The sequence below is a fragment of the Globicephala melas genome, chromosome 11 (assembly GCF_963455315.2).
Source record: "Globicephala melas chromosome 11, mGloMel1.2, whole genome shotgun sequence".
Classification (NCBI taxonomy): Eukaryota; Metazoa; Chordata; class Mammalia; order Artiodactyla; family Delphinidae; genus Globicephala; species Globicephala melas.
In genome coordinates, this window is record NC_083324.2 from 55,918,556 (window position 1) to 56,062,734 (window position 144,179).

A 144,179-nucleotide genomic window follows, 5' to 3' on the forward strand; every position below is an offset into this window, starting at 1 on the left:
TTGGATGGCATATTGCCATCTTCATCAATGGGGGTCTGTAAACTATGCAGCCAAGGTGAGAAATGAAGTCAGATTCAGACTGGACTCAAACCTCAAGGTAACATGTGGCTTTGGGCATGTTCAGGGTTCTTACCTGGGTTTCACTGTCCTTGTCCAAAAAGGGAGAATGGCATTTGATAATGTCTGAGGTCATCTAGCAAGAACGTTTACTGGGGCTAATGTTAATAAAAATAAAATATGACAAACTCTGTTTTCCTCTTTTTATTTCCACCCACAGAAGACTTTCCTTGGGGTTAGTGGGCATTCTGTGCAGGAGGAACAAAGAAGAGAGATGGCCACTGGGCCTACAAAGTGATGGTCTCACAAAGCCTCACGCTGCTGTCGGGTGGCACACCTCAAATTCCCTAATAAGGTGTCAGAATGAGCCGCTTTCTGAAGCAGGGCTCAGGTTTGAATGACCAGACAGATGCCTTTCTTTGTTGTCTGTGAAGCCCTGGTGATGGGAGAGATCCCTGTTGGGAGAAAAATCAAGGCAGAATGGTTCCTTTTTATAAGACGGTATGAGACGGAGAGATTCTTTCTGGGTTTCGGATTTTTTTCACCCTTCTGTCCTCCCCTCTTTCTCATCACCCTCACCTTCCTCTCCCACCCCCTCTCAAAGGAGAGCTGGAGAAAGCAAGCTTTGGGAGCTGAAAAGGTTAGGACTTACTTTTTACTGCAATTCACACCTTTCCCAAGGAGATTCCTTAGAAACCCCAGTAATTGATGAATGATGTTTATTGAATTGGTCTCCTCAAATTGTCACTGGGAAAGCGTGAGAAACTGTTACACATCCTGCCAGCAGCCTGCTGTGCAGACTCCGGCTTAAAGGCCCCCTTAGACTTTGCATGGAAGGTGGGTCCATCAAGATTGTTCCAAGGCTCTAAAGATGCCTTTCCTCCCCTTCTTCTTCTTCTTGCCCTGGTGTCACCTCCAGCACCTCCTGGCCAAACCCACTTATCTACATGCTGGACACACACACACTTATACAAGTAACTATATTAGGAGCCTGTGGAACGTATATAAGAACAAAAACTCAGGAGTCAGACTGCCTGGTTTCTCCGTTTAGCAGCTGTGTAATCTTGGTCACTTCACCTTTTTGTGCCTCAGTTTCCTGTACATTGTAGGGTTGTGATAAGGGTGAAATGGTCTCGTCCATGCTCAGTACTTAGCACAGGGCTTGGCACATTGCCAGCGCTCTATAAACGTTAGGTCCTCTGCCTGTGATAGACTTTCACTGTGCTTTCATTCTTTGGAGTTCTGGGGAGTGGATACCTCTGGCAGTGAGATTTCAAGTAAAGCACTCTCAAAAGACCAGCCCAGATTGAGCTGGGTTTTCACGTGTGGGCGTCGGGGAGGTAAAGTGCTGTGTGTCCTTGCCCTTTGTTCTCACATGAGTTCAAGTCCTGAAAGCAGCTTAGGGACTGGGTGGTAATGGCCTCTAAGTGCCCTTTCAAAGGAGGCAAAGTTAAATATCACCTGCCCGGTGCTGAAACTTATTTCTAAGAAGAGTAGGTTAAGAGAACCAGTTGTATGAAGCAGAGCTGGGAAATGACCTGCTGTGGTCAACCCATCCTGGCAAAGTCCCTGAGTGCTCTCTGTCCTGTGTCTGTGTGTCCCCACCACTTCTGCAAGTGTCACTTCAGCATCACTTCGGGAAGGAGGGAGGGAGGGTAGGTGGGTGGGGACTTCTGATGTGACTCTGACAAATACAAGCAATGGGAAACTTGACAGTTTCTGTCCACACAAGCTCCCTCTGTTTTCTGTTTTCTTTTTTTCTCAGTTGTAATGAGCTCTGGTTTCCTTTAAGTTTAGTTTTGACTTTCAACCTTAAGTAAACTCTGGTGGCAAGGTCAGTATGATTGCTTTGTACAAGACCTGTGGTTACGTGCACAGGGCTGCAGGGACGCCTCCTTGGGAAGGACCTACTCTCCAGTTCCCAAACTTGGCTCCCATCAGGTGAAACTAGAACCTAGTCCTTTTAAACCTCCCCTTCCGGTACAAAAATTGCCTGCAAGGATGGCAAATGAGAGATTCTTAGCTGCCATACATCTTGCTTTTATGGGAGGTGGGTCACAGATTTTTCCAGGCTGCTGAGAAAGGAGAGAAATACTCGTGTTAGTTGAAAATGCATGTGTCTTGTACAGTTTAAGGAAAAGCAGAAACAAAAACATCTTCCCACCCTTTCCATTAATGGAATAGAGGGTTCTAGCTAACATGCATAGAACTTACCACACAGACTTCCTGTGGCATAAACACACAGGTCCCTAAAATAGACAGATTTTAAAAGAAATCAAAATAACAGAAAATAGGAAAAACTCTCCATCACACATAGGACACCAAGCTTTGTGTGTGTGTGTGGGGGGGGGGGTCCTAACCTTTGAGGAATAGAAGCTCTCTTTCATTTTTGTGAGGCCTGATGGCTAAAAGGAGACAAAGATGGTGGCAGGGAACTTACCAAGATAGTGTCCGGTAAAGCTGTTGAATAGAGGTAGGAGGACGGTGCTCTGCGCCTGTATCCTGGGCTTCTGCCAGCCAGCACTTGTGTGCACATGCATTCATTCATTCACTCACTCACTCATTCATCCATAATTCTGGCTAATAGTATCAGCTAAAAGTTACAGCCATGGCTGTCAGCTAGAAAAAAGGGGGCTGTGATAACGGCTAAGACAGCCGAGGTGACTTCCACGGGGAGAAGGAGGTCACAGATCTAGAGACCCGGAGATCTCTAAATGCTGTCCTTTGATGAAAATTAAAATTAGGGGAAAGCTGTGCTCTCAAAAGCTATGCAATATGAGGCTTTGCTTATGAGACTTAAAAATTCCTGTGAGCCATGGTGGTGATCAGGACTCTGGCTGCTGCTGAGAGAGGGGAGAGGCAAGGAGACTCTGAGAGCCACACGGGAAATCAGCTGCTTCTGTCTTAAATCCCCTGGAAAAGGCAAGTGTCCCTTTCAAGCGAGCCATTCCAGGACCTCCCCAGGGAGGGCAGGCCGACTTCCTCCCCACAGGCCCTGCACTGGCAGGAAATCTTGCACCCAGAAGCACATTCCTGCTGATCCTTGCCTTTGAAGTGTGGGTTCACCCACAACATGTGAGTCAAAGACACATCAAACAAGTGGCAACCGCCAACGGCCAGAGTAAGGCCACTGCTTTGTGAGAGAAGTTAGCTTGGAGATTAGTCACACCTCATGCATCTCATGCAGAGTAACCTTTGCCGTTCCTTGCCTACCTTTCTTACAGGTAATTTCAAAATAAATCCCTTTCTTTTTCAAGACATTTTGAAAAAAAAAAAGCAACTCTGACCTATTTACATATATGATTATATCAGCCTTCGCAAGAGTTCTTCAATGTGTCTCAGGCTCCAAGCTGGAAATTTGTCTTATGCAGTCTCCTTTGGGATCCCTGCTTACTTCAGTTGACATCTCTAAATACATGGAAGAAAACTGGGGACCTTCCATTTTTAACTGATTATATTTTAGCTTCCCAAAAATGAAATGATTGTGGATTTGCATATCTCCACGACCATTTCACTTATCAAATATAAAGGTGTTAATATTTGAACTGGAAAAATAATAAACCTAAAAACACAATCTTATGTCTAAAATGTGTGAGCAAATTCCATGGAGGCCAAATGGACAAAAAAACCAACAGATCTGAAAACCAGTCTATCTCTTGGACTATAGGTCCAACTGGACCCACGTGAAGGCTGCCTGACAGCCTTTTTTTTTTTTAAATTGAAGTCTAGTTGATTTGCAATGTTGTGCTAATTTCTGCTGTACAGAAAAATGACTCGGTTACACACATATATACATTCTTTTTTAAATATTCTTTTCCATTATGGTTTATCACAGGATACTGAATATAGTTCCCTGTGCTATACAGTAAGACTTTGCTGTTTATCCATTCTAAATGTGATAGTTTGCACTGACAGCTTTTAGCTACCTCCGTGGGACATCAGATATCACCAGTTCAATGTGAGAGGAGCAGGAATAAATTAGAACTAACCCATCAATGCATGTCTTTTAAAAAACACATTCACTATTTTTGTGAAATGAGACTATTAAACTTATAATCATTGTAAAATTCAGATTGGTCAGACATGTAAAATGAAGAAAATGCTGTTTTCTCCTGCTTCGCCTCTTAGCAGTTTCCCTTCAGATACTTTCTCTCTTTTTTCACAGAAGATTCCTTTTGGAGTGGTGTTTTTCTCACTCGGTCAATAATCAAGCAATCACAAATATTCAACAGGAACCAAACCTAAACAAAGTATAGTTCATCCTTCTAAACCCTGTTCCATCTTCCTAGCTCAGCAGATGCAATGAACCTATCTAAGTACCATTGCAAGTGATCTAACTTCTCTGTGTTTCCACAGCACTTGGTGCAAGTCTCAGGGCACTGATTTATACTAAACGTTGCTCATATGTGATTTTCTAGTGCATATGCCATCATCCATAAGTTTTTACATCATCTTTCCTCGCATCCTGGTTCCCCTGGCTGGCACACAAGTGCTTCAATTGGTTTGTATATGAGTGTATTTCAAACTTCATCAAAGGATCTTGCCATCCCAATTTCACATTTTTAAAAACTAGATTTTCATTGCTATTATTATCCAGTGTATTATTTGGCTAGGGCAGCCATAACAAAATTCCAAAGACTGGGTGACTTCAACAACAGAGATTTCTTTCTGGAGGCTGGATGTCCGGGATCAAGGTGCTGGCGGGGTTGGTTTCTCCTGAGGCCACTTTCTCTGGCTTGCAGACGTGTCCTCACACAGCTTTTCCTCTGGGAACATGAACTCCTGGTGTCACTTCCTCTTCTCATGAGAACTCCAGTCCTCATTCAACTTTGATCACCTCCTTAAAGGGCCCATCTCTGAATACACTCACATTGGGGCTTCAGCATAGGAATAGTGGGGGGACACTGTCTGTAACACCTTGGGTGGTAGCTGTGTTCTAAGACGTCCCCTGGATTCCCCTCCCCCTGGTATGAAGATGAAGGGTTTTACTCCTGGGACTAGGTTATGTTATATAGCAGATCTGACCTGCAGATAGTGAGATTATCCTAACTTAATCACACAAGCCCTTTAAAAGCTGAGTGTTTTTTTTTTTCTGGCTAGCAGCAGAGCGGAAAAGGGGCTTGTATTTGAAAGAGATCTGATGCAAGGGAAGTGCTCTCTTGCCGAGCTGTGGGAGTCACATGGCGGAGGCTCAAAAGTGGCCTGAGGAGCCGAGAGCAGCTCCCACCCAAAGGCTGGGAAACAACAGGGACCTCAGTCCAAAGCTACCAGGAATGAACTCTCCCAACACACAAGTGTCTTGAAAGCGAACTCCTCCCCAGAGCCTCCAGAAGACAGCCCGGTCTAGGCAGCACCCTGATTTCAGCTCTGTCTTGCTCTGAGAAGAGACTTTCGACCCACAGAACTGTGAGAAAATAAGTGGGGGTTATTTTAAGCTGCTCAGGTTATGGTAATTCATTACACAGTGATAGAATATTGATAATGCCCAGGTATTAATAAGTCATCAGGTCACCCACAGACCATGGAAACAGAACCAGCTGAAGCTAATTCTCCTTCAGCCACGTGCGCATCATCTTTTGGACCAAGTTTCCTAGTGTTTCTCACACCTTAATACACACGTGCATCTCCTGGGGGTCTTGATAAAGAGCAGACCCTGATTCAGTAAGTCTATGGTGCATCCTGAATTACAGTATTTCTAACGAACTCCCAGGGGAGGCTGATGCCTCGTTCTGAGGGTCACACTTAGAGTAAAAATTGTATACTTAGGAAATTGGTTTTATCCTCAGAGCCATGGGCAGGCTGAGTCTATCTTCTCTTTGCTTTTTAATAGTTGGTTAGTCACATTTCTCAAAGGATTTCATCCAGAATTTCTCATGTTACTGTTAAGGATGTCAGAAATTTGAGGTATGTAGTAACAATAGTTAATATTCATTGAAGATTTGCTATGTGCCATGCACTGTGTTTACACGAATCCCTTTATTTAAATCCTACAGCCTCCATGTAGGATAGAGAGTGTTGTTATTTCCATGTTGGAATCCAAACCTCCAGGAAGGTAAACAACTTGCCCAAGATCACATGGCTTCCAGGCTGGAGTTACAGTTCAAATCTAGAACTTTCTGATACTCCCAATTGTTATTTTATACATCCCTTCCTTCTAACAGATCTGAAAATAGAAAACAAAAGAAACTGACATGCCCACTCTCTAAGCAATCAGGGAAAAAAATGCATTTTCTTTTGTCCCCCTTTCTGACTCCAAAGACTTGTTTAAGAGGGACCCCTGCCCAAAATTTTGATTTGGAATACCTTAGAGAAACTACTACCGTTTACAAGTTTCTGTGAGATTTTTTTGTCATGCTGAGGTTGGAGCCTCTTTAGTTTAGCACAGGCCTTTCTCAGGTTTCTGAAATGCAGAAATAGACCAAAACCTTAGTTTGGGTGGGGATCAGAGAGATAGAGAGCAAAGCGTAATAGAAGAAGAACATTCGGGGGCGGGGAGGACTGGCAGCTGCAGGTTGAGGACAGTGTGCGGGGAAGGAACACAGCAGGTGTCAGGACCTTAGGAGGAAAGACGAACCATGGGCAGGTCCTTGCAGGTAAATGTCTTCGAAGAATGATTGAAGGACATTGGGATGCCAGTATATTGTTCCCTCTACTGAACTCTGGTTTCCTCTGCCTCCTTAACTCCCAAACTTCCAGTCAGAGGCTGGAGAGGGCTTTGTTTGGGAGGGGAGGGACGGGCAGTCCAGTGAAGACAGTGTAATGGTTTCCTCTCCATACTCTGCTAATGCCGGCCTGGTGGCAGCAGTGTCCCACAGAGAAAGGCCACAACCCCAGAGCTGCAGACAGTGAAACCAGCAGAAGCCCAGGCGCCCCCAGGACCGCAGACTGGACCCTGTGTTGACGGGCCGCCTGCAGTGTGAGTGACTCAGCAAAAACGTGTCTCTACCACAGGGCTTCTCAGCCTTGTTCTGTGGGAATCTGGGCCTTGATCACCTTGGTTGGGGGGCTGTCCTGCGCTTTGTGGGATGTTTAGCAGCATCTCTGGCGTCTACTCACTAAACGCCAGTAGCACACTTCTCTCCCCAGCTGTGACACCAAAAATGTGTCTAGACATTTCCAAATATCCTCTACAGGCAAAATCTTCCTGGTTAAGAACTGCTACCCTACAACAAACCCTCCAGAGGGTCCAGGAGGGGCTCAGACACCACAAAAGCATGGGATGTTGATTTACGCCATAGAACTAGAGAAATCCAGGCTGGAGATCTAGGTTACAGTATCATAAGCAGAAATGTAGATTCAGAAAAGGTTTTGGAGTTAGAGGTGGTTGTGTCTGTGTGTCTAGCTGTTTATGTTTAACTGGAACTGGTCTCTAAAGCACTTTTCCCCTCAGGAAATAAAAGTTCTGAGGATCTCTCACCATTAGCAAGCTATGATGTTTGTCCAATTCAAACACAGTTTTCCTTTACAAAAAAATTCTAAGTATTTAATTGAAATTGCCAAACTGAAGGCCCCAAAGGAGATTCTTCCATTTTGGTTACCAACAGGCAAAGATTGTGATTTGTGAGCCGTCTGCCCGCCACAAGGGCTGCATTTATAGCACCCTTGATTCGATGTGACATTTTTTCACTCTGAGTCTTTTGCCCATATTTGAAGAGACCCACACAGGGGACCTTATTAAAATCTGCAGAAGCCTGTGATGGCGTGAGGATGCACTTATGTGAACAGGAGGGAGAGAATGGATGTTTTATCTTCTGGGAATCTGGTGGTTTTATTTTATAGGAACTTACAAAGGGAAAAGAAGATGCTGGTCTCATTTCAAATGGACTGCCATGTGCCCTCTGCTTGAAAATCTAAGTGGCCAGGGTAAAGTTTAAATTGTTTCCATGACTGATTAAAGCAGGAATTGCTTCTTCTGTTCATCTACAGATTCCTTGGCTAATTACAGTGAAGAGATGTTGTGGAGATCACAGAGCAACAGATCACACACAGATGAGCCCCTGTGTGCTAGGTCTGGCCCACTCGAGTCTGTGTTCATGCCCAGAAAAGATGTGAATTCCACTACCTCCCTGTCCTATGAATACCTGACTTGCTTTTCTAGCAAAGGGCCCAGGCCCCAGGAGTGGAGACAAGGCTCCAAATGAAGGCTGTGGAATAGGCAAAGCTTGTCCCCAAGTTCCCTTTTCTGTCCCTTTTCTATCTTGGTGAAGCCCTCTCCTCCCTCAATATTCTCATGCTTTTCTAGATGTAAACAAGGGTGGCAGAGGGACCACCGGGGGATGGAGTGGGCTGGGGGCTACTTTGGGTTGTTGTGGTCAGGGAGGGTCTCTCCCAGGAGGTGGGATTTGAGCTGAGTCCTCAGCTACACAAAGGGATAAGCCTGGGAGATTCTGGAGAAAGAACATTCCAGGCAGAGACCTGACAAGCAAAGGCCCTGAGGCAGGGTGAGGGAAGCCTATTCAAAGGAAGAAAGGAGGGCTGTGTGGGTGGACACGGAGGGCAAGAAAGAGCAGCAGGGGATGAATAGGACAGGGAGGAAGGGGCAGGCCACCCAGCCCTTGGCAGGCCACCACGAAAACAGTGTTTATCCTGAGTGCAACGGGAAGACTCTGAAAACATATAAAAAGCCCTTAAAAGTGAGAGGGAAAAAAACCAGCAATGGAAACTTCATGAGTAGATTGCTTATGGAAAAGAAAGAGAGAGAGAGAGAGAGAGAAAGAAAGAAAGGAAAAGAAATACAAACAGCTCTTATGCATTTGAAAAGACACCCAATTTCAATTTCTGTTGGCAAAGCAGTAGAGAAACAGGCAATACATTGCTGGTGGGAGTGCAAACTGGTCCAACCCTTGCTGAGGCTGGGACTTGCTGACAGACTAGGTATGGGAAGAGGACCAAGGTAAGAATCAGAGATGATGCCCAAGTGTTCAGCTTGAACAGCAGAGTGGGTTATGGCATCCTTTACTGAGATGGGGAGGGTGTAAGAGAACAGGGTGTGCAGGAGACAATTCACAGTGCAGTCCACCCAAGCTCAAGGTTGGATATGTTACACTGGGGGTCCCGACCACGCAGTTAAGGGATGATACCATAGTCAGTGGTATGTGCATGCTAGGAGCTCAAGAGATATGATTTGAACTTGGCAGCCTATATTTGCCATTGAAAGTCACAGTCTCAGTGGGTCCCTACACGCTTGCTAGCTTCACACCGTCCCCTCCTGGGGTAGATAATAATCATGCTCAACTTTCAAGGTTCATAAGAATCACCTGGAAAATTTAAAAACTCCCTATTCCTAGACGTCATCCCTAGATGTTCCGATCATGCAGGCAAGCATTGGGTTGGGCCCAGGAAAATTCATTTTTAATATATGTCCCAGATCATTCTGATGCCAGTGGTGTGAAGGCCACATGATGAGAAAACAGCCTTAGAACTCTGTAGGGCCAAATTCAAAAACCACAAGAGGACCTTTTAAATTATATAAACCACTAACATTTATACCTAAATGGATCTGGAACACTGGCTAAGTGTTTTATGCTCATTAACTCAATTCCTTCTCTTTTTTTTTTTCTAAATTTTTATGTTTAAAAAGTTAACAAGTTCACATGGTGAAAGGTCAAAACAATATAAAAAGGGAAATGTCAAAAAGTATTGCTTCTGCCATTGTTCCCACCCATTATATTTCCAGCTTTGTTACCCGTTAGGACTCCTGTTTCTATTAGTTTCTTCTGGGTGCTACAAATATTTATTTTTGAAAATTAAAGGAAATAGAAATATTGGTTCAAATGAAGGAAGGTTGTCAAAAGGTAAAAAGAAAAAAATAATGCAGATGATGTTAAAACAGACATAGAAATTTTGAAAAGAAAAACAAGTGTAAATATATTTTCTCCCCAACTCTTCACCTTTCTTACCCACTTATGTGCAGTATCTGCTCCTGACTTTTTTCATTGAGACCTTTCCACGTCACTACATAGAGAGCAGCCTCATTCTTCGTTTTACAACTGCATAATATTCCGTGGTACACATACCCCCGGTGTAATATCATCAGTTCCCTGTGGATGGACTGTTGGATTGTTTCTAATCTTTGGCTAGTAATTAATGCTGCATATAATGTATATTCATTGCTTCATATATTTGAAGTATATCTGTAGGATAAATTCCCAGAAGTGGGATTTCTGGGTCAAAGGGTAAATGCATTTGTAATTTTGATGACAGTTGCCAAATTGTCCTCTGCAGGGGTCGTACCATTTTGCGCCCCCACCAGCAATGTATGAGAGTACCTGTTTCCCCAACCACCTTGCCAGCAGAGTGTTGTTAGACTTTTGGATTTTTGCCAATCTGATAGGTGAGAAATGTTATTTTACTGTCTTTTCACTTTGTCTCTTATATCAGTAAAATTGAGCCTCTTTTTTTCATATATGTCTATATGTATATGCCTATATATATATATGCCTATATATATATATATATATATGAGAGCTGTTTGTATTTCTCTTTTTTTCCTATAAGCAGTCTATTCATAAACCTCTTGGCCATTTTCTTCTCACTTTCTAGGAGCTCTTTATATGTTACAGAGATGAGTTCTTGTGATATCAGACACAGATACTGTTTCCAGTTTTTCTTAGGATTTGATTTGCTTATTTTTTAAACACGTTTGAGTGTATTAATTTTTAATGGCCTCTGGATTTTAAGTACTTACAGAAGGCCTTCCTCCACTCCAAGGTCATGAAAGAATTTACTCATTACGTTCACTGTTTCAACACTCCTCTGAGTCCGTATCATTAGCCTTATTTTATGGATGAGGACACTGAAATCCAGCTGGATCTCCCTTAGCACTAAGCTTTCTCAGAACACTATTAAAGGAGTAAAAAAATGAATTCCTCTTCTCAGTATCACTTTGCATCCTTTTTGCTGGGAGATTTGTGAAGGTTATTCTTTGTTCTTGGTTCTGAACCTCCAGTTTTAATGCTAAAACACCTGTGACCATTGCAGCAAAACTTCTGCAAAATATTATCTAGGTTGTAAGACAAAGTGGTCCTGTTATTTCTGAGGCTTTAAATAAACACAGAATCGCCCAGGTCCTGTAAACATTCATGTTTGCATTTAAACAAACACAAAATATCTCCCAAATCTTATAAACATCAATGCTGGAAGCCAGCATGTTGAAGCAGCCAGGACCACGCGCACCACCTACGGACGTCAGCAAATGTCCCTTTTAATTGAACGCTCAAAAGGATATCTGCCGGCAAGCAGAGCGGCCCTGCGGGGGCCACGCTGGACAGCATTAAGGGCACCTGGACTCCGTGGCAGCCCTTCGTCCCTGTCTCTCCCTTTCTCTCTGCCAGAGCCAGCAGGTAGGGATATGCTGACGTGTCTATTGAGGACTAGGAAAAATACCGTGTGAGAGCCAGTTCTCTGAAGGACGATGACCCAGTTGAAGCCTTCTACCTGCAGCCTCCTCTTCCTACTAAACCCTGGAGCTCTCAGAAGCACAGTACCGAGCCATTCACCCACACATTTGGCAAAGGAGTGGCTTATACAGGGTAACCCTCAGACTGAGATCGTGATTTTATTTTTTCTAAGATTGACTCTGATGGACTGGTGAGCACTGCCTAGAGCACTGCGTTGAGATGGATTCCAAGGCCACATCTAGGCACAGAGCTGTATGGCTCTGAGATTGATTAGTGACGTCTGTCTCCAACATGGTAGGGGAAGAAGTCACACGCATGCTAAACACCTGTCAATCCTGATTTAAAGGTTTATACTTGGTTTATAGAACCAAAGCCTAGTGGAGATGACTGAGATAAGCTTACCCACCCCAAAACACTGAAGTTTTAGAATGCTTGGCTCTAGAGAAGTTGCTCTGGTTTATTTCCAGAGGGCTTTTTTTTTTTTTTCCCCGGTACGCGGGCCTCTCACTCTTGTGGCCTCTCCCGTTGCGGAGCACAGGCTCTGGACACGCAGGCTCAGCGGCCATGGCTCACGGGCCCAGCCGCTCCGCAGCATGTGGGATCTTTCTGGACCGGGGCACGAACCTGTGTCCCCTGCATCGGCAGATGGACTCTCAACCGCTGCGCCACCAGGGAAGCCCCAGAGGGCTATCTTTATTATTTAAAAGGCAAGATTTGTGTTGGTTTTCCCCACCCTGTACTCTGCTCTCTCCCCCATTTCCTTATCTGAGATCCAGTGCTTCAGGACCTAACACAGGGCTTCCCAGCAGTAGATGTTCAATGAACACTGAATTGAATCAGATCACATACAGCAGATTAAGTTTAAAAAAGTACTTTGCGGGCTTTCCTGGTGGTACAGTGGTTGAGAGTCCGCCTGCCGATGCAGGGGACACGGGTTTGTGCCCCAGTCCGGGAAGATCCCACATGCCGCGGAGCGGCTGGGCCTGTGAGCCATGGCCGCTGAGCCTGCGCGTCCAGAGCCTGTGCTCTGCAACGGGAGAGGCCACAACAGTGAGAGGCCCGCATACTGGAAATAAAAAAAAAAGTACTTTGCCCATATTCGTATAGTCTTTCAACAAATACTTATTTGGCATTTACTTATTTGCATAGAACTAGTTAGTTAACTGTTGGGATTACAGGATTAAATGATTAGATTTGATCTCTAAAGTGTAGATTTTCCCCAAATGTATGTTTTAAATTTTGATGAAGTACAATGTATTTTTTCATTTATGACTCACGCTTTTTTGGTGTCATCTAGATACTCTTTTCTTAGCCCTAAATCTTGAAGATTTTCTCCTATTTCTTTTTTATAGTTTTATATTTGCATCAATTACCCACTTTGAATTAATTTTTGTATAAGGTGTGAGGTTTAGGATGAAGTTCTTTTTTTTCCCCAATAATATATCTATTTATTCATCTTTTTTAACTTTTTATTTTATATTGGAGTATAGCCGATTAACAATGTTGTGATAGATTCAGGTGCACAGCAAAGGGACTCAGCCATACATATACATATACATGTAGCCACTCTTCCCCAAACTCCCCTCCCATCCAGGCTGCCACATAACATTGAGCAGAGTTCCCTGTGCTACATACGGTAGGTCCTTGTTTGTTATCCATTCTAAATATAGCAGTGTGTACATGTAGATCCCAAACTCCCTAATTATCCGTTCCCCCCATGCTTTCCCACTGGTAACCATAAGTTCCTTCTCTAAGTCTGTGAGTTTGTTTCCATTTTGTAAATAAATTCATTTGTATCATTTCTTTTTAGATTCCGCATATAAGGGATATCATATGATATTTCTCTTTCTCTGTCTGACTCACTTCACTCGGTATGACAATCTCTAGGTCCACCCATGTTGTCGCAAATGGCATTATTTCATTATTCTTAATGGCTAATGTTCCATTGTATATATGTACCATATCATCTTTATCCATTCCTCTGTCGATAGATATTTAGGTTGCTTCCATGTCTTGGCTATTGTAAACAGTGTTGCAATGAACATTGGGATGCATGTATCCTTTCAGACCATGTTTCTCTTCAGATATATACCCAGGAGTGGGATTGCAGCATCATATGGTATCTCTAATTTTAGTTTTCTTAAGGAACCTCCATATTGTTCTCCATAGTGACTGTACCAATTTACATTCCCACCAATGGTGTAGCAGGGGTCCCTTCTCTCCACACCCTCTCCATCATTAATTATTTGTGGATTTTTTGATGATAGCCATTTGACTGGTGTGAGGTGATATATCACTGTAGTTTTGATTTGCATTTCTCTAATAATTAGAGACGTTGAACAGGTTTTCATGTGCCTCTTGGCCATCTGTATGTCTTCTTTGGAGAAATGTCTATTTAGGTCTTCTGCCCAATTTTTGATTGGGTTGTTTGTTTTGATGATATTAAGCCTCATGTGCTGTTTGTAAAGTTTGGAGACTAATCCCTTGTTGGTCACATCATTTGCAAATATTTTCTCCCAATCTGTGGGTTGTCTTTTCATTTTGTTTATGGTTTCCTTTGCTGTGCGAAAGCTTTTGAGTTTAATTAGGTCCCATTGTTTATTTTTGTTTTTATTCCCATTATTCTGGGAGACAGATCAAAAAAGATATTGTGGGGCTTCCCTGGTGGCGCAGTGGTTGAGAGTCCGCCTGCCGATGCAGGGGACACGGGTTCGTGCCCCGGTTGGGAAGCTCCCACATGCTGTGGAGCGGCTGGGCCCACGAGCCATGGCCACTGAGCCTGCGTGTCCAGAGCCTGTGCTCCGCAACGGAAGAGGCCACAACAGTGAGAGGCCTGCATACTGCAAAAAAAAAAAAAAAAAGATATTGCTGTGATTTATGTCAGAGTGTGTTCTACCTATGTTGTCCTCTAGGAGTTTTATAATGTCTGGTCTCACATTTATGTCTTTAATCCATTTTTGTGCTTATTTTTGTGATTGGTGTTAAAGAATGATCTAATTTCATTTTTTTACATGTTGTTGTCCAGTTTTCCCAGCACCATTTGTTGAAGAGACTGTCTTTCCACCATTGTGTAGTCTTGCCTCCTTTGTCATAGATAAATTGACCATAGGGTGCATGGGCTTATTTCTGGGCTTTCTATCCTGTTCCATTGATCTATATTTCTATTTTTGTGCCAGTTCCATACTATTTTGATGACTATAGCTTTGTAGTATAGTCTGAAGTCAGGGAGCCTGATTCCTCCAGCTCTGTTTTTCTTTCTCAAGATTCCTTTTGCTATATGGGATCTTTTGTGTCTCCATACAAATTTTAAGATTTTTTGTTCTAGTTCTATGAAAAATGCCATTGGTAACTTGATAGAGATTGCATTGAATCTGTAGATTGCCTTTGGTAGTATAGTCATTTTTACAATATTAATTCTTCCTATCCATGAACATGGTATATCTTCCCATCTGTTTGTGTCTTCTTTGATTTCTTTCATCAGCATCCTACAGTTTTTGGAGTACAGGTCTTTTGTCTCCTTAGGTAGGTTTATTCTTTTTGATACGATGGTAAATGGAATGTTTCTTGAATTTCTCTTTCTGATCTTTCATTGTTAATGTATAGAAATGCAACAGATTTCTGTGTAATAATTTTGTAACCTGCAAATTTACCAAATTCATTGATTAGCTCTAGTAGTTTTCTGGTAGCATCTTTAGGATCTTCTATGTGTAGTATCATGTCATCTGCAAACAGTGACAGTTTTATACTTCTTCTTTTCCAATTTGGATTCCTTTTATTTCTTTTTCTTCTCTGATTGCCATAGCTAGGACTTCCAAAACTATGTTGAAAGTGGTAAGAGTGGACATCCTAGTCTTGTTCTTGATCTTCAAGGAAATGTTTCAGCTTTTCACCATTGAATATGATGTTAGCTCTAGGTTTGTCATATATGGCCTTTATTATGTTGAGATAGGTTTCCTCTATACCCACTTTCTGGAGAATTTTTTTTATCATAAATGGGTGCTGAATTTTGTCAAAAGCTTTTTCTTCATCTATTGAGATGATCATATAGTTTTATTCTTCAATTTATTGATGTGGTGTATCATGCTGGTTGATATGCAGATATTGAAAAATCCTTGCTTGAAAAATCCCACTTGATTGTGGTGTATGATCCTTTTAATGTACTCTTGGATTCTGTGTGCAAGTATTTTTTTGAGGATCTTTACGTCTATGTTCCTAAGTAATATTGGCCTATAACTTTCTTTTCTTGTGGTACCTTTATCTGGTTTTGGTATCAGGGTGATGGTGGCCTCATAGAATGAGTTTGGGAGTTTTCCTTCCTCTGCAATTTTGAAAGAGTTTGAGAAGGATAAGTGTTAGCTCATCTCTAAATGTTTGATAGAATTCACGTGTGAAGCCATCAGGTCCTAGACTTCTGCTTGTTTGGAGTTTTTAAATCACAGTTTCAATTTCAGTGCTTGTGATTGGTCTGTTAATATTTTCTATTTCTTCCTGGTTCAGTTTTGGAAGGTTGCACTTTTCTAAGCATTTGTCTATTTCTTCTAGGTTGTCCATTTAGTTTCTTGTAGTAGTCTCTTATGATCTTTTGTATTTCTGTGGTGTTAGTTGTAACTTCTCCTTTCTATTTTCTAATTTTATTGATTTGAGTCCTCTCCTTTTTTTCTTGATGAGTCTGGTTAAAGGTTTATCAATTTTGTTTATCTTTTCAAAAAACCAACTTTTAGTTTCATTGATCTTTGCTATTGTTCTCTTTGTCTCTATTTTACTATTTTTGCTCTGATCTTTATGATTTCTTCTACTCACTTTAGGTTTTGTTTGTTCTTCTTTCTCTAGTTGTTTTAGGTGTAAGTTTAGGTTGTTTATTTGAGATTTTTTCATGTTTCTTGAGGTAAGATTGTATTGCTATAACCTTCCCTCCTAGAACTGCTTTTGCTGCATCCCATAGGTTTTGGATTGTTGGGCTTTCATTTTCATTTGTATCTAGGTATTTTTTTGATTTCCTCTTTGATATTTTCAGTGATCCATTGGTTGTTTAGTAGCATATTGTTTAGCCTCCACGTGTTGTGTTTTTTATAGTTTTCCTTGTAATTTATTTCTAATCACATAGCACTGTGATCAGCAAAGATGTTGATATGAGTTCAATTTTCTTAAATTTCCTGAGGCTCACCCTGTGGCTCAGCATGTGGTCAATCCTGGAGAATGTTTTGTGTGCGCTTGAGAAGAATGTGTATTCTGCTGCTTTTGGATGGAATGCTCTATAAATATCAATTAGGTTCATGTTCTCTAATGTGCCATTTATAGCCTGTGTTTCCTTATTGATGTTCTGTCTGGATGATCTGTCCATTGATGAGAGTGAGGTGTTAAAGTCCCCCACTATTATTGCGTTATTGTTGATTTCCTTTTTTAAGCCTGTTAGAATTTGCCTTATGTATTGAGGTGCTCCTATGTTGGGTACATATATATTTACAATTGTTATATCTTCTTCTTGGATTGATCCCTTGATCATTATGTAGTGTCCTTCTTTGTCTCTTATCATAGTCTTTATTTTAAAGTCTATTTTGTCTGATATGAGTATTGCTACTCCAGCTTTCTTTTGATTTCCATTTCCATGGAATACCTTCTTCCGTCCTCTCACTTTCAGTCTGTATGTGTCCCTAGGTCTGAGGTGGGTCTCTTGCAGACAGCATGTATACAGGTCTTGTTTTTGTATACACTCAGCTAGTCTATGTCTTTTGGTTGACACATTTAATCCATTTACATTTAAGGTAATTATCAATGTGTGTATTCCTATTGTCATTTTCTTTATTGTTTTGAGTTTGTTTTTGTAGGTTTTTTCCTTCCCTTCCTCTTTTGTTCTGTTCTCTTGTGGTTTGATGACCATCTTTAGTGTTGTATTTGTGTTGCTTTTGTTTTTGTGTGCGTGTACCTATTGTAGTTTGGGGGTTTGCTGTTCCCATGAGGTTTTTAACATAACAGTCTATATATGTACACTTTTTTTTTTTTTAAGTTGCTAGTCTCTTTCCCCCCTAGAGGAGTTCCTTTAGCATTTGTTGTAAAGCTGGTCTGGTGGTGCTGAATTCTCTTAGCTTCTGCTTGTCTGTAAATCTTTTGATTTCTCTGTCAAATCGGAATGAGAGCCTTGTTGGGTAGAGTATTCTTGGTTGTAGGTTCTTCCCATTCATCACTTTAAATATATCATGCCACTCCCTTCTGGCTTACAGAATTTCTGCTGAGAAATCAACTGATAACCTTATGGGAGTTCCTTGTATGTTATTTGTCATTTTCCCTTGTTGCTTTTAATATTTTTTCTTTGTCTTAATTTTTGTCAATTTGATTACTATGTGTTTCACTGTGTTCCTCCTTGGGTTTATCCTGCCTGGGACTCTCTGTGCTTTCTGGACTTGGTTGACTGTTTCCTTTCCCATGTTAAGGAAGTTTTCAACTATAATCTCTTCAATTATTTTCCTGGGTAATTTCTTTCTCTCTTCTCCTTCTGGGACCCCCCATAATGCAAATGTTGGTACATTTAATGTTGTCCCAGAAGTATCTTAGATTGTCTTCATTTCTTTTCATTCTTTTTTCTTTATTCTGTTCCACAGCAGTGAATTCCATCATTCTGTCTTCCAGGTCACTTATCTGTTCTTCTGCCTCAGTTATTCTGCTATTCATTCTTTCTAGGGTGTTTTTCATTTCAGTTATTGTATTGTTCATCTCTGTTGGTTTGTTCTTTAGTTCTTCTAGACCTTTGATAAACATTTCTTGCACCTTTTGAATCTTTGCCTCCATTCGTTTTCTGAGATCCTGGATCATCTTCACTATCATTATTCTGAATTCTTTTTCTGGAAGGTTTTGACTATCTCCACTTCATTTAGTTGCTTTGCTGGGGTTTTATCCTCTTCCTTTATCAGTCATATAATCCCCTGTCTTTTCATTTTCTCTAACTTTCTGTGATGTGGTTTTTGTTCTGCAGGCTGTGGAACTGTAGTTCTTCTTGCTTCTGCTGTCTGCCCTCTGGTAGGATGAAGTTCTTTTTATTTTTTAATTTTTTTTAATGAATTTGCTTATTTATTTATTTTCTATCAATCAATCAATCAATCAATCTATCTATCTATCTATCTATGGCTGAGAATGTCCAATTTCTCTGACAACATTTGCTGGAAAGACCATCCTTCCTCCAATTAATTGTGTTTGCATCTTGATCGAAAATCATTTGGGCATGTTTGTGTGAGTTTATTTCTGGTTTCCTTACTCTGTTTCCTGATCTATGTGTCTATTCCTCCACCAGAACCACACAGTCTTGATTACTATACACTTGAATAGAATAAGTCTTGAAATTCCTTCCTCCCACTTTATTCTTCATTTTCAAAATTGTATTTAGCTATTCTAGTTTGCTTCCTTTTTCATATAAATTTTAGAGTAAACTTGTATATATCTACAAAAAAATCTTTCAAAGATATTGATAGGAGTTTTAGTTTGAGGAGAATTGCTATCTTTGGCATGTTGACTTTTCCAGTCATGAACACAGTATATCTTTCTATTCATTCAAATCTTTTAAAATTTCTTTCACTAGTGTTGTACAGTTTACAACATACAAGTTCTGTACATGTTTTGTTAGACCTACACCTAAGTATTTCATTTTTTGAGCAATTTTAAGTAGTACTTTTAATTTCAATGTCCATGTGTTTATTGCTAGTATTTAGAAATACAGTTGATTTTTGTATGTTTATCTTATATCCTATGACCTTGATAAACTCACTTAATAGTTCTAGGATTTTTTGATAGAGTCTTTGGAACTTCCTATATAGGCAAGCATGTCATCCACAAATAGGGGTGGTTATATTTCTTCCTTTCAGATCTCTATCTTTTTTTTTTTTCTATGTAAGTTAATGCCTATTTATTGTCATATTGTACCAGTTAGAACTTCTAGCACTTTGCTGAATATGTGGTGAGACCAGGCATTCTAGCCTTTTTCCTGATGTTAGGCGAAAAACATTTCTTCACTAAGTTTAATGTTAGCTGTAGAGTTTTTTAGATGCTCTTTATTGAGAAAGTTCCTCTCTATTGTTTTTTTATTTTTTTAAGTTTTTCTAAAAAAATCACGAATATGTATTGATACACTTATCAATCAATGCAGAAATTAGCCTGTTAATATACTGGATTAGCCTATTAATATAGTGGATTACATTGATTGATTTTCAAATATTCAAACAGCTTTTGATCCCTGGAATAAATTACCCTTGTTAATGGTGTATAATTCCTTTTATATACTGTTGAATTTTATTTGCTAATAATTAAGACCATCTTTTCCTTTTTCTGTCTTTTTCTGGTTTTAGTATATGGGTAGAATTAGCTTCATACAGTAAACTGGGAAATGTTCCCATCTTTTCAACTTTCTGGAAAAGATTGTATGGAATTGGTGTTAATTCTTTTTCTTTTTTCCACATTTATTTAAACATCTTTATTGGAGTATAATTGCTTTACATTATTGTGTTAGTTTCTGCTGTATAACAAAGTGAATCAGCTATACATATACATATATCCCCATATCCCCTCCCTCTTGCATCTCCCTCCCATCCTCCCTATCCCAACCCTCTAGGTGGTCACAAAGCACTGAGCAGATCTCCCTGTGCTATGCAGCTGCTTCCCACTAGCTATCTATTTTACATTTGGTAGTGTATATATGTCCATGCCACTCTCTCACTTCGTCCAAGCTTACCCTTCCCACTCCTCATGTCCTCAAATCCATTCTCTACGTCTGCATCTTTATTCCTGTCCTGCCTGCCCCTAGGTTCTTCAGAACAAGTTTTTTTTTTTTTAAGATTCCATATATATGTATTAGCATACAGTATTAGTTTTTCTCTTTCTGACTTAATTCACTCTGTAAGACAGACTCTAGGTCCATCCACCTCACTACAAATAACTCAATTTTATTTCTTTTTATTGCTGAGTAATATTCCATTGTATATATGTGCCACATCTTCTTTATCCATTTATCTGTCGATGGACACTTAGGTTGCCTCCATGTCCTGGATATTGTAAACAGTGCTGCAATGAACATTATGGTACATGACTCATTGAATTATGGTTTTCTCAGGGTATATGCACAGTAGTGGGATTACTGGGTCATATAGTAGTTCTATTTTTAGTTTTTCAGGGAACATCCATACTGTTCTCCATAGTGGCTGCATCAATTTACATTCTCACCAACAGTGCAAGAGGGTTTCCTTTTCTACACACCCTCTCCAGGTTTTATTGTTTGCAGATTTTTTGATGATGGCCATTCTGACCGGTGTGCAGTGATACCTCATTGCAGTTTTGATTTGCATTTCTTTAATGATTAGTTATGTTGAGCATCCTTTCATGTGTTTGTTAGCAATCTGTTTATCTTCTTTGGAGAAATGTCTATTTAGATCTTCTTCCCATTTTTGGATTGGGTTGTTTATTTTTTTAATATTGAGCTGCATGAGCTGCTTGTATATTTTGGAGATTAATCCTTTGTCAGTTGCTTCATTTGCAAATATTTTCTCCCTTTCTGAGGGTTGTCTTTTTGTCTTGTTTATGGTTTCCTTTGCTGTGCAAAAGCTTTGAAGTTTCATTGGGTCCCATTTGTTTATTTTTGTTTTTATTTCCATTTCTGTAGGAGGGAGGTCAAAAAGGATCTTGCTGTGATTTATCATAGAGTGTTCTGCCTATGTTTTCCTCTAAGAGTCTCATAGTGTCTGGCTTTACATTTAGGTCTTTAATCCATTTTGAGTTTATTTTTGTACATGCTGTTAGGGAGTTTTAATTTCATTCTTTTACATGTAGCTGTCCAGTTTTCCCAGCACCACTTATCGAAGAGGCTGTCTTTTCTCCATTGTATATTCTTGCCTCCTTTATCAAAGATAAATTGACCATATGTGCATGGGTTTATCTCTGGGCTTTCTCTCCTGTTCCATTGATCTATCTTTCTGTTTTTGTGCCAGTACTATACTGTCTTGATTACTGTAGGTTTGTAGTATAGTCTGAAGTCAGGGAGCCTGATTCCTCCAGCTCCGTTTTTCTTTCTCAAGATTGGTTTGGCTATTTGGTGTCTTTTGTGTTTCCATACAAATTGTGGAATTTTTTATCTTAGTTCTGTGAAAAATGCCATTGGTCATTTGATAGGGATTGCATTGGATCTGTAGATTTCTTTGGGTAGTATTGTCATTTGCACAATGTTGATTTTTCCAATCCGTGAACATGGTATATCTCTCCATCTGTTTGTATCATCTTTAATTTCTTTCATCAGTGTCTTATAGCTTTCTGTATACAGGTCTTTTGTCTACTTAGATAGGTTTATTCCTGGTATTTTATTCTTTTCATTGCAGTGGTAAATGTGTCCTTAATTTCTCTTTCATATTTTTCATCATTAGTGTATAGGAATGCAAGAGATTTCTGTGCATTAATTTTGTATCCTGCTACTTTACCAAATTCACTGATTAGCTCTCGTAGTTTTCTGGTGACATCTTTAGGTTTCTCTATGTATAGTACCCTGTCATCTTCAAGCAGTTACAGTTTTTCCTCTTTTCCAATTTGGATTCCTTTTATTTCTTTTTCATCTCTGATTGACGTGACTAAAACTTCCAAAAGTATGTTGAATAATAGTAGTGAGAGTGGGCAACCTTGTCTTGTTCCTGATCTTAGTGGAAATGCTTTCAGTTTTTCACCATTGAAAACGAAGTTGGCTGTGGGTTTGTTATATATGTCCTTTATTATGTTGAGGTAAGTTCCCTCTATGCCTACTTACTGGAGAGTTTTTATCATAAATGTGTGTTGAATTTTGTTGAAAGCTTTTTCTGCATCTATTGAGATGATCATATGGTTTTTATCCTGCAGTTTGTTAATATGGTGTATCACATTGATTGATTTGCGTATATGAAGAATCCTTGTATTCCTGGGAGAAACCCTACTTGATCATTGTGTATGATCTGTTTAATATGCTGTGGATTCTGTTTGCTAGTATTTTGTTGAGGATTTTTGCATTTGTATACATCAGTGACATTGGTCTGTAATCTTTTTTTTAATGACATCTTTGTCTGGTTTTGATATCAGGGTGATGGTGGCCTCATAGAATGAGTTTGGGAGTGCTCCTCCCTCTGCTATATATTGGAAGAGTTTGAGAAGAATCGGTGTTAGCTCTTCTCTAAATGTTTGGTAGAATTCGCCTGTGAAGCCATCTGATCCTGAGCTTTTGTTTGTTGGAAGATTTTTAATCCCAGTTTCAATTTCAGTGCTTGTGATTGGTCTGTTTATATTTTTCTTTTTTTTCCTGGATCAGTCACAGAAGGTTGTGCTTTTCTCAGAATTTGTCCATTTCTTCCAGGTTGTCCATTTTATTGGCATATAGTTGCTTGTAGTAATCTCTCATGATCGTTTGTATTTCGGCAGTGTCTGTTGTTACTTCTCCTTTTTCATTTCTAATTCTGTTGATTTAAGTCTTCTCCCTTTTTTTCTTGATGAGTCTGGCTAATGGTTTATCAATTTTGTTTATTTTCTCAAGGAACCAACTTTTAGTTTTATTAGTCTTTGCTATTGTTTCCTTCATTTCTTTTTCATTTATTTCTGATCTGATCTTTAAGATATTTTTCTATCTGCTAACTTTGGGGTTTTTTTTGTTCTTCTTTCTCTAATTGCTTTAGGTGTAAGGTTAGGTTGTTTATTCGAGATGTTTCTTGTTTCTTGAGGTAGGATTGTATTGCTATAAACTTCCCTTTGAGAACTGCTTTTTCTGTATCCCATAGGTTTTGGGCCATTGTGTTTTCATTGTCATTTGTTTGTAGGTATTTTTGATTTCCTTTCTGATATCTTCAGTGATATCTTGGTTATTAAATAGTGTATTGTTTAGCCTCCACGTATTTGTACTGTTTACAGATTTTCTCCTGTAATTGACACCTAGTCTCATAGCGTTGTGGTCAGAAAAGGTACTTGATATGATATCAGTGTTCTTAAATTTACCAAGGCTTGATTTGTGACCCAAGATATGATCTATCCTGGAGAATGTTCCGTGAGCTCTTGAGAAGAAAGTGTATTCTTTTGTTTTTGGATGGAATGTCCTATAAGTATCAATTAAGTCCATCTTGTTTAATGTGTCATTTAAAGCTTGCATTTCCTTATTTATTTTCATTTTGGATGATCTGTCCATTGGTGAAAGTGGAGTGTTAAAAGTCCCCTACTATGATTGTGTCACTGTCGATTTCCCTTTTCATGGCCGTTAGCATTTGCCTTCTGTATTGAGATGCTCCTCTGTTGGGTGCATAAATATTTCCAGTTGTTATATCCTCTTCTTGGATTGATCTTTTGATCATTAGGTAGTGTCCTTCTTTGTCTCTTATCATAGTCTTTATTTTAAAGTCTATTTCGTATGATATGAGAATTGCTACTCCAGCTTTCTTTTGATTTCCATTTGCATGGAGTATCTTATTCTATCCCCTCACTTTCAGTTTGTATGTGTCCCTAGGTCTGAAGTGTGTCTCTTGTAGACAGCATATATATGGGTCTTGTTTTTGTATCCATTCAGCCAGTCTATATCTTTTGGTTGGAACATTTAATCCATTTACATTTAAGGTAATTATCGGTATGTATGCTCCTATTACCATTTTCTTAATTGTTTTGGGTTTGTCATTGTAGGTCTTTTCCTTCTCTTGTGTTTCCTGCCTAGAGAAGTTCCTTTAACATTTGTTGTAAAGCTGGTTTGGTGGTGCTGAATTCTCTTAACTTTTGCTTGTCTGTAAAGGTTTTAATTTCTCTGTCAAATCTGAATGAGATCCTTGCTGGGTAGAGTAATCTTGGTTATAGGTTTTCCCCTTTCATCGCTTTAAGTATGTCCTGCCACTCCCTTCTGGCTTGCAGAGTTTCTGCTGAAAGATCAGCTGTTAACCTTATGGGCATTCCCTTGTATGTTATATGTTGTTTTTCCCTTGTTGCTTTTAATATGTTTTCTTTGTATTTAATTTTTGATAGTTTGATTAATATGTGTCTTGGCATGTTTCTCCTTGGATTTATCCTGTATGGGACTATATGCACCTCCTGGACTTAACTATTTCCTTTCCCATATTAGGGAAGTTTCAACTATAATCCTTTCAAATATTTTCTCAGTCCCTTTCTTTTTCTCTTCTTCTTCTGGGACCCGTATAATTCGAATGTTTGTGCATTTGATGTTGTCCCAGAAATCTCTGAAAGTGTCCTCAACTGTTTTCATTCTTTGTTCTTTATTCTGCTCTGCAGTAGTTATTTCAACTCTTTTATCTTCCAGGTCACTTATCCATTCTTCTCCCTCAGTTATTCTGCTATTGATTACTTCTAGGAATTTTTTATTTCATTTATTGTATTGTTCATTTTTGTTTGTTTGCTCTTTAGTTCTTCTAAGTCCTTGTTAAATGTTTCTTGTATTTTCTCTCTTCTATTTCCAAGATTTTGGATCATCACTACTCTCATTTCTCTGAATTCTTTTTCAGGTAGACTGCCTATTTCCTCTTCATTTGTTTGGTCTGTTCGGTTTTTACCTTGTTCTTCATATGCTGCATATTTCAATGTCTTCTCATTTTCCTTAACTAATTGTGTTTGGGGTCTCCTTTTTCCAGGCTGCAGGTTCGTAGTTCCCATTGTTTTTGGGGTCTGCCCCCAGTGGGTAAGGTTGATTCTATGGGTTGTGTAGGCTTCCTGGTTGAGGGGACTGGTGCCTTTGTTCTGAGGATGAGGCTGGATATTGTCTTTCTGGTGGGCAGGACCAAATCTGGTGATGTTTTGGGGTGTATGAACCTAGTATGATTTTAGGCCGCCTCTCTACTAATGAGTGGAGCTGTGTTCCAGTCTTTCTAGTTGTTTGGCATGGGGTGTCCAGCACTGGAGGTTGCTGTTCGTTGAGTGGAGCTAGGTCTTAACATTGAGATGAAGATCTTTGGGAGAGCTTTTGCTGATTGATATTATATGGGGCCAGGATGTCTCTGGTCATTCAGTGTCCTGAACTCGGCTCTCCCACCTCACAGGCTCAGGCCTGGCACCCAGTCAGAGCAGCAAGACCCTGTCAGCCACACGACATCTTGACCCCTGAGAAAACTGCTCACTGGATGCACCACCTCAGTGGGGAACTGAGGAGCTCACTGGGAACAGGATACGATGCCACTGCTTAGCCTCAGGCACCTGAGGGACGACCTGGATGCTCCAAGGGTACAGTCCAGGGCATGGCAAGACGAGCTCCCACACCAAGGGACTGGAGTCCCATAGATTTTAGATCATGTTTCCATTTTCTTTTGTTTCCATGTATTTTTATATTTACCTTTGATTTCTTCAGTGACTCATGGATTGTTTAGTAGCATATTGCTTATCCTCCATGTGTTAGTGTAAAGCATCACTCGGGTGCATATAACACCTTATAAGAGGGGATTTGATTCAGCTTGAATTACAGGAAATAGTAATGGATGTGGCAGCCTGGACACCTATGCTCTAATCTCTATCCACAATTGACTATGTGCTCCAAGCCCTAGCCTCAGACTTGGGTCTCAGTCTCCAGACCTATGAGGTGTGGGCGGTTGAACTCAAGGACCTCAGAGGTACTTTCCGCCTCAGTTGCTGTGGTCTCCTGACAGGTGATGACCTCCTTGTGCATCAGGACAGCTGCCTCTCGATGGGAGGGTGGGGGGGAGGACTCGTGGGCCACCTTAATGACAACAAATAGCTCACATTGAGGAGAGATTACTATGTGTCAGATACGGTGCTAAATGCTTTATGTGTGATATTTCCTTTCCACTTACAGGTGGAAAAACAGAGGCTTAAAGAGTTAATTTACTCAAGCTCACAGGTCAAGTAAAGGCTAATGCTAGTGACCCTTTCCTTCGTCCCTTTGTGATTCTGCTGTTCACTAGACACATTTATATATGAATAAGAGTCTATCTTATGTGAAAGAATATTTGACAAGCATCTTTGTCATTAAGGTTGACTCTAAATCTATAGCTGGATTTAAATTATAGAGGCATCTCTGAACTCTGTCAAGATTATTCTGAATAAATTTTTTTTTGTTCTGGATTTTTAAAGTCTTGGCTAAATTGTTTCATATCCTGCTGAGCAAATATCTTTGTAACATAACACATGGACTTTATTGGTACAGATTGGAACCATAAAAAGATGAGCAAATCCCAAGATACAAAATATGCTTAGAGACAAAGTGCAAGACAGGTGCTGGATTGAAATGAAAAGCACAACAAAGTTGCAGTTTTGGAGTGCTTATTGAATAAAAATAAGCTAATTATGATGTATTGAGCCTCTAAGTAAATCTAAAGATTTTTTAGGAAATTTGGGAAGAATAGTGTTTTCTTCTTTTCCTTTTTTCTCTCTCCCCCTTCCCACTTCCCCTCCCTCTCTCTCTCTCTCTCCCTCCCCCTCTCACTTCCCCTCCCCGCCTTATCAGTCATTCGTCTCTTTGAAAATTTCTATTAGAGTAATATTCATGAGAAATGCTCTTCAGGTAATATAACTTGTTAAGTGCCCAAAGACTGAAGATGAGTATCTATTTCCAAGGTTGATAAAAATTTACAGACTTAAAGTTAAGGAAGCAAATATCCTGACCCATAGCCTGACAATTGCACTTTTCATGACATATCCTCTTTCTTCAAGATACGAAAAGGTGGAAACAGATTGATACAGATTTCCAAGGTGACTATGTAGTTATATGAGATCAACTGAAGACTCTTTGGAGAAAATTTCAGGTGATTTGGTCACACAATGTGAAATAAGTACTGTTCTCATCTATTCAGAAATAGAAGTAATCCAGTGAGTTATAAGTATCTTTTAGGGACCTAAAGGCAAAATCAAGACCGTTCCACAAAGTCCTAGAAGTGTGCTCCATACAGAGATAAGCTATAGTTTTATTGTTGTCTTTAAGTCTTGTTTTTACAACATCACTGTCATCGCATCTTTAAAGTGCAGTGGATTTTGAACCGTTCTGGGAAAAGTCAAAATGACTAAATATCACTAGAAATGATGGATGAAAGGAGACAGGACTTAGATCAGTGGGGCAGAGAAATCATGAGGAAGAAACCTAGATCTGCAGACAGAGAAATAGAACATCTGACCCTCAACCCCAGCAAATTTGCCTGATCTGCTTGCAAAGCCTCAGCATCATAGAAGCCAGGGGATCTCTCTATGCGGCTTGCCATGTCTTTAAAAATAAAAGGTAGACATAAGTTTTTGAAATAAAATAAAGGACAATGTAGCCATAGCATTAAGTACACCAAACATTCAGTGCTATAAATAAATACACAACAGAGGCAACACAGTGTAATGGAACTGGTCATGTCATGTGCATGATCAAAATTCTCTCCAAGCTCCCCATTATACTCAGTATATAAAGTCCCACCAAGTCTTACATGACCTGGTCCCTGGTTCTACATGACCCAGCCCCTAGCTGCATCTCCAGGTTCATTTCTCACCATGATTCCCCTTCACTTTCTACTTCTTACCCTCCTTCATTTTTTTTTCTCTGGCTAAATATTATGGTCCTCGGTTGGTTTTCTGTCTTCCCCACCAGACTATTAGCTTCTTGATGCAGAGATTTTTATTTTCACTGCTATATTCCAGGGTCAGACCTGTGGTAGGTGTTCAAAAAATATTTTTGAATGAAAGAACAAACAATCAAACCAACAGAACACTAGACTATGTATGTGTTGACTTGAAAGTCAATGTCTTTAGTAGGCGACCTTGGGAACCTCTAGGTGCCACAGTTTCCTCATCTCAAGACTGAGGAGTTTGATGAAGATTTTTAAAGTCTTTCTAGTCACAAACACATTAATTTTCAAATATAATGCAACTTAGTTTTCTAGGTTCGTGTGTGTCTAGCATCAATTAACAGTACTTTTTAAGGTCCTGGTTCATGTGGACCTCTTGACCAAATTTTCTGTTTTCACTTTGAAATTTGTCTTGAAACAGTTGACATGTGTATATATCCATTCGTCCATGTCTTTGTATTGTTGAAGTATATTTCATTTTCTGCCACTGGATATCAAGAGGATGGAAGCCCAATTTTGTAATTTTTGCCACTTATATTTTATGTTTTATGATACTCATGTAGTGACAGGAACGAGTTGGAGTAATGTGGGCTTCAAAGCAAGATTGAAATGCAGTGAAAAGATTGAAACTAGATTTTTAAACAGCCCCCATTAAAGTTGTTGGGAAAATCTACACGCTTTAAGTGTTTTATGATTTTCAGTTTGACTGGTACTTTGTTTCTTATGCTTAGCTCAGCTTAGAGGTGTTGCTTTAAAGAATATGAAAACTAGATTAGCATTAAAACCCAGTGATCAAAAAACATGCTAATATTTGATGGTTAGATAAAATATAATTAAGGATTCTATTTTCTGTTAAGCTTATAACTCTATGTATTATATCCCTAAGTTGGATCCAAAAGCTGGAACATTTTGAGCTAACCAAATGTTCCCTTTCTTTTATGCCTTGTACACTATTGAATTTACATATTTTTTCTTATACTATGTTTCAAATTAACCAACCCTCCTCCTATAATTCAGCCAGTTGAATAAACTGAAAATGAGAGTGTACAAATCAAAATTTTAATTTATAAATAAAGTAGTATTTAGAAAGAATTGACATGAACACGACCTCTAACACTTCTGAAATCTACAGAGACCCAATAAAACTGTACATTCCCTATAGATGTTTATGATAACATTTATGTATTAGCTTTAGTGGTGGGCATCTTGAACAAATGTCACTTTGAAATAAATAAACCAGGAATTGGTTAATATCTTTCTACTTTATTCTTCAGGCTAAGATGTTCTGAGAGACAAGTATCTGTTTTTCCAGACAAACAGGATTAAGTGAGAAAACCAAATCTGTCAGGAGCTCTCAATAAATATTTCCCCCTTCTTCCTTATGTCAGTGCACCCATTGTACCATTGATTGCACCCAGTTGTTCATCTTTGACTATTTGAATGTTGTGTTACTTATTGCCATCACCCAGAGGGGCACAGTGGCCCTCACACTCTGTGATTGGGACTTCATGTGTGTGGTGGTAAAAAGAACAGACTTTGAAGTCAGACGGAGCTGAGTTTGTTTGTATTTGACATTTAAACTCCATATCTCTAAGTAACACACTTATATCTGTGCATCCTGATGTTTTAGCTGTAAGCATTCTCTACTGACTTTTTCTATGGAAGAAAAAGATTGAGTTCTCTTTCACCCCTTCCATTTCTACCCGTTCATGAACACTTCTTATCTCCTTATACTGTTGGTTACATCATAGTCACTGTTGACATGACTGTCAATTCTCTTCACAGCTGAGAATGGGGTATACTATACTTTTATTTCCCTGTACAACTTTTAATTTTTTCCTACTGTTAGTAATAGTGTTAATTTTAATTTTTGTTGTTTGATTAAAAATAAAAAACACCAATCAAATTCCATTCTACTTTATTAATTGTCTAAATCTCCTCTTAAGATATTAGGTACTTATCACATTCTCATTCCTGTAGAAATGTGGAAATAGAAGAACCTTCTGATGTGCTTCAGTGTGGACTTGCTGTTCTCAACTCCAGTCTGGCTAAAAACGTGTCTCACTTCTCTTCTGAGCTGAACCCTCAATTTCCTGTGTCCCATGCCTTTCTCTTTCTTGGTTTACTCTCTTATTTTGGTGGAGCATATTTTCCAGTTGCTTCATAAGAAAAGAGAAATAAGAGGTAAAATTTTTGAGAACTTAACATCTGAAAATGTCTAATTTTACTTCATATTTGATTAATGGTTTGGCTAAATATTGCGTTCTGGGTTGGAAATAATTTTCCTTAAGAGTTTTGAAGGCATTGCTCCAACATCTTCTAGCTTCTAGTGTTGCTCTTAAATATCCCAAACCTACTCTGGCTTCTAATTTTTGTATATACTAACTTTTTAACTTTTTTCATTCTGGAAGCCTGTAGGGTCTCCTGTGAGGTCTTCTGCCTCATATTGTGAAACGTTGTGATGATATGCCTAAGTGTGGGTCTATCTTCCTTCTTCCTGCTGGGCATTTAATGAGCTCTTTTTTTTTTTTTTAACTTAATGAACTCTTCAATCTAGAAACTCATTTATTTCTGTCTGACTTTCTTCCTAGGAGTTCTTCCTTTCTTCTTGGGAAGTACAGTTCTGGGGAACTGTGTTGAATGATCTTCTTTATAACCTCCTTACCTCCTTTGTCTCTGGATAAGATGGTCTTTAAGATCATGTTGTACATTTTAGAAGTGGAGGGATCACAAGAGGACATTAACACCAAGCCTGCAGGAGCTGCAGGCCTACAAAGGATTATTGTTACCAAATAGCAGATAAGGCCAACTGTTATCTAGAACTTTTAAGTGACTTGTCCATTGTCACCCTGCTGGTTAGTCTTAAAAATATAACTAAATCCTGGGCTTCCCTGGTGGCGCAGTGGTTAAGAATCTGCCTGCCAATGCAGGGGACACGGGTTTGAGCCCTGGTCCGGGAAGATCCCACATGCCGCGGAGCAACTAAGTCTGTGCGCCACAACTACTGAGCCTGCGCTCTAGAGCCTGTGAGCCACATCTCCTGAGCCTGTGTGCCACAACTACTGAAGCCTGCATGCCTAGAGCACATGCTCTGCAACAAGAGAAGCCACCGCAATGAGAAGACTGCGCACCGCAATGAAGAGTAGCCCCCCTTTGCTGCAGCTGGAGAAAGACTGTGCAGCTATGAAGACCCAGCGCAGCCAAAAATAAATAAATTAAAATAAATAAATTAAAAAACAATAACTAAATCCCAGTTCTCTGACCTCTAGGCTTTCTACTACATAAGACTGCCTCCAAAGTAAAGACTACATAAGACTGCCTCCAAACTCTTTTTAAGAGTTTGTAAAGTTCTTTCTTGGCATTAATTGAAAGATGCTGAAGATTTTGTGGCAAAAAAAATGGTTACCTCTTAGTCTCATTGGCATCCTACCGTCTAGCTCTTTCTATTGTAATACTCCCAGCCCAAGTGACCTCATATTTATGAAATAAGAATGCCATTTGTTTACTTCGTGTTCATTGTTCGATTTAATTTAATTTCTTATTTTATGTAACTTTTGCATTCTTCAGAATTCCCAACACATGTTGTACACATATTATTTAAGCTCTTGTTTTAGTTAATTACTTTCTTCCTGTTGCCTTCTTAAATATTTATTAATTGAAAAATTGAAGGTTTTGTAGGGAAGAAAGGAATAAGTGAATTTTATCCCAATCATTCTAGTGTAGCATTTAAAAAAATAGTTTGAATTCTCTCTTGTGTGAATTGTGAGGTCTTTTCTAATTATTTTTCTCTTGGGATCTTAGTGAATTTTAATGATTTGTATAAATTGCACACCTTGAAGGGATTGGCTTTTTTTCTGAAATATTTGTCATGTATATTTTGAGGTTCTTTGTTTGTTTGAATCTTGCTTTTACCTTTCAATTCATTTGACCCAAAAAAGTTTAATCCTTTGTTATTTTTCACTTGGAAAACTTTTCCTCAACCAGATTTAAAAAATATTTTCTTTACCCCACCCAATAATTTTCAACGTATTCATTTGTTTCTTTTTATATTTTAATTCATATGTATGGTGTGAGCAAAAAGTCTTACCAGGTATTTTTTTCCCTAATAACCTAGAATTGTTGAATATTTTCATTGCCTATTGTTTTGCAATGCCTACTTTATTATACATTATATTTTCATTTATTCTCTGATTTAGTTCTGGATAATTTGTTCTATTTTATTGATCAAGGTATTTTAAAATTAATATCACTATAATCACTATATCACTCTAATATCACTACAAAATTGTAATTTTATAGTTTTTTTAAACAATGTGGCCAACTTTACTACTGCAAAATTTTTTGAAAAGTGAATTTACACATGTTTATTACATCAACTGAATTTGAGAATAGTGATTCCCAATCCCAGAGTCTTAAATCCCTTAAATAGGGCATATCAAACTCAAACTATACCCATTTCCCCTTGCAGAGATTAAAATGTGCCCAGTTGGGAATTGCCCTATGACAGAAAAAACATTTCTGTGGGGTTTCTGTAAATTTCTGTGAGTAGTATGCAGGCAAGAAAGAGAGGTTGCAGAGATTTTTTTTTTAATCAAGTTCTAAATTAAATTCTACTGCAATTTTGTTTAAAATGGCATTATATCTACCCATTATTTTGAGAGAAAATGTGGATTTTTAAAATGTCCAGCCTACTTACATAGAAACACAGTATGTCTTTCTACTTATACATTTTCTTTTATTTCTCTCATTTTGTAGTGTATTTCAGTGGAGCCCCATACATTTCTTGCTGAGAGCTTATATGTAATTTAGGTATTTTATAATTTATGTAAGTGGAATATTTTTAATATCATGTCTATCTGAATCTTTTAATGTTAATGATTTCATATATTTATTTACCTATTCCTTGTCATGGTACCAAACTGCTTATTGTAGGCCCTCAATCCATAACAAAACCTGGGAGACAGATGTATTTTGAAATTCCAAACTTTAGATTTTTGGAAAGGTAATATTGCACCTATAGCACATGTTGTCTAATATCCACAGCAAGGTTTAAGGCAGCATCCCATAATCAATGTGCTGATAAACTGATATTCTTACTTAAAAAAGATAAATAAAGACTATAAAGAGCCTGATGTTCACTGAACTCCGATTTTACCGAAAAATGAGTGTGGGCATCAAACTTATGCAAAGAAGTCTGACTTCAGAGCTGTTTAGATTTCTGAAATATAGATGAGAGTTAGTGACCAGTAGTTCTAATGTTTTCACAGTTCACCCTCTTATATTATCTAGGAAGAGTCACATTTCTCCTTTTCAATTGATATATTGAAATTCTTTCATTTCTTACTGTATTTCATAAAATCCCCAAAACAATGTTTAAAAAATAATGGTGACACTGTTATACGTTACAACTTGAAGTAGATTGTTGACTTTTGTCATGCTAAAACAGTGTCCTTTCTAAGTTTTTTTTAAAAATCAACATTGAATATGAAACTTTATTGTCTTTTCCACTTTATATTAGTTTCTTGTTGCTGCTGTGATAAATTACCACAAATTTGGCGGCTTAAGACAATTTATTTTCTAACTATCTAGAGGTCAGAGTCTCAAATCAGCCTCACTGTGCTAGAGTCAAGGGGTTATCAGGGCCTGCTTCTTCTGGAGGCTCCAGTGGAGTATACATCTCCTAGTCTTTTCCAACTTCTGGAGGCCACTTGCATTCCTCAGTTTGTGGCCCCTTCTTCCTCTTCAAAGGACATCACTCCAGTATCTGCTTCCATTGTCACATGGCCTAAGTCTAACTCCACCACGTCCCTCTTATAAGGACTTTGTGTTTACATTGAGCCCACCTGAATCATTTAGGGTAATCTCCTCATCTCAAGATTCTGAACTTAATCACACCTGCAAAGTCCCTTTTACCATATAAAGTATATGCTCATAGTTTCCAGAGATTAGGACACAGACATTTTTGGGGGGATCATTATTCAGCCTACTATACCCTTCTATTAAGATGACCATATATACTTTCTTATTTGAACATTAAAGTCATCCTGTAGGTTATGTTGACACATTTTTTTCTAATATTAAACCATCTTTACATTCCTGGGGTGGACCCTATTTGGTTATAGTAGGTTAGTCTTTTCATATACAGTTTTAATGCTTTTTTCATGATATTTCTTAGTATGATTGATTCAATAGTCATACTTACTACTGGCCTACAGTTGTGTGTGTGTGTGTGTGTGTGTGTGTTTTATTTGCTTAGGTTTGGTAACTGACTTAACCTGACATAGTGTATGAGTCAGGTAATAAAAACTCAACTTATACTAGCTTCAGTGGAAGGGGGGTTTTCTTCACTTGTATATCTGAAAAAGATACTGGACTATCTCAAAGAATTGAAGGAAAAACTGAAGGAATCAAGCCTCAGGGATTGCAAGTAGTAACCTGTTGACTGCAGAGCTTTCTCTCTGAGTGTCACTTGCATTTTACGTTAGGATAGTCAGGCCCTCTCCATGTGCCAGGAAATGTGGCTACAAGCAGACCAAGCCCAGCAAATCCAGAGTCAAGAAGGAGCTCTTCTTTTCCAGCAATGGTTGCGAGAGATGCCTCATCCAAGACATGTCCCTTCTTTGGGTGGCCCATGTTCAAATCAGATTGAGTGGGAGTTAAAAAAGCTGGACCATTTCATGCAAACTTAGGGCTCTCATAGCTTCAGACCTCCCTGTGGGCTCTGCTGGAGATGTGTCACAAGTCAACTTCTCCCTCTGCTCATTCCTGTTCCTTTTCTCTTTCTTCCACAGATCCCTAGGACACTCCTTAGTAAACATCCTGCCTGCTGAACACAGAATTTCAGTCTGCTTCCTAGGGAACACAGCCTCAGATACTTAGGGTGAAATAGTTTGCTAGGGAGACTGAAAACTAAAACCACTCTAATCATTTCAATTTCATTTGATACTATTATATTTAGGGGTTTTTTTCTACTTATTTATACATGAGATTTATCTATAGTATTCTTGGCAAGAGTGGGAGTTGGTGTGGTTCATATCCAGTTTTGTACCAGTGTCGGTGTTTTTATGAGAAAAAATGGAATGAGATTTTCTTTTACTATAAATAGAATATTTCTGTATTTTAAACTTTAGGGACAGAGTTTTCATGTAAAACTAACTGGACCCAGAATCTTTCTTAAGGACTGTTTTTTGATAAAGGAAGAAAATAATTGCCATGTTATTGCCTAAGGTTCAATTCAGTGCTGCATTTACACCCTTGAGCTAAATAAAGGCAGGCAGACTTACTTAACTGCCCCACTCCTTCTGTTTTTACTGCTCCAGCCCCCACATGTTGCTTTTCTTTTGCTTCAGAAGGTAAAATATGGATATCTCAGGATTATGTTTCTCTGATCATCGCCATCAAAACCATAGTTAACTGAAATTCTCCCTTCACTGTAACATGTAGCCTTGTCTTTTTCCACTTTAAGAACAGTTTTAGTCTCTTTCTCTCTCTTCTTGAATTTTTATGTACATTTTCAATGAACATTGAGAGAGGATTTATCAGGAACTGCTAACATCCCGCCAAATTGACACCGAAATCTTAATGTCTTTCTTTCAAAGGAGAAGAGCTCATACTAGCCTGAGCTGTAATCTCTCCTGTTTTCTTCACTCAAAGAACAGCTCTTGCACATACACCCACAAACACACACACACACCCCAGAGTACTGAAGGTGTTCCCTTGATTGCATTAACTGTGGGTAACAATGCATAACATTAGCACTTCTATAGTGTTTGATAAATGTGATCAGTTTCAACCAGGGGCAACATGATACTGGGGAATTCTTAAGGCAGAATTTCCCTCTTGGATTCCACAGTTGCCTTAAAGAGTGGTGAAATGACAGGGTGCTTCTCCAAGGAAACCCCTGATAAATCTTGTTTTCTAAAGAAAAGTAGAAGAGACTTGACAAGAAGGGAGTTGAAGGGAGAACACATTTAAATCTATAGTTTCTACTTCCATTCACTTGGTCACACTCATGGTTCAGCTCTAAGAGTCCCCATGTATTTTGTTTTTTACAACAACCAACAACTAGTATAAACATTGCCTTATAAATCTGGCAATATGATTGTAGACCAAAATAAACCATGATTTTCCTACAGACAATTCATATTCTTTATACCTAATAAAGAACTGGATTTGAAATGTAGGGTACTTGATTACAATACTTGAAGTTTTAGAGTGGCCCAAAAGTTTTTAGTACAGACTTGAAGGTTGCTGGGCTAAACTAGAATAATAACTGTTTAGACAGAGGAGGGAGGAAAGGTAATTGCATTCATTCCTTGGACTTAACAGAACTAACCTGTTACCAATGACTTCTCATGTGAGCTTGTAGAAGGAGATTTTGTTTTGACCCCAAATAGTAATTACTGGCCCTGAGCTAATAGAATGGATGCCTACAATGTTGTTCTTTTTGTTTGTTTGTTTTATGTCCTGCATTACCTCTATACCTGCCATAGGTTGATGAAAATGTATTTATCTGTAAGATTTTATTAAAACAAACATTTTATTAAAACAAACATGCAAGCATCGAAGGCATTACCTCTTTTCTAGCAGTATGATCTGTGAGCAGATTTTCTCAAACATTAATGTGGACCCAGTTCGCCTGGAGCTCTTAAAATGCAGATTCTGACTCTATAGGTCTGAGATGGGGCCTGAAGGTCTGTATTGTGTGGTCCACGAACTACACTTTCACTAGATCAGTATAATCCAGCCCATCTCATCCTGGGTCTGTCCATAAGGAGTCGTGTGTAATCTTGGGTATCTTACCAATCATCTTGAGAACCTGAATTTCCTTTTTTTCAATGTAAGATCTTTTGCCGACCCACATGTAGGCACCTTCTTAAAAAACTCTAACATGGGAATTCCAAGGTATCAAAGGATGAATTGCAGGTCGTTATCCTCATTTTAAAAAAATTTCTTTAAACAGCAGCTTAGAACTCACAAGGGAACATTTATTATTATAATATTGTTATTATTTACTTATATATATTATATATTATATATTACATTTTGGCAAATAATTTCATTTAATTCAACAAATATTTATTTATCCCCTTTTAGGGAAAGGCTTTTTGCTAGATATCTTCAGGCAAAACAAAACAAATGATGACCCTGTTCCTGCCCTAGTGCAATTTGTAAACTGGGAGGTTATTAGGAGCACTGAGTAAAATTTATTATCTAATATCTCAGGAAGGATGTCAAAGGATGATAACGGGTGGCAGTCTAGTGGGATATCTATGACAAGCCTTAGGAGCTTCTTATTTGGTTTGCCAGTCCATGGACTAAAGAGAAGTTTAGGGCACAGGCTGTGTGAGCTGTGCTGGAAACTTTGGGGCTCACCCGAGGAACGCTTGCGAGTTTTTCATTACAGGCTGTCCTCTCGGGTCCACAATTACAGACAGAAAAGCTAGCGTCATGTGAGAGCTCTAGGAGCTAACTACCAGCTACACCCTAGGGGTCCTGCCTTGCGTTCTGCCTCTGCAGGGTCTGAGAGGTGAGGGCCGTGACTACACTTCTGCTACTTATTGCTGGAAGGCCAACAAATTTGACCTGATAAATAAGGTAGAGAGAGATAACGTCACAAAAGAAAGATTTTTGTAGTGGTCAATGGAGTCAGAGAGTAAATTTTGGCCTGAAACCATCTAAGACTCCGTGGAGAAGGCCGTGTTTGAAATGGATCCAAAAGAAGAAAGATTTCAACAGGAGCACAAGGCAAAAGAGGCATTTGGGATGGATGGGGGTGGGGCTGGGGGTGAGAGCCCGGCAACGGGAAAGCGAGAGCAAGTTCAGCAACTTCCCTAGTCTGGCCAGTAGAAGGCTTGCATTTTAGAGTTTAGTAAGAGAATAAGGCTATAGCGTCAGCAAGAACCAGACTCTGAAAAGCTCTGAATGGCCAATGAAGAGTCAGTAATTAACCTGCTACGTGCTGGTGATTCGTTAAAGGTTGTAAGCAGGTAAATTTGAATGAGGGCATTAGGAAAATTAACCTGACTGCTGTGTAGAAGAAGTACTGGAAAGGAGGCCAGTGGGGAGAACAGTGAGGAGGACAGTGGCAATAGGGAAAGAAAGCGAGGGGGTGATTTGAGATCCCTTCTAGATGTAAATAGACTGAAGAGACGTTGCAACTGCTTCCAAAAGAGAGCAATGAGACAATCACAGTTCAGCTGATACTCTGGAGTTGGAGAGGATAGAAACTTGCATGTTCAGCATTGGTGCATCTGTTGATGGAAGGTCATCAGAAATAGTCTCTGAAATAATAAGAAATAAACATTTAAAGCCCAATTTTTCTGAGGCCCTTTAAGGATTATTGGATACATATAAGGCTAAGCCCATTCCCCTAGGAATTGATCATTGATTACATCAAATATGCATCAATTACCAAAGACTGTTTCCTTTCTCTCCATTAACATAGGCCAGTTATGTTGATCATGGTTTTTTTTAGAAAAAATATTTACCAATTACTTTCTTTTTGGTTGCCCTTCTGTTTTAATATTTCAGTCATGGAATTTGGGAACTTGGAAGGATCTTAGACTTCCTCCAGGGTGACTCATGCATATTACACAGGACATTTAGGTCCTGACAGAGTAATAATTTGCCTATGGCCATATGGCTAGTTAGGGGTAGAATGATTGCTGGTTTAACTGAGAGAAAATTATCCAACATAGCACTTTATCTATTTTTAAAAATTTTTTATTGGAGTGTAGTTGATTTACAATGTTGTGTTAGTTTCAGGGATACAGCAAAGTGATTCAGTTATACATATACATATATCCACTCTTTTTTAGATTCTTTTTCCATATATGCCGTTACAGATTATTGAGTAGAGTTCCCTGTGCTATACAGTAGGTCCTTATTAGTTATCTATTTTATATATAGTAGTGGGTATACGTCAATCCCAGTCTCCCAATTTATGCTTCCCCCCCTTCCCCCCCGGTAACCATAAGTTTGTTTTCTACATCTGTAACTCTATTTCTGTTTTGCAACATAGCACTTTAAACATGGCTTGTTATTAGCAGAATTTTGGATATTTTGGATAGTTGGGCCAAAGCACATTTCTTAAGACAAAATAACTCTGAAGTCGCACACTTCCTCAATATGAAGGACCCTCAGGTCAGTGACACTGGATTTCCTTTGAAATCTGGCTGTTTCTCCTTTCCACACAAACAGAGCAGGTGGGCAGGCAACAAAACAGCCCTGTACCATGGTTCCGCAGTCCTAGGAAAAGTGTCACAAATCACTATCCCTCATCTGCTTTTATTTGTTTACTTTTATTTTACTAGAGGTTGTAAAGTCTTGCCTGAAATGTAGATATCATTTTACCCAATGTATTCAGAATCCATTCAGCCACAAGAGCCCCAGTGTGCTATTTGCCACCATGGAGCATGGCTTTATCTTTCCACGAAGCATCATGGGTGGCTAATGGATCAGATCATTTGAAAAGGATGCATGTCTTTGTGCCACACTTTTAAAAAAAATTTTATTTTATATTGGAGTATAGTTTATTAACAATGTTGTGTTAGTTTCAGATGTACAGCAGAGTGATTCAGTTATACATATACATTTGTCTATCCTTTTTCAAATTCTTTTCCCATTTAGGTTATTACGGAGTATTGAGCAGAGTTCCATGTGCTATACAGTAGGTCCTTGTTGGTTACCTATTTTAAATATATTAGTGTGTATATGTCAATCCCAAATTCCCAGTCTATCCCTCCCCCCTCCCCTTTCCTCTGGGTAACCATAAATTCGTTCTCTTAGGTCTGTGAGCCTGTTTCTGTTTTGTAAGTAAGTTCATTTGTATCATTTTTTTCTTAGATTTCCCATATAAGCGATATCATATGATATTTGTCTTTCTCTGTCTGACTTACTTCACTTAATGTGATCATCTCCAGGTCTCTCCATGTTGCTGCAAATGGCATTATTTCATTCTTTTTAGTGAGTGTTTTGTCCCTTCTATCAATACCCTCCTATCCAAATCCTCTTTCCATTTTCTTGTATGACATACAAGTCAGTGATGGACAGTCTTCAGCTGAATATACTTGTACCCAACCCCCCTTTTCACAGTTACCTTTGACCCCACTTTCCCTGCTGGCACAGAACTGTCTCAGCTTCAGGAGTCTGCTTCTGATGCCACACGCTTTCTTAAGCCAGTGGTTCTGCTGGCACTCTTTTCCTAGGAGAGCTGGCAATTCGACATTCTTTCCTCCTACCTATTTCAGCCATTGCCAGGAATTTACTTTGTTTTTTATCCCCTAATAGAAACAACATAATATGCCATCTCAGATGCTTCTAAAGATGGGCATCAGCTCTAGGGCTCATTAACATAATTTCTCAGTTCAGCTTCATCCACTAGTCTCTGCCGTGTTTTGACATCAGCCTCCTTTCAGTTTTAAATCTAAGCCAGTAAGACATCTCTTCCCAGCTTCTCTTTTTCTTCTCTCAAGTGTGAATATAAGATTTCTCAGTTATTATGCTGTTTATTTTTTTAAAGGCATCTAGCTTTGTGTCACTGTTGATGTCACTATTTGCAAACTGGCTTTGTCATTTTATGGATAGTGCTTGAGTGAAGAGCTCCCCGTAAATACATGCAAACTCTCAGTTCCCAACAAGCTCCCCAGCCCTGTTAATGAGAGGATTAGCAAGAGCACTGCACTGTATTTAACCTGCGGCACTAGTTCTGTTTCAATAAGACTTCAACAGCCTATTAAATGGAGTGGGGTCTCAATTAACCCACACAAAGGCCACTCTCCTGAACGTGGCAGGGAGGACCACATTTAGCATCTGCCTGAGCAGCTTGTTGGAAGCTGAAAATAAAGAGGGTGACATGTTCTTGCCTTGAGCTATGACATCACTGAAATGGTGATTCTAGTTCATCTGGACCGACTGAATAGGTGACAGCATTGAAACCTACTACTATCTCGCCATATGACAGTTTTTTAAAAAACCAGAAGGTACTCGGCCACTCCCCCCATGCCTTCTTCCAAGGGAGCACCACATTGTTCCTGGGTTGGTAGGAGTAGTGGGTTAAGGACGTGAGGGTGGAGGTTGTCAGGGTGTGAGAGTTTGTGGTTGGGGAGGAGGGAGGTTGGTGTCCACAGAGATGACCAGCAAATGTGTGTGTTCAAGCATCTCCTCACATAATTAGAAGCTAGAATTGGGTCCTCATCTCAGAAGCGTGTTTCACCGAACAGCCAGCCATTTCCTTCTGGGAACCAAGGTACAAGTAATGGCAAATCGCTGAGGTGGATTCTTAGAAACCCCCACTCTAATATTGTTAGAATTATTGGCTTATGGGGCTTGTAGGGTCAACTCTTCATCAGGATTTCAAGGTGTCTTGACTATTCCAACATTTGAGTCAAAAATGAAAGTTGGCGCTTCCCTGGTGGCACAGTGGTTGAGAGTCTGCCTGCCGATGCAGGGGACACGGGTTCGTGCCCCGGTCCAGGAGGATCCCACATGCCGCGGAGCGGCTGGGCCTGTGAGCCATGGCCGCTGAGCCTGTGTGTCTGGAACCTGTGCTCCGCAATGGGAGAGGCCACAACAGTGAGAGGCCCGTGTACCGCAAAAAAAAAAAAAAAAAAAAAATTGACTAATTAAGTAGAATGTTATTTTTTTCAGGATGACTTGAATCCAACTGCGGTGACAAACCAAAATCTCCTTTAATTTTCCGCATGTGAATTCTCCATGTGATAAAGTCAAAGAATTATTTGAAAAAAAAAGAAAAATGATTGATTGATGTTTTCTTGCCAATTTTTCCAATGGCAGTTTATTTTTCAAGCTACATTTTCTCTTGAAACTCAGCCTTACATACACAAATATTGGTATGTGTTGACCGTGTAAGTTTGTCTATATGTTTTGATTTTTTTCCATTGTATTCCTGAGGATAAAAGTGTGAAGTGTGTGCCTATCTAAATATTAATTAACCCCCTATCCTGTTTTACTCACCCTTCATTGCTTGTCACCTTCTAACATACTAGATCATATACTTATTAATCACTTTCATTGTTTATTGTCTTTATCTCATTGCTAGAAAGTAAGCTTAACAGAGGCCAGGATTTTGTTTTGCTTACAGATGTAGCTCAGGTATCTAGAATGATGTCTAGATACATTTATTGAACGTCTAGTAGGAGTTCAATAAATATCTGTGCAATGAATGAATCTAAAGAAGAAACATAAGTTATATTCTCCTTATGGAACCATAAGCAGCTGGCTCATTAGATGAGATTCCTGTATAAGAAAATAGTCACTGCCCTTTTCAAAAAATAAAGAAAAATCTTTACATTTTAGATTGATAGGCTAGGCCGAGTCACCAGAGTGGTTGGATGGGGTACTTTCCCTTTATACCAGAGGGGTGGGGGGCTGGTGGAATGTGATTTCCAAAACTGGGCCAGTGAGAAATTTGACTGAATGCTCACTAGATCTGAACACTTTTATTGTTCCAGGGTCTGATAAAAACACAGGTTTAATCAGGGGGAATTAGAGACACACTTTCTGAGGCATTGCATCGCAGATTCACATGTAAGGATTGCTAGAAATGCTGCATTCGTGCACCATGTTCACTGAAATTTTGCACCAAGTGTTGAGCTATGGATTGCTAAAAATGGACCACATATTGAAGATATCATGTAATGCTATTGATTATGTAATTTATTGTAATGTGATACTAGTAAGCCATTTATTATGTAAATTTATTCACTTGATGAAAACTAGATTCGAATTATGGTTTGATTCCCTGTTAGCTTAGTGGAGTCTCAGTTATCTCATCTGTGAGGTGGAGATGTAAATACCTACCTCACTGGCTTATTGTGAGGATCAAACGCTAAACACTACACACTAAAATAGAGTGCTTCTCCCCATGCCCGGCATATCATGAGCTCTTAATAAACAATAGCTATGGTTGATGCTGCTGTTGTTGTTGTTGTCACTAGATTCTGAAAACTCCAGGAAATATTCTTCCCTTACGGTTGTGTGAGATTGTGGCAAACATGTGACTCACTGTGGTTCTCCTACTTTTGTCAATTCCTCTCTTCCTCTTCTCTTGTCATCCCCCTCCCCCACACTCCCACCCCCTTCGCTCTTCACTGCTCCCAGGCTTATGGGCATTTCCCCTCACAGACTGTCTTTCTTCACAAATCACCCTCCTTTCTGGAAAAAGAGTGGGATTTATGGAAAGCCAAGGGGTTTGAGAGTCTCCAGGGAAAAAGAGATGAGATGAAGTAGTTGAGGGCTTTCGGTTGATTCCGATACTCTAGGACATCACGGGTGAACTTTAAGGATGTCTAGAGATGAATGGGCAATCAACTGAGTTGTTTGGAGGGTGAGGTGAGAAAATTTTCTGTGCTTATCAAGATGCTTAAAAGAAGGTATTTACCTCACACCAGTCAGAATGGCCATTATTTAAAAGTCTACAAACAATAAATGCTGGAGAAGGTGTGGAGAAAAGGGAACCCTCCTACACTACTGGTGGGAATGTAAATTGGTGCAGCCACTCTGGAAAACAGTATGGGGGTTCCTCAAAAAACTAAAAATAGAACTACTATATGACCCAGCAATCCCACTACTGGGTGTATATTCAAACAAAACTATAATTCTAAAAGATACATGTACCCCAATGTTCATAGCAGCATTACTCACAATAGCTAAGACATGGAAGGAACCTAAGTGTCCATCGACAGATGAATGGATAAAGAAGATGTGGTACATATATACAATGGAATATTACTCAGCCATAAAAAGGATGAAATAATGCCATTTGCAGCAACATGGATGGACCTAGAGATGATCATACTAAATGAAGTAAGTCAGACAGAGAAAGACAAATACCATATAACACTTATATGTGGAATCTAAAATATGATACATATCAACATATCTATGAAACAAAATCAGAATAACAGATATAGAGAACAGACTTGTGGTTGCCAAGGGGGAAGGGGTGGGAGAAGGAAGGAATGGGAATTTGGAATTAGCAGAGGCAAACTATTAATATGTAGGATGGATAAATAGCAAGGAATACCACAGGGAACTATATCCAATATCCTGTGACAAACCATAATGGAAAAGAATGTGAAAAAGTGTATATATGTGTGTGTGTGTGTGTGTGTGTGTGTGTGTGTGTGTGTGTGTATGTATAACTGAGTCACTTTGCAGTACAGAAGCAATTAACAACATTGTAAATCCCAACTATACTTCAATAAAATTTAAATAAATAAATAAATAAATAAAGAGAAGGTACTGACAATATTCTGGAAGCAGAAAGCCTAGTATAAGGAAAGAGGTGAGAAAGGTCATGAGAGGAGGAGAATGAAGGACCAAGAGAAAAGAAGGATGAAAACTTTGACAACCAGAGATCATTCCAGAGTCAGCCTGGCTTGGAGGTGTAAAAGATGAGTTTGGAACCAAGCCTATCATTGGGCAGCATTCTTAAAGCTGGTTTTAGTTCTTAAGATGTGAATAACTAGTCTCAGTAAGCTGAGAAATCCTGTACCTTTAAGGATTGTGGAAAGTTAGAGAGATGAAAGCTATTACCCAACTTGATGGAAGGTTTTGATCATCTGTTTCCTATATGTGGTCAAATATTATATATCTTTACTCTTGAATATATAATACATTTTTCTGTGATTTTTTTTGTAAGAAAAATCTTTTTCTTGAAGTATAATATACCTATTGAAAAGTGCATATATCATAAATGTTCAGCTTGGGGAACTTCACAAAGAAAACCCAGCCACGCACCAGCATTCAGATCAACAGATGGAACATCACTAGACACCCCCAAGGCCCCCTTGTGCTCCCACATGGTTATTAGCACAACCTCCCTGCCTTGACTGGGGTAACAGGAAGTGTCCTGACATCTAGAAGTTTAGAATAGATTCCCTGTCTTTGTACTTTATTTAAACAAAGTCATACAGTATGTATGACTGATTATGATTTAGTGTCTGACTTCTTTTTCTAAGACTTACTTACAATATTAAAAATTTTATATAACTTACTAAACAAATACCCAGGGTATGTATATATATATGTAAGAAAAATTAGTAAATCTTTTATAAATTGTGTCATTCATTTATTCAGTTGGTATCTATACCATGAGGGATATAAAGAAGGGAGAGATAGATCCCTGCCCTTAAAATCATCACATCTCTAGTGAAGGTTAAAGTGCTCTGTGGCTCAGCAGAGACAAAGGATGGAGTAAAGTGTGGAGTGTGTGGGAACAGAACCGAGCTCCTGGGCCACATTTTGTAGAAGGAAAAGTCAATGGGGCACCCAAGGGTGGGGCAGTGGCAGGGCTTCTCCCCAGATTCAGGCAGGAGAGGAGTGCTTTGTCTAAGAGGATTTAAAAATCGTAAATCATAAATGAAAATGCTTTTTATTATCACCATGTGCCAACAATTCTATAATCATTATCTGTCATAATATCTCCCCTCTCAAAAAATTTTTGTGGCTCTAGGTTCTAGATGATTACTGTATGTGAAATCTTCAGATTAGCACATTTTTATTAGTAAACAGGTCATACTACTAAACAGGTAGTCTACATGGGAGTTAACGTAGAAAATGCCCAGTTTCCCTGTGGACTCAGCTACACGTGTTTGTTTCAAGAGCGAGTTCCCAAGGGTCCTGAGTCATTCAAGTTCACATGGGGCACAGTTTAGTCTTCACCCCCTATGGTGGATCCGAGGTAAACAACAATCGAGATGAAGAAACAGAACTTGAGTTACTTCATTCTGTCTTTCTTTGTGATCACTTGGAATTTTTCTGAGTGTTTAAAATTTAAAACAGTGAACCAGGGTGTGGGCCTCGAGCTGCTATCTCTTGTTTGGTAAGTGCAAATTTTAGTTCATATGTGAAATATTTTACATAATTTGATTATCTTTAAAATTGATATTTCTTCTTTTGTGTTTCTTAATTAACTAAGAAGTGATTGATCCAGAAATTACAATGTTCACTTAGTGATACAATTTCATGGTTACCTAAATTGGACCTTTTGCATTTAATTGGAAAGTCTTGATTCATTCCTTTCCCCCTTTTTCAAACATTGATATTTTACATTTTTTTTTTACTAACATGATTTTATATACAAAATTCAATAAAAGGAAAGTTTTCATTGTTTGCATTTATTTTCTGGCCATGATCCATTTAATTTCATGATTATTGCCAAAAATAATTTTGTTATATAGAAGAGGATGTGTTAAAAATGGTCCACTCAGGGCATCAGATAAACAAGGGTTACCATTGAGAGAAAAAAAGTGCGCGGTATTTCAGCTATTCAAGGTGCTATTGCTAGTGAATTTTAAAAGAGAGTTATTTCCCTAAATTTTGGGAAGGACTGGTTCGTATCTTTCTCTAAATGAAAGTGAAAATGGGACTTGCCTAAAACTGGGAGTGCTTAGTGAACGTTAGATTTTGGAAGCCAGATGAAAGCATGGCGCCAACATGGCAGTTCACTAGGTCCAGGGCAGCTTGTTCAGTTTGGGAAGGGGCTGACCATCTGCTTTGGGCTTTTTAAGTGTGCTTAAGTAGTCTGAGATGGGCTTTGTTGCTTTGGGTCTTTGTGTTGGGGTGTATTATTAATCCAAATTGTTGGAAGCCAGTCTTGCAGGAGGTAAGGTTTTGAATTCCTGATGGTGTGTGAATGTTTATCCCCAAGGTTTCTCTCTGGGATGAATTGATTTGTGGGCCAGAAATGAGGCTGAATTCCTACATCAGGTTAAAGGCCCAAGGGTATTTGGTTTAGAAGCCTACCCCAAGCCCTCATCTGCATACGGATAAAGGCTTCTTCCCTCCTGGCCCAAGCTTGGCAGTGGCCAGTTGCTAATGCAAGCTGTTGGGAGAACAAAGCAGAAATCAGTTTAGCTTCCACCTGAATGGAAGTAGGGCCAAAAGGAAAGGTCCCTCATCCTCATTAAGGTTTACTCATTTTTTTTTTTTTAAATGCAGGAAACTATCTCTAGTCCCATTTCACAGACTTCTTCCACCTCAGATACTGAAAGAACCTTAGCTTTTCTTTATCTTTCCTTCTGCCTTAATCAGGCATCTCTTCTCCAGGTTTTCTAAAACAGTGTATTAGTTTGCTAGGGCTGCTATAACAAAATACCACAGGCCATGTGGCTTAAATAACAGAAATTTATTTTTAGTACAATTCTGGAGGCCAAGAGTCCAAGATCAAGGTGTCAGTAGGGTTGGTTTCTTCTAAGGGCCTCTCTCCTTGGCTCGTAGATGTCCATCTTCTTTGTCTTCATGTGGTCTTCTGTGTGTGTCTGCATCCTAACCTCTTCTTACAAAGATACCAGTCATATTGGATTAGGGCCCACCCATATGACTTCATTTGGCTTTAATTACCTCTCTAAGACCCCATCTCCAAATACAGTCCCCTTCTGAAGTCCTGGAGGTTAAGACTTCAACATATAAATTTCAGGAGGGACACAGTTGTGGTGGGGGCATAACACACAGGATCTTCCAAGTGCTACTTGAACCTGAGAATGACATTTCTGGTCCTAAATGATGGATTAGCCATCTTTTCCCTTGCCTTGGAAAATGTTCTGTGTCAAAATAAAATATGACCTCAAGACAGGCTAGACCCACATATGTCCTAGTAAGTTAGCTGTAGGTTGTGGAGATGGGTGTTTCCTCAGCATCTGGCACTCGAGTGTGAGTCCTCCAATTCAGGGCTTTGGAAGATACATGACTAAATTAAAGAATCAAAGTTTGGGGAAGGCTCATATGCTGGGGAGAGGATGGGGAGGTGTTATTAAGACTATGATTTGTATTATTTGAAAATAATGTCTAAGTTCTCTTAATGAAGCAAATGAGTCAAGTGTGGTAAACATCTAGCAAGTTGGTCAAGAATTCTAGGAGGATAGGATTTAGTTGACACTCTCTTTATAAATGGATCCAGGCACATTATTGTAGCCATTGTCCTGATGGATGAAGGTTATACAATCCCAAGGCCAGAAACTAATAAGACCTGGGCAGGGCAGGGGGAGAGTGTGTATGTGGAGAAATCCCACTCTTTATGATTGTAGAATTCTCTGCTTATAGCTGGGAAAATGGGGAATTTGGTCCATTTCTATGCTGGGATATTATAAGGAGAGAATATCAACTAGCATTTGACTTGTACTAAAAGATATTTCTGCCTAGAACTTTCTAGATTAGAAAAAGAGAAAGAAAATCCACACCTCTTGAAGATAAATAATCTAATTTAATCTGAGAAAGTGGTAAGGAATAACATGATTTTAAAACATATTAGAGCCATTGTTATTGTGATCAGGAGAAAGAAATGACTGATGTGATACAGACAGTGTTTCTGATTTTGTTTAAATACAGCTGACTTTAATCTATTTTCTCTGTTCCTATTGCTTTTACATTTTTCTTTGAATATGCATTGCTATTCAAGACTACAGTAGAGCTGTAAAGATGAAAAGGGTTACAGTGCATTGGAGAGGTATGGTCCAACGTGTAACAAGGTGAAATGTTACAATAGCAGTAATAAAACTTAAGCTGGGCCTTGCATTTATTAATTGATCCATTCAGTTAACAAAGTTTCGGGTACTGTGAAGGTGTTTCTACGAACAGTCAGGAAGTCCTTGTCTTCAGGAAGCTGACATTCTTAATGGATCTACTACTCTGAATAACATGCACAGACAAATCACTAAGATAAATGATGATTTTCCACAAGCAAAGTTTGGGTACACCTTATAAAAACTCAAAATATAAATTAAAACATAACAGAAATTTTCAGTTTCTTCTTTGAAGGCTTTGAAAGCTGGTTCTGCTTCAACATATTAGACCTCGGAGGGTCTCTAACAGGGGAAGATGAAATCATTTACACCACAGGAGTACTAAAGGTATTTGTCCATTGGGGGTAAAAATCAAATAAAAGCTTTTATCTAACACATTTGAAATTACTCATAACTCTTACTATGATTAACTCTCACAAATACCCAGGAAACTTCACTCAGAGCCCAAGTTACATCTGAAATAGTGTGTGTCCAAATGGTTATAGATCTGAACTTCTTCTTTAAAAAAGAATATGCTCTCTACCCTTGATCTTTTCTAAGGTAATATTGTGATTGGTTTAAATCAGGTGTTAATTGCCTTACATTTTGGAGAGCCATCCATTCACTGATATGACCATCATAAATCCATCCATCTTCCACCCATCCATCCATCTATCCATCCAGTGGCTTACCCAGTACCTGGCCTGCCACAGACTCTCAGCGAATATTTGTTGAATGAATAAATAAATCTACTAAACCTTGATTGTCTACTAAATGCTATTTATAATCTAGAGACCCAGTAGCTAATTATACCTGGAGACTCTTTGTAGCCATTGGCTTTCTATTGGGTTGGCCAAACAGTTCCTTCGGGTTTTTCCGTAAGATGGACCATGTTTCACTCATTGGTTTTCAAGAGGAGTTTGTATTGGTTGTTATCTTGGTGACAGGGGAGGTGTGAGTATAATTTTATTACAAATAGCTTTCCTAACACAAAAATATTTCAGTGATGTGCAACTTTTAGATACACCTAGGAAGAGTTATTAAGAAACTTAAGCACTAGGTTAACTGTTAGGAAAACTTATAGGCAATATAAAGCCTGATACCCATGTGAGTTTTAAGAACATGGTAGCTAAGTGTTTGGGCTGAGAGTTGGCACCATCTCTGGAAGGAGGATACAGTGACTGGGGTTCACTTGAAAACCTCCAGGGACTTGCTGAAATTCTCCTTCATGTCCCTTTGGGGGAATTAAATTCACTATGTCAACAAGTCCTCAAAGAATTCTCAGTCCCCCAAGGGAAGAGAGGTTGGGAGGAGGGAGAGGCGTGATGCTGGAGACAGGCTAACGCTGGCATGTACTGGACCACATTTACTCCTGTTCAGTCTATGTGCACCTGATGTCTGGCTCTTGGTCCTACCAAGGAAGCTTAGCAGATACCAGATGCATCATTTCAACTAGTAGTTTTTGGTGTTTTGTGGTTTACCAGTCACTTTCTCACAGTGCTTCTCAAACTCCTCCTCCAAACTACCCCCAACAGCAGAATGGAGTGAACACAGTCCCCCAGGCCCTCAGGAGTAGCACCAAGCATCCTGAAGCAAACCCGAGATTAGGAGGTCTCCTAATTTTTGATAAAAACTTATGCATATTTTGATTCATATATGGCTCTGGGTTTGTTTTAATGTGGAAAATAATGCTCTAAATTCATTATCATGGAGTAAAATGTACCCTCAAGACAATAACGTCTGCACACCCTCACCTGCTCTGCTCTCCTCGCTGGGTGCACATTTGCTTTCACCCCACCATCTCCCTGTGGGCAGGGAGGGGAAACAAGGGCCAGAGTGGCTAATCAAAGCTGATAATTACTTCCACTTCTGAGTACTCACCAAAATACCAGGCATTGTCTTAAATAGTTTCATGCACAACTAATTCTCACAGCCACCTTATCACCACCATCTCAAAGAATTGTCAAGGTCACAGGGTTATAAGGAGTGAGCCTGGATTTGAACCCAGTTTGCCTGACTCCAAAGGACCCCACTCTCTGTTATAGCATCACTCTTTTCAAATGTTTCAAACACATTTTTAATATAATCCAACTAAAGTAATATTAGGGGGGTAATCTTTTACAAGAGCAGAACCTGTTATCCACTAATTTTTTGAAGGGGATCAGAAGGGAGTCTTCAAAATTTGAGTGATTTACCTCTTTGAAGTTGGAAGAACCCAGAAGAAAGTGATGTAGAGACACAGGTTCCTTCCCCTCAGTCAGGCTGCAGTGGCCAGTACAGGCTGTGTACTTAGCCAGGTGCACTTGAGAAGTTCAAACACAACCATGACAATTAACATATACACACTACTATATATAAAACAGATAATCAACAAGGTCCTACTGTATAGCACAAGGAATTCTACTCAGTATTCTGTAATAACCTATATGGGAAAAGAATCTAAAGCAGAATAGATATATGTATATGTGTAACTGAATCGCTTTGCTGTACATCTGAAACTAACACAACATTGTAAATCAACTCTACTCCAATATAAAGTAAAAATTAAATTAAAAAAAAGCCAAACAAAACCATGGCCTTGCTTTCTGAAGAACTTACAAGGTTGTCACACACTTAGGTGAGATGTGGAATCCACTCTCAAGCAATGAGTGGTTGAGTGAAGGTAAGTTGGTTGGTCTCATTACTTCAGAGGTTGGGGTTCATGGAGGAGCCGCATCTTCGAGGAAAGGTGAAGTATGATTTATTGGAGAGAGGATGGCAAAGCCCTCGCTTCACCTTCACCCAAAGCATCATTTTCTTTTAAATGCTTGGCCAGTGGCTCAGTTCTCCAGCAAGTCCAAATTCTTTCTTCCAAACTTTCTTGTTCTCAGAAGTTCCCAGAGCAGATGGAAGTGACCATGCTGACTGGTTTGCTGACTGGTTTGTTTGACCCTTTTCTTCTCTTCCCATCAAATTCCGTGTGGACATCCTCCCTCCCTCTTTCCCCACATATGTGTGTTTACCTTTATATTCATTTAGGCAACATTCATTTCTTTTTTAAAAATTTTATTGGAGTAGAGTTGATTTACAATGTTGTGTTAGTTTCAGGTGTACAGCAAAGTGATTCAGTTATACATATACATATATTCATTCTTTTTCAGATTCTTTCTCATATAGGTTATCATAGAATATTGAGTTCCCCGTGCTATACAGTAGGTCTGTTCTATCTTATATATAGTAGTGTGTGTGTGTGTGTTCATCCCAAGCTCCTGATTTATCCCTCCCCCCCACCACATTTCCCCTTTGGTAACCATCAGTTTGTTTCCATATCTGTAAGTCTCTTTCTGTTTTGTAAATAAGTTCATTTGTAGAATTTTTTTTTAAAAATTAGATTCTACATATGAGTGATACCGTATGATATTTGTCTTTCTGTGTCTGACTTACTTCACTTAGTACGACAATCTCTAGGTCCATCCATGTTGCTGCAAATGGCATTATATCATTCTTTTTTATGGCTGACTAGTATTCTGTTGTATATATGTACCACATCTTCTTTAACCATTCCTCTGTCAATGGACATTTAGATTGCTTCCATGTCTTTCTTTATGAAATATATTTTTAAGCACCTACCAGGTACTGGTATGATAGTAAACAATAGAGAAAATACTTCTGCCTTCACAGACAGAAAAGATGTCAAGTAGAGGGAAAGTACTCAGAGAGAAAAGGTAAAAATAAATGCATATATTTTCTAGTTTCCATATTTCTCTTTTGTTTTTCACCTTTTAAAAACACCTGAGCCTCCACATAGTGAGAGAACTTTAGCAGAGAAAAGGATGAGGTCACCATTCTGTTCTCTTTAACACTCATGCCTTCCTGAAATAGTCTTTCTAGACTCCAGCCTGAACAACATGATTGGAAATAATATTACTTTGTGTGTTGGCTCTTTCTGAACCCAACAGTTCACTTTTGGCAAATTGTACTAATAGCCTAGAAGCGTTGTTGGATTGCTTGTTAGCTCCAGCAATTAAATAACCATCACTTTAAAAAGAGTATATGGATCAGTTGGAAGCAGTAGGTGCTACATGTTGGATATAAAGTTGCCTGGACTTGCTGTGTCTGGTGTTGATAAGGTAGCAGATGGTCTAATAGACTCCATCCTTGAGCAGCTAAATTGGTAGGGTCTTGGTTTAATAATCTTGTGTTCTAATGATTTAGGCAACCGATGAAAAGCGGTGCAATTACTCACTTGTAATGATGCCCAGTTGGCCTGGATGGAAGGGGCACTCACTCCTATGTGGTGAGATGTAATTAACTCCTGTTCCCCAGAAGCAGGGCTCTTTGTAGACAGACTACCTTGATCAGACACATCTTACCTTTGTGTTAAAACTTAAAAGCATTTTCCAAGTGAAAAATGGATCTTAGTTATTTAAATCAATAGAGGAGAGAACATTTTCTAACCCAATGTGGTTGTAGTATTTCTATGTTTCAAAAACGTCCATGAATATAATTTCATTGGATTCTAAAATATGTTGTTGGGGGGAAAAGGACTTATGTGTTATGAACCATTTGTCATTGGGAGGGTTGCCTGAGCCACAGAAAATATCTGGAGGGCAATTAGAACCCAGATATCCTGAAATTTCTACCCTGATGTACTCTTATTTTACCCAAAAGTTTCTTCCTGTCCCTTTGTACAACTTCTCATCTGTTCTTCAAGTATGCTGTGTAACTAGTGGACTCAAGTTATATCTTCTCATATTTTTCACTTCTTGAACCTCTGCTACAGATAAATTGAGTGGTTTGTACACAATCAAAATATAGGCAGTAATTAACTACCTTTAATATTCCCCATGATTTGATGTGATTTACATAGAGTAGAATACTAATAAATATTTGCTAAATAAAATTGCTTCTTAAAATATTGATTTGTAAGATCAACACACAAAAATCAATTGCATTTCTATATACTAACCACAAACATGTAGAAGGCAAAATTAAAAACACAGTATAATTTATAACCACTTCAAAGGAAATTAAACACTTAGATATAAATTTGACAAAATATGTTTAGAATCTGTATTATGAAAATTACAAAATTCTGATGAAATAAATTTAAAAAAAAATAGCTGGAGAACATACACTGTTCATGGATTGAAAGACCCAACATAGTAAAGATATCAGTTCCCCAAACTGATATATAGATTTAACATAATTCCTGTGCAAATCCCAACAAGAATTTTTTGTAGATATAGACAAGGTTATCCTAAAATTTACATGGAAAAGCACACACAGTTTAGCTATATATTAGCTAAAAAATCTTGATATAGAAAAATAAAGTGGGAGGAATTGATCTATATCCAATGTTAAGACTTATTGTATAGCTATAGTAATCTAGAATCTATAATATTGGCAGAGGGTTAGACAGACAGATCAATGGAACAGAGTAAAAAACCCAGGAATAGACTAGAACTTATGCAAATATGCCAAACTGAGCTTTTTCAAAGGTGCAAGAGCATTTTAATGGAGGAAGTTTAGCCTTTTCAACAAGTGGTGCAAACAAACAAACAAAAGAACAAATTTCACCTAAACCTTACATCTTATAAAAAAATTATCTCAAAATTCATAATGGACTTAAAAATGAAATGGTAAACCTTTTAGGTATAAACAGGAGAAAATCTTTAGGAGCTAAGACCAGGCAAAATCATAACCCCAAAAGAGAAAAATTTATAAGTTTGACCTCATCAAAATTAAAAATAAACCCTGTTAAGAGAATGAAAATACAAGCTACAGTTTGGGAGAATATATTTGCAAACCACATCTCTGACAAAGGCTAAAATCTTGAATGTATAAATTACTCTCAAAATTCAACAGTAAAAAAACAAACAATTCAATTAGAACCTGAGGAAAAGACATGAAGGGACATTTCACCAAAGATATACAGATGGCAAATAAGCACATGAAAAGATGTTCAACATTATTAGCCATTAGGGGAATGCAAATTAAGACCACAATGAGGTATCACTACACACCTACTAGAATGATTAAAATAAAACATAGTGACAATGCCAAATGCTGGCAGGACGTGAAGAAACTAGATGATTCATACATTGCTGATGGGGATGTAAAATTGTTCGGCCACTCTGGAAAACAGTTTAGTGGTTTCTTTAAAAAAAATAGTAACTACCATACAACCCAGCAATTGCACACCCAGGCATTTATCCAGAGAAATGAAGACTTGTGTTCACATACAAATCTGTACTAGAGTATTTATAGCAGCTTTATTCACAGTAGCTCCAATTGGAAATAACTCAGATGTCCATCAGTTGGTGAATGGCTAAACAAACCGTCATACATATGGAATATGTCATACATGGAATAGTACTCAGCGGTAAATAGGGGTGAACTATCAGTTCACCCAATGGTCTGGATGAAATGCAGAGAATTGTGCTGAAAAGCCAATCCCAAGAGGTTACATATTTCATGTTTCCATTTGATAACATTTTGAAGTAACCAAATTACAGAAATGGAGAACAGATTATTGATCTGTTGTCAGGGGTTAAGGAGGGAATGAATGCAGGCAGGAGGGAAAGGAGTGTGATGGTAGAAGCATACCATGAGGCATCCCTGCAGTACAGGGGCTGTTCTGTGCCTGCACTGTATCTGTGTCAGTATCCTGGTAGGAAGTATCCACTACCTAGAAGTTGGCTATTAGCCAAATTAATTAGCCTTTTTGTCCTTCAGTTTCCTCATCTGTAACATGATGTCATGGATTAAAGACTGTTGTAAGGACTTTATATTCTAAAGTCATTACACCATCACCATCTGATAGCAGTAATTTAATCAGGAGACTTGACAGCAGATTTTGAAACCTAGAACCAAATTTCTGACAATCCAAGGAATCATTGGGTACAAGCTGACTGCTGTCTCTTCCTGGGTCCTCTTTCCAGTTGGACCAATCACAGCATGTATCAGGTATGGTTCTAGACAGCCAGACAGATGTAGGCTCATTTTTCCTGCCAAGCATTGACATACACCTAAGCAGATGTTAGTGCTGAGTTTTTTGTTGCTGATTTTTGTTTGTTTTTAGCCTCTTGGCTTCCAGTTCCTGTGACTCATTTGTTTCTTTGGCAGCATGCTGTATTATTTTTCAAACTGGGAAAAACCCTCCCGGCAACAACTATTTTTTAAGCGTCAGAATATTTTCAACTCTAGCCTCCTTTAACCCAACCGAAAAAAATTCAAAGAAAGGAACATGTGGTTTCAAGTAAAAGAAAAAATGTGATTGAGAACCTCCTTGTAGACTCATCGGTGATTTCATTCTGTCTCCACCCTACACAGCAAGGAAATAAATGCTGGGATATCTGCAAAGCTTTAACACTTCAGGACTGTTGTGAGAAATCAAAAAACATTGGCGGGGGGGTGGTTGGAGGAAAGTTTTTATTTTTTTGATTGCTAAGGAAATTATGTAGATTAGTTTCAATTGCTTCTTGAAATTCCACATCAGAGACCTGGGTTTTCCTAGCATGGCAGATGGCATATGGGGTCTGAGATTGTATAGTTTCTGTGTTTACTGTCAAGGAACGGCATTTTATTGGTGGTGCTAATCGGAACTAGCATCCAGGTAAAAATTTTCTTAAGCACTGGGGGAGTACTGAATGTGATTTGGGGTGAGAAGATAGTTCTGGGGAGAGTTAGATGGGAGAGAAGTTGCAAACAATATTATAACACTGTCATAGGTAAGCATTCCTGAGGACCTATGAAGAAAATCTCTCTCTGAAGACAAACAGGAGATATTTGCACTCATCCTCAATAACAGACCCTGTGCACCCACCTCATTTCTTGGGTCCCTGATTAGCATGCCTTGTACGCAGAGCTTGTCACGTGGTATGGCCTCATGGTGAGCACTTAACATGCTTGTCGCATGACGGCAAGAAGTGAGTGGATAAATGAATAAATGAATGAATGAGAGACTGTTTCCTACTCCCAGGCCTACAACTAGGATGAAAAATTTATAGTCAATATGTGATGGAAGGATTCTTATTCTAGAATAGGAAAGACGTAAATCTGAAGCCTTGCTTTATTATTTACTAGGTGTGTATTTTCTGCAAGTTACTTAACTTCTCTGAGACTTCATTACTGTATCTAAAAATGAGAAGAGTAAGAGCACAAATTTCATAATGCTGTGGTAAGGAGTGACTTACATATTCATATAAAATTTATAATGCCTAGCACATAATAAGCCATAACATAGATTAGCTATTATCATCATCACCATTATCTATAGAAAGAATTGAAGTAGTTAACAAACTTCCCACAGAGAAAACTCAGGCCAAATGACTTCATTAGTGAATTCTAACATTTAGAGATGAAATAACATCATTTCTACACAAATTCTTCCAGAAATTACAAGAGGAGAAAACACTTCCATTACTCTGACTCCAAATCAAAGATGTTATAAGAAAATTGCAGTCTATAACCATACCATCCTGAATGCACCTGATCTCAGAAGCTAAGCAGGGTTGGACCTGGTTAGTAGTACTTGGAAGGGAGAAAAGAAAATTACAGACCAATAACCCACATGAAAATAGAAGGGAATTGCCTCTAAAAAATGTTAGCAAATTAAATTCAACATTATATAAAAAGGGTAATCCAACATGGTTGTTCCTTGGTCATGTTGCTTTAAAATCTAAAAATCAGTGACACCATATTAACAGATAAAAAAAAATGATTATCTCAACAGGTGCAGAAAAATGTTTTGATAAAATCAAACATACATTCATAGTAAAAACTCTCAGCAAACTAAGAATAGAAGGAAGAGGATACAAAATAAACCAAAAGCAAATAGAAGGAAATAGTTAACTTAAAAGCTAAAATTAATAAAGAAAACAAAAGTTAAGTAAAATTGATAAATGAAATTAAAATAAGCTTCTTCAAGTACCTGAATATAATGGATAAATACCTGATATACTAAGTAAGATCATAAATGAGGAAAACAAACAAAAAGTACCACATTAATAATGAAATAGGAAAGAATTATAACAGGTATAAAATAGGTTCCAATAATTTAATGTAATATTTTGTGTCCCTTTTGTCAAAAATTTGAAAGGCAAGATTGAATGAGTGACTATATAGTCAAAATCAAGTGGGAAAAAATGCTCAAGAAAAGATAGAAAAGCCAAGTAGACTGAAATCCAAAGAAGAAATGGAAAAGTTTGTCAAAAATCTACCATTTGAAAGGGTGCCAGGTTCAGAGTATACCTAACAGGCAATTTCCATGTTATTGAGACCATAAGGCAAACAAATTTCTTACATCAAAACTAAAAATGAGGGACTTCCTTGGTGGCACAGTGGTTAAGAATCCGCCTGCCAATGCGGGGCACACGGGTTTGAGCCCTGGCCCGGGAAGATCCCACATGCCGTGGAGCAACTAAGCCCGTGCACCACAACTACTGAGCCCATGCTCTAGAGCCCGCGAGCCACAACTACTGAAGCCAGTGCACCTAGAGCCCATGCTCTGCAACAAGAGAAGCTACCGCAATGAGAAGCCCGTGCACCACACGAAGAGTAGCCCCTGCTCGCTGCAACTAGAGAAAACCCGCACACAGCAACGAAGACCCAACGCAGCCAAAAATAAGTTAATTAATTTAAAAAAAACTAAAAATGATAGCACTAAAAGAAAAATGCTAGTGAGTTATTGCTTACTCATACAGATACAAAAATTTCTAAGCAAAACATCATTAAATCAAATGCAGAAAAAAATTAAAAGATTAACCCACCATTTTAAAGAATGAATCAACATTTTAAAAATCTGTTACAGTGCCCCGGTCTGGGAGGATCCCACATGCCGCGGAGCAGCTGGGCCCGTGAGCCATGGCCGCTGAGCCTGCGCGTCCAGAGCCTGTGCTCCGCAACGGGAGAGGCCACGGCAGTGAGACGCCCGCGTACCGGAAAAAAAAAAAAAAAATCTGTTACATATGTTTAGTTTCTTAACGTATTAAATGAAAAATGTTATTGTATAAAGTGATACCCAAAAGGACAACAAAAATGTTAGACTCCCTAAGGAATTCTAAAATTGTATTGAAAGACAGGAAATAATGTCAAATAATGAGAGATAAGCCATATTGCCAGATGGAAACACTAAATATATAGATGATTCAATACAAATCCCAGTCATTTCTTACGTGTGTTTGATTTTTAACTGGACAGATTGATTCTAGAGTCCCTCTGGGAGAATAAATGAGTGAAAGTAGCCAAGAAAGTTTGGAAAATGAGTTATAATGATAAGATTAGCACTATCAGATGAACCAATTACAGGAGGAGAATCTAGAGAAACTCAAGAATGAGTAGAAAGTTAGTATACACTGGGACTCCCCTGGTGGTGCAGTGGTTAAGAATCCACCTGCCAATGCAGGGGGCACGGGTTCGAGCCCTGCTCTGGGAAGATCCCACATGTCACAGAGTAGCTAAGCCCGTGTGAGACAGCTACTGAGCCCACAGTCTAGAGCCTGCGAGCCACAACTACTGAGCCCACGAGCCACAACTACTGAGTCTGTGTGCCACAACTACTGAAGCCAGCACACCCAGAGCCCGTGCTCCGCAACAAGAGAGGCCACCAAAATGAGAAGCCTGTGCATGGCAACGAAGAGTAACCCCTGCTTGCTGCAACTAGAGAAAGCCTGCACGCAGCAAGGAAGACCCAACACAGCCAAAAATAAATAAATAAATAAATTTATATATATATTAAAAAAAAGAATGTTAATATATACTAAAGGTAGTATTTTAAATCCCAGGGAAAAAATGGATTGAAGTAAATTGTGTTAAAGCGATCAGGTATTCATATATAAGGAAATAGGTGCTAGCTTATATTAAATACAAAAATTAGTTTCATCTGGGTTAGAGATGTAAGATAAAATTAAAAATGTATTAGGAGAAAATGTATGGGCAATACTTTTCTAAGCTTGGGGTTGGGAAAGCTTTAAAATTCAAAATACCAAAGCAAAAACTTAATAAATATAACTGTGTAAGTATTAAAAACTTTATTAAAGCAAAGAATACATAAACAAAAATCAAAGTGGCAGACTAGGATAAAACATTTGCAATATATTAGAAATAAAGGGTTAATAATCAAAATACAAAATGAGTTTATATAAATGAATATGAAAAAGTCAGTCTAACAGAAAATTGTATGATGCAATAGGCAATTCCCAGAAAAATAAATACAAAGGGCCAGTAGACATAGAAAAATATCATAAACCTTGACAGTAACTAAGGAAATGCAAATTTGAAAACAGTAAGAAGGTATTTTGCTTCTCAGTGGCAAAAATTTAAAAGATTAAGAGACAATATTGGCAAAAGTTATGGAAAGGAAGCATTTCCGGTTATTAAAAGACTTAATAAGTGTAATATTTTGAAAACAATGTTGGCAGCAACAAATCTAACTTTAGGAATTTCTCCTAAAGTAATAGTGTCACACGTGCATAAAGATATATGTACAAACATGCTCACTGCAGCAGCGGTTATAGTGGAAACTGTTAAAATGTCATCAATTACAGAATGTCTAAATAAATCATGGTACACTAATATGATGGAAAAACACCCATACAAAAGAATGATGTAGATCCACATTTGCAGACCTGGAAACATGACCAGGATGTGATAAACAAAAAATGTTGCAGGACAGTATGTCTGGTATGGAGACAGGCTGGGTCCTGGGACCTGTGACACTTTGCTGCAGTGCCTGCACCTGGACAAACGTCTCTTCGAGCAACAAAACACAAAGAAACTATAAGGGATTAAAAATAACTGTGTGCATGCACAATTGGGGCAAATTATGGACAAAAAGACCAAAAAAAACCCCCTCCAACTGCCACTTCTGAAGAGCTGGGAGCAAAAGCAGGGTGTCGGGAGCAACAGCAGGGTACTGTGCATGCCCCCTGCACTCAACACCACCAAAGGGGTGGGCAAACCACCTAAGTCACCCCTCTGGCCCAACCCCTACCCTCACCCCATATAAGGAACAAGCTCGCCCCCCCCCCCGCCCCAACCCTGCCACGGAGGAGCGAGCGAGCAAGGGAACCTGTTGTTTGTTCTCACTTCCCCATGCTGCAGCAGGGGCCCCAATAAAGCCTTGCCTGCATTTCCTGTCTGGCCTCTTATCAATTTCTACTGATTGGGGTAGGCCAAGAACGCTGGTCGGTAACAGTATGAGTCCTTTGTTGCATAAAAGTTACAATGGATGGAGTTGTAGGTGATCTTTATGCTCATTTTGTTATCTTTAAGTCTTCATTTTGGCCTTGAGCTGCTTCTTAAGCTTTTCCTCCACTCTACAGCTTCTTCTCCAAATCGTTAAGCTCTTGTGCTCCTGAGAAAAGCTGAAATTCGGGAGCCACATAATCCACCCCCACCTGGAACCACTTAGAACCAGCAAGAAGCACCTAGGATACTCACTTCAAGAAGGGAACACCTGGGTATTTTTAAAAAATATAAAATATACAAAATTGTGTGTGCGCACGTGTGTGTGTAATTCCATTTTTCTTCACTTCAGTTCTCAGCAGATGTCCATCTCTTATTGAATGGATAAATCAGTCTCCTTCTAAAGGAGATTGCTTATCTTTTACCTTGAAAATACTTCTGACCCCTTAGCATTCTCCCTAGTCTCAAAGAAAAAGATCTTTGTACGTTCGTTTTGCATTAATCTCTTTCCCACAACATCAATCTCTTCTATACTGATTTTTTCGCCTTTGCCTTCAAACATAAACAAGTTCTTCTCTCTTAAAGACACAAAATAAAACAAAACTTTGCCTGACCCTGTTGCTCATTGAGCTCCAGTCTCCCTTTATTCCAAACTTGTACATTTATGGTTCAGCCCCAGGCTGCCTTCCTCCTGCCAGTGGCTTCTTTACCTGCTGTGGTCTCTTCTCCCTGCTGAAGCTGCACTCACAAAGCTCCTAATGAACTAATTGCCAAATGCTGTCCTCTTTTCTAAGTTTCATTTGCTTTGGCTTTTGGTGTGTTTTTTTAATATATATAATGTTATTTTGTTCTGTTCTGAACATAATTGTCTACCCCCTAATTCATGAACCACTCTCTGTCGGGCCTCTTCACTTTTTGGTTCCTTATCAGCTCACTCATCAGTCCCTGTCTATGACTTGTACTAAATCCTCTTCTTCCAACTCTAATTGTAGCTGTCTACAGCTGCCTAGCCCATTATTCATGTAGCTTCCTGAATCTTCTCTATGGGAATGTCTCCTCCATCTAACTCTACAATCCTGACTTCCTTTCCAAGTCCCACCTCTGCATCTCTAATTATTTATCATTTAGCTCCATTTATGTTGAATTAAACATGTCTGAAGTCAGGCCCTTCATCTTCCCTTAGAAACTCGTCCTATACTCCCTATTTTCGTGATTGCTTTCAGCATCTTTCAACAGTCTCCGCTTGTCTGACCGCCCTCACTCCTTTGTTTCCCATGACCAAATTCTCTTTAGTTTTTTCATTTCCATTGTTCACTTTCTTTTTTCACTGTCAAAAGTCTACCTCTATCTCAACTCCAATATTCTTTTTAAATCATAAACTTCTAATAATTTCCTATATAAAAGTGTTCTGTTCAGTCAACAAGCTACTCCTGCAATATATCAAGTATCTTCTATAGCCAAACCCTTGGTTGTCCCCTTTCCTCCCCAACCAACCTCTTACTACTTCCTCTAAGCTTCTCAATATTGCTCTTTTATAAATTTATAACATTGCATGCCCTTCTTGTGGCAGTTTACTGTGTCCACTTCTTATAATATTATCTTGTCTACTTACATTTTCTTGTATTTATACCCTCTCTTCTTAAATGGATATAACCTTCTGAAGGAAAATGGCCATTGCACCAGTGAAGAATTCTGTTTGTTCACCAGTAACAGAGCGCTGAAATAACAGTGACTTAAAGAAATAACTTGATAAACAGTCCAGGACTAGTATCCATAAGAAGGATCCAGACTCTTTCTATCATTTTGCTTCTCTGTCTTTAGCCTATGGCTATAATCATTACAGTGTCTTCACTGACACAATATGGCTGCTGGAGTTTCAGCCATCAAGTCCACATTCCAGGAAGGAACAGAGGGAAAATAGGAAAGAACAAAATACACGTTTCCCAGATGAGTCATTCTCTTTCATTGGGCTCTCCCCAAAGCCCCCTGCCCACCCAAAGACTTATGTTTAAATCTAATCAACCACTCCTAAACACAAGACAGCCTGTGAAAATGTGATCTCTTAGGTAAGTACATTATCATTTTGAATGAACTTTGTGTTCTGTTTGTGAGAAATAAGAAAACTAGTTCCACCAATATTTACTGAGCAGTGTTCTAGGCACTAGGAATAGAACAATGAACAAAATAGACATGGATCCTACCCTTGTGGACCTCACATTAATAATGTATGGAGGGGCTTCCCTGGTGGCACAGTGGTTGAGAGTCCGCCTGCCGATGCAGGGGACACGGGTTCATGCCCCGGTGTCGGAGGATCCCACATGCCGCGGAGTGGCTGGGCCCGTGAGCCATGGCCACTGAGCCTGCACGTCCGGAGCCTGTTGCTCTGCAACAGGAGAGGCCACAACAGTGAGAGGCCCGCGTACTGCAGAAGAAAAAAAAATAATGTATGGAGAGAGTAAATAGGCAAATAAACCAGGAAACTGGTAGTCGAGAAAGTCTCCAGTTGGAAGGTAGGATTTCAGTGGAGATCCGAAGGAAGCGTCAGGGCCAGCTGTTGTTGAGGTATCTGAGGGAGGAGTACTCTAGGCAAAGAGAACAGGCAGTGCAAAGGCCCTGGGGCAGGGGGGTGTTTGACATGCTCGGAGGACCCATGTGGCTGTAGCGGAGAAGCTCCAGAGGGGCATTAGGACGTGGAGCCAGCATAGCAGTGAGAAGCCAGATAGTGGGGACCCCAGGACATGACTTTTCCACTGAGTCAGATGGGACATCACTGGTGAGATTTAAGAATAGTGTCATGAGCCAGCTTGATTTAAAACAATCACTTAGAGCCTAGACTATAGAAAGACCCAGGAGGTGCTGAAGCCTATTAGGAAGCTGTCGCAATGACCCAGGAAAAAGATGATGGTGGCTCAGGAATCAGATTCTGTATCTGTTTTGAAGAAGACAGGCTGACATAATTTGCTAATGGTTGTGTTGATAGTTGGGTGTGACAAAAATGATTAAAGGGATATTGGAATAGAAATCGAGAAGGCTCTGCCACTGCCATGTATATAATTTTTCATATGCCTCAACAGTGCCTTTTACAGTGCTAGGCACACAGTAAATGTTTAATAAATGTTTGCCAAATGAACATATTTTAACCTTTTTAGAGGGCTACTTTCAGAATTTTTCTCAGTCCACAAGACACCCACCATTAATGATGAAACAAATTTAGGGAAAAACCCAGATTCTAATAGCATACACCAAGACTGTGTTTTCCTGTTGCTTCTTGTCAGTGACAATACCTCTGGAAGCTGAAGGAAGAGAATGTACTGAAAGGACATTTGTTTGTGACATTATTAATAGAACATTCGAGAAGAAACCAAGTACAAAAATCTCCCATCCAACCATGATGGAATTTACCTGCTGTGTAAGTGGCTGTTCAGACCAAGTCATTTTCACACTTTTGTGTGGGGATCACACGAGGGCATATTAGGTGAGAAAAAACAATTGAGGTGGTAGCCGTGTTAGGAGATGGAAAAAGGAAGAGAAGAGAGAATTTTAAAAGGTATCTCCAAACTAGCAAATAGACTAAAATACGTGGAAGAAAGACTGTCACTGTCACCACGGACTCTAGTGCCAAATGCTCGAGGCCGTCTGCCGGATGCAGAGTTGTGACATGGAGATAAGTAACCATTTCCAACCATTTTTTTCCTCAAAAAATAACACTGGACTTTCATTCTTTGAGTGTCCCTGCGTTATGGATTGGTACGACATAGAATTAAAAAGCTAGAAATGAATTCAAAGATATTTTAGGGTATATTCCAGTTGTTAAATGATTTTATGTCCCATGAAAGCCCTTAGGCAACAAGAAGACAGTTCTAAACCCCAGTCCTCCTGACACCAAGGATGGGGCCTTTTATTCATCCCGTCTCCCCAACCACTAATGCTTATTTCTCTACCACCACCGCCCACCCATGGAAATTAAATTAATGATCTCACTAACATGAAACATACTCATCTCACCCAGCTTGGAACTCTTTCTCCATGGGCCCCTGAATCTGAAACTTAGACGCAAATGAGATTCTCAGACAAATGTTATTTAGGCAAATTCAGTGACACTTGGACCTTGGAAAGCTGAGTAGGTCAAAGCCCTGAGTCTCCAAGGTACAGGGCCCCAGAAGGGTCCCATCCAAGTCAATGGGCATCCTTTCCTTTCAAAGCTTGAAGGAGGAGAAAAACAGGACAGAACAGCCTGCGATGAGCTAGCACCCCCAATTCGTCTCCTTCCTGTGGCTCCAGGGAGGAGAGGATTCATCAACAAAAGCCTGGCCAGGTCAGACAAGGCAATCTTTATTGATTCTCCTCTCTGAGGGCCCACCGTGTTCCAGCCCCCTCCTTGGTTCTGGTCAATACTCTCCTTCCAAGTCCAAGATGATTTTCTGGCTCTTGTTTCGATGTCTATGTGTCTTTCTATTGATCTATCGCTCTTTAGGAAAATTTAGAGAGGAAAAAAAAAATCACCAACATAAGGAAAAGTTATAAACAAGAATGATAGCAACAATGCTGAGGAAAGAAAAAGATTGCCGACTGGCGAGGGAGAAAGGGCAAGGGCTGGTGATTTTTTAATGTTACAGTGATTATTTTAAAAATCTAGCTCTTTCTTCAGAGTTTGGAAAAAAGCTACCAAGACACCAATTTACAGGGACATAGACTAAGCTGAATCTCGCTCAGGCCCCATTGAATCTTTAGTCATTAGATGACTTGTGTTACCTCTACAACCGCTGAGCTTTATTTTGGAGAGTGGGATCTGACAGGATGATTTCCTTGTGTTGACAGGAATGAACATCCAGGTTTAGCACGTTGGGCAGAAAGAGAGGCGATTATACTCTAGTCATAGGATTTCCTTTTTCAGCTAGCAGGCCTGGCTAAGTAACATGTCCTCGGAGATATGCAAGTTAGAAAAAAGACTGGCAGCTTGGTCATTTTCCTTGGGAACAGCACTGGTTTCCCCATTGTGGGCTGCCCATCTCCTCTGCTTTTTGGTTTTCTACCATTTAGACCAGCTCTCTATTAGCAGCCCGGGCTGAAATCCCCTTTTTCCTGCCTGGAGGGACAGGGCTAGAACTGATATTTCTGATATTTCAAAGTTCAGTTGAACCCTCTCCCAGCTTTGGTTAAAAGCTGATTGGATCCTATGTTGCGACTCTTAAAAAATAATTTTTAAAACCACCAAGGAAGGAGAGAAGGGTTGCAATTGAAGAGGTGGTGGCATCGGAGCCAGAAGAAATGTGATTAACAGGAACACAGACAGCTCTTGGCAGGTAGTCATGGAAGTAGCCAACATCTCCATCCCCTGAGAATCCCTAATTTTTTGAGAACATTGAACAGGTGCTGTGGGGCGTGATAGCAGAGATGCCAACAGCACGAATATAGAGAGACCAGGCATCCCTTTTCTCCAAGATTTTTCTTTTTTGCAAATAAAGGGAAAGCTGGAGATGCTGCCCTTGACACTGGACTCTGCACATTCTGGGCCCCCTGCTATTTCCCTGTAGAGAACTGGGGGTTTGAAAACCTGAAAGAGCTGTGCCAAGTGTACAGTCACTTTGCACCGAGGAGTATTTTTGCTAAAAAAGTGTCAGAGTGGGAGGTGGGGTAAGAACCCTAAACATTGTTTTGCTCAAATGCAGTATTGAAAGACATCTAGCTGTAAAACTCTGTTTCCTTAGTTTCTGTACTTTGCTAAGCCAGTGAGTTATAAAGAACAACAGATGGAAAAAACAAACAAACAAACAATTTGTCTTTCTCTCAGGAATTCACAGGAATTATATGTATATATATTTTCTTTCATATTCTTTTCCATTATGGTTTATCCAGGATATTAAATATAGTTCCCAGATCTCACCATTCTTGAATAAACCATGATGACCAGGTTTTCTGTCAGAAAGAGAAACACAAATATCATATGATATCACTTATATGTGGAATCTAATAAAATGATACAAATGAACTTATTTAAAAAGTAGAAACAGACTCATAGACATAGAAAACAAATTTATGGTTACAAAGGAGAAACATGGCAGGGGGGATATATTGAGAATTTGGGATTGACATGTACACACTGCTATATTTAAAATAGATAACCAACAAGGATGTACTGTATAGCACAGGGAACTCTGCTCAATACTCTGTAATAATCTAAATGGGAAAAGAATTTGAAAAAGAATAGATACATGTATATGTATAACAATCATTTTGCCATACACCTGAAACTAACAGAACCTTGTAAATCAACTATAGTCCAATATAAAATAATTTTTTTTAAAGAAGATGTTGGGGGTAGGAGTTTATTAATTAATTAATTAATTTTTTTCTGTGTTGGGTCTTCGTTTCTGTGCGAGGGCTTTCTCTAGTTGTGGCAAGCGGGGGCCACTCTTCATTGCGGTGTGCGGGCCTCTCACTATCGCGGCCTCTCTTGTTCCGGAGCACAGGCTCCAGACGCGCAGGCTCAGTAGTTGTGGCTCACGGGCCTAGTTGCTCTGCGGCATGTGGGATCCTCCCAGACCAGGGCTCGAATCCGTGTCCCCTGCATTAGCAGGCAGATTCTCAACCACTGCGCCACCAGGGAAGCCCAAAAATTAAAAAAAAAATAAGTATACTCACACGTACATCTTTTTTACAAAAAAATGTAGACTATGTTTTTGCACAAATGTGAGTAAATCTGTAAGGTACATTTGCAGAAGTGAAATACTGGGCTCTAAATTATGTGCCTTTTCAGTTTTAATAGGATCAAATTCTCACCTTCAAAGTTGTGTTTATTAGCATTCCAACCATCGGCCCATGGGAGAAGCTCGTACTATCTCCTACCGTGTGTCACAGAATCTTCAGAGCTTTGCCAAATGCATGGGAAAAACATATCTGGTCGTTTCAATTTGTATGTCTTTCATTTCAAAATGAGGCTCTAAATTTCCCTTTTTTTCTTGATGAGTCTGGCTAATGGTTTATCAATTTTGTTTACATTTTCAAAGAACCAGCTTTGAGTTTCATTGATCTATTGTTTTCTTCATCTCTATTTCATTTATTTCTGCTCTGATCTCCATGATTTCTTTTCTTCTACTAACTTTGGGTTTTGTTTGTTCTTCTTTCTCTAGTTGCTTTAGGTTCTAAATTTCCTTTTAATGCCTCTATGGTCTACTTTCTTTCCCCTTTTGTTTTCTGAGTAGTGCAAATTTTACTCAAAGTGTTGACCCCAGACCAGCAGCGTTGGCATTACCTGGGAGCTTGTTAGAAGTGCAGAATCTCATGCCCTACCCCAGACCTGCCTGAACCAGAGGCTGCATTATATAAGATCCCAGGTAATTCCTAAGTATATTACATTTGAGGAGCACCATTACAGATATTCTCCCCTGGCCGTGATCTAGAACTATTTCCAAGTTTAAAAACTTTCAAGGGGTTCAACTTGTTTTGTGTGAAACGATTCTGTTGTGCTTGGCTATGAAGTGGTTACTGTCACCACCACGGTTTGACTATCAGAACCTTGTGCAGTCCCCCCAACCCTCCCCCTCCCCCAGGTCTAGACAGCCTATTTATAACTTGTACCACTGTCACCTCTCTACATGTCACTTCTTTATTAATGGGGTATATGCAGCTGATGATTTAAGAAAAGTGTGCATCAAAATGTTACCATCAACTGGTTAATGCATTCTCTATTCATCACCTCCAGTTAATCAGAATTTAAACATCCTGGGCTCAGAAAAGTCCATTTCTAGATGTAAATATAGTGCTCAATAAGAAAGAACAATTAAAAAAAAAAGAAAGAAAGAACAATTTTCCTAATTCTGTAAAACAGATATCATTGCCCCTGTTCATGCAAGTAAAGTATCCCCTGCTTTTTGGTAAAGTATCGCCTTACAAAACAGACTAACTACAGTAAGAAGGACCCTTCTGCATTAGTTTGCCAGGGCTGCTGTAACAAAGGACCATGGACTGGGGAGCTGAAACAGTACACATGTATTTTCTCATAGCTCTGGAGCCAAGGAGTACAAGTTCAAGGTGTCAGTAGAATTGATTTCTTCTGAGGCTTCTCTTCTTGGCATATAGATGGCCATCTTTTTTGTTTTTTCTTTTATATATATAACACTTTTCTAATTGTGGTAAGACATTTCACATGCAATCTACCCTCTTGATGAATTTCTAAGTACACAATACAGTATTATTAATGACAGGTACAAGTTGTGTACAGACCTCTAGAACTTGTTCACCTTCCAAAACTGAAACTACTATATATATTCACTGAATAGCAACTCCTCAATTCCTTTTCCCCATTGCCCTTGGCAATCACTATCTTACTTGGCTTCTGAGTTTGACTATTTTAGATACCTCATCCAAGTGAAATGATACAGTATTTAACCTCTGTGATTGACTTATTTCACTAGTTTAATGTCCTCCAGATTCATCTGTGTTTTTGTATTTAGCAGGATTTCCTTTTTAAAGGCTGCATAATATTCCACTGCATGTATATATCACAGTTTCTTTGTTTATTCATCCTTGGGTGGACATTTAAGTTGTTTCCATATCTTGACTATTGTGAATAATGTTACAATGATCATGGGAGTGAAAATATCTCTTCCAGAAACTGATTTCAATTCTTTTGGATACATACCCAAAAGTGGAATTGCTGGATCATTTGGTAATTTTATTTTGAAATTTTTTGAGGAACATCTGTACTGTTTTCTGTAGCAGCTGCACCATTTTACATTCCCACCAACAGTGTTCAAGAGCTTCAGTTTCTCCACATCCTCACTCACACTTGCTTTCTTTTGATTTTTGGTAATAGTCGTCCTAACAGGTATGAGGTGACATCACATTGTGGTTTTGATTTGTATTCCCCTAATGACTAGTGATGTTGACCATCTTTTTATATATTGTACTTTATACTATGTTTAATGCTTAATACTATTCTTCATGTTTGTTGGCTATTTTGTATCTTCTTTGGAAAATGTCTATTCAAGTGTTTTTGCCCATTTTTAATGTTTCTTTGTTTTTTTTGCTATTGAGTTATAAGAATTTCTTATATCTTTTGGATATTAACCCTTTATCAGATGGATTGTTTTCATTTATTTTCTCCCATTTTGTAAGTCGCCTTTTCACTCTGTTGATTGTTTCCTTTGCTGTGTAAAAGTTTTTTAATTTGATATAGTTCAACTTGTGTATTTTTGCCTTTGTTGTTGATGTTTTGGGGGTCATATCCAAGAAATTGTCACTAACGTTAATGTCATGAAGCTTTTCCCCTGTTTTTTCTTCTAGGAATTTTATAGTTTCAGGTCTTATGTTTAGGCCTTTAACTAAAGAGTTGATTTTTGTGTATGATATAAGATGAGGGTCCAATTTCATTATTTTGCATGAGGATTAGATGGTCATCTTCTCCCTGTGTTTTCACATGAGTCTTCCCACTGAACCAATCTGTCTCCAATATCCTCTTCTTATAAGAACACTAGCCATATTAGATTAGGACCCATTGTAATAACTTCATTTTAGCATAATTACCTCTTTAAAGACCCTGTCTCCAAAACAGTCACATTATGAGGTATTGGGAGGATAGGACACAACTCAACCCATAACACCTTCCAAATAAAATGTCTTGATTTCAAGACTAAGGATGTGATGACTGGCTTTTGTGGTTTTAGTGAATATAAATACTATTAAAGTATTTTAGAGAAAATATACAGTGGAAAGCAGCACATTGTATGAATTTAGGTAAGTTACCTCAATTCCCCATGTTCCATTCTTTTCTGTGTATAAACCAGGAAACAAATGTATTCTCTATTCTCTCCAAACTTTTCCAAGAGACCACAAAATTTCAGTCTTTAAAAATGACTTTTCCTGTCTTCAAAAGCTTGTATTTATTCTCTTCCTTGTGGTCTTCATCGCAGCGCAGCCATTTCCAAATTGCTGTCTAATGATTAAATGCTCACAGCGGCCCCAGGGTGTGGAGGGCAAAGCAGTATCTGTCTCCACTTTGCTGCTGAGGCAGTCAGTACACAAGGAGGTTCAGGAAGCTTCTATCATTGCCACTTTGCTGCTGAGGCAGTCAGTTTACAAGGAAGTTAAAGAAGTTTGTAACATTTCCAAAGTTACAGGTAATAAATTGTGGCTTTAAAAATAGAATCAATTTTACTATCACATCAAAAAGAATAAACTACCTGGGAAAAGACCTGTACTCTGAAAACTATAATGTGCTGATGAAAGGAATTGAAGACAACACAAACAGATGGAAAGATATACCATATTCTTGGATTGGGAGAATCAATACTGTTAAAATGATTATACTACCCAAGGCAATCTACAGATTCCATGCAATCCCTAGCAAATTACCAATGGCATTTTTCACAGAACTAGAACAAAAAATTGTAAAATTTGTATGGTAACATAAAAGACCCTGAAGAGCCAAACCAATCTTGAGAAAGAAGAACAGAGTTGGAGGAATCACACTCCCTGACTTCAGGGACACTATAAAACTACTAGAGGAAAACATAGGCAGAACACTCTTTGACATAAATTGCAGTAATACTTTTTTGGATCCATCTCCTAGAGTAATGAAAATAAAAGCAAAACTAAACAAATGGGACCTAATTAAACTTAAAAGCTTTTGTACAGCAAGGGAAACCATAAACAAAACAAAAAGACAGCCTACGGACTAGGAGAAAATATTTATAAATGATGCTACTGACAGGGCTTAATCTCCAAAATATACAAATGGTTCATACAGCTTAATAACAGAAAAACAAATAATCCAATCAAAAAATGGGCAGAAGACCTAAATAGACATTTCTCCAAAGAAGATATACAGATTGCCAACAAATGCATAAAAAGATGCTCAATATCACTAATTATTAGAGAAATACAAATCAAAACTACAATGAGGTGTCACCTCACACCGGTCAGAATGGCCATCATCAAAAAGTCTACAAACAATAAATGCTGGAGAGGGTGTGGAGAAAAGGGAACCCTCTTGCACTGTTGGTGGGAATGTAAATTGATACAGCCACTATGGAGAACAGTATGGAGGTTCCTTAAAAAACTAAAAATAGAGTTACCATACGACCCAGCAATCCCACTACTGGGCATATACCCAGAGAAAACCATAATTCAAAAAGAGTCATGTACCACAATGTTCATTGCAGCACTATTTACAGTAGCCATAATGGCCATCATCAAAAAGTGTACAAACAATAAATGCTGGAGAGGGTGTGTAGAAAAAGCAACCCTTCTACACTGTTGGTGGGAATGTAAATTGGTGCAGCCACTATGGAGAACAGTATGGAGTTTCCTTAAAAAACTAAAAATAGAGCTACCATATGATCAAGCAATCCCACACCTGGGCATATATCTGAAGAAAACTCTAATTTGAAAAAATACATGCACCCCAATGTTCATAGCAGCACTGTTTGCAATAGCCAAGACATGGAAGCAACCTAATTGTCTGTCAACAGATAAATGGGTAAAGAAGATGTGGTGTATATATACAATGGAATATTACTCAGCCATAAAAAAGAATAAAATAATGCCATTTGCAGCAGCATGGATGGACCTAGAGACTATCATATTAAGCAAAGTAAGTCAGACAGAAAAAGACAAATATCATATGATATCACTTATATATGGAATCTAAAAAAATGATACAAATGAACTTACTGTATTTACAAAACAGAAACAGACTCACAGACTTAGAAAACAAACATATGTTTACCAAAGGAGAAAGAGAAAGTGGTGGAGGGGTGATAAATTAGGAGTTTGAGATTAACAGATATACACTACTATGTATAAAATAGGTAAACAACAGGATCTACTGTATAACACAGGGAACTGTACTCAATCTCTTGTAATAACATATAATGGAAAAGAATCTGAAAAAAGAATATATATATATATATATATAACTGAATCACTTTGCTGTACACTTGAAACTAAAACAACATTGTAAATTTCAATAAAAATGTTTTTAAAAGGAATCAATTTTTTCTGGTCCATTCTCTAGTGGCATTTCAACTAGACCCTTAATATATTACAATTTTGATCAGCAGTTTTTGATGTGAAATAGAATGGTAAGAGGACACCGTTCTGAGACTAAACAACTAGAAGCATTAAGAATCTTAGCACTTTTCTCTAGAGCAGCCTCCCATTGCCATAGGGTTAACTAGAGTAGAGCATCGTAGCATGGCTTCAGTGAGAGTAGAAATTTTGGCATCGTCAGAGTTATGTATCTTTAGTACCTTCCCAGGCACTGTGTTTATAAACCAGTGATGACTCCCTCCCACAAATGAGTCATGTTCTGTGGTTTAGATATGTTTCCTCAGCTGATAATCATGAGCTGATTATCATTATGGCTTTTCCTGGGCTGGTTTCAATGTTGAATTTGGTCCAGAGACCATGCTCACACGTCTATTATCTTGTAATATCCTTTGGCAATTTCATTTCTACTGGGTTGTTAGACTTTCACTTATTAATTTTCCCAAGCTCATTATGCAGTACTGGTATTTACCCCTTATATGGATTGTAAATATTTTTTATGGCATATTTACCATATGAAAGTAAGTTTTGTTTTCTTTTTCATAGTAAAATCTGTCAAATTTTACCTTTATTGTTTATGAATTCCATGACTTTCTTGCCAAGATTATATAATAATTATTTACATTTTGGCCTAGTATTTTTATAGTTTTTAAAAATACATATCTTTTTCAAACTCACCTGGAATTTTTTGTGTTTGTGATGAAAGACAGGACTCTCCGACGGTAGAATCAGTTATCTCAGCTAAAATTTTTATTAAATTATTCATCTTTTCTGCACTTTAGTCAGATATTTAATTCCCATTGTACATGAGTCATGTTCTATACTCTTCCTTATTAATTCTGTTCTCTATTTTTATACCATTATTATACCATTTAATTTCTGCACATTTCTAATCATGTTTTGATTGGGAAAATTCTGTGTCTTAAATTATCTTGAAACTTCTAGCACATTTACTCTTCCAGTTTTAAAAATACCATTGGGTTTTATTTTAATTCAGTTCAGTTTTATTTTAAAAACCATTAAACCACTAGACCAAAAGATAAACTATATTATATATATATGTTACTATATTATTCTGGATTGACAGAGTAGATTTTCCTACCAAAAACACACCAAAAAACTAACTTCCATATGGCAAATTCATCACAAACAGAGTTAAAATACAGTTGACAATGTCCGGAAAGTATTTGTAATATTTATTGAGCAAATTCCTATGTCAGGCTTAAGGCACTGGGCATACCTCATTGAATAACACAGGAGACATTTCCTGCCCTAGAGGCATTTACATGCATCAGGGTATGACCAATGATAAACAATAAACATAATAGGTAATTATGTGGTCATTAGGGAGCAGGTATGCTATGGAAAAAGATGAAAAGAAAGGGAGTTCGATATGGGAGTCAGAGCTCTGGAGTGCAGCGACAGGTTGAAGTTTTGAATTGTGTGATCAGAAAAAGCCTCACTAAGAAAGGGACGGTTGAACAAAACTTGAAGGTAGAGGATTTAGCCATGTGGATAAAGAGAATTATCTCTTTGGACTGGTGGTTAATTTGTTAAATCATTTTGGGAGAGTTGATAGATTATTGATTCTTCCTATCCAGGAATCAAGTATGTCTTTCCATTTATATAGGTCTTCCTCTAAGCCCTTCAGAAAATCTTTATATCTTTACGGATCTTGGATATTTATAGATCTTCCACACTTTCAGCTAAGTATATTCCTAGGTAATTTATGATTTTTTACTTTTGCTATTTCTGAAAAGAGAACTGTCTATTATTTTTTATAGCTTTATTTCTGGTCTATAGAAAAAGTATTGATTTTTCTTATACATCTTATATCCTTATATCCTGATACATCTTAAATTCTTATACATCTTATATTCTTATACATCTTATATCTGATTCAACTCTTATTAGTTGTAGTTTTTCAATTCATTAACAAAGTATAATTTTTCAATTTGTAAACAAATTGTGTGGTTGCATGTACACAACCATACTAACTGAAAAATAAAAATAGTTTATTGTTTTCTTGCATCTGTCCCTTTCATTTTATTTACCTATCTCAAGTATTGACTAGAACTTTAAAACTAACAATACTACATGTAGTAATAGGCATCTTGTTAATTACCAGTGCCTTGTTCCTGATATAAATGGGGATATTTCAAACTATTTCACCATTAAGTACTATATTAGTTCAAGGTTTCCAGTGGCTCACTTTTATCAGTTTAATGAAATTTAAGAATCAGAACCAGAGGTTAAAATGATGAGCTTTAAAAAGTCATCTATTGCAATATTAGATTAGATTAGATTATGGGTTAAAAAAATGTTTTTACTTATCATGAGGATACTTATTTTCAATGTAATGCTAAATTTGATTGGTTAATGTTTTATCTGCATGTTTACATTATATTTCTTAGTGAGATTGGTCTATAATTTTCTTTTTTGAGTAATAATACAAATTATCTCTCTCGGACCTTAAATGTACTGGCCCTGAAAATTGTCTGGACATTGTACAGATTTTCTTGTTACCTGTTCAGTTTCTTCAGTGGTTACAGATATAGTCATGTGTCTAACCCTTGATTTTGCTAAAAGATCATCATCTTATTTTATCTAGATTTTTACATATTTTGGTATCAAGATATATAAGTTATCCTCTTCCAATTTCTTTCCTGTTTTCATTGCCTGTTTTAGTGGGTACGACCTCTTTCTTATCTCTAATATTGCTTGTTTATTTATTCTTTCATTTTCTTTTCTTTTCTTTTTTTTTTTTTTGCGGTACGCGGGCCTCTCACTGTTGCGGCCTCTCCCATTGCGGAGCACAGTCTCCGGACGCGCAGGCTCAGCGGCCATGGCTCACGGGCCCAGCAGCTCCGCGGCATGTGGGATCTTCCTGGACTGGGGCACAAACCCGTGTCCCCTGCATCGGCAGACTCCCAACCACTGCGCCACCAGGGAAGCCCCTCTCATTTTCTAGATCAAACTTGCCCAAAGTTTTACTATTGCATTGGCTTTCATAAGAACAAGCTTTCAGTTTTATTGATTCAGTCTGCTTTTATTATTTTGTTTTCTTTTCTTTTACTTTATTTCAATTCTGTCTTTATTAATATATCCCTTCAACTTTCTTTAGTTTTCTTGGTCTTCTCCTTAACTTTTAAAGTTTATTGCTTATACATATATTTTCCTTTTTAAAATTAATACAAAATGTTAACAGAATAATATAAGCACAAAGATTATAAAATCAATTATTACTAAAAAGTTGATAACCAAAAAAAAAAAAAAAGGAACATTTACCTGCCCCACTCCTTCCCACATTCCAGTTCTATTTCTTAGAGGAAACCACTGTCAAACCTTTTAATACAGTATTTGATCCTTACTATTCTAATCACTAAAGAATACTTCTCTTGTTATTTATTGATCTATGAGTTATAGATATTATCTATTAACTTCTATTATACTTTGCTCTGTTACAGAAACTCCATACAACTCAACATCCTCTTATACTATAATTTGGCTTAAATTATAGTCAGTATTTCAATATTTTCATGATGTAAATATAGTTTGCTATTGAGTCATTGGTATTTTCTTTCTTGGGCACTTTTTGTTTTTTCTGGAGTTGATATTTGTCTCACTTTTTCTTTTGTTTAGTTGTCTATGTATGCAAGGCTATGATTTTCCAAATGCTCCAAGAAAAACCTATCAATTTTTTTCCAAACTCTAAATCACAACAAATAATCTTTTCATTCCATTTCTGTCCTGGTGACTTCCTTACCCCAACTCCCCAGGCTCTCCAGGCCAATTGTAGAGCTGTTGCCAAGGGTTTCCTTTCATTCTTTTCTTCCATAAAATCCCATATTTCCTGGATCTCATGTTTTCACGTTTTGTTTTATTCTCATTTTACTGAAGCATATTCTCTAAAATTTTCCCTGAAAAGGATGAATGAGAGATCCTTATAGGTCTGAAATACCTCAGTATTAGGCTCATGTTTAATTGATCATTTGACAAGGTATGGAACTCTAGTTTAAAAATCATTTTCCTTTAATTCTGAAGGCATTTTTCCACTCTCTTCTAGCATTTAGTATTGAGGTTAAGAAGCCCAATGGTTCTCATTCCCATTTCCTTATTTTTAACCTCTTTTTGCATCTTCTTTTCACCAATAGCATTTTTGGATTTTATAATGATGGGTGTTGCTATGAGTCTTTTTCATTCCTTGTCATGGGCTCTTTCAATCTGTAGATTGTTTTCTGCAATTGTCCTTTGCTTTTGCAAGTTTTTCTTGTAATTTTTCTTGATAATTTCCTCCCCTCTATTTCTCCAGTTTTTTCTCTAGAGCTCTTAATAGTGTGATCCACATTGTTGGATTGACCCTCCAATGTTCTATTTTCTTTCCCATCATCCTTATATTTGTTTGTTTATTCATTCTTTGATTTATTTTAGTTTCTGTGAGATTTCCTTAACTTTAACTTCTAATTCTTCTACTGAATTCATAATTTTTAATAGCATAATTTCAATTTCCAAGAGGTCTTTTTATCTGCTAATTATGCTTTTTCACTATTTATCAACATATTGCTTTCATTTATCTCTTTGGTAATAATGGTTATTTTGAAACTTTCTTCTGCTACCCACAAATTATTTTGGGATCCTTCTTCCTTGTTTTTTGGTGGATTTCCTCTTCATTTAGTTGGATTTCCCAAAATGTTTAAAGGTCATTGGCTGTCTCATCATATTTAAGATTTAGGCACTATGATGCTGATTGGAAGCTTTTTGTACATAGGCAAGTTAGTTGAATGGTGGAGGGATGATAAAATGCCATTTTTGTTAAAGGACCCTCAGATGTTAGCCCCAAATTCACACCAGACTGGAGAACCCGTTTTCTTACTGCTGGCATTTGGATGAGCAGTATCAACATCATCTTTCTGTTCTCAGTCCCTCTCCTCTCCCCTGCTCTCTTGTGCTGTACTATTCTTGATATCTTCAAGGTCTAGACATCAATGTATCAAGTCCTCTGGAATATGCACCTTCAGTGTCATGGGGGCAGTTGTCGTGACCCAGTGGCTTGGCTGCATAGTGGAGAAGGACCCAAGTGTCCAGCTACTCTCTGAAGGGACTTTCAAGCCATCTCCTGATGTCAGCCCCAAGGCTCAGTCAAACCCTTCACCCTCCCTCTGTCATTTGGAGCCAAGCTTGACAGAGGTTCTGGGTGAATTGCACACTATTTGTTGGTATTATTGCCTATAGGTACTTGGATAATAATTTAAACTCTTCAGCTAAATCAAGTGCTTTTCGGGCTTCCCTGGTGGCGCAGTGGTTGAGAGTCCGCCTGCCAATGCAGGGGACACGGGTTCGTGCCCCGGTCCGGGAGGATCCCACATGCTGAGGAGTGGCTGGGCCCGTGAGCCATGGCCGCTGAGCCTGCGCGTCCGGAGCCTGTGCTCCGCAATGGGAGAGGCCGCAGCGGTGAGAGGCCCGCGTACCGCAAAAAAAAAAAAAAAAAAAAAATCAAGTGCTTTTCAACTTTACAAAATAATTGAAACTCCTCAGCTAAAGTTTGCTCTCCCTCCTTGTCAATCAATAGCATATTAATACATTTACTGGCATTCTAATAGTTTGGGGAGATAGAAAGTATAAATACCTGTGGTCAAATGCCAAGTAGTCACTTTTCCTTGTTTTCTAATAAATGCAGTTGAAGACTGGATTGTGCTATGAGTAACATAGGGCACAAAACACATTTTTGTGTGAGGTTTTCTCATTATTTCTAAAATCTTTGTCATTTCAATTTTGCCATCTCTTTTATCTGAAGAGTTACTAGACTGTTCTGTGTGGTTATTTTCAATTTTAAAATGTTTTTTTCTGTCTTTCATTTTCTTATTAATTTCTAGTTTTATTAAAATGCAGTCAGAGAATATGGTCTGTATGATTTCTGCTTTGGGGATTATTGTGATTTTTCTCTGTTGTTTATGTGTTGCCAAGTTTTCCATTATTCCATGGATATTTGAAAATGATGTGAATTTACTTTTGTTGGATGTATATACATATTATATCTAAAGTGGTTTGTGCTATTATGTTAATTATGCTATTCTTACTCATCATGTACTTACATCTCATCTTCAACTCTCAAATTTTGAGAGCAGTAACTAATTTGCCCCTATTATGCTTGTGGTTTTATTAATTTGTCCCTAAAATTATACTTTTTTTTTGGTCTGATGTGTTAGTAGGAGTTTAAAGGTTTGTAAATGATTACACTACAACGATGAAGCTGTAAGACATCATGAGTGAAAGAAGGCATTCACAAAAGGCCATACATTTTATGATTCCACTTATATGAAATGTCCAGAATAGTCAAATCCATAGAGGCAGAAAGTAGATTAGTGGTTACCAGGAGCTGGGGGGAGCAGGTAATCAGGGGTGACTGTTAATGGTTATGGGGTTTTGTATTAGTCACAGTCCTCCAAAGAAACAGAACCAAGTAGGATAGATATAGATTAGATTATTATATTTATATATTGGTTCATATGATTACAGAGACTGAGAAGTCCCAAGATCTTCCGGTTGAGCTGGCAGCTGGGGTCCCAGGGGATCGGGTTGTTTAGTTGCAGTCTGAAGGATGAAGGCTCAAGATGCAGGAAGAGCTGGTGTTTTAGTTTGAGTCCTTCAACTGATTGGATGAGACCCACTCACATTAGGGAGAGCAATCTGCTTTACTCAGTCTGTGAATATTTATCTCATCCAAAAACACCCTCACATGGGACTTCCCTGGTGGCACAGTGATTAAGGATCTGCCTGCCAAGGCAGGGGAAACAGGTTCGAGCCCTGGTCTGGGAAGATCCACATGCCGTGGAGCAACAAAGCCCATGCACCACAACTACTGAACCTACACTCTAGAGCCCACAAACCACAACTACTGATGCCTGTGCACCTAAAGCCCATGCTCCACAACAAGAGAAACCACTGCAATGAAAAGCCCGTGCACCGCAACAAAGAGTAGCCCCTGCTTGCCACAACTAGAGAAAGCCTGTGCACAGCAGCGAAGACCCAATGCAGCCAAAAATAAATAAATTTATTAAAAAAAAAAAAAAACAGGGTTTCCCTGGTGGCTCAGTGGTTGAGAGTCCACCTGCCGATGCAGGGGACACGAGTTCGTGCCCCGGTCCGGGAAGATCCCACATGCCGCGGAGCGGCTGGGCCCGTGAGCCATGGCCGCTGAGCCTGCGCTTCTGGAGCCTGTGCTCCACAACGGGAGAGGCCACAACAGAGAGAGGCCCGCATACCGCAAACAAACAAACAAACAAAAAAAAACACCCTCACAGAAACACTCAAAAAAAAGTTTGACCAAATATCTGGTCACCCTATGACCCAGGCAAGTTGGCACATAAAATTAACCATTACAGGTTTCTTTTTGGGATAATGAAAATGTTCTAAAATTAGATAGCGGTGGTGGTCCACAACTCTGTGAATATACTAAAACCACTGAATTGTACACTTTAGAAGGATGAATCAAGTGATATGTAAATTAAATCTCAATAAAGCTGTTTAAAAATAAACAAAGGCAATACAGACTAAAAAACTCAAAAACAAAAGCAAATACAACAGTGGGCAGGATCTTAACAGTGATGTGGGTGCCATGAGATGTTCATCCAGAAATTCCATCCAGTACCTTATTTCTCAAAGTGTGGTCCATAGACCAGCATCCTGGGCATCACCGAGGAGCTTGTTAGAAAAGTAGAATCTCAGGACCCACCCGAGACCTGCTGACTCAGAATCTGCATTTTAACAAAATCTTCAAGGGATTCGTATAACCATTAAAGTGAGAAGTTCTTCTGATTTGGTGGTCTTAGTTTTACTTACCGGTTTATTTTGAACAATGGAATAATTTATTAATCAACATCTCACACTGAAACTTGATCTAAAAAACAGTGAAAAGAGCATCTCTGGTTGAAGAGAGCCAGGGAGCCCCGAGCCCACCTGCCTGCCCTCACCGTAGGCAACTCACAGACCCCGTCCCCTAGGAATACAATACCAGTGGGCCAGCTCTCTCTCTCTCTTTTAAGTAAAGTTTATAATAATATTAGTAGGCAGAGTAACAGGACAATCAGCTCTCTCTTGGGAAAATAAAAGAAGAAGAAAGAAGGAAAAGAAGTCCTAAAACAGACTACCTCCTCTGCTCCCCGGAGCCCACTGCCTCACCCAGACTGTCCTTCCCCACAGTGACCCATGGTCCATGCTGCACTTCACCTGACAGCGTGGAGCCGCCTGTCCTAGTGCACAGTGCAAGGAACAGACATTTCCCAGCACCTGTGTGTCTGTGGCCTCCTCCAGCCAAACCCTGCATTTGAACCGTTGGAAATGCACTGACCTTCCTGTAGGAGATGACACCCTTCACTCATAGTGTTCATTGGGCAATCAGATGCCATCCCAGTGACATTCTTCACAGCTGCTGGCCACAGCCTTTTAATTTCTCTGGTATTTCACCAGGGTGAAGCAGCCTCTGGCTATAGCATGTTTGTTGGTGTGAGCTGCGCTGGGCTCATCTTATGCTCCCTTTAGTCCAGGGTTTCACACCAACTTGTAGTCTGAGGGCAATGGAGCTACAGTTCAAAATGTTCTCCTTCCATCTTCTGTTTGTGCTTTGAATTTTTATGCTCCTTTTGAGTGGCTTTTTGTCAACAGAGTATCACAGGACACGACTCTGCATGGAACATGTCATTTTACAGATCACTAAAATAAGACCTAGAAGATCATGCAACTTGGAAATATTTGAGTCAGGTTGCCTTCTGAACTCAGTCTTTCTGATTCCAGATGGCTTTGTCCTGGACAAACATTGTCTAAGGATTAGAGTCTTCAGCTCATAACAGGTCGAAGTCTGGCAGCAAGTCTCCCAAGTCACAGGAAATCCTCCTGCATCTTTTTTTCTTCCAGTTTTAAGAGATAAAGGACATAGAGCACTGTATAAGTTTAAGGTGTGCAGCCAAAAATAAATAAATAATGATTTGACTTATATACATCATGAAATGATTATCACAATAAGTTTAGTGAGCATCCATCATCTTGGATAGATACAATATTAAAGAAATAGAAAAAAGTATTTTTCCTTGTGATAAGAACACTTAGGATTTGCTCTCTTAACAACTTTCACATATAACGTACAGCAGTGTTCATTCCATTTACCATGTTGTACATTACATCCCTAGGACTTATTTATCTTAGAACTGGAAGTTTGTACCTTTTGACCACCTTCATCCAATTCCCCCTCCCCCACCCCCACCTCAGGTAACCACAAGTCTGATCACTTTTTCTATGAGTTTGTTTGTTTTTGAAGAATAGTTGACCTACAACTGTTAGTTCCTGATGCACAACATAGTGATTCAATATTTCTACGTATTTCAAAATGTTTAACCTGCTAAGTCCAGTTACCATCTGTCACCATACAAAGACATTACATAGTTATTGACTATATTCTCCACACTGTACATTTCATACCTGTGACTCACTTATTTTGTAACTGCAAGTGTGGTACCTCTTAATCTCCCTTACCTATTTCTCTCTCCCCACAACTCCCTTACCTATTTCTCTCTCCCCACAGCTCTTCCCTGTTTGGCAACCACCTGTTTGTTCTCTATTTATGACTCTGTTTCTGTTTTGTTACGTTTGTTTATTTGTTTTGTTTTTTAGATTCCACATATAAGTGAAATACAGTATTTGTCTTTCTCTGTCTGACTTATTTCACTTAGTATAATATCCTCTAGGTACATGCATGTTGTCACAAATAGCAAAATTTCATTCTTTTTAATGGCTAAGTACTATTCCATTGTGTATATATACCACATCTTCTTTATCCATTCCTCTATCAACAGGCAATTAGGTTGCTTCCATATCTTGTTAAAATGACCATACCCCCAAGACAATCTACAGATTCAATGCAATTCCTATCAAAATACAATTTTTTTTCACAGAACTAGAACAAATAATCCTAAAATTTGTGTGGAAAGACAAAGACCCCTAAAAGAGAAAACAATCTTGAGAAAGAACAAAGCTGGAGGTATCAGGCTCCCTGAATTCAGACTATACTACAAAGCTACAGTCATCAAAATAGTATGGTACTGGCACAAAACAGCCACATAGATCAATAGAACAGAATAGAGAGCCCAGAAATAAACCCACACTTATGGTCAATTAATCTATGACAAAGGAGGCAAGAATATACAATGGGGAAAAGACAGTCTCTTCAATAAGTGGTGTTATTGCAGCATTATTTGACATCCTCTAGCATCTTTTTTAAAACCATGGATTTAAAAAAAAAATCCAAAATGATGTAACCGTGCAACCATCCTTTTATCCCTTTCCAAAATTCCTTTGTGTGAGGTCTCATGGAAGAAAGTGGTAACAAATATCTCCACATGTGGATTTTGGAATCAAAGCAAGGCCATGCCAGAGAAATCATGGGTGCTTATATAAGAACTATAACAGTTTTTCAGTGTCCACATCCTTCTGGTGTCAGCCTTTTGATTCACTTAATATTTGTCACTGGGAGGAAAGATGTTCATCTAGGACCAGAGACAAAAAGCTATTTTTGGTGGAGTAAGTAGGAGACCTTCTATGATGCCCAAAGTCACACTTTGAGTCTCAGATTCTGCTGTCAGGTTCTCCATCTTTCCATCATGGAAGTGTTTGGCTTTAGGTATTTCATCATAGTGGTAAAAGTATGCCCTGCCCGAAGAGAGGACAAAAACATCACAAACATGTGAGAGAGATTTCCCCACTGCATAAAGGAATAAATTATTATTTTGGTGAGTCCTCTATCCTAAATAACATAGCAAGGCTATATCATTCTGATGTATGTGCTTAAGGATTCCTGTGCTTCCTTATAATTGCTTTCCCAGCAGCTCTTCCCTGTAAACTCTGTGAAGATTAAGGTTTGGTCTTATTCAGAGCACTAGTCCTCAACTCCTGTGCACAAGACACCCAATAAAAATTAGTTGAATGAATGATCTTTGAGTCTATTTTCTGTTATTGTAAAAATATTGGTTAGAATTATTTTTAATGTTATTTTCAAGTAACCAAAACACATGAAGCTGAAGCAAGACAGAAAGTTTATTCCCAGGAGCAAACTGAAGCCAGAGGGTCTCTCTCTCTCCACCTCTTTCTTACCTCCTCTTCTTTCAGTTCCTGTCTGTTCCTTTGCTCACTTTTCTTTCCCACCACGAACAAGCTTTCTCTGTCTCAGTCTGCAAGTTCACATGTCTTCATTCCAGCTACGTGGGAAAAATCAAAGAGATTTCATTTCCAATGTCAAATTTCTGAAGGAAGGATTTATGGGGTGACTGATCCCCCCTGGCTGAGTGAGTGGGAGCACATTGTGTCTGGCTGCTTTCTCCACGGTCGTCTGTGTGCATCTGCTGCAGGGCAATTCCTAAAAAGAGATCTGCTTCAGGTGCTTTCTGCTTATTCTTTTGTGTGATCAATTTGTTCATTTTGTTATTTTTTCCCATTTTTTCTATTCTTGGGTCTTTTCTTTCTCCTACCAATACTTCATATACTAAACATGTTAATCCTTCTATTTTGTTTTTTGAAACATTTTTCCAGTTGTATCAGCCACAAGTCAGTGCAGAAAATAGCAATCATTCTAGACATTTTAAACAGAAAGGGATTTAACACAGAGAATTAGGTGCTTGTAAAATCCCTGGAAGTTCTGTACAGACACCCTCTTGGCTGGGCCTCGGTGAATGACTCCTGCAATATCACAGAACTGATCCTTAAAAGTTTCTATGACATCTGCCACCATCAGGAAGAACAGTCCACTGCAGCTGTGACCCAAGAATCAGGAAGCCACCACCATCACAACACAAGTGTCTCCTGACAACCACGAAGGTGGGGGTTAGACATGAATGCTGTTCCAGAAGACCCACAGCTAAAAACATAACAAAACAAGTAGTCAAATAGACTTCCACCTGCACATCCTCACAGGAATGCATTAATGAGTGAATCTAATTTGAATCTACCACCCTGGCTGCAAAGGGGCCTGGGAAATGTCTTTGTTTACCTTTTGACCTCTGAAGTAGAGGAAGGCCCGTGATCAGGAGGTGGGGAGAGATTCTAAGTGTCCCTCGACCACGTCTAACACACACACACAGAGTATGTTCAGATTTAAATGTTACATAATCAAATTGGTCAGTCTTTCTCTTTGTAATTTTTTCTATTGTTTCAAAGCTTACAAAGTCATCGCACTCCAGAGAGGTTTAATAGTACTACATTCTGGTTTCTTATTATCTTCTTATTGATACTGTCATTTGAAATGAAGATGGATGTGGAAACACAAAAGTGAAAATATTTGTTGGGGAATCGTAGATTTTTTGTTGTTGCTGAAAATTGTATTCAACACTATTGTTTTTACGACTAAAAAGAAGATGATAAAAAAGTAACAATATACAGACTAATTCAAATCTACTTTGGATTTCTGGTTACTGCACATGATTTGCTGTGGGCAAATCATGTCCTAGGATAGGTACCAGTTAACTCTGAAATGCAGTGTTTAATACAGAGGTGAGAAGTTATCCTCAACTTTGTGCTCTCACAAAAGTACAACTTTGTTTGTTCTCAAAGGACAGCTGGTGGGGCAGAAGCCCACAGGATCAGGAAAAACAAGGCAAGTCAGAACTCATAATCATTAAGCGATATTCTCTATCTCATGTGAAGCTTAATTCAGAAATGATTCCTTCAACAAAGACCTACTGTACAGCACAGGGACCTCTACTCAATATTCTGTAATAACCTGTACGGAAAAGAATTTGGAAAAGAATGGATATATTTATGTATAGCTGAATCACTTTGCTGTGCACCTGAAACTAACACAACATTGTAAATCAACTATACTCCAATATAAAATAAAAATTAAATTAAAAATTAAATTAAAAGATTCTTCTTTTCCTGTAAGATTTTAACTTGAGGCTTTCCAAAATCATTAATTCTTTAAAAAAGAAGTCAGACTCCCCTAAACTCTCAGAAGGCACTTCTTTTGTTCAGTAGTTAGAAGAAATCCCCCCCACCCCACCACACAGAGATTTGTTTTCATCACAACACACAGGCCATGCTCTGCCTTCTCCTTGCAACAGCTGGGGGGCTGGATGCCAATGTAAGGAAATGTTTTCCAAGCAGTATCTGTCTCCCCACAAGTCCTGGGGCTGCAACTGGCCCTGTGGTCCTTGGATTCCCCTCAGCACTATGGTTGGTTGGTTTAGTCAAATGAGGGCCCGCCCCAGCTGTTGCATCCTTGAGGAAATCAACCTTCTCTGCTGTGCCTTTCAGTAAGACTCTGTTGAGCAACTTTCACCCGTCTTTGTTGTGGACAATTATGTAAGCTTAGCCCTTTTGTGTGGTCTGCAGGGGAAAGAAAGTCATAGAGGCTGTATCCAAAGCAGAGTTTCCCAATCTTTACTAAACATTAAAATAACCTTCAGAGTTCAAAAAATAATAATATAGATACACCCAGAGATTCAGATTCAATGGTCTGGGATGATACCCAGGCATCAGGCTTTTTAAGTTCTCCCAGTAATTCTATTCTTCAGCCAGGGTTGAGAACTTTTGCAAAAAAAAAAAAATATTGCCTAGCTCCAGTGACTACTTTGTTCTCATGTGCCTGAGATTTGTCTGGTTTCTTGTTTTTATACTGTCTCACGGCCCAGGAACCCTTCAGTCACAAGTAAACCAATACAGTTAGTCACCCTAGGCCTAGAAATCTCTCCTCAGATTTCTCCCAAGAAAGCCTGAGTCACATAAATGCACAGGTTCTGTAATGATGCAGGAGACCCACACTGGTTTACAGGCCCGAAGTCCAGGTTGCAGCTCTTCTGATGCCCACCCCCTCCTGCACCAGCTGTGGCCCGGGGGTCACTCAGCTCTTGAGGGAGAGGGTTTCCTCCATCTTCTGCTCCCTCACTTCCATGTCATGGGGATCAAATGACCGTGCACAGAACAGAAGCGGAAACTGAGCTGGAGGAGGCCGCTGGGTCACTGATTTGGTAAGAGCTGTGCCCTGACTCTCAGTCCTGGCCGCCTTCTGCTGTGGCTGCTGGCGGGACGCGAGGAACCCCCAACAGCAGGGCTCACGGACCCCCACCCCGGGCTGAGAGCAAAGCAGGGAGCCTCCCTCCTTCCACACACTCCCTCAGTGTAGACATTTAATGGATAGTTTTCTTTGTTGTTAAGGCCATCTTTACAATGTGTTCGGAGGAGACAGCTCCATTTGTCCCAAGTTCTAGGTCCTGGGCGTGGGGGGTGGGGGGAGTTAGATTGTGCCTGAGGGGCTCTTGAAGGGAAGGTTCCAGGTCCTCCCGTTTACCCCAGTCCTGTGATGTGGCCCAAGAATACGCATGGCCTCTCTTTGAGAAATGCTGTAGGAGAGCTTTGTAGCTGATTTTTTTCATGTTTTATGTTTCTGAAATAAAGATGAATATGTTTTATGTCATGCTGTTTTCATTTTATCCCCAAACTGCCCCTAAATTAATGGCATTTCATAACCTGAAAGGAGCATTAGTATCCAGCAAATCAAGATATTCCTTTTAATCCCAGCAGCAGCCTTGTGCAGTAAGTAGCTTTTAGAAGATGGATCTTGGCCTGATGCCGCCAAGAGTCACCTCCAGGGCAGGAACCCCGGCGGCCCTCCAGGGCAGTAGAACGTGCCCACGCCCCTCCTCCCCTGGGACCACTTGTCCTGCATGGACCCAGGTCTGCAGCTCAGACGCTATTTTTGGAAGTTATTATCCAGCCCCACCCTCAAACTCTTCCATCTCAAAATTAAGCTACATGTCCCGCAAAATTACAGTGACCTTAAAACCGTGTTCTGTTCACATTTATAGTAGCTTCCTATCATCGGCCATCCCAGCAACAGAAACTTGGGACCAACAGACACTTCTGTGACTCAGGAAGAGAAAAGGGGCCCACAGCTCTCTGAGGTGTCCCCGAGGAGTCCAAGTACTGCCTGTCTTATATCCAAAGTTATTTGCCTTTTGACCACACACTCTCACAATAGAATCTTCAAATAAACTTACTTTTTAAAAACTTACTTTCAAAAATAAATAAATAAGGGCAACTAGCACCTTGTTTAAGTGATATTCTCATCACAGTTTGAGCAACTTGGTAGAATCAACTTGCCTGTCTGGGGTTGAAGGAACAGAAAGAAACAGATTTTTAAAATAATTATTCATAAGATGTCAACTCTCATAACACAGTTTCTTGATTATCTACCGACCTGAGGGGCTCTTGCTCTGCTCTCAGAATAATGTGTGACATAGTGACATCCAGATGGTCAATGGTCATGAGATATTTAGTGGGTTAGAGAGAAAGCTGGACAAGTAAGTCCAGCCTCAACTCCCCTTTGTCGGCGATCTGTTGGGACAATTCACGTAACATTTCAAGAGGTGCTTGGTAACATGAACTGAGAGTCTAAGATCCTAATCATTTATGGCCTAGGTGATAGGGGGCAAAAGATAAAAATGACCCAAGGAAAACATAGATTCTCTTGAGGGAAATTTTTAAGCATGGGGGGAAGTGCAGAATAAGAGAAAATGGCTGCCAGGCAAATTTCAAATTGCCCCCCTTGTCAGTGTTCTGGCTGTGTGACCCTGGACAAGTTACTTAAACTCTCTGAGCCTCTTTTCCTATCTTAAAAATGAGATAAAATGCCTCCAAGGACCATGGTGATGATGAAATGGAATAATTCACATAAAGTATCTTGTGCATAAAAACATTATCAGAGTGATACTCAATAGTGAGATTTAAATATTAAATCATTATTTTATTTATGTTAAAAATTATTTTTCCATTTTGAACTCCTGACTTCCAAACATGTTTTGTTGAATATCATATTTTATGTGGCATATTTTTTGTTTTTTGTTTTTTTTTCTTAAAGCCACACCACATGGCATGCAGGATCTTAGTTCCCTGACCAGGACCGAACCCGTGCCCCCTGCATTGGTACCGTGGAGTCTTAGCCACTGGACTGCCAGGGAAGTCCCCATGTGTGTTGTTTTAAAGAACATAATGTGAGGAGAAATTCTTATTTAGAGAAATGTTCTGTGATTCTCAAAAGGCAATGACATTATTATACTTTTTTAAAATTCCTAGTGGATTTTATTTTAATTAATTTTAATTTTATTTTCTTGGGATAAATATTTATGTGTGTATGTGCATACATTTTTAAAAATTTTTATTGGAGTATGGTTGATTTAGAATGTTGTGCTAGTTTCAGGTGTACAGCAAAGTGAATTAGTTATGCATATACATATATCCACTCTTTTTCAGATTCTTTTCCCATATTATGTTTGATTTGAAGTTGTCTTCCAGGTTGGTTTCAGAGGGCTCAGGTCTTCCTCATGCTTCTGCCACAAGTGAGCTAAGTGGCCCTGAGGGAAACAACCTATGTGTGATGGAGTGCTCATCTCATCTGTAATTTCAGTACTCTGACCTCCCCGCCCCCGCCCCCGTGCCCCCACAGAGTTGCCTGGAGGACTAAGAGAAGAGAATGGACTTGAGGACATGGGGAGGGGGAAGGGTAAGCTGGGACAAAGTGAGAGAGTGCCATGGACATATGTACACTACCAAATGTAAAATAGATAGCTAGTGGGAAGCAGCTGCATAGCAAAGGGAGAGCAGCTCGGTGCTTTGTGACCACCTAGAGGGGTGGGATAGGGAGGGTGGGAGGGAGATGCAAGAGGGAGGAGATATGGGGATATATGTATATGTATAACTGATTCACTTTGTTATAAAGCAGAAACTAACACACCATTGTAAAGCAATTATACTCCAATAAAGATGTTAAAAAATATGTATATGAAAGTGTGAAGCACTGTAAGCATGAGAAAGATCCTGGAGAGTCCAGTGAACTCTTGACATGTGTTTACACGCGTGGGCTTAAGGAACTAGGTGTTTGTTGAATACACATACTCTAGAGCCCCAGAGAGATCTCCTGGAGACACCAACTTGGAACCAAAACTGCCTCCTGGACCCCACCTGTCTCCCTCCATATTTTACAGGGAGGTTGCTGTGTCTCGGCTCGTACCCTGGGCTGAGCTTCAGGTGGAGCCAGTGGCCCCACACCCTGTGCCCTGACACTACCCACAAGGTCATGGAATAAGTCCCACCCAAAGAGCACCAGCTAGGTTGATGAATTTCCATCACATAATTGTCATCCTTGCCCTACACACAGGGACCCGCTTTAGGAAGAAGTTCAGAACATCTAAGTTCAAAGGCCACCTGAGAAGGTAACACTGAACTATTCTCTCTGTCTCAACTTTCAAAAACCAGTGAAGAAAATGGATTCATAGGAAAGATATTCAAAGGGCCATGCTACCCATTTGGCTGTCTAAATCATGGCTCTTAATCTTTCCATATGTGAGTATTCTTTATTAACCCCAAACTGTTGCTAGAACAGTAGTTTTATTTAGTGACCATTTATTAAGAAAATATAGAGTGATAATCAAAAATACTAACCACTACCATGAATTCAAAAATAGTATCATCAAAAATATATCTATACCTGTAAAAACAGCCATACATATTTGTGTGAGATCTATTTATTTGGTCTGCAGGCAATATGTGCTGAAGAAACTCTGAAGAAAGGTACTGAGGTCTCCATGGGGGTTTTAGACCCTGGTTGAGGATCACTGCTCCTAGTTTAAGAATGTCAGGTCCGTGACCTCCTTAGCTTTGCTCCAACAGGAGTGTTTGACTCTGCTGTAGTTGAATGTGTTACCCTCAGATTTTATGGAAGTGTGAAGATTGACTGTTATGTTATCTAGTACCACTTATAAGCAGACAATGAATTTCTTTCAGAATTTAATGCCAGGAAATGCTTATATTTCCTGAAGAACTACTATATTGTTTTTGTTTTTGTCAGTGTTGTTCTGGTTGTTGTGTCAGTGTGGTTAGGGACATTATTTTGAAAGTTAAAAGAAATAGGACTGGTACTCCTGAAACTAACACAACATTGTAAACCAACTATACTCCAATAGAAAATTAAATTTAAAAGGTTAGAAGGCCTTTAAAGACCCCTGAGGGCTCTTAAAACGAGTCAAGAGACAATTTGCAAAAGATTCCACTGATCAATAATCAGAATGAATTGAAATATATTAGATATGTATAAGTCCATGAGTTTGAACTGATTCCTTGATATCTTTGGAGGATGCTGGGGAATCAATTTATTATTTTAAAATCTGGTAAATAAAGAGAAAGAAAGAAAGAAAGAGAAAGAAAGAAAGAAAGAAAGAAAGAAAGAAAGAAAGAAAGAAAGAAAGAAAGAAAGAAAGAAAGAAAGAAAGAAAAGAAAGAAAGGAAGAAAAGAAAGAAAGAAAGAAAAAGAAAGAAAGAAAGAAAGAAAAAGAAAGAAAGAAAGAAAGAAAGAAAAAGAAAAAGAAAGGTTGTTGAAGTTAATGAGCACCCAAAGCTGCAGTGGATCAGGGTCTCCTACACTGAGTTGCACATGCAGAAAGGGAACATGAAAACTGGCATTTTCTCCTTCCTATTTGTCCGTGTTGGACATTCCCTTTATTCACGTCGTGATACTCTTCCTGGTATTCCTTCATGCTAAAGCACAAATAAAATTGCTCTGTTTCTCAAGAAATAACTGTCTGGCATTAGTGTATGGTTTTGATTGCATAATGAGAATTGTTGAGGCAAGTGATAAATGAATAAAAGGATTCTGCCTGCCTACCCAGACAGAGACTTCTGGAGTGGCAGGTCAGTGTCTGATTCTTTTTTTTTAATTGAGGTGTAAATGACATACCATATTATATTAGTTTCAGGTGTATAACACAATGATTTGATATTTGTGTATATTGTAAAATGATCACCACAATAAGTCTAGTAATCAGTGATTGCTGTCAGAGCTGACAGGATTTTTGAAATGGACTCACACTAACCAAACTCAAGAGACTGATGTATAATCAGAATACTGCATGTGATTTCACAGTAGGGGAGGCATCCATCCAGTGAAGAATATCAGTGTCCATCATCCAGCACACTGCCTTCCCAGTGTTAAAGTATTTGGGGGTCAAATTACTCATCAAAACTTAGCTGGTGGGCCTCCCTGATGGCGCAGTGGTTGAGAGTCCGCCTGCCAATGCAGGGGACACGGGTTCGTGCCCTGGTCCGGGAAGATCCCACATGCCACGGAGCAGCTGGGCCCGTGAGCCTTGGCCGCTGAGCCTGCGTGTCCGGAGCCTGTGCTCCGCAGTGGGAGAGGCCACAACAGTGAGAGGCCACTTGGCTGGTAATTACTGAGTTTGACGAATAGAATCAGTCATTTCTGGTCAATTTATTTCTCCTTCTCATGCACTATTCCTAGAACATTCTTAAGGGCACTCTTCAAGACAATCTACACACTTGTTTTTGTCCTTCTTAATTGGATTTCTACCACATTTCCATCCAATGTGAAGTGCCCTTACCTCTTTGGTTGACTTCACACAGAAGCAGACCCTGCAAGAAGGAATCAGTTCAAATCATTTATTTGGAGAGGAGATTGCAGAAAACACTAGTAAGAGTTAGGAAGTAAGACAAGGAAGGGAAAGAAACCATTGCAGGGTGTGTTAAGGGGTAGGTTATCACTGTGAGCACATGGGTCTCAATCCCACTGGGAATTTGTGGGGAATGATGTAGAACACTCCTGAGAATATCTGCTCTTGAGGACCGAGGAAGCTGGGAGTTTCTCTTCCAACTCCATTCACCCATTTGCTGAGGGATGCTCCCCAAGGCATCTTTTCCCCAGAACTTTTGGCCTTCCCCACCATGAGCTGAGCATACCATAGAGCATTCACTAGTATAGAGTCACAGGTGCTCGCAGCAGGTGAATAGGTGTGGTGAGTGGTCAGGACACATGCAAAGCATTGCACCATCTGCTAACATCCCACTGGGCATGATTTGTATCAAGTCATTTTAGAGATGGTTGGCTTCCCGGATAAAACCATAATTTAAAAAGATACATGCAACCCAGTGTTCATTGAAGCACTATTTACAATAGCCAGGACATGGAAGCAACCTAAATGTCCATCAACAGAGGAATGGATATAGAAGATGCGGTACATATATACAATGGAATATTAGCCATAAAAAGTAACGAAATAGTGCCATTTGCAGAGATGTGGATAGACCTAGAGACTGTCATACAGAGTGAAGTAAGTCAGAAAGAGAAAAACAAGTATCATATAATATTGCTTATATGTGGAATCTAGAAAAATGGTACAGATTAATTTATTTGCAAAGCAGAAATACAGACACAGATGTAGAGAACAAACTTATGGATACCAAAGTGGGGAGGGGAGGTGGGATGAATTGGGAGATTGGGATTGACATATATGCACTACTATGTATAAAATAGATAACTAATGAGAACCTACTGTATAGCACAGGGAACTCTACTCAATGCTGTGTGGTGAACTAAATTGGAAGGAAATCCAAAAAAGAAGAGATATATGTATATGTATAACAGATTCACTTTGCTGTACAGCAAAAACTAACACAACATTGTAAAGCAACTATACTCCAATAAAATTTTTTTTAAAAACTAAAGATGGTTGGCTCATAATTTACATATGACTGTTCAGGTACTAGATACAAGATATCAAGGCAGGTTTTCCTTAATTCCTGGACAGAACCCTAAAAACTTGTATGACTATTTTCTTAAGACAAGTGCAAAATCTTTTAAACTTTATGTCCTGCCTAATTATCAGAGTTCCCAAGTTGTTGAGGTGATGAAACAAGATAGAGGATGCAGAATAGAAACATGGTTGATGGCAATGTATTAGTGTTCCACTGCTGCTATAACGAATTACCACAAATATGGCAGCAAAACAACACACATATTTGTTATCTCACGGTTCCCATGGGTCAGAAGTCCAGGGACAGCTTATAATGGTCCTCAGCTCAGGATTGCATATGGCTGTGATCAAGGTATCAGTCAGGCTGCATTTCTATCTGGGGAAAAATTCTGCTTCCAAGCTTATTCAGGTTTTCGGCAGAATTCATTTCCTCGCAGCTATGTGATGGAGGGGGCCCTGGCTCTTTGCAGCTGTCAGCTAGAGACTATACCCAGGTCCTAGAGGCCACGCACATTTTTTTGCCATGTGGGCTTCCTCAATATGGCAGTTTACTTCATCAAGTCAGCAAGAAGAATCCCTGCTAGGAAGGAATTTTATATAACATAATATCATCACAGGGATGACAGTCTATCACCTTTGCCATATAATGTAACCTAATCAGGAAGTGACATCCATCACTTTGGACATACTCTGTTGGGAGGGAGCAAGTTCCAGGTCCTGCACACATTCACGGAAAGGAGATTACACAAAGGAGTGGACTCAGGAAGTGAGGAATCATTGGGGGGGGTCCCCTTAAATCTGTCTGCCACAGACACATGGTGAGTACTCAGTCAGTATTAATTTGCTTCCCTTGATTTGGACTCTTCCAGGCCTGCATATATTATTACTGTCATAGTATATTTAGGCCAGAATAAAGACTCGTGATGGACATGGATTCTCTGGGATTGAGAACACAATGCAGACATGACAGCTCCATGGTGACAACAAGCACTGTCAGATCCCATTACCTGCCCGTGCACAGTTATCACACATTTAATGTGGTGAAATGTTATGGCCACATCACAGTCAGCCTGAGCTGATGGTTTTAATTTGGGTCTAAGGCTAGAGCTATGCTGATGATTTTTACCACTGGCTAGACCTGGGGGGCGGGGGGTGTCACATTTCCATGAGTTTCTGTTATCAAGAGGGAGTCTTTGTTCCCTCTTCATCTTGAAATTTTCAAGCAAGTGAAAGCTAGTATTTACCAGGTGGAAAAAACTGTCATTAGACATTAGTCCCTTGCATTTTATATTAGATGAGATTCTGAGTGAGTTATGAAAATATAGGGGTTGGCACATTCAGGCTCTGGGAACTCTAAGTAGCAATTGAAATTTGGCTTTCTTAAGGACTTGATGAAAATAAAAGAGCTCATACAAATCCACAGGGAGCAGCTCCCAAGAAGTCATCTGAGTATAGGCTGCAAAAATGCTTTATGTTCATACAACTACCACTGACCCTTGAACAACACAGGTTTGAACTACCTGGGTTCACTTATATATGGTTTTTCATTTACCACCACAACCCCACCCCTGCTGGTGTATCTCCAAACAATGACTTGGCACTCAGCCTTTCCTGCATCAAGAAACATTCATGACTTAACTTTGAGGATCATATTCTTGGAGTGACCTCTGTTGATTTTGGAGAGATTGGGCCTGTCTTATGAATGGTGATGATATTGCAAATGTATATAGATTGAGGAATCCATAAGAAAAGTATTGCAATTTTTAAAATATCTTTTTCTATGAACTCAGAACCTGAGAAGTCTGGGGTTGTCATGTTGTTGGAAAAAACAAACGTTGTGAAGAAGACAAACACTATCCTAGAAGTTCCAGTTGGTGAAATTCTGTGGTCCACGTACAGATTCCTTGATGATGCCATAGGTAGAAAGGGTCCACTTGGTTATAAAACCCACAGGAAACTTGATCCAAAAGGCACTGAGAACATTCCCCAGTGTCTGTGCAGACCACCAGTAAGGTTGTAAATAACTTGTAACTGATTGGCTGTGATCAACTGGAGTTTGTTACTGGTGACAAACTCTCAGAACATCCATTTTTGTTGACATTATTATTAACCAGTTATGTTTAATATAATGTCTTAATACTGATCGTAAGACATCAAGACTATCCCAGTTGATGAAGAGGCTTACAGACTTAGGTGTCATGGGGTATACCACTGTGATCTCAGCCACTCCTTCTGATAGTCTCCTTTCTGCCCTCCGTACCTAGCTCTATAGTCTGATTTTTTGTTAGATCATTTCATGGATGATGGAAAGCATATTCTACTCACCTGTGAGGACTTACTCAAACAGGACTTATCCAAACAGATATCCTTGGCTTTGAGGTTCACACTGGTGATCTGTTCTACTAACAATAACATATATTGACAGAACAGTTAGCATGAGTGAGGTATTGGCGGCAAGCTTCCTGGCTCCTCTCCCAGGCATTGAAACAAAGACTGATGCTATGTCTTCTTCCATTTTTTAAAATGTCATTTTCATCATGGATTTACAGATCTCCTGGTGAGTAGAGTTGTCTATAAAAGAATCCACCCTACCTTTAGATTGGTTAAAGAAGATGTGGTACATATATACAATGGAATATTAGCCATAAAAAAAGAATAAAACAATGCCATTTGCAGCAACATGGATGGACCTAGAGATTATCATCCTAAGTGAAGTAAGTCAGACAGAGAAAGGTAAATATCATATGATATCACTCGTATGTGGAATCCAATTTAAAAAAAGAAAATAAAAAAATGAACTTATTTACAAAGCATAAACAGACTTACAGATATTGAAAACAAACTTAGGGTTACCAAGGGGAAACATGGTGGGGGGGGGGATAAATCAGGAGCGTGGGATGAACACACACACACTATTATATATAAGATAGATAACCAACAAGGACCTACTGTATGGCACAGGGAACTCTACTCAACATTATGTGATAACCTATATGAGAAAGAATCTAAAAAGAATGAATATATGTATATGTATAACTGAATCACTTTGCTGTACACTTGAAACTAACGCAACATTGTAAATCAACTATATTCCAATAAAAATTTTAAAAAATAAAATATAATGAACTAAAGCAAACAAACAACAACAACAAAAAGAATATCCCTTACTTTTTTTTTTTAACATCTTTATTGGAGTATAATTGCTTTACAATGGTGTGTTAGTTTCTGCTTTATAACAAAGTGAATCAGTTATACATATACATATGTTCCCATATTTCTTCCCTCTTGTGTCTCCCTCCCTCCTACCCTCGCTATCCCACCCCTCTAGGTGGTCACAAAGCACCTAGCTGATCTCCCTGTGCTATACGGCTGCTTCCCACTAGCTATCTATTTTACGTTTGGTAGTGTGTATATGTCCATGCCATTCTCTCACTTTGTCACAGCTTACCCTTCCCCCTCCCCATATCCTCAAGTCCATTCTCTAGTAAGTCTGTGTCTTTATTCCTGTCTTATACCTAGGTTCTTCATGACATTTTTTTTTCTTAAATTCCATACATATGTGTTAGCATATGGTATTTGTCTTTCTCTTTCTGACTTACTTCACTCTGTATGACAGACTCTAGGTCCATCCACCTCATTACAAATAGCTCAATTTCCTTTCTTTCTATGGCTGAGTAATATTCCATTGTATATATGTGCCACATCTTCTTTATCCATTCATCCGATGATGGACACTTAGGTTGTTTCCATCTCCTGGCTATTGTAAATAGAGCTGCAATGAACATTTTGGTACATGACTCTTTTTGAATTATGGTTTTCTCAGGGTATATGCCCAGTAGTGGGATTGCTGGGTCATATGGTGGTTCTATTTGTAGTTTTTTAAGGAACCTCCATACTGTTCTCCATAGTGGCTGTACCAATTCACATTCCCAACAGCAGTGCAAGAGTGTTCCCTTTTCTCCACACCCTCTCCAGCATTTATTGTTTCTAGATTTTTTTGATGATGGCCATTCTGACTGGTGTGAGATGATATCTCATTGTAGTTTTGATTTGCATTTCCCTAATGATTAATGATGTTGAGCATTCTTTCATGTGTTTGTTGGTAGTCTGTATATCTTCTTTGGAGAAATGTCTATTTAGGTCTTCTGCCCATTTTTGGATTGGGCTGTTTGTTTTCTTGTTATTCAGCTGCATGAGCTGCTTGTAAATTTTTGAGATTAATCCTTTGTCAGTTGCTTCATTTGCAAATATTTTCTCCCATTCTGAGGGTTGTCTTTTGGTCTTGTTTATGGTTTCCGTTGCTGTGCAAAAGCTTTGAAGCTTCATTAGGTCCCATTTGTTTATTTTTGTTTTTATTTCCATTTCTCTAGGAGGTGGATCAAAAAGGATCTTGCTGTGATTTATGTCATAGAGTGTTCTGCCTATCTTTTCCTCTAAGAGTTTGATAGTTTCTGGCCTTACATTTAGGTCTTTAATCCATTTTGAGCTTATTTTTGTGTATGGTGTTAGGGAGTGATCTAATCTCATACTTTTACATGTACCTGTCCAGTTTTCCCAGCACCACTCATTAAAGAGGCTGTCCTTTCTCCACTGTACATTCCTGCCTCCTTTATCAAAGATAAGGTGAACATATGTGCGGTTTATCTCTGGGCTTTCTATCCTGTTCCATTGATCTATATTTCTGTTTTAGGGCCAGTACCATACTGTCTTGATTACTGTAGCTTTGTACAATAGTCTGAAGTCCAGGAGCCTGATTCCTCCAGCTCCGTTTTTCATTCTTAAGATTGCCTCGGCTATTCGGGGTCTTTGCTGTTTCCATACAACTTGTGAAATTTTTTATTCTAGTTTTGTGAAAAATGCCAGTGGTAGTTTGATAGGGATTGCATTGAATCTGTTGATTGCTTTGAGTAGTAGAGTCATTTTCACAAAGTTGATCTTCCAATCCAAGAACATGGTATATCTCTCCCTCTATTTGTATCATCTTTAATTTCTTTCATCAGTGTCTTATAATTTTCTGCATACAGGTCTTTTGTCTCCTTAGGTAGGTCTATTCCTAGATATTTTATTCTTTTTGTTGCAATGGTAAATGGGAGTGTTTTCTTGATTTCACTTTCAGATTTTTCGTCATTAGTATATAGGAATGCCAGAGATTTCTGTGCATTAATTTTGTATCCTGCTACTTTACCAAATTCATTGATTAACTCTAGTAGTTTTCTGGTAGCATCTTTAGGATTCTCTATGTATAGTTTCATGTCATCTGCAAACAGTGACAGCTTTACTTCTTCTTTTCCGATTTGGATTCCTTTTATTTCCTTTTCTTCTCTGATTGCTGTGGCTAAAACTTCCAAAACTATGTTGAATAAGAGTGGTGAGAGTGGGCAACCTTGTCTTGTTCCTGATCTTAGTGGAAATGCTTTCAGTTTTTCACCATTGAGGACGATGTTGGCTGTGGGTTTGTCATATATGGCCTTTATTATGTTGAGGAAAGTTCCCTCTATGCCTACTTTCTGCAGGGTTTTTATCATAAATGGTGTTGAATTTTGTCGAAAGCTTTCTCTGCATCTATTGAAAAGACCATATGGTTTTTTTCCTTCAATATGTTAATATGGTGTATCACATAGATTGATTTGTGTATATTGAAGGATCCTTGCATTCCTGGAATAAACCCCACTTGATCATGGTGTATGATCCTTTGAATGTGCTGTTGGATTCTGTTTGCTAGTATTTTGTTGAGGATTTTTGCATCTATGTTCATCAGTGATATTGGCCTGTAGTTTTCTTTCTTTGTGACATCCTTGTCTGGTTTGGTATCAGGGTGATGGTGGCCTCGTAGAATGAGTTTGGGAGTATTCCTCCCTCTGCTATATTTTGGAAGGGTTTGAGAAGGATAGGTGTTAGCTCTTCTCTAAATGTTTGATAGAATTCGCCTGTGAAGCCCTCTGGTCCTGGGCTTTTGTTTGTTGCAAGATTTTTAATCACAGTTTCAATTTCAGTGCTAGTGATTGGTCTTTTCATATTTTCTATTTTTTCCTGATTCAGTCTTGGAAGTTTGGGCATTTCTAAGAATTTGTCCATTTCTTCCAGGTTGTCCAATTTATTGGCATAGAGTTGCTTGTAGTAATCTCTAACGATCTTTTGTATTTCTGCAGTGTCAGTTGTTGCTTCTCCTTTTTCTTTTCTAATTCTATTGATTTGAGTCTTCTCCCACTTTTCTTGATGAGTCTGGCTAATGGTTTATCAATTTTGATTATCTTCTCAAAGAACCAGCTTTTAGTTTTATTGATCTTTCCTATCGTTTCCTTCATTTCTTTTTCATTTATTTCTGATCTGATCTTTATGATTTCTTCTGCTAACTTTGGGGTTTTTTTGTTCTTCTTTCTCTAATTTCTTTAGTTGCAAGGTTAGGTTGTTAATTTGAGATGTTTCCTGTTTCTTAAGGTAGGATTGTATTGCTATAAACTTCCCTCTTAAAACTGCTTTTGCTGCATCCCATAGGTTTTGAGTCGTCGTGTCTCCATTGTCATTTGTTTCTAGGTATTTTTTGATTTCCTCTTTGATTTCTTCAGTGATCACTTCGTTATTAAGTAGTGTATTGTTTAGCCTCCATGTGTTTGCATTTTGTACAGATCTTTTCCTGGAATTGATATCTAGTCTCATAGTGTTGTGGTTGGAAAAGATACTTGATACAATTTCAATTTTCTTAAATTTACCAAGGCTTGATTTGTGACCCAAGATATGATCTATCCTGGAGAATGTTCCATGAGCACTTGGGAAAAATGTGTATTCTGTTGTTTTTGGATGGAATGTCCTATAAATATCAATTAAGTCCATCTTGTTTAATGTATCATTTAAAACTTGTGTTTCCTTATTTATTTTCATTTTGGATGATCTGTCCATTGGTGAAAGTGGGGTGTTTAAGTCCCCTACTATGAATGTGTTACTGTCGATTTCCCCTTTTATGGCTGTTAGTATTTGCCTTATGTATTGAGGTGCTCCTATGTTGGGTGCATAAATATTGACAATTGTTATATCTTCTTCTTGGATCGATCCATTGATCATTATATAGTGTCCTTCTTTGTCTCTTCTAAAAGTCTTTATTTTTAAGTCTATTTTGTCTGATATGAGAATTGCTACTCCAGCTTTCTTTCGGTTTACATTTGCATGAAATATCTTTTTCCATCCTCTTACTTTCAGTCTGTATGTGTCTCTAGGTCTGAAGTGGGTCTCTGGTAGACAGCAAATATATGGGTTTTGTTTTTGTACCCATTCAGCCAGTCTGTGTCTTTTGGTGGGAGCATTTAATCCATTTACATTTAAGGTAATTATTGATATTTATATTCCTATTCCCATTTTCTTAATTGTTTTGGGTTTGTTATTGTAGGTCTTTCCCTTCTCTTGTGTTTCTTGCCTAGAGAAGGTCCGTTAGCATTTGTTGTAAAGCTGGTTTGGTGGTGCTGAACTCTCTCAACTTTTGCTTGTCTGTAAAGGTTTTAATTTCTCCATCAAATCTGAATGAGATCCTTTCTGTGTAGAGTAATCTTGGTTGCAGGCTTTTCACCTTCGTCACTTTAAATATGTCCTGCCACTCCCTTCTGGCTTGCAGTGTTTCTGCTGAAAGATCAACTGTTAACATAATGGGGATTCCCTTGTGTGTTATTTGTTGTTTTTCCCTTGCTGCTTTTAATATGTTTTCTTTGTATTTAATTTTTGATAGTTTGATTAATATGTATCTTGGCATGTTTCTCCTTGGATTTATCCTGTATGGGACTCTCTGTGCTTCCAGGACTTGATTAACTATTTCCTTTCCCATATTAGGGAAGTTTTCAACTATAATCTCTTCAAATATTTTCTCAGTCCCTTTCTTTTTCTCTTCTTCTTCTGGAACCCCTATAATTCGAATATTGGTGTGTTTAATGTTCTCCCAGAGGTCTCTGAGACTGTCCTCAGTTCTTTTCATTCTTTTTTCTTTATTCTGCTCTGCTGTATTTATTTCCACTATTTTATCTTCCAGGTCACTTATCCATTCTTCTGCCTCAAATATTCTGCTATTGATCCCTTCTAGAGTATTTTTAATTTCATTTATTGTGTTGTTCATCGTTGCTTGTTTCATCTTGTTCTTCTAGGTCCTTGTTAAATGTTTCTTCCATTTCTCTATTCTATTTCCAAGATTTTGGATCATCTTTACTATCATTATTCTGAATTCTTTTTCAGGTAGGCTGCCTATTTCCTCTTCATTTGTTAGGTCTGGTGGGTTTTTACCTTGTTTCTTCATCTGCTGTGTGTTTTTCTGTCTTCTCATTTTGCTTATCTTACTGTGTTCGGGGTCTCCTTTTTGCAGGCTGCAGGTTCATAGTCCGTGTTGTTTTTGGTGTCTGTCCCCAGTGGCTAAGGTTGGTTCAGTGGGTTGTGTAGGTTTCCTGGTATAGGGGACTAGTGCCTGTGTTCTGGTGGATGAGGCTGGATCTTGTCTTTCTGGTGGGCAGGTCCACGTCTGGTGGTGTGTTTTGGGGTGTCTGTGGACTTATTATGATTTTATTATGATTTTAGGCAGCCTCTCTGCTAATGGGTGGGGTTGTGTTCCTGGCTTGTTGTTTGGCATAGGGTGTCCAGCAGTGTAGCTTGCTGGTCATTGAGTGAAGCTGGGTGTTGGTGTTGAGATGGAGATCTCTGGGAGATTTTTGCCATTTGATATTATGTGGAGCTGGGAGGTCTCTTGTGGACCAGTGTCCTGAAGTTGGCTCTCTCACCTCAGAGGCACAGCACTGACTCCTGGCTACAGCAACAAGAGCCTTTCATCCACATGGCTCAGAATTAAAGGGAGAAAAAGTAGAAAGAAGAAAGAAAGAAAGAAAGAAAGAGAGAAAGAAAGAAAGAAAGAAAGAAAGAAAGAAAGAAAGAAAGAAAGAAAGAAAGAAAGAAAGAAGATAAAATAAAATAAAGTAAGGTAAAATGAAATAAGGTAATTAAAATAAAAAATAATTATTAAGAAAAAATTTTTTAAGAAAGTAAAACAAAAAAAACCAGACAGATAGAACCCTAGGACAAATGGTGAAAGCAAAGCTATACGGACAAAATCTCACACAGAAGCATACACATACACACTCAGAAAAAGAGGAAAAGGGGAAAAAATAATATATCTTGCTCTCAAAGTCCACCTCCTCAATTTGGGATGATTTGTTGTCTATTCAGGTATTCCAGAGATGCAGGGTATATCAAGTTGATTGTAGAGATTTAATCCGCTGCTCCTGAGGCTGCTAGGAGAAATTTCCCTTTCTCTTTGTTCGCACAGCTCCCGGGGTTCAGCTTTGGATGTGGCCCCGCCTCTGCGCATAGGTCGTCAGAGGGCGTCTGTTCTTCGCTCAGACAGGACGGGGTTAAAGGAGCCGCTGATTCGGGGGCTCTGGCTCACTCAGGCCGGGGGGGAGGGAGGGGTACGGAGTGCGGGGCAAGCCTGCGGCGGCAGAGGCCAGCGTGACGTTGTACCAGCCTGACGTACGCCATGCGTTCTCCCGGGGAAGTTGTCCCTGGATCCCGGGACCCTGGCAGTGGCGCGCTGCACAGGCTCCCTGTAAGGGAGGTGTGGAGAGTGACCTGTGCTTGCACACAGGCTTCTCGGTGGTGGCAGCAACAGCCTTAGTGTCTCATGCCCGTCTCCGGGGTCTGCTCTGTTAGCCGCGGCTTGCGCCCCTCTCTGGAGCTCCTTTAAGCAGCGCTCTTAATCCCCTCTCCTCACGCACCAGGAAACAAAGAGGGAAGAAAAAGTCTCTTGCCTCTTCGGCAGGTCCAGACTTTTTCCCTGACTCCTTCCCGGCTAGCCCTGGTGCACTAACCCCTTCAGGCTGTGTTCACGCCGCCAGTCCTCTCCCTGCTCTCCGACCGAAGCCCGAGCCTCAGCTCCCAGCCCCGCCCCGCCCGCCCTGGCGGGTGAGCAGACAAGCCTCTCGGGCTGGTGAGTGCCTGTCGGCACCGATCCTCTGTGCGGGAATCTCTCCGCTTTGCCTTCCGCACCCCTGTTGCTGTGCTCTCCTCCGCGGCTCCGAAGCTCCCCAGCTCCGCCACCCGCAGTCTCTGCCTGCGAAGGGGCTTCTAGTGTGTGAAAACCTTTCCTTCTTCACGACTCCCTCCCGCTGGTGCAGGTCCCATCCCTATTCTTTTGTCTCTGTTTTTTCTTTTTTCTTTTGCCCTACCCAGGTACGTGGAGTTTCTTGCCTTTTGGGAGGTCTGAGGTCTTCTGCCAGCGTTCAGTAGGTGTTCTGTAGGAGTTGTTCGACGTGTAGATGTATTTCTGATGTATCTGTGTGGAGGAAGGTGATCTCCGCGTCTTACTCTTCCGCCATCTTCCTCCTCTCTGTCCGGATGACTCACTATTGATGCTATTATTAACACTACAACCCTCTCTGCAATGAAATCTTGGCAAAGTGGCTGCCTGTTTGTCAGTCTAAAGTGGCAATACACCAAATAGTAATTTTGTAGGCTGCAAGATGGAAAAACTGAATTCAACTTTTTGGGTATCTTACCATGAACATGTGATTTGGATTTAAAGGATTATCTCCTTCCTGGGGCTTCCCTTTTGGACCTGCAGCATGGGAAATTTCAGGATCTGTGTCATGCCCATTCATGATGGTACCACCCGGAAGTGCAGAGAAGTCACCTCTTTGTCACCTCCATTGTCCAATGGAGTCAGGAGCTGTTGAATAGACTGTTCTGATATTCAGTCATCCACATAGCCTCCTGGAAAATAGATACTCCTGCTAGTGTTGGAGGGTCTCCTGCAGAGACAGGGGGTGGCTGTGGCTCACGACAGGGACAAGGACACTGACAGCAGAAGTTCTGGGAAGTACTCCTTGGCATGAGCCCTCCTGGAGTTACACCCTACTTTTAAGAGCGTATCTGTGACCCATGCTGGCTCAGGGCCTTGAAACCTGGAGTGATTTCACAAAGTTGTAGCTTTTTCTTAGTTTGTTTCTGATCTAGATATAGTCAACTAAGTTAGGAGAGGTTTTTTTAGCCATGTGACCAGATTTAAGAGTTATTATGCAGAAGCAAATATATATAGAATGGATAAAAAACAAGGTCCTACTGTGTGGTACAGGGAACTATATTCAATACCCTGTGACAAACCATAATGGAAAAGAATATGAAAAAAAATATCTATCTATCTATCAAACTGAGTCACCTTGCTGTACAGAAGAAATTAACAAAACATTGTAAATCAACAATACTTCAATAAAATTTAAAAAATACATAAAACTTTAAAAAAGAGTTATTATGAGGAATTATTGAAAAGGTCACCCATCGATCAGATGCAAAGCTGAGGAAGATTGTGTCAAGTTTCCTAAGTCTTAAACATCTGTAGATTCACATTTCACACATGGAGATGATTCTGTCATTATTTTTTCTAATGATGTGCTTCTACTTGATAAAGACTTCAATAATATACTCATCATTTTAACTTACATAGATATCATTGAAAATAAATGATTTTTTTTTCAGTACATTGTATAACAAGAAGTACAGGGAAATATATAAAAGTACATGATTTGGGGCCAGAAGGACCTGAGTTGACATCTTTCTCAGTCACATATCAGCTGGTAGCTTGAGCAAGTTTTTTAAACTTTCTGAGCTTCATTTTCCTTATCATTAAATTGGAGGTAGTAACTTCATAGAATTATGGTGTGGATTAAATGAAATCATCCATGCAAGATGCTACGTACAGGTCTAGCACACATTAAACATGAAATAAGTGCTATTTTTGTCATTATTTCAACTAAGCCCTGGCTAGCTTATAACTAGGAAATGTAGAATAGGAAAAAAATCCTCCTTTAAGAAGATGAGTTAGAACAATGCTGTCCAATAGAAATATAATACAAGCCACACATGTAAGTTTAAATGTCCTAGAAGCCCCAATAAAGTAAAAAGGTACAGGTGAAGTTACTAATAGATTTTATTTAATCCAATATATCTGAAATATTATCATTTCAATATGTAGTCAGTATAAAAAATTATTAATGAGGTAGTTTTCATTCCTTTTTCATAGTCTTTGAAATCCAGTGCTTACACTTACAACACATCTTTATTTGGATAAAGAAGCACATTTCAAGTGCTTGCAGCCACATGTGGCATGTGTCTGCTGTCTTGGACAACACAAGGTTAGAAACTGGTTTTAAATGGATTGTAGAACATTTTTCTTCTGTTGTGAGGGTAGTGAATGTGGTGGGGATGCTGTAAACCAGTGCCTCTCAAACATAAGAATCACTTGGTGAGCAGGCTAAAATGCAAATTCCTGGGTCCCAACTCCAAAGATTCTGACTCATTAGGTCTAGGTTAGGGACCAAGAATTTGCATTTCCAATAAGCTCCCAATTGATGCTGATGTTAGTCCATGGACCACATTTTTTAGTATATTGGTGCAAAGTCTCCCTCTTTGAGTTTTACCATGACCTCGCTGTTTTCATTAGTTTTCCAAAAGACTACATATACCTATTTTGGTCACAGTAATAGAAATGAAGACCTTTTCCATGACACACATATCAGTTCCTGCCTATACCAGCAGCACATAGTTATAGGATTGAAAACTTGCAGCCTGTTGACTCTACTCTGCTGGTTGTTGAGCTACTATGACCCAAACCTGGTCATACCTGGGGAGCCTCATCTCTTCCACCACATGGGGACCAGCTTGCTCTTGTTTCCCCAAGCCTAGTGATCTGGCATGTGTCCCCCTTGGGCCTGTGCCTCCTTAGCTGTTACCTCTTCCTTTAAACCATCATGGGCTCTGCCATTATTATTATCTTGAGTAGGCATTTAAGACAGTTTGGTACAAATGGACTGGCTGAATTTACATGATAATTTTGTCTTAAAATCAGTTCAGTCTATCTAACATAAGTATATACTAATATATATTCAGTCTTTCTTCATAGTATATATTAAGCCACTCCTTTTGCTTGAATACAAACGATGCTAATGTTTAGGCAGCAGATCATGTGCTTAAATATATGCCTTCATGTCAGTATTCACCTGTCAGATAATCTTCATGACTTACCGATATTGCCATTATGAAATGATGTTGAATAGTTATGACAGAAACTATGGTTGAGTTGATGTTTATATTTGATTTATGTGTCCACTATCTTGTTTCACCTGAGCCTTATTTCAGCAATCTACCTACCCTATGGCCCTCTGTGAGCATATGTAATGAAAGCTCAACAGTCTATTCTATAAAAGCTGTTTATAATTTAGTTGGGGAATACTATGCAAATGAAGGAGATACAGCTCAGTAATGTTTAAGTTCACCTAAAACACCATGAAGTTCTGGGTGCCCAGTGACCAGTACCATGGCAGGTAGGAAATGGACTGAAGAAATGGACCCAGGTTTGAGTGACACCTCTGACATTTACCAGCTTGTATAGTATCAGGCCAGTTAGGCAACCTAGTTACTTGTCCAAGCTTAGTTTCCTTGCCTGTAAAACAGGAATAAAAAAACCCCTAGTTAATGGGGTGACTATGAAGATTAAGTGTCACCTGTGATTGTTCCAGAAGAAAAAAAAGTATTTTCAGCTTGGTAATCTGAAAAGACATCATGAAGGAGATGGCATTTGAGCTGGTTCTTGAAAACTGGTAGGATTTGTTTGGTCTTCTTTTTTTTCAATTTTTTTAAATTGAAGTATAGTTGATTTACAGTGTTGTGTTAATTTCTGCTGTACAGCAAAGTGATTCAGTTATATATATATATATATATATATACATTTTAATATTCTTTTCCTTTGTGCTTTATCATAGGATATTGAATATAGTTCTCTGTGCTATACAGTAGGACCTTGTTGTTTATCCATGTTTGGTCTTATTTTTTTTAATATTTTTATACATGAATGAATGAATCCATTGTATAAAATATTAAAGTTAATTAGAAAAAAATCACTAATGAGTCCACCATTCAAAGATAGTCCCTATTAATATTTTGGTGTGCTTTCTTATCTCATCTACCACATGGGGTTTTTTTTCTTATTTATGTGAAACAGCAAAGTGTTAAATATGACTCTTTCTATTTCAGGGTTGGCCAATGTCCCCACATTCTAAAGCAGGGTACTAGAGCAACTGTGCAGGATTTGCATTTGGGATGCTCTTTTGCCAGCATTAGCTCCCTACCCATTTTCATCCTAAAAAACAGAAGGCAAAGGAGTCATTAGGAAGTAGGCAGGTTTGTAGAAAGAATGCCTTTAGGACAGTGACTCTAAGTTGGAAGCAAGTTTACCCCCAAGGGACCTTTGACAATGGCTGGAGACATCATTGTTTGTCACAACTGGGGGGTGGTACTACTAGCATCTAGTGAGTAGAAGCCGGAGATGCTGCTTACCATCCCATAATACACGGGACAGCCCCACACCAAAGACTCATCCAGCCCCAAATGTCAATAGTGCTAAAACTGAGAAACGCTGACTTAGAGTGTTGTCCTAGAGCAGGTGCACTGTTCCACCCCACACCTGTGTGAGGGGTGCTTCCCTCTCACCTTGATCCAAGTAAGGAGGGAGACTCAAGAAAAATACTTGGATAGCTTGGTCCTCTCGAGTTTGGTGGACACAGTAACAGTATTTGATTCACACCTGGAAAAACGAAGGAGGAGGGGCTGAGGGAAACAATCGGTGGCAGCCAATAAAAAAGAAGCTTGAGTTAAGAAGTACCTGCATTTCAAGAGTTCACTGGAAAAAAGATCCCTGTTTCTCTGGGTCACATGGACCATGACTATAACCATTTCAAAAGGGACTACCTCCAAGAAGATATCGAAAATAGAGATGAACAACCAGGAGTGAAGGCTGAGTAGACAGGACTGAGAAGCAAGGCAAGGAAGGCGTCTTCATGAGTAAAGGAAGTAGGATGTGGAGCCGTGAAGAGAGAAGGGTCAGAAGATGATGTGGGGTGAGGAGGGCACCCCCACAGCCTCTGAGAATCTGTGCATACCATCTGTCACATCCAAAGACATGATGGCAGTGATCTTTTCTGACCTCTCCTTTCCTCCCTACTTGCCTCCAGCCCAGCAGGACAGTGAGTGGGCAGCCAGGTGAGTGGAAAGAAAGATGAAAGAACAAAGTGGGAGAATTGTAAAGAAACCAGCTAGGTCCTTTTTTTCAGGATTCCAAAGCTGGGCCAGGAGAGAAGCTTACATTAAATAAGAGATGGAAGTTTGGATGTTAGTCTAGACTTTTTAATATCTTCAAATGGCTAGAAAAGCTAAAGGATCTGCTCACAAGCTCTTCTTGGCAACAGGAAGAATGAGTTTCTAGAGTTTATTTGAAAATGGCAGTTGTGTGAAAGAATAAAGTTACTTTATATTTGCAATCTACCAAGTCAGTTTATGCAATAAACTCATTACATGCATGTGTATAATAGATATGGTATGAATATATATATATAGAGAGAGAATATATCCGTGCACAGTTATATCACATATATAAAAAATAGCTATACATACATATGTGTATATATTTGGATCACACTATATAAAGAGGTTTGTATCATGATTTATTCGCTTAGCATTTTGCTATAAATTTTTTTCAAGTCATTGAAATAATATGTCATATAGGTATATCAAAAATTCACGCGACCGGGCTTCCCTGGTGGCGCAGTGGTTGAGAGTCCGCCTGCCAATGCAGGGGACACGGGTTCGTGCCCCGGTCCGGGAAGATCCCACATGCCGTGGAGCGACTGGGCCCGTGAGCCATGGCGGCTGAGTCTGCGCGTCCGGAGCCTGTGTTCCGCAACGGGAGAGGCCACAACAGTGAGAGGCCCGTGTACCGCAAAAAAAAAAAAAAAAAAAAAAAAAAAATTCATGTGACAAACCCCTAATTCTGTTGTTGGAAATTTCAATAATGAATTACTAATTTACTACTGGAAATAGCACTGTAATGAACATCCTTATGAATCTCTGCCTATTTTATTATTTCCTGGACTAAGATTATGAATTTTAGTTTAGTACTATTGATATTTTTTGCCCAATTGCTTTTGAGAAAGCGTTATCATTTTTTTAAATTTCTGTAAAAGACATAACCTAAAACTTACCGTCATAACAATTTTTAAGTGTATAGGTCAGTGGCGTTAAGTATACTCAATTTCCAGAACTTTTCATCTTGCAAAACTGAAACTATACCCATTAAACGGCAACTCTCCATTTCCTTCTTCTTCCAGCCCCTGGTAACCACCATTCTACTGTTTCTATGAAGTTGACTACTTTAGATAACACATGTAAGTGGAATCATACAGTATTTATCTTTTCATGACTGGCTTATTTTACTTAGCATCATGTCCTCAAGCTTCATTCATGTTGTAGCAGGTGACAAGATTTCCTTCTTTTTTAAGTCTGAATAATATCCCATTTTATGTATATGCTACACTTTATCCATTCATCCATCAATTGACATTTAGGTTGCTTCCACCTGTTGGCTATTGTAAATAATGCTGCTATGAATAATGGGCATTCAAATGTCTCTTTGGGACCTTGTTTTCAATTATTTTGGATAAAGGACTTCAATAGACATTTCTCTGAGGATGATATAAAAATGGCTAACAAGCACAGGGGAAAAAAATGCTCAACATCACTAATCGTAAGAGAAATGCAAATCATAACTACAGTGAGATACCACCTCAAGCCCATTAGGGTGACTACTATTAAATAAAACAAAATAAAAAGTGTTAAGAAGGATGTAGAGAAACTGGAAATCTTGGGTACTGTTGGTAGGATTGTAAAGGGGGCAACCATTATAAAAAACAGTATAGAGGTACCTCAAAAAATTAAACATAGAACTACCATATGATCCAGTTTTATCGATTTATATGCATGCCAACAATGCGGACCTTTACGCATCAGACTTACAGCATCACGTCTACCCCATTCTACTGTTCAAAATAAGTCACAAGACCAGCCCTGATTCTAAAGAAAAAGAAATAAATGCCACCTCTTGATGAGAGGTTGACATGTACGTACAGCGATGGAGGAATTCTGGATGGCTATCTTTAGAGACCATTTGCAACAGATAATTTGATGGAGAGATGGTGATAATCTTACTTATGTTTTATTTTGCATTTCATTGATTACTTGTGAGGTTTTTTTCATGTTTCTCAGTCATTTGGAGTTCTGTGAATCATCTGTTCATGCCTTGGGACTTTTAAAAATGTCTTTGGCAGTTTTTAAAATTTATTTCTAAAAAGCCTTTATATATATGAGGTTTGTTGATTGTAAGAAAATAGGATGTTAACTCATTTTCTATCATATTTATTGCAAAACTCTTTCTCAATTTATCCTATATGATTAAATTTTTGTATGCAGAAAGCATTATAAAATTTTTAGTGTTTAAGTAGCAAAATCTGTTGAGTATTTTTTGGCAACATATTCAGTGATAATACACAAAATACATAATCATAGTGAACATTCATCATCCTTGGCAGCTCAACATCTTAACGCCTTTCCTAATTTGATAGCATTTCCAGTTGTCTGGGTTTGGAATGAGACAAGGCACATACCTGTGTGTATATATCTATGGTTCACTAGGAGAGCAGAAAAAAACATTGAAATATCTCTTTTCATTGATTTTTTCTTCTAAAAATATAGAAATTAAACTTTACCAATACTTAATAGAGACATGAGCCCTGGGGCCTTTGCTTGGATCACATATCCGTAACACTGCTCTTCTATCTTTCTTCTTTTTCAGAGGATTTCAGTGTGCTACCATTTACATGTGCCTAAAAAATGGATTTATAGATTATAGTACCCAGCTTTACTTAAACTATCCTTCAGATACGGACAAGTGTCTAGAAAGTTTCCTGCAAATAATGTGGACTGAGTACACTATTATCAACGCAAACATAAGTGAATAACAAGAAGAGAGCAGAATCTACTTCTTGTTACCTACCTTAAAAGCTCATCAGATTTGCCAAAAGATTGGTCATCACAATTAAAATGAACGAGAAGACTATCTGACATATAGATATAGACTTACATCCCATGTGCACATTTCATTTCAATAGCTAATAGCAACAGGAAGTCACAGTAATTGGCAAGATGGTCTACATAAATGTAAAAACAAACATCTATAATTTTTCTCACACATTAAAATTCACATGATGCTCATACAGTACTTAACTTTTTTTCCCTAAGCTTAATGATAGATGCTTATACTGAAGTTTTTACTGAAAAATCTTTCTGAGGAAAAATTTTCAACTGTGACAGCATTAAAAATTGGTGGGCTTCCCTGGTGGCGCAGTGGTTGAGAGTCCGCCTGCCGATGCAGGGGACACAGGTTCGTGCCCCGGTCCGGGAAGATCCCACATGCCGTGGAGTGGCTGGGCCCGTGATCCATGGCCACTGAGCCTGCACGTCCGGAGCCTGTGCTCTGCAACTGGAGAGGCCACAACAGTGACAGGCCCGCGTACAGCAAAAGAAAAAAAAATTGGTATTAAAATAAATTTAAGAAACAGTCCTTTGAACACACTCTCAAAAATAACTAAGACTTTTAGTGAAGCATATTAAATCATGCTGCTGTTGACAAAATATTATTTATAATCATTTTAGGGTATAAGTAAAATACATTACCGCTACTACTACTAATACAAAATAAATACAAAAGAACAAATAACATACAATAATTTCCATTTTCATCTTTATTACATCATTTAAAATGTATATTTTATATGCTTTTTGTATATAGTTATACATAATCACATATAAAGAATAAATATGCATAATCAGGAATGCTGCTGGCCCAGACAATGGGCAAATTAGAAATAATGATCTTAGAATATGCAATGGGGAAAAGACAGCCTCTTCAATAAATGGTGTTGGGAAAATTGGACAGCTACATCCAAAAGAATGAAGCTGGACCACTTTCTTACATCACAGACAAAAATAAAGTTAAAATGGATTAAAGACTTAAATGTAAGACCTGAAACCATTGAACTCCTAGAAGAAAAGGTAGACAGTAAACTCTTTGGCATCAGTTTTAGTAATATTTTTTTGATCTGTCTCCTCAGGGAAGAGCAACAAAAGCAAAAATAAACAAATGGGACCACATTAAACTCAAAAGCTTCTGCTCTGTGAACAAAACCATCAACAAAATTAAAAAGGCAACCTACTGAATGGGAGAAGATATCTGCAAATGATACATCCTCCAAGGGGTTAGAATCTAAAATGCATGAAGAACACATACAACTCTATATCAAGAAAACAAACAACCCAATTAAAAGATGGTAAGTGGACCTGAATATACATTTTTCCAAAGGAGACATACAGATGGCCAACAGATGCATGAGAAGATCTTAGCATCACTAAATATCAGGGAAATACAAAACTAAACCACAATGAGATATTACCTCGCACCTGTCAGAATGACTGTCATCAAAAATGCAAGGAATAACAAGTGTTGGTGAGGATGTGGAGAAAAAGGAACCCTCGTGCACTGTTGGCAGGAATGTAAATTGGAGCAGTACTAGGGAAAACAGTATGGAGACTCCTCAAAAAATTAAAAATAAAACTACCATGTGATCCAGCAATTCCACCTCTGGGTATTTACCCAAAGAAAATAAATACACTATTTCAAAAAGATTTTTACACACCGATGGTCATTGCAGTGTTATTTACAATAGTCATGATATGGAAGCAACCTAAGTGTCCATTGATAGATGAATGGATAAAGAAGATTGTGTGATACACAATGGAATATTACTCAGCCATAAAAAGAATGAAATCTTGCATTTGTAACAACTTGGATGGATCTAGAGAGTATGCTTAGTGAAATAAGTCAGACAGAAAAAGACAAATACTGTGTGTTTTTTCTTTTATGTGGAATCTAAAATACAAAACAGGTCAGAAATAGACTCATAGATACAGAGAACAAACTGGTGGCTGCCAGATGGGAGAGAGGTGGAGGATTGGCCAAAGTAAGTGAAAGGGATTAAGAGGTTCAAACTTCCAGTTATAAAATAAATGTCATGGGATACAATACATAGCACAAGGACTATAGTCAATAATACTGTAATAACTTTGTATGATGACACATGGTTACGAGAGTTATCATGGTGATCATTTTGTATAGTATTTAAATTGCAAAACACTATGTTGTATGCCTGAAATGAACATAATACTGTATTTTAACTATACTTCAATAAAAAAATAAAATGAAATAAAAAGTTCCCTTACACTTTCAAAACAAAGAAAAAAGAACTAATGCTCTTTCTTTAAGCAAAAGTTTTTTATTAGTATAGTCTTCATTTCTACAAAATTACAAAAGCATGCTGTATAAATTACAAAAATAAGATTACTGAACATAAAATAATAGAAAATGAAAATTTTAACCAACATAATTATAAATAGCAGTCAATATATTTTTATACAGTTGTTTTACAGGAATGAAATCTTTATGATGATTTCAGTGTTTACTTGTTCCAATATCTCATTTTCCCTAGAAATCACCTCCTCAGATTGACTTGTTGGTTTTCTTGAGATTGAGACTTGTTTTCTTACAGACCAACTTCAGTAGTGTTAAGTACATTTAAATTTTGAAACTGTGTATTCTCCACTGGCAAGTCTGCCGGCATCATTTTTCCCACAGTATTTGCTCACTTTGTGTCTCTGTGTCACATTTTGGTAATTCTGAAATATTTTAAACTCTCTACTAGCAAAAGGATTGTGAAGGCTCAGATGATGGTTTTCTTTTTAAAACAATAAAGTATTATTTAAGGTACGTACATTTGTTTAGACAATGTTACTACACACAGTAGACCACTGTACCATGTAAACATAGCTTTTATATGCACTGGGAAACCAAAATAATGTGTGTGACTTGCTTTATTATGATATTAACTTTGTGGTGTGACCTGGAAACAAACATGCAGTGTCTTCCAGGTGACTGTATTTGGAAACGTGTCCAATAAATTATTGCAGCAAACAGTCCAATAGTGAAATTGAAATATTTCAGAGGAAACTGATCTAGATTTTAGAAAACGACTTAAAGATTTTAGTTTCTCAAATATTCATGACCCATCAATATCACATTCTCTATTACAGTCATCAGTAGGTGCCAATTGTAACTTTTATGCTGTTGTAGTATTTTACATTCCTCATATTTCTTCAAATGACATGTTATTTAGAACATCAGAACAGGCAGAGTATTCTCTTAGCACTATGAAATGTTCCTTAATGATGATATTATTGCATCTAATATAAAACCCCAAATTTGTAACATGGAAATTTTGGTTTTGGATCAGAGATGGGTTGATTGTGGGATTTCCTGGTCAAAATTTGTCTTCTCACTTTTAGTTTTTATCTAAAACAGAGAGGTTCAGATCTTTGTCAACAAATTGCAATTTCTTTAGCAACAATAATATATTTTTCAGAAAAATCACAATTTCTTTTTTAAAGGAATTTCTTAATCCCTTTGATGTTTCAAGAATATTATGTCTTTTGAATTCAGTTTCTGCAATATTTTGCTTATAACATTCACATTTTTAGAAAATATGATAAATTAGTACTAACCAAATACATACAAATGTTGATATTTTTCAAGTCTACTTTGGTTTATATTCTAGAATTCTTTAACTTAGTATCATCAAAATATTCTAAAAGAGTTTTAACTGGCCTCTGCTTGTGTTTTTATTAACATGATGTTACCAACTGCATTTCCTATAAAAATTCAATGGTGGCCAAATACTTATATTTGGCAAATGTGTTTTCAATAGTCTTCAACTTTTACTGAGACTACAAAGCAGTTGTACAGTTTGTGCAAGATAAAAGCTGTTCAGTGTTGTTAGAGAGATTTTTGCTGTCTCATTTCCTCCCAGTTTAAAAATGCACAGAAAGCAGAATACGGGATATTATCATTTTCAAATATTGTCTGTTGCAATTTGGTATGTTTTCCATAAACACCTATGCTCTTGTTGCAGCCTAATCTTAGATTTCCAGATTTTATCTTTGTAAGTAGTCCATGAAACATATATAAAATCATTCTTGAGTTGGTTTTATCTACAGGACAAAATTGTCCAAAATAGTCACATTTAGAAATATAAGACTAGCATTTTAAAATTCACAGATCTAGCAGCTATTGTCATCTGTTCTACGTAACTTAGATTGTACGTGTATATGGTGCATAGGAGCCAGATTGCATGGATTGGTGAAAGCTGACTGTTAAATGTGAAGGAATTTTGTGAGCTATTTATTAAACCATTGGGAGCTTGAAATAAGCCTTATTAGGACTGCTTAATTTACCATTCAGTGTTACCTTTGAAGTTAGCAAATGCCACAAATCAGGGCTTTTTTAATTTCTTTTTTTAAGAAAGTCAGTTTATCAGTATACTACTAGCTGTATGTAAAATGGCTGAATAATAATTAGCATTGCTCACCTTAATGAAATTAAATAATTTTATTCATTTCATCTCATATAATCTTTTTAAAAGTTATTTATTTTTTTATGGCTGCGTTGGGTCTTCGTTGCTGCACGTGGGCTTTCTCTAGTTGCAGCAAGCGGGAGCTACTCTTAGTTGTGGTGCGCGGGCTTCTTATTGTGGTGGCTTCTCTTGTTGCGGAGTACAGGCTCTAGGCGCACAGACTTCAGTAGTTGTGGAACATGGGCTCAGTGGTTCTGGCACACAGGCTTAGCTGCTCCATGGCATGTGCGATCTTCCCGGACCAGGGATCAAACCTGTGTCCCCTGCATTGGCAGGTGGATTCTTAACCACTGCTTCACTAAGGAAGTCGCTCATTCTCCTATAATCTTAAATTTGGTTTCATATTTCATCCCCTAAGTTATGTACAATATTGTTATTTATCATTGAAGTTTGTATTATGCATAAGGATCAATCATAACGTTGTCAAATTCTGATATGATTTCCACCAAATGAAGAAAACTCCCATGTCATTGTTCTGCAGATTTTTCTCTGAATGTTAAATCGTTTTGCTAACCACATAGATATTTATAGTATACATTTACTAGTAGCATGTTAACATTTTCTTGTCTTCAAAGAGTTTATTTTCTGTCACATTAATAATTATATTTTTCAAGAGTTTTAAATTTTAAACATTTAATAAACTGTTTGTGGTACATTTCACTCTATTCCTGCTTTACAACAGTTGAGTGATAAAATCTCCCCCCATTTCCCTCACTCAGTTGTTTTTTCTCCATCCTTAAAGAGTTTACAAAATAAAAAAATTTTTTAGAAAGAAATGTTTTCAAGCTTAAAAAAAAGTAACAGTAGTTAGAATTTTTTTTCCATTGTTTGTCAGAATCCTTGTGTAAGAAGTTTCCAGAAACTTCCTATCCGCGCTGTCTTCTACAAGATAAACTTGTCTTATTTGAAATGGATAATCTCCGCAAGAGGGTTCTGCTGTTTAATATTCAAATACATGGAGGTGTAACTAAATCAACAGAAAGTGTATTTCGTTTAATGGATTCCCCATGAGGGTTTTTTCTCTCATTTTTCTTTAAAAGGAATTCATCCATTCTTATTGACATGAAAATAGAGTGTTAATTCACCATTGCCCCCACTGTGAAGTGTCTGTACTAGATTCTTCTGAGACTGACCGTTTCCTTTCCTTCCCCCGGCGTTCAACAATCCAAGTAATTTTCTTTCATTTTATTATTTAGTGGATTCTCATTTTCTGTTTTTTCTGATTGTGATATATTATTTTCTTAGCTTTCGAATACTGGGCAGAAATAATGTGATCATTTAACACATTTACCTTAGAATGTGTGCTATTTTAAAATTATATTTATTTAATGAGCCATTAAACTTTAACAGCAATCCAAATTGTATGATAAAATTTTCATAACAATGAATACATAATAGCTGTGATATAATTTGATAATTATGTGGTCATGGTAAATAAATATTAGGTACTTATTATATAGTCCTTCATGTCAGATAAAAGTATTATTAGACTTAAATTGAAAATACTACGATATTGGGCTTCCCTGGTGGCACAGTGGTTGAGAGTCCGCCTGCCGATGCAGGGGACACGGGTTCATGCCCCAGTCTGGGAAGATCCCACATGCCGCGGAGCGGCTGGGCCCGTGAGCCATGACCACTGAGCCTGCGCGTCCGGAGCCTGTGCTCCACAACGGGACAGGCCACAACAGTGAGAGGCCTGCGTACCCCCCCCCCAAAAAAAAAATACTACAGGATCATTTTGGTAAAATAAACAAATTACAATACTCTGCCCCACAAAACGAGACACAAAATTTAGCTAAATTTTACCACTAGCAATTTTTTCTTTTTCATTTGAAGATAATTTCTGATGCACATGAAAGTGTAAAGGACCTTCCAGCGTTGAAAGAAGTCTTTTGTTTGTGGAACCCCTTCTTTCTTCATGGCTCAGAGCAAAATGGTATCTGTCACCTCTGTTGTGAGTAGATACGTTACTTGATTGGTCAGGGAACTGACATAGTAAATATACAAATAACATTTTTGCAACCTAAAAAGGTTTAGTAAAAATATAAAAATATTTCAAAATAGTAAACATCTACAATGTGGATGACACCGTCTTAGTTGTCCTACCGTCGCACAGGTCACAGCAGCACACCTGTGAACAGCAGCTATGCTCCTTCATGGAGCACACACTTGGGAAGGTCCAGAGACGACTTCTTCACCATGGTGTGAGCACTGGTACAGGCAGGCAGTTTTTACTGTTTGTACGGTTACTAAACACAAAACTTAAAAGTAGTTAATTTGATCAGTCTATTCCTCTGTGATTTCCTCCATTGATTTTACTTTCTATTTTTGCTTCTAGAGTTATTTCCCTCTCTGAAATCATGGCACTAATCATCTATATTTTCTGCTCTTTTTTATATTAAAATTTTTTTCAATTCTGTTAAATATATTTTAATGCATATTATAAAGTGAGATTCTAATTTTCTCTCACAGTTTTATCTACTGTGTACTCACCCTCTTTTTGACAATCTTTCTCTATTCATTTCTGAGGTATATTTTATCATAATAATTTTTCACAAACTAGTGTTTGCTGCTTCTGTAACACCTCTTTTATTTGTACCTATTCTGGTACAATTAACATCCTATTTTACTCAGTATAGCTTTATAATACATTTTATTCTTTGGCAAGATGACTCTTCACTCATTAAGCTTTGGTTCCCTTTTTTCATAAGACATTTTTCCCATTTATTCTTTCAGATATATAACATAGAACTTGAAAGATAGGAGATAAAGAGAGAAAAGGTATTTCAAAGAGGAAAATGGAGAAAAGGCAAAAGAACTTCTACTACGCCCAGAGCAATGTTGAGTTTAAAAAAAGCAGGTCATCTTTTTCCTCATCTCAGCTATCTTGAAGCTAAATTTGTCCTCTGATATCAGATCGTGTAGGTAAGAGAATTAGAGAAGGAAAAAAAATACACAAATATTCTAGTAGAATGAATACAGCAGCCGTGCCACAGCACTTGTTGCTTATTTAATTTGCTCTTTACAACATGTCATATAAACAGAAAGTGTCTGAAAATATTCTGAGAAAGTAAAATTTTATTTTTATAATAGTTTCTCCTAAACCTGCTATCTGTTTCACACTGCCCTCCACAGAAAACTTACTTCCTACTAACTTTTGTGAAGTGTCATATATTCTTCTAGTAAAACTGAGTCAAGATTCAAGGAAGCCCTGGTTTTAAAATTTAGAGGTTTTTGGCTTGGTTTCATTTTGAGGTTTTGGGGGTTATAGAAACTCAAAGCAAAATGAAATCTCTATAAATCCTCAAGCCTCCATTTTATAATAGTATTTTGTAATGAAATTTGTAATGAAATTTATAAAAAATTAACCTACCTACACATAGATTTTTTAAAAATTAATATCTATATTTAATATAAAGAATAAATAGAAGGAAAGAAATTTATTATTTCAATATGTAAGTACTTGGTCACAGTCACACTACAAGGCATAAAGAAGTTGTAGATACTTGCAACTCTGTGCAGCAATCACTGTGAGCAAGGTAGCTACTGATGGGGTGCAAGGCCATTGGCAACGCAAAAGCCTAAGTCAAGGGACTGTCAGTAATGTGATTTTCCAAAATGGTAAACCTCTTTTGATAAAATTCAGTCTAAAACAAAATACAATCTTCTCTTGACTTGCATGTGGCTGCATACTTGAAGAAGTCAGTGTATACATAAAACAAGTTGGAGTCTGGACTCAATTCATTATACACATCCACTCTCTGAATGCATTCCAGAAGTACTGTAAACCCTTGATATTCCTAAGGAGTAGACCTTCATGGACCATCAAACGGGACATTCCCAATATTGTAATGAGATGGAAGACTGGATCCACCATCATAATCTCAGACATGTTAGATAGGAATGAGCACAGATAGAAAAAAGGGAGATGGGTGGGGGACCACCCAAGAGAAGCTCTCAAACCAAAATTCCAAACAATGTACTGAAAACAAATCCCAAGAAATTCAGCCAACAGAACTGATAACCAGGAGGTAGAGTCAGCGCCCCTAAATTTTTTTTTGTTTTTTTGTGGTACGCGGGCCTCTCACTGTTGTGGCCTCTCTCGTTGTGGAGCACAGGCTCCGGACGCACAGGCTCATCGGCCATGGCTCACGGGCCCAGCCGCTCCCCGGCATGTGGGAACTTCCCAGACTGGGGCACGAACCCGCGTCCCCTGCATTGGCAGGCAGACTCCCAACCACTGCGCCACCAGGGAAGCCCCAAAATTTTTTTAAATATAGAAGGATCTGAAAATAATTTCACCAATCATCCTCAATTAGGTCTGTTAGCTACATAAATAAAATATTTTCACTTTAAAAGTCTGCGAATCAGAGACCTCAGCGTCATTCGGTCCAATGCCCACCTCCACCAGAATCTCAGATCTCTCCACACAACCATGACACCTGCCTAACCTACTCCCAGTGAAATCACTGCTTCTGAGACCAGTGCTCTTTTCTAACTGTGAAGGTCTTCGTTACTACACAAATTCAGAACATGACGGGGAGCAAAGTGAGACCATGAACCCTGGAGCAAACCCGAATTTGAATCCTGGCTCTGTCACTCATCGGCTGTGTGAACTTGGGCAAATGATGTAACCTCTCCACACCTCCATTTCTTTACCTGGTAAATGTAGATGCTAATAATAGCACCTATTGCTCTGTTTGTTGCAAGAATCAAGAGTTAACTTATACAAAGTGCTTGAGACGTTCCTGGAAGATAGGAAGTGCCATATAAATGTTCACAGAAATTCCCCCCTTGGTCTGCATTTTACTCTTTGAATACTAGAAAATTGCTAGAGTTCCAGCTAAGGATCCCAGATCCTTGTTTGCTTTCTCATTTTGCGTGATTTTAATTCTCTTTCCATCCTCGTGAGGCTCCATTTGGCAATACTCTTGAAAATTGGGTTCCTAGATTGAATCTATATCTCAGGTGTGTTTGGACCTGTGCAACACAGAATGTATTTATGCAGCAACTTAAAAATCATGCCTACTCTACTTCTAGTAATATGTCCAAAAATCTTATTTGCATAGGGAGCTTGAATCTCAGAGAAAATGAGGTGGTCAAGAACTTTTCTTTGTTTCTGTAGAACTGAATTCAAATTCAGCTTCCTCCACTTTCCCCAGGGTTGCATCAGAATTCTGGGGGCCGTACAGAACTCATAGTGTCAAGGTACCAGGGTGGACTGGGGGAGAGCACCCGGTTGTCAATGGACATCTACACTATTGTCCACTCAGGTGTCCTGGTTCCCTTCTAGCCTTCAGTCATTGGTCGTTGGCAGGTCAGCACTGCACCCTTCTTCCCTACCCTGCCATTCCCATCATTAAGGCCTCTTTAAGACCCCGATTTCCCTCTGAGTCACACCTGTGTGTGGGAAAAATTCTACTGTATGGCACAGCTCTGATCTGTGGAAAACTCTGCTGTGTTTTCAGGTCCTAGACCCATCTGCTGTGCAGGGCATGCGCTCACACAAGGAAATCCTGAGGCCACGCCGCACAGCACTGAGGCGTCCTCATCAGCTGGTGGTGGGCACTAGAGCTGCCTCTCCCCACCCCCACCCCCAGGTACCACCAAGGGACAGAAGCTCAAACTTATCCAGTTTCCTCTACCCTCGGCCCACCCCACTGCCCCAGGAGACCCCCTGGTCTATCACATCCCCTCTGAATCTCCCCAACGTTCAAGATAAGGAATCTTTGTTCATCTCTGTGCAGGAGATACTGACTCTGATTCATCATGTATTCTTCCAAATGAGATGAGGTTCTTGAAAAATCAAAACTTATGAACTCTACCATATTTTTTAAAGTCTACTTTCTCCTATGGCACCCCTTTCCCAAAGAAAAGAAGGCAAATGCCTAGCTCCCCAAATTGGAGGTAGACAAAAGGAGGGAGAGAGTTAAAAGTAACAGGAAACATGAGAAAAACACATTAGTTAGAATTAGGAAACTTCTCACCTTATTATGTTTTTGTGATACCATTCAACCAAACTGAGTCAATTCTATGACCAAGTAAGAAATATTTTCTTAGCACCTACCGTACAAGCCAGGCATTGTGCTAGTGCTAAGTGCTCCAAGATGAGTAGGGCCTGGGCCTTACTCACAAGACTTACTCTCTTATCACTTAAGTAGGTCTCATTCTCTTCATTTCTTCTTCTGCTTTGTTTAAGATCATATAATTTTTCAGCTGTATAAGTTTTTCATCTGTCTCCCTGCTTCATATCTCTTATTTTCTAGTTTTATGCACCTCTTTCTCATTCTTCACATTTACTAAAACATAAATCTAATCACAGCATTCTTTTACTTAAAAATTTGCAGAGGGTTCCATCATCTTCAGGACAAAATGCCAGGCATGATTTTGGTGCTTAAAAATATTGTTTCCTTCAGTTCTGAAAACAATTCTATCAGGTAGTTATTATGATATCAAGTTTACAAACAAGGAAACTGAAGCTTGAAAAGCTGAAACCATCCTGACCAAGTTCACAGAGCTGGGAGAACCAGGACCCAAATCAGTGTTCTTGTCTCTAGATCCACTGCTTTTAATCTTAGACTTATAGTTCTGGTCTCCATAATCAGTCCCCCTCTTATGTAAAGGAATGATTTATAGTAAGACTACTACCACAATTACTGCCGTTACTCTACCACTGTAATAAGTAACTATTGCTTGGATTACATGCTATTATTTATCTTCAAATTAAAGAAGGAAGGAGAAGGAAGACACTTACCTTGTTGGACAAGTTGGTCAATCAACCAAATGAACCTTGGTGGTCTACGGGTGACAATATTGAGCCAAATCACCCTCACGTGCAATATAGAGTACACAAAGAGTTAAAGATAAAATACTCAGTGACCCTAGTGTTCTTAGATACTTAGTGTTCATACACCATGTCACTGCAAAAATAGAACTGAAATACCAGTCTCCCAAATTCTCTGTCCAGTAAGCCATAACACAACACATAAATCCACTCATCCAAATGAACAGAACCCTTTAATGAGTCAGCCCCACGTAACAGGCACCTTAGTTTCGAAAGCTTCAAAATATGGCAATTAATCACATCTATAGGAAGCATGTGGTACAGCTAAATGGCGATTCACAAGCAAACCTCAAAAACACCAACGTTGCTTCTGACTGTAAACCTCACTCAAAACTTTTTCCCAGGTGGTTTCAATATTCATTTGGAAGAGTGACAGTTGAACTTAATGGTTTTCTTTTCTCACTTTTCTTCAGAAACCAATCCATCTCACTGCTTGCAGTGCTTTGCAACCTTTTAAAACACATGACCCCTTTGGATAAACCTGAAAATCTCATGACACCATACCCCAACCTCCGCCTCCCACCCTGAGCTTTGTGTGTGCAGAAAACAAATTCTATTTCTTGCATATCATGTCAGACAAGAAAAAATTCTGGCATTTAATTTTTAAGTTGTTGTATGAAAAGTGGTATTTTACTTTCCAAATATAAAAATACTAAAATTTTTTTTTCAAATCACTTAACATCCTCTCCAAACACCCCACCCTGTTCCTCCCAGCTACTACATCAACTAAATGCTTCCACTTTTTGATAACTCCTGGCATATTCTTATGCAATATTGAAGCTCAGTTTAAGGCTCTAAATGGGTCTACAATTATCGAAATATTTAGCTTATTTGTTCTTCATAAAAGAGTTCCCAGTTAAAAAGAAAATCAAGCAATAGAAATGAAATTCACAGAATCACTAAGATATCCAAGTGTCAGGGGCCCAAAGGGATTATTTAGCCTCATGCTTTCCACTTTCCAGACTTAGGGAATCCAAATTTTGACCCTGGGCCCTAGGGATCTGGGTTATAAACAAGCACCCAAGATAATTCTAATAACCACTTGAATTGAGGAACCAGTTATTCATTCTTATCCCATTATTTGACAGGGGAGGAAACTGAAACGCAAACAGATGACAGGCAGCTCAGGCAGTTCACAGACCTCACTTTACTTTCTACTGGGTATAAAACCAACTTTAAAAAACAATCTTTTGAATTTTGTTTTCATAATCAACTCCAATTTCTAATGAGAAAAAAATGTATTTTAATAATCTACCTTTCTTCTTTTCCAAAAGTGGCCTAGATAGCTAAAATGACAGATCAAACATATTCTTTTATCTCCTTCGACAAAGTAGCAGTAAAGGAATAGAGAAGGTACAATCTAGCAAGGAAAGGAGAGGCTTGTTCACAGTTTTGGAAAATGTAAAGCAGATGGGGAGTGGTGACCCATCTGATATAGAAGAAAGAGCGTAAACCTAAAATATATGCCCAAGGGGGTACAAATTCAGAAGGGGACTCGTTTGCCCTAGAGCAGCAGTCCCCAACCTTTTTGGCACCAGATACCAGATTTGTGGAAGACAATTTTTCCACGGACGGGGTGGGGGGTGGGAGTGGGGTGTTGGGGATGGTTCAGGCGGTAATAAGATCAATGGGGAGCAGCAGATGAAGCTTCTCTCGCTCACCACTCACCTCCTGCTGTGCGGCCCAGTTCCTAACAAGCCGGGGACCTGTAACAGTCCGAGGTCTGGGAGCTGGGGACCCCTGCCCTAGAGAACTCAGAGCAAAGGACACATGGGAAAGGCCGAGGCTTAAAGCAAAAACACATATGAGTGGCTGGAAATTGTAGACTGCATGCATGCACCATATTACCCCAGCCCTAGGCAGACATGCCAGCAGTCAACGCCTCCACTCCCTACAACTGACAGCCAGAATTTTAGTCTCCAGTGAACGTGAAAGGACAAGACTTGAAGTCAGAAGCACCAAACACAGCAGAAGGTGGCAGCGAGGTACAAGATTGCAAAGGGGATGGGGGAATAGTCAACTGAAAACTGTGTTCTGAAGGGCGGGACCATGAAGGCTTCACATAGCTAGGTGCTTGCCTCCAGGAGAAAGTTGGAGGATTCATCTCTCGAGACATTGAATGACCACTGCATACTGAAACTGTGTGTGTGTTTCGTGAGGGAAAGGGTCTGCATTAATGAAAGAACCAGTTCTCTAGCAACTCACCCCAAAGTGAAGACAGCCTTATGTCTCTATTAGTTTTCTAGGGCTGCCACAACCACATACCACAGAATGGGTGGCTTAAACAACAGAAATTTATTTTCCTGCAGTTCTAGATGGCTGAGATCAAGGCATCAGCAGGTTGGTTTCTTCTGAGATCTCTCTCTTTGTCTTCTCTCTCTGTCTTCACAAGGTCTTCCTTCAGTCTGGGTGTCCCAATCTCCTCTTAAGGACACCCAGCCATATACGATGGGGGCCCACTCATATGACCTCATTTTACCTCACTACCTCTTTGAAAACTCTATCTCCAAATGCTGTCACATTCTGAGGTCCTGGGGGTTAAGACTCCAACATACAGGTTTTATGGGCACTCAATTAAGTTCACAACAGCTTCTAAAAGATTGTTAATGTTTTACTTATAATCATGGCAATCAAGAATCATTAGAAATATAAAGAAAGCTCTCTAAACACACTCACTCACTCACTTGCTCAAAGAAAACTCAAAGAGAAATAATTCAGATAACAGGGGAAAACTTCAAGGATACTAATTAATATCTTCAGAGAAATATGAGAAAATCTTGAATCAGGAAAACCAGAGCTGGCTATTATAAAAGAGGAGCAATCAAAAACAAAGAACTTGAAAAATTCAACTATGATAACAAAAAATAAATTAACACATAATGAATAGAAAAGAAAGTCAAGGAAATCCCTCAGAAAATTGAACCCCCCCCAAAATATAAGAAACTGGACATTTGAAGGCAAAGATAAAGATTAAGAAGCTCAATCTAAGAGGTTTTAAATCTATTAATAATAATTTCAGAAAGACATAGCAGAGAAAAATGCAGGAGATAATTGTCAAAAAAATAGGACTAAATGTTCTCAAATCTATATCTCCAGCCTATTTCTCCCCCTTAAACTCTCCAGAAAGAGGGAAGGGAAACAAATGTTTCTCCAAAGCAGCTGCCTTCTTGGCCTAGCTTCAATAAAGGCAAGATTGTAAGAAAAGAAATTTCAAAACTACAGAGAGTGAAGGCATGGCAGAGGGTAGGAACTGGGTGAGGGTGGAGTGAGGGGAATTCCAGTCACAAGGGGTAGTCCCCGATCTTTTTCACTTCCAAGCCCTATTCATGCTTTTTTCTTTCTTTTTTTTTTAATGTATCATTTAAAGCTTTTGTTTCCTTATTTATTTTCATCTTGGATGATCTGTCCATTGGTGAATGTTGGGTATTAAAGTCCCCTACTATGATTGTGTTACTGTCGTTTTCCCCTTTTAAGGCTGTTAGCATTTGCCTTATGTATTGAGGTGCTCCTATGTTGGGTGCATAAATATTTACAATTGCTATATTTTCTTCTTGGATTGATCCCTTGATCATTATGTAGTGTCCTTCTTTGTCTCTTTTAATAGTCTTTATTTTAAAGTCTATTTTCTCTGATATGAGAATTGCTACTCCAGCTTTCTTTTGATTTCCATTTGCAGGGAATATCTTTTTCCATCCCCTCACTTTCAGTCTGTATGTGTCTCTAGGTCTGAAGTGGGTCTCTTGTAGACAGCATATACATGGGTCTTGTGTTTGTGTCCATTCAGCCAGGCTATGTCTTTTGGTGGGAGCATTTAATCCTTTTACATTTAAGGTAGTTATTGATATGTATATTCCTATTACCATTTTCTTAATTGTTTTGGGCTCATTACTGTAGGTGTTTTCCCTCTGTTGTGTTTCCTGCCTAAAGAAGTTCCTTTAGCATTTGTTGTAAAGCTGGTTTGGTGGTGCTGAACTCTCTGAGCTTTTGCTTGTCTGTAAAGGTTTTAATTTCTCTGGCGAATTTGAATGAGATCCTTGCTGGGTAGAGTAATCTTGGTTGTAGGTTTTTCCCTTTCATCACTTTAAAGATGCCACTGCCTTCTGGCTTGCAGAGTTTCTGCTGAAAGATCAGCTGTTAACCTTATGGGCATTCCCTTGTATATTATTCGTTGTTTTTCCCTTGCTGCTTTTAATATTTTTTCTTTGTATTTAATTTTTGGTAGTTTGATTAATATGTGTCTTGGCATGTTTCTCCTTGGATTTATCCTATATGGGACTCTCTGCACTTCCTGGGCTTGATTGACTATTTCCTTTCCCATATTAGGGAAGTTTTCAACTATAATCTCTTCAAATATTTTCTCAGTCCCTTTCTTTTTCTCTTCTTCTTCTGGGACCCCTATAATTCGAATGTTGGTGTGTTTAATGTTGTCCCAGAGGTCTCTGAGACTGTCCTCAGTTCTTTTCATTCTTTTTCTTTATTCTGCTCTGCTGTATTTATTTCCACTATTTTATCTTCCAGGTCACTTATCCGTTCTTTTGCCTCAGTTATTCTGCTATTGATCCCTTCTAGAGTATTTTTTATTTCATTTATTGTGTTGTTCATCATTACTTGTTTCCTCTTTAGTTCTTCTAGGTCCTTGTTAAATGTTTCTTGCATTTTTTTCTATTCTATTTCCAAGATTTTGGATCATCTTTACTATCATTATTCTGAATTCTTTTTCAGGTAGACTGCCTATTTTCTCTTCATTTGTTAGGTCTGGTGGGTTTTTACCTTGCTCCTTCATCTGCTGTGTGTTTTTCTGTCTTCTCATTTTGCTTATCTTACTGTGTTTGGGGTCTCCTTTTTGCAGGCTGCAGGCTCGTAGTTCCCGTGTTTTTGGCGCCTGCCCCTAGTGGGTAAGGTTGGTTCAGTGGATTGTGTAGGCTCCCTGGTGGAGGGGACTACTGCCTGTGTTCTGCTGGATGAGGCTGGATCTTGTCTTTCTGGTGGGCAGGTCCACGTCTGTTGGTGTGTTTTGGCATGTCTGTGGCCTTATTATGATTTTAGGCAGCCTCTCTGCTAATTGGTGGGGTTGTGTTCCTGTCTTGCTAGTTGTTTGGCATAGGGTGTCCAGCACTGTAGCTTGCCGGTTGTTGAGTGATGCTGGGTGTTGGTGTTGAGATGGAGATCTCTGGGAGATTTTCACCATTTGATATTACGTGGAGCTGGGAGGTCTCTTGTGGACCAGTGTCCTGAACTTGGCTCTACCCCCTCAGAGGCACGGCACTGACTCCTGGCTGGAGCACCAAGAGCCTTTCATCCACACAGCTCAGAATAAAAGGGAGAAGAAGTAAAAAGAAAGAAAGAAAGAAAGAGGATAAAGTAAAATAAAATAAAGTAAGGTAAAGTAAAATAAAGTTATTAAAATAAAAAATAATTATTAAGAACAAATAAAAAACGGATGGAGAGAACCCTAGGAGAAATGGTGAAAGCAAAGCTATACAGACAAAATCTCACACAGAAGCATACACATACACACTCACAAAAAGAGGAAAAGGGGAAAAAATAATAAATCTTGCTCTCAAAGTCCACCTCCTCAATTTGGGATGATTTGTTGTCTATTCATGTATTCCACCGATGCAGCGTACATCAAGTTGATTGTGGAGATTTAATCCGCTTCTTCTGAGGCTGCTGGGAGAAATTTCCCTTTCTCTTCTTTGTTCGCACAACTCCCGGGGTTCAGCTTTGAATTTGGACCCGCCTCTGTGTGTAGGTCACCGGAGGGTGTTCTTCGCTCAGGCAGGACGGGGTTCAAGGAGCAGCTGATTTGGGAGCTCTGGCTCACTCAGGCCGGGGGCAGGGAGGGATACCGAGTGTGGGGCGAGCCTGTGGTGGCAGAGGCCGGCATGACGTTGCACCAGCCTGAGGTGTGCTGTGCGTTCTCCCGTGGAAGTTGTCCCTGGATCACGGGACCCTGCAGGGGCGGGCTACACAGGCTCCCGGGAGGGGAGGTGTGGATAGTGACCTGTGCTCGCACACAGGCTTCTTGGTGGTGGTAGCAGCAGCCTTAACGTCTCATGCCCGTCTCCGGGGTCTGCGCTGATAGCTGCGGCTCGCGCCAGTCTCTGGAGCTCCTTTAAGCAGCGCTCTTAATCCCCTCTCCTCGTGCACCAGGAAACAAAGAGAGAAGAAAAAGTCTCTTGCCTCTTTGGTAGGTCCAGACTTTTTCCCGGACTCCCTCCCGGCTAGGCGTGGCGCACTAGCCCCCTTCAGGCTGTGTTCATGCTGCCAACCCCAGTCCTCTCCCTGCACTCCAACCGAAGCCCGAGCCTCAGCTCCCAGCCCCGCCCGCCCCGGCGGGTGAGCTGACAAGCCTCTCGGGCTGGTGAGTGCCGGTCGGCACAGATCCTCTGTGCGGGCATCTCTCCGCTTTGCCCTCCACACCCCTGTTGCTGCACTGTCCTCCGCAGCTCCAAAGCTTCCCCGCTCCGCCACCCGCAGTCTCCGCCCGTGAATGGGCTATTCGTGCTTTTTTCTTCTAGAATGCTTCCCTACCCCCATAACCACAATACTTCCCAGCAGAGTGAAATTCTTTCCATTTTTAACCCAGGCCTCTTGTCATCTAGGGCAGGTGTCCCCTAATACCTCCCCAGGAGGCTGGCGTCCCCTCCACACCCCCTGGGCTCCCTTAGCACCCTGTCAAAGCGTTGGGACTCTGTCCTCAAATATCTGTCTTCCCCACTTGACTGTGAGTCCCTTGAGGTCAGGGGACATTTCTTCCCTCGTTCTGTTTCTTTCTTGTCTGAGTGCCCCTGGCCTATGTATCAAGAATTTATTGACTGGAATAGAGTTGCCATATGATCCAGCAATCCTGCTCCTGGGCATATACCCAGACAAAACTATAATTCGAAAAGGTACATGCATCCCTATGTTCATAACAGTACTATTTACAATAGCCAAGACATGGAAACAACCTAAAAGTCCATCAACAGTTGAATAAAGATGTGGTACATATATACAATGGAATATTAGCCATAAAAAAGAATGAAATGCCATTTGCAGCAACATGGATGCAACTAGAGATTTTTGTACTAAATGAAGTACTAAATGAAGTAAGTCAAGTAAAGAGAAATAAAATATGATATCACTTATATGTGGAATCTAAAATGTGGCACAAATGAACCTATCTACGAAACAGAAACAGATTCACAGACATAGAGAACAGATTGTGGTTGCCAAGGAAGAGGTGGGGAAGGAGAGGGATGGACTGAGAGTTTGGGGTTAGTAGACAAACTATTACATTTAGAATGGATAAACAAAAAGGTCCTACTGTATAGCACAGGAAACTATATCCAATCTCCTAGGATAAACCATAATGGAAAAGAATATAAAAAAGAATGTATATATATGTATAATTGAATCATTTTGCTGTACAGCAGAAATTAACACAGCATTATAAATCAACTATACTTCAATTTCAAAATTAAAAAGAATTTAAAAATTTCTTTTCAATTTAAAAAGAAAGAATATTTATTGACTGAACAGACCCTGTCTGTTTTGTTGACTTCTGTGTCCCCGGTATGCAAAACAGTGCCTGGAACACATATGAGAGTAAATACTAACTGCTTAAATATTGAGAGATCCTGCCTTCTCTGCTTTTCTGCTGGATTTATGCCCTCTTCAGACACCAAAATACATCATGAGAGATTCTTGCACATTTCCCCTTCTCTAGTCCTAAGCTGGGATTTCACCTTAAGTGCCTCCAACCTTCTGAGGCTGTGATCAGATGAAACTCTAAGTCCCTGCCTAAACTGTGAAGCTTACAGCTTAAGGCCTAGAACCAGCTGGACAAGAAGGGGCCTTCGGGGGCTGAGGAGAGCCTTTGCACAAGGGGACCAGTCTACAGGCAGGTCCTTATGCTAACTGGGGAAGGAAGAGACAGGAGAAAGGGGCCACGTTCACAGGAGGTAGTTCTTCACTTTCCTCCAACATGTTCTAGCCTGAAAGAACCCATCTCCAAGGAGCTTGGGATGAAGGTGGAAGAGAGGGAGGGAGAGGCAACCTGGGAGCCAGGACAGTTGTCCCGTGACCCTCAGGGCATGTGCTCTGAGGGTGGGGGACAGGGGGCGCGGGGGGGAGGTCTGTGAGGTCATGTGAACACAGAGGCACTTATCTTAGTGCCCCCCCCCATTTGCCACATCTTCCTTACCACTTTCCTGGATTTTACCATATGTTTACTTCCTTGCTATCATTTATTATTACTCTTTTCTATAAGTGAATCTAGTTGTGAAATTATTCCATTTCAGTCAAAATAAAATTTCAGGTAACAAACACTCATGAAAAAGCAGGATCACTATACATAAATAAATAACAAAAACACACACTCAATGAAAACAAAATAATGTTGTTAAATCCTAGATAGATAACAACTGGCTGCCAAATTTCTTTGCCTAAAGCCTGTTTTATTTGTGCTAATTTAAAGCTCAGTTAGCAAGTCTAACCAGAAAGATGGCAAGAGAACTGACCAAGGAATAAGTCTATGTGATACTGATAGTCAGTGTCATGGCCCTGAATTCATGGCCTCAAGTGCACACAGGGAGACAGAACTCCCAGGCTTGTGGGTAGCCTGGTACCAGCAGCCCCTGGAGGGAAAGATGGACCTCTCCAATGCCAGGCCAGCAGTTGCATTTGGAATGTTTACCTGGAGGTCCTTAGTAGCTGCTGGTGGTGGGGCTGGGACCAGCAGAGCCTGCCGAGTGGACAGGAAGCCCTGGGGCTTTCGTGATCGCCCCCACTGCACACTTGTCTGTGGCTCCTCCTGTGGCTCCGTCTCCAGTAAACTAGACTGAGCTTCTTCTAGCTCCATGATTTCAAGGTTCCAAGAGGGCAAGGGCAAATGCAAAAGAAAAAAGGCCTCTTAAGACCAAGGCCCCAGGACTTGAAGGACACAATATCTACCACATTCCACTTGTCAAAGCACTAGGCCAGCTCAATTCAACAGGGACAGAAAATAGGTCCCAGTTCTTGATGGGTGGAGAGGCAGCATCATATGACAAAGACTAATTGCGGCTATTGTTTTAACAACCTACCTTCTGTGTATCCACCTCTGTGGGCCTCCAAAGCGCTCATATTTCTCCAATCACACTCTGGCTTCTTTAAAATTCTTAGTACTGTTGTCTTATACAGTAAATTATGTTGGGAGCTGCTTATAGGAGCTTTGTGCTGATTTAATTGAATCTAACCTAAGCACTTGGACTTGCCGGTTTGTTATCAATAAACGGAGTGAAAGTGGGTTTTTTTGGTAGTTAGGTTCTTTTTTTAATTTAATTTTTATTTTATATTGACATATAGTTGATTTACATAATGTTGTGTTGGGTTAGTTTCAGATGTACAGCTAAGTGATTCAGCTATACCTATACATATATTCTTCCTTTTTCAGATTCTTTTCTCATATAGGTTATCACAGAATATTGAGTAGAGTTCCCTGTGCTATACAGTAGGACCTTGTTGATTATCTATTTTATATATAGTGGTGTGTATATGTTAATCTCAACCTCCTAATTTATCCCTCCCTCCACTCCCCTTTGGTAGCCATCAGTTTGTTTTCTACATCTGTGAGTCTGTTTCTGTTGTGTAAGTAAATTCATTTGTATCATTTTTTTTAGATTCCACATATAAGTGATATTACATGACATTTGTCTTTCTGTATCTGACTTACTTCACTTAGTATGATCATTTCTAGGTCCATCCGTGCTGCTGCAAATGGCATTATTTCCTTCTTTTTTATGGCTGAGTAATATTCCACTGTATATATGTACCACGTCTTCTTTATCCATTCCTCCGCCAATGGACGTTTATGTTGCTTCCATGTTCTGGCTATTGTAAATAGTGCTGCAGTGAATATTGGGGTGCATATATCTTTTCGAATTATGGTTTTTTCTGGGTATATGCCCAGGAGTGGGATTGCTGGATCATATGGTAGCTCTATTTTGAAAGTGTTTTTAAAGGACAGCACTTTTTTCTTTTGTCACAGCACCAAGAAATAAGTCCCCTCCAGCTTGAAGCAGTATAATGTAGCACAGTGGTCCACCTGTGAACTTGTTAGAAATGCAAATTACCAGGTTCTACCCAGGCCTACTGATTCAGAATTTCTGGGTTGGGTCCCACTATTTGGGTTTAACAACTTTTTCAAGGGCCTCTACTGCATACTGAAGTTTGAAAACCACTGATACGGTGTCAAATGTACAACCAGATTCAAAATCCCATCTCTACTGCTTTGCAAGCTGCACAGCTCTGGGCAAGTTATTTAATCTTTCTGTTCCTCAGTTTTCTTATCTGGAAAATGGTGATACGACAGGAACCTACCTCACCGAGTTGTTGAGAGGGTAAGATGAGGTAATGATATAAAGCACTGAGAACCACGTCTGGCATGTTTTACAGATGTGTTAGTGCTGGCAGCTACCGTACTGGGTTCTGATTACTGATTGTGCCTCTGGACCATGGCCTATAGAGCAGCAAACTGGGTATGATACAGCTAAGGGCATTTTTGACAGAAAAGAATCTTGACCAAAGGCCAGGGGACAGGGAAAGCACTGAAAATCAGGATGCTTTCAGCTGTCATTAAGTAGAACATCATCATATCAGAACCAGGTGAGTGTTAACCTGGTTTCCCCGAATACCAGTTTTTAATCCCATCTGTAATATTAGAAGAAGGGCCAATGGTGACTAAACCTTGGGGTTCATCTAGGAGTGAAAGCTAACAATTCTGAATTAGATATAAAAATTCTGTCACATGGATTCTGTGTTATATAATAAGATTGTAGAAGGTAGTACCTCTCTCCACCCATGTCCTACAGACTTAGCTTGCTTTCTTTTCTCAGGTTTGTACTCAAAGTCCAATTCTCTGTCAGCGCTTCCTGGGCAACCTCTTTAAAATTTACACGCACACACATACACACAGATACACAGACATGCACATACATACACACACACAGTACATATACACACATACACATGCACTTACACACATACACCTGTACACAACATACATGTACAGACATACAAAACCACACATACACATATGTACACACACACATACATGTACACATACACTTATACATGCATACACTACACACATACACACTTATACACACACATAGAGACATACATACATGCATATACACACATACACATAAAGGCTTCCTATCCCTCTCTCTCTTCTCTATGTTATTTTTTACGCTTAAGAATTATTTCATGCTAACTAGAATTATCGTGGTGATCTTTTCGAAATGTGTAGAAATATCGAATAACTATGCTGTATAACAGGAGCTAACATAGTGTTGTAGGTCAATTATACTTCAAATAGAAACAAACAAACTCATAGAAAAAGAGATCAGACTTGTTGTTACCATAGGTGTCGCCTGAGGGAGGGGGATCAGGATGAAGGCTGTCAAAAGGTACAAACTTCCAGCTATAAGAGAAATAAGTCCTAGGAATGTAATGTACCACATGATGAATATGATTAACACTGCAGTACGTTATATATGAAAGTTAAGAGAGTAAATCCTAAGAGTTCTCATCACAAGGAAAAATATTTTTTCTATTTCTTTTATATTGTATCTATACATGATGGATGTTCAGTAAACTTACTGTGGTCATTTCATGATGTATGTACACCTTAAACTTATACAGTGCTGTATGTCAATTTTATATATATATATATATATATATATATATATATCAATAAAGCTGAGGGAAAAAAAGAATGATTCCTATCTCACATGCTGTCTGCACCATTTCCTTTTTTTCTGCTGGTAAGAGACAGCTCAACTCAAACCCTGTGGAAGTGGAAGTAAGTTCTCAGAGGGCAGGGATTTTTGTACTGTTGTACCCCAGTGCCTGGCACCTAGTAAGTAACCAAAAACATTTCTTGAATAAATGAATGATGTTAATTCCTTTAATCAGATACTCTATCAAATTGAGAGAGAGTAAAACAGGATCTGGAGAACTGAGGTTACCCAGGATGCTGCAGCCGGGATTCCAGATGGGAGACCTCGGTAGAAGGAAAAGAAGTAGGACGTAAATATGCACCGACTGCCTCCCAGGCACAATGGGAGAGATTTTATATTCAGTCTCTACCACAAACCCGTCAGATGGGTATCCTCACCTCTGAAGATAAGGAAATCCAGGCTGGGAGACCTGTCTGTAACTCCTCTAGGGCTGTACAGTTGGGAAGGGACAATGCAGAGACTAGATCCATGGCTTTAACTCCAAGTTCAAGTTCAAGTCCTTTCTTTGTTGCCAGTGCAGGAGATGGATTCTCAGAAAGGTGAACTTGGAAGGCTGAACGTGGAAAATGGGCTCCACATTTTTTATTTTTGTTCAGACCTGCCCTCGTAATTATACTGATGATAATAATAATAATTTATCCTAGCTAATATTTGTTTAGTGCTTAGTATGTGAAGATACCTTACATGAATTATGTCACAATTCTCAGAAATTCTCCTATAAAATATTTTCTTTTATTATCTTATTTTATAACAGAGGATTATTGGGGCTTAAAGATCTCAAGATTACCTAAGGTCACACAGCTACTGAGTGGTGGAGTCAAGCTCCTTTGTTAGATGATTGAAATAATAGCATTTAAAAAATAAACCTGCAGAGATTCATAGTAGCAACGTAACCAGGTTACACCTAATCCTGTCTGCCTATTGGTAAATCCAGCCCTGAGTACACTGACATTTGTGAATCTCTGAATGTTTTCCTGATTTTCTATCCTAGTGACAAGCAGATTCCCTAAAAGAAAGAAAAAGAAGAATAAACATACAATTAGTGAGGAAGAATATTTCCAGGACCATCACCTTTGTAGACACCTCATTCTACATTTCTCCAAAAATAGATGATTTCTAATCAGACCTAGTGCAGGAATTCCAGTATTCTCCACTTATTCTACCGTGTCTTTAAGGGTTTCCCCACCACAAGGTTGGGAGGAGAGACTTCTAAGAGTTCTCTGCCCACCATGCCCCCTGCCTGAGGCCCCGCTTGCCACATCATTTATGTTGGTTTTCTGATGTGAGATATTATCCATGAGTCCCAGAGCCGAGATGTGAACTCCGTTTCTTGGAGGGCTCCACCAGAATTCCCTGAAGTGAAAGCTGTCTTTTACCCACCAACCTCTCACTTTTTGTAGTTAATCAACTGGCTAAATCCTCTGAAGTGAAAAAATGCACATTTTGTTGTCTGTGACTTACTGAGGCTGAATGCTTCTCACAATGGCAGAGCCTATGAAACGCCTGTATATCAGGGATGAGTGATTTCTCACACTTAATCTGTTTCTATCCACGACGGCCAAGTCGGTCCACCGGGCCTCCAAACTGAGATATCACATTTCCCACATTTCTTGCTTTTCCTTCTACTTGTGTTCCATTATTTATTAAGGTCTTGAGTGCACCTGGGGTTCACCACCAGCTGGGGTCAGACTTCTCAGGCTCTCCTCATTCTCAGGAGTTGGATTTTTATAAGAGTGTGAAAGATACCCCTGCAATTCTACAACAGGGCTGTTATTAAGAACAGAAATGGAAACATCAAAGCTCAGCTGAGAGAAAATATTTCCAGGACTTGAGGTCCAAAGACCAATGTATTGCCTCGTAAGGTTTGTTTCCTTCCTACTCTGTGTTATGGCAGGAGCTGATCAATCGTGGGTCTCTACCAATTAGGACACTTTTGCTTGCGAGTCACAGAAAACTTCAAGTGTCCCCCACTTCCACCATATAACTGCGAAGTCCAGGGCTAACTTAAAGTTTTAGGAATACTAAACACAGGGGCTCAAAAACTGTCCTCAGACCTCATGTTCTTCCCATCTCGTCCTTTACCCCTTTCTCTGTCTTCTTCTCTCTCTAACAGTGTAGATACACTGTTGATTTTCTGCATATGCCCTTCCTTTTACCTGGCGCCTTTCACCTCTAAGGGCCCCGCGCTTCCTTGTCTTATGGTTCTGAAGGCAGCACTGCCTGCTGCTTTCCTGAGAGTTAGACCTGCCTAGGAATGTAAAAGTCCCCAGTGCACAGGTGTCAACACCCCACCCCCTCCCCTGAAGGAAGCACCTTTGCAGCATGTGGGGGAGAGGCAGGGGAGGGCTGTCCCCAGAGCTGCCCCACCTCCCACAGAACTGAGCCGCAGAACTTTGCTTAATACTGCACCTGCACTGGCCTCCCTCCCTCCCCAGTTTGACTTCCATACACCCCCTCAGGTTTTCCTGGGAACAAAATCCTTGTATTAGGGGAATCCCACTGAAGACAGGCAGACATTCCGGGCATACATCTTTCTGGACTGAAATCCAGAGTTGTCCAAGCAAGAATATCTTTAATTTAATTTAATTTAATTTAATTTAATTTAATTAACTCTGGCTTAGGTACCCACACCTAGTCAATCATAGTGGATATAGGATTGCATGATGTTTGGCCAGACCTGGGTCATATGCCCACCCCTGGGTCAAGAGTGGGGCCTGAACCACCTGAACTACATGGCCTGGGAGTAGGGTTGGTGGGAAGGATGGTTCTGGAGGAAAAATAGGACCTCTTTTTGGCAAAACAGAGAATGGATGTTTCAGTACCGTATAGCAGGGGTTGGCAAGCTCTGGTCCAAACAGGCCAACTTTTTGTAAACAGCCTGTTTTTGTAAATAAAATCTCATTGGAGCACAGCACACCCACTTGTTTATGTATTGTCTATGCTGCTTTCAAGCTAGAACAGCAGAGTTGAGGAGTAGCCACAGATATTGTAGGGCCCACAAAACCTAAAATGTTTACTATCTGGCCCCTTAGAGGAAAAGTTAACTGAACCCTGAAATACAGCATTGCTCTGGAATGTGCTCTGATGTCAGTTGGAAAATGCCAAGAAGTAGTTAATTGGTGTCATCACACTTGTTAGGCAGTTTTAAGCCATTTTCTGCAGGCCTCCAAATTAAGGGAGGGTCAGATGGGCCACAATGGTGGGCAAACTGGGCACCCTGAAACCCTGGTGTCCTGGGCAGGTCTTGGGGATCCAGGGACCACAGTGGGGTCAGGGTGGGGCAGGAGGCCAGCACACAAGCTGCTGTGTGCTGCCCTGCTTCAAGTTTTCCTGTCTCTCCAGCCTGTTGAATGTGCAGGACTCCTGGGTTGTAACCATAGAAACTTTGTGTCTCTCAGTCTCGCTCAGTGGGAACAGCCCTTACCGGCCTCTGCAGGAACCGTGAGGTAGTGACTCATCTGTTGATTCTTAGGCACCAGAAAGTCCTCCAGTCACTCTAAATCTCAACCAGCTTTAATTCAGAGATTAAATTGTACAGCATCAAGTCACATCTGAACAAAGCAAATGTAACGCCACCCACCGGCACCCTGTGCCTTCAGGGCAGGGTGTGCTTATCCTCCTCCCCTCCTTTGCTCCCCACTTGCTCCTCATTAGCTTTTTAAAAATTTTTTATTTCTTTATTTAGTTGTTTATTTATTTATTTAATTGAAGTCTAGTTGATTTACAGTGTTGTGTTAATCTCTGCTATACAGCAAAGTGACTCAGTTATACATATATACATATATTCTTTTCCAGATTCTTTTCCGTTCCGGTTTATCCCAGGACATTGAATATAGTTCCCTGTGCTACACGGTAGGACCTTGTTGTCCATCCGTAGTTCTGACTCCTCTCCCTGCCCGACTCTTCTGATTGAACAGAGAGGAAGACGGGGAATTAAGGGGACAGGAATGTTTTACTAGTTGAGAGTCCGCCTGCCGATTCAGGGGACATGGGTTCGTGCCCCGGTCCGGGAAGATCCCACATGCCTCGGAGCGGCTGGGCCCATGAGCCATGACCTCTGAGCCTGCGCGTCCAGAGCCTGTGCTCCACAACGGGAGGGGCCACAACAGTGAGAGGCCCGCTTACCGCAAAAAAAAAAGAAAAAAAAAAAATGACCAGTCCCTTTGTCAGAACTGCAAATTTGATTGAAAGTTAGGTCTCTTCTCACTTTCCTTCAGTTTATTCATTTCCATTTCTGACCTTTGCAAAGCAGACCTGATTCCACCAGCCTGGTGTAGACATGAAACAACTGGACATTTGAAGGGACTCTCTGATGGGCAAATTCATAGATTCTCGGTAGGTTCCCCTACTCATTCCCTCTAATTTCTCTTTTTATTTCCTAAACCAAGGGTTGGAAAACTATGATAGAGAGGCCAAATTCCTCCCTTGCTTGTTTTTGTAAATAAAGTTTTATTGGAACACAGCCATGCCCACTCATTTACATAATGCCTTTGGCTGCTCTTTTGTGCAACAGCCACAGAGCCAGTAACTGCAGCAGGGACTGTATGACCCAGAGGATAATATTTACCATCAAGCCCTTTAGAGAAAAGATTTCCAACCCCTGTCCTAGGCTCTGTTTTTCCTTTGGCTGGATGCTTCTGCAGTCCCCTCAGCCCACCTGACAACCTGCTGGGGTTCCCTCCCTAGGGTCACCCTCTACGGCATAATCTCTTTTAAAAGTGACCCGAGGTCTGCATTCCTCCCATGAGTTCCCCATGTGGGCCCTGAAATTCACACTCTGTGATTGCCATCAGAGGGGAATGCAGTTGTTTCCCAGTTGTAGCCACTGAACACTTATATACGCGGGGGGGGGGGGGCTGGGGGGGAGCGGGGTGAAGGGAATTACCAATGAAATCCTTCTACACATTCCTTTAATTTTCACAGCCAGTTACTTTTCTATATTTGATGTGGATGAGATGTTGTGGGCTAGGATCTCTACAAGAAGAGTCTAAAATATGAATTCTTACTAGGATGGCCGGCAAAAATACAAGATGCCCAGTTAAATTTAAATTTCAATGAATCATTTTTCTGTAAAAGTATGTTCCAAATATTACATGGGACACACTTTTACTAAAATATCACTCTTTCTTGACCAGAAGTTCAAACATAACTGAGCATCTTGTGTGTTGGCTTTTCCTAAATCTGGCAACCCTCATTCCTGTTCATGTGATTTATTGAATGGATGCTTTCAGGAAGAAGGGAATGAGGGAAGCAGAATGAGACAAGGGGAGCAGCTGAGCAAGGGTGTGGTCTCAGTTGGAGACAGGTTGCAACCAGCTCTCACGAGAAGCTCTGGAACATGGTGAGTCCTACCTTAGGGTCTGCCTTTGGACCTCCATGCCAGTCAATCAAGATAAATGTTTTCAATAACATTTCTTTTTATAACCTTTTCCAATTATAAAAGTAATATATGATTATTGGATATAATCTGGATAACACAGATAAGCAGAAAGAAGCAGATAAAACTCTGTCCTGCATCCACCACCAAAAGAGAGCAGCTCTGTCACATGGTGTATTTTTTTCCATCTTCTTTCCCAATGTGTGTGTGTATTTGTGTGTTTTCCAAAATTTAGTTCCTACTGTATATAGAGTATTAGATCCTCCTCTTCATATTAAAGAGTGTTTGAAAACACCTCAAAATTATTGTTTGATATTGAATGATTTTAATATCTACCCTTTTTCCTGGCATGTGAATTTTTGCAGTGGTATTGTAAAGAACTAGGGAAATGCCACAAATGATGTGACAGCTTTGGTGTCAAAGTCTGAGCCCAGCAGAGCAGGTAAGTGCTTCAGAAATCTTGGAGGCCCAGAGATAAGCAGTACTTCCTGTTTCTTTTCTAACATCAAGATGGTGGTTTCCTGTAGGCTGTTGATGTCTAATGGTTAGAATTTCTTTGATAACACACTGAGAAATTATTTTAATTAGATCAAAGTATCACACGTTGGATGGATAGGGAGGCAAAGGAGTCCTGTATGACTCTAAAGTTGAGTTGGCAAATGTTATCTTGCCTGGAATAGGAAGAAAAAGGGAAAAAATTAGAATGAATCATGAACTTAAACTTTTAGTGAATCAAATAAGGCTATTAAACTTTGCATCTATAGGTTCCTTACACAGGTGGAATGGGAAATACTTGTATTTGAATTTCCAAGATCTCTAACAAAGCATCAGAAATTCATCCTTAAGAACTGACTTCTGAGCAAATTGGAATTCACCATGTGGTTGTATGTTTGCAAACAGATATATGTATCATCTAGCTATGATTTCTTTTCTACCCTGGACATGATTTCTTTGATACTGCTTTTCTTCAAAAGATGTCCCCAATACGGACAAGGAGGAAAAGACAAAGAAGTTAAACAAGTCATTATGGTTTTTGGCAGTGCAGGCACCTTTCGAGCCTTCAGACTCCCATCTGTTGTTCCTCACTCTCCATTACACTGTATCCAGGGGGCTGTATTCTAGGTGCCACCAGAGGTTCTAGTTTCTGTAACATGGCTCCATGATGTGGATTTTCCCACCTCACCCCATTCCTATAACTGAACACAGCTGGATTTGATTTTTGAATACACTCAGTAAAGAGTTATAAGAGTTGAAGTAAGCAAGTCAGGAGTTGGCCTCACCAAAGTGAGGCAAGGTCGCAGAACCTATAGAGGCACCTCCTTGTTGTGGGCCCTTCCAAGGATAAGACCTAGCCCTTGTTTATCTGGGAAACGCCAACTTGAAATACTATCTCTAAAAATCAATAATCATATAATAAGTAATTGCTGAATTTCATGAAGCCTAACAACTTGATGTTCTAAGCTCCAGGAAGATATGCAAATCTGTCATTGCTTATTGAAGCTATACTAGTACCAGGTTCTATGCTAGAGAATGCAGATACTATGGGCGGGCACAGTTCTTCCCCTAACGCACTAATTCATTCATTTATTAACCAGATATTCAGGGACTTCCCTGGTGGTGCAGTGGTTAAGAACCCGCCTGCCAATGCAGGGGACATGGCTTCGATCTCTGGTCCGGGAAGATCCCACATGCCACGGGGCAACTAAGCCCATGCACCACAACTACTGAGCCTGTGCTCTAGAGCCCACATGCCACAACTCTTGAGCCTACATGCCACAACTACTGAAGTCTGTGCGCTTAGAGCCCGTGCTCTGCTACAAGAGAAGGCACCACAATGAGAAGCCCGTGCACCTCAACGAAGAGTAGCTCCTGCTCGCCGCAACTAGAGAAAGCCCACGTACAGCAACAAAGACCCAACGCAGCCATAAATAAAAAAATAAAATTAAAAAATATTAACTGGATATTCATATCATTCCTGCATTGTCCTAGGCACTGTGAGAGGAACAAAACCAGACACGATCCTCTGCACAGAGCTTGAAGTCCAGTGGGAAAAAAGAGGTTGAAATGATCACGTTTAATGTGGATCCAATTCTTACTTCTGTTGTTTCTGATTCCAGGCACCAAGAGCCTGGGGGACTCTTGATACAGTGGACGCCTGGCATCTATGTTACTAATACGTAGCCTTAGTTATCACATAAGCTTCAGTATTTACTATAAAAGTCAGTGTCTCAAACTGCAGGGAAAGACAAAATTCTGAAAAACTGTAGAAGGTGGGAAATCTAAATAGCTTATTTTTTTAAAATCTATGAAGCATAGGCTCATAGGGCCAAAGTGCTGGCTAAGGAGGCAGACTAACTGGATGAACTACAAGCATACATCTCCCATGAGCACTTTCTCTGCAAGTCAGCAACAAAATACTCCCATTTCCATAATTTCCATCATGTCTATAAATTGCTAGCCCTGGCGGAATCCCAAAAAGAATACTAGAAATGTTAAAAACTGAACAAAAGTCCTAAGAAATCTGTAAATTCGCCCAGGCAGAGAGATTCTGAAGTGAGTTGAGTTGCAGTCCCCAGCTCCCGTGTCTTCTCTGCTCCATGAGGCAGCCGTGGATCTCACACCAGCAGACAGTAGGGCCTCCCCACCCAATACCCCCATACACATTTGCAAATTTTTTCTGAAGAAATCAAAGAGCAGTTTTAAACAAACCAGGTATTGAATTTTAGATATATTTGGAAAACTATAGTTCTTTTCTTACCTCTGAAAGTTTCTGAGGCTTGAATTTGTTAAATGTACATATATATATATATATATATAATAGCTTTCAGGACCTCATAATTGCCCTGTTCCAAGGCTAGCTGATAAATACCACAGTGAACCTGCTTTTAAGGAGGTGCTCCTGAAATCAGATCAGTTCAAGCACAGAATGTGACCCGAGGACAGGACACAAAGGCTCACCCGCCCACCCAGAATTGTCCCTTCGTATTCCTTTAACACGAATCAATGATGAACTAGATGGAAATTCAGTTCTTTGTTGCAATTAAGATTCTAATATATGCCATGGCCTGGAGCCCCTGCAATGCTTCTGAGTTTTCATCAGTGTTCATTTTTAAGTGGTTTAATTCTGCCTCTGATTGGCAGGTGCTAAAATATGAACCTTCACACTTGTGAGTCACCCGATTGAACCAAGCTGTGGCTTTACCCTCAGAGAGTTTCCTAGGTGTGAACCTAACTGTGCCCCAGACCCACAAAAACATTTTAGTCAAGATTTCCAGGGTAAATTCTAGCCCACCCTTGTCAAAACCACATAGACCCCCCACCCTCACCTCCCCACAGAGAGTTACTCCTACAACAGTGGGCTTAACAAAAAGATCCTTTCAGCAAAAAGTGGGGGAGTTAAAAGGCATGATTTGCCCTTCAAGAGGCTCTCTGCTTTTTTTTTTCTTCTGTTCCTGGCAGCTCCACCATACTTAAGGCATCCCAAAGAGGTTGAACCAAAATGAACAAAAGAAAGAAATCACAGTTGTTCCCATGCCAACCGAATTGCTCCAAAAAAGACATGAGATATAAATCATTCATTCAATTGACAAGAATTTATTGAACACCTACTATGTCCATAGAATGAGAAGAAAATTTATGGGGAACCCAAAATTGATACCAGGTGTGATCTGTGACTTTGAGATAGAAGATGCTGGCTGGCACAGTTGGGAGGGAAAGGATACTGGAGTCAGACAGATTTGTGCTTAGGTCCTGATTCTACTAATCAGTTGGCTATAGGACCTTCACCAAGTACCTTACCTCCTTGAGCCTCAATTTCCTTGTTTGTAAAACGGGAGTAATTCATCAAACAGAGTTATTGAAAGAATTCAGAAAAAATAGTGCATATAAAGTGTCTGGCACCACTAGGGACTCTCTTATCCTTAAGGAATTTACAATTCTAATTAGAAAAACAAAATATGGACATGAGAAGCAACTGAAAATCTGGTTGAAACACATATAAAACAGCAAATGGGGTATGGCTTTAGTTATAGGGTGCTCAATTAGTATATTTTATTTACCTAAAATGCCATTTTTTTGTGAAAAGAGCTTCAATTTCAAAGACATAAAACATGGAGAAAGTATGCATATTAGATAAAATGAAATTATATAAGTGGTAAGTTGCAAGAAACAACATTCTTGCAGAAAAGCTCAAGAAAATAGGAAGATATTTGCAAGCTGTAGACTCCCAAAGCTCTTTATTTTTCCATTTCTTGCTTTTTTCACCAACGTTTCTTTTTTAATCTTAGTGCGGTCCACGTGTTTTTGTAAGAGTCCTTAAAACTCTCTTAGAACAAGATAGAAAATAGGTTTCTATTGCTCTTGCAATAGCAATCCATCAGACCAGCTTCCTAAGCAGCAAATGGGCTATGACTTGTGGTCTTCCAAATTCTCAGGCAAAAGAAAACATATGTAAATGTATTGCCAAAATCAATTTCCACC